The sequence below is a fragment of the Pyricularia grisea genome, assembly GCF_004355905.1.
Source record: "Pyricularia grisea strain NI907 chromosome Unknown Pyricularia_grisea_NI907_Scaffold_1, whole genome shotgun sequence".
Taxonomy (NCBI): domain Eukaryota; kingdom Fungi; phylum Ascomycota; class Sordariomycetes; order Magnaporthales; family Pyriculariaceae; genus Pyricularia; species Pyricularia grisea.
The window spans coordinates 6,880,181-7,000,024 of NW_022156716.1; the positions used below are offsets into that span (position 1 = coordinate 6,880,181).

Here is a 119,844-nt window from a genome sequence, read left to right on the forward strand (position 1 = left end):
TTACCGTTAACATTTTAATTTAATATAATAACGATGGTCCCTTTAATTAAATTTATTCGAAAATTTATATTAATTCCCGAACGTTATTTTTTTTAACAGGGCCGAAATAGTCCATTTTATATTAAACAAATTTCCTTTTATCGCCCGCGTGGTGAAAATTTGTATAAAAAAAAAAATTGACGCGTCCTAATTATAACGCCGAATTTATAGGCTTAATCGTAAATTACCTTTATTATAATAATAATTATAATCGTTTTTTTATTTTTTATTTATTTATAATAATTATTACAAATTCCAATTTTGGTTTTTTATATAACGATTATTATAATTTTAAATTTTATTATTAATTTTTTTTAATTTAATCGCTATTATTTTGGAAAAAGCCAATTTCGGTATAATTACCATCCGGTTTGGGTTATTTTAAACCGAACGTAATAAAATAATTACCGATTTTACCGAATCGAATTCCATTTTTAACGTTTACGTTTTAAATATTAATATTTTAAACGCCGGTTTTAATTTATACTATAATTATTATACCGGTATTATTATTTTTTTAATATAAAACGTTAATATTTAATTATAAATTTATAATTGGTTAATTTATTTAAATTAATCCAAATTTATTATTTAAAAGATTTTCGAAATACGGGGTATTTTTTTCGATTAAATAAAAAACCGGATATTCCGAAAGGTTAATTTCCCGAATTTCTTTTTTACGAATTTTACTAATATATATTAAATATTATTAAAATATATTACGCGTATACGTTTACCGGAAATTATCGTTTTTCCTATCGTAAAATAATTTTTAATATATAAAATAATGGCGGTTATATTTGTTTGGCCATTTAATTATTTTATTTAAATAATGGAATTTTTATAACGTTTTAACGATTTTTATTCTGATAAAACGCGCCGTATAAACGAATTTTATTCCCGTTTTATTTCCATATTCGTTTTTAATATTTTTACCCCGTTTAATAAATAAAATTTAATCGAAAAAATTTCGGTATTTATTTTATTATTTGGTCCAATTTATATCGATTATTAATACCAAAATTAAAATAATAGCCGTAATACGATTAACGATTATATTAATCGTATATATTTATTTTATTTTAATTTTACCATTATAAATTAAAAATTTATAATTAAATTAATAAAATAAATTAAAAATAATATCGAATATTATAAAATTACCGAAAATATACGGGTAATCGGGGCGTTTATAAAAAATTTTGGTATTTGGATAATTAAACGCCGGAAAACCGACGCGTTTTTTAAAAAAAATATCCAAAATAACGGCGAATATAACCTTTTGGCCGTTATTATTCCACTTTTTTCGTCGATCGAATTTAATAACGATTATAATAAAATTAATTTCGATTTATTTAAAAAACCTTATATACCCGTTTTGGTCGAAAATAAAAAAAAACGAAAAAACGTTTGGTTCGTTTACCCGAACCCCCACCCGCAAAAAAAAACGTAACCCTAAAAATTTAACCTTTAAAAAAGAATTGGCCGTTATTAAGCGTTTTTTTTTTTTTAATTTATTTTTATTTTTTTTCGTGGTTTGGTATTGGGGTTTATTGGTGGAAAAATAAAATTTATATATATATATTATTATAACAAAAATTATAAATAAGGTTTTTTTTATTTGGTTTTATTTTTGGGTTTATAATAAAAAAATTTAATAAAAGGGATAAAATTAATAAAAAAACGGTTCGTCGTTTTATTAAAGGTTTAAAAGGGATAATATATATTTTAATTATTAAAATTAAAATTATTATATAAATATATATTCCGGTATTTTGTTTTATTTTATTATTCGCGGGGAAAATAATTTTCGGGCTTTTATTTACGTTTTATTTTAAATAAAAACCTGCTTATTTTTAATTAATTTACCCTTTATATTATATTATTTATTTTTAAAATATTTATACTTTTTTTTCGTCGGATTTTACGTATATTCCGTAAATTAACTTTTTTTTAATATTTATTATTTTATTTATATTTAACCCATTTGGTTTATTATTTCCTTTTTCCAAATATTTTTTTACCTTTTTAATATTTATTTAATTTAATATATTATCGGAACGTATAATTTTTTGGTTAAACGCCGCCAATTTATCGCCTATTAATTTTTTTATACCCAAATATAATAAATTAGGGGCGTTAAAATCGAAATTGGGCGTTATTTTATTTTTTTCGTTTTCCTAATTATTTTGGAATAATAAATACGTATAATATATAATATTATTATTGGTTAATATTATATAATATTTATTATTAATGCGAATACGGAAAATATTTTCCAAAATTTTACGTAATATATTCGCAATTGGCCCTAAAATTACGCAAATTATAAAAACTTTTCGTAAATTATACGTTAAATTACAATTATTTTTAATATCCAAAATAAAACCCCTATTAATATATTTAATTACCAAATTTGCTGGTTTATATCCGTTTCCGGCCATGGTATATTTTACAAAAATTAATTTTAAAATCGCCGTTCGTAACGGTTAATTTGTAATTTTTAATCGCAATAACCAAATTAAATATAATATTTCCGGTTTATAATTTTTGGTTTTATACCCGTAAAAAAATAGGATTAATTGCGGTATTACAATTTTTAATATACCGTAATTTCCTTTTTAAAACGCGTTAAATATTATTTATAAAAGGGTAATTATTTGCAAATAACGGCGTTACGTACGGAAAATAAATTTATTTTGGGTTTTAAATTCCATAATCCTATACCCATTAAACCGTTAATATAACCGGTAAATATATTATTATAAACGCGGTTTATTATAGAAACGTATATATTAAATAATATGTCGGTAAAAACCTGCTTTAGGGCGTTTTTTAATATATAATCCCTTTTTAATAACCTATTTTGGATTAAAGCGGTAATAATAATATATAAAATATAAAAATGGAAAATATTTTATAAAAACCGTAAAACGTGGTAAAATTTTTTTTATTTTCCTAAAATTTGCTATTTTTTCCCAATCCCGTTATATTTATAAATATAATGGGTATATACGTATATTAAAAATAATTAATAAAATTAAATTTAATATGGAAAAGTTTTAATACGGGCAATATTTATTATTTCCTATTAAAAAATTGGGATAATTTAATATAAATTCCCTATATAACGCGAATATATAATATTATTTTTTAATTTTTATAAACGAAAACCAAAATAAATAAATAATCGAAATAAATGGGTTTTAAATTTAGGAAATATTTAAACAAAATTTTATAAATTTGGATAACGTTTATATAATCCCCTTCGTTTTTTATAATAACGGAAATTTAAAAAAAATAAAATATTAATATAATTCGTACAAATATAAAATATTATAGGATTATATTGGGTAAAAAAGGGTTATTGGGGAATAGAAAACCGCAAATTTGGCCCAAAATATAATATTTGGCGTTTTTATAATAAATATCCGGATATTATAAAAAATTGGACGTTTATAACCATTTTTAATGGAAAAATATAATAACGTACCATTAAAATTACGTATATTTTTTAAATTTTAACGTTAATATAAAAAAATACGAAATTAGGTTTTATATTTAATTATACCTTTTATAACCGAGGTTTTATACCTTTTCCAAAAAATTAAAATTATTATATACGAAAAACAAAATTGGGTTACGGACGATTTTTTTCAAATTGGTTTATATATATATATATATATATTATTATTATTATTTTTAATATTGGGTATATAAATAATTATTATTTATTACGTATTTGGATAACGGTAATAAATTATTACGTTTACCGTTTAATAGTTTTATATAATAAATATATTTCAAACCCGGATAACGTATTTATAATACGTTTTAAAACCCCATTATATATAAAATATATCGCGAATACGCGTAATAAATATTTGTTTTTTTGCGGAAAATATCCGTAAATTAAAATGGCTAATATTAATATAACGCGTTAATCCGTCGATATTGGGGGATTTATAATTTTAAAAAAGGCGTTCGGAACCAAATATAATAAATTCGCGGTTTATAATAATATATAAAACGGATAATAATTCCGAAAATACGAAAATAATAATATTATAAATATAAATAATATTGGAACTTTAGTTAGGATATTTTAAAAAAACGTGTCGAATATTTATTTAAACCAATCCATATTACAAATATTTTTTGCGAAATATTTTTCCGTCCCCGGAAATTGGAAATTTATTAATTTAAAACGTTTAAAAATAAAAAAATATTATATTAAACCCCAAAATTTTTAACGAAATAAAACGGTATCGATAAAATTAATTTTTTTTTTTCGTTAAAACGGTATTTTACCCCGTTATTATATAAACGTTTTCGAATAATAAAATTTTTTAATATTTTTTTAAAATAGTATATTTATTATACGGCGGAACGGAAAATATTATAAATATTTGGCGTTATTACCCAAACGTGGATAAATTGGTAAAAATTAATACGTTAATTACCGTTACGCTAAAATTTAAAAATATTTCGGATAAAAAAGATTTCGAAATCGGTTTTGGAAATAAAAATATCGCGTTCGGAATTAAATTCGTTCGAAAATTAACGTTATTTATATAAAAAATACGTAAATTTTTATTTATTTTCCAATACGGGATTAAATAATAAAAAAAACGAAAATATAAATGGTAAAATATTTAAATTTAACAATAAAAAATAATATATTATTAATTACGTAAATGGGAATATTTCCGTAAATATTAAATTCGATATTATCGCCGATATATTTTTTTTTAAAATATATGGTAAATTATTCGTATAAAATAATAAAAAGGATTTTAATTTGGGTTTAATAATAAATAATAAAAGCGTAAATTCTTTTTTTTTTTATAACGGGTAAAATTATTATTCGTAATATGGTAAAATTTTTATCGTTTGCGATAAAAATCGACAAAATGTTTTTAAATTAAAACGGGCGCGATTTTTTCGGCTAATTTAATTGGTCGAAAAACCGTATGGCTAAAAGGTATATGGAGCGTCCGGTCCACCACTGCGAAGCAGGGGTGGTTTAGTCTGAGCATTAAAACTATATTTATTAACGGATTTAAATTAATATTTCTTTTATTAATTTAAATATAAAATTCGTTATATGTTTTAATGAAAAATATATTGGCGTTAATATTAAATTTAATACCTACGAAACTAATTTTTTTACGTAATTAACATTAATATTACCCTCCTTTATTAAATTTAAACATTTCTTTTTATATTTTCCAACTTTTTATTTTCCAATTTTATATTTAAAAAGGGGACATTTCGTGTTTTCTATTAAAGTAACGTTAATTTTTAATCGAACCTAATTTCGAGCGCGGAAATACCATTTTCGTAATTAATTCCGAAATTAAATTTATTCGAAATATTATTAAATTATAACGTACTAATATTTAATATATAAACTTTCTCCAATTTATTTATATTTGGGTAACAAATTTAAATATTTACGATGTTTTCCAATCCGCCAAATAATAAATTTATATTTTTAAAGAAATATTAAGAAGCTTTAATATTTAAAGATTTATATATAATAACGGGGTAAAATACCATTTTAACGAAGAAGAATTATTAAGTTTATTAATATCATTTTATTATATTAAAAATTCCAAAGATTAATATAATATTATTTTTATTTATAACCGTTTTAAACCAATAAAGTTCCAGGTTTTTTATTAAATATTAACATATTTAAATAATACGTCTTTATTATTTATATATACGATGGTTTTGGAAATTTAGAAAACGGTTAATGGATTAATATCCGCGGTTTAAAAAAAACACCGGTAATTATTAACGAATAATTTACGTTTTAAATATTATATTATAATTCTTATATAAACTTTAGCAAAGAAAGACGGATAAATTATATTATATTTTTATAATATAATTGGTTGAAAATATAAGTTTTAACCTTTATCTCAAAAATTACAATGTATTTAATTATAAATAAGGTTTGGTAAAATTACGTTAATAAATATAATATAAAATTAGTTAATAATAAATAACGCGATAAGTTAATAAAAATGGGATTTTATAAACATTTAAAAAATTGGCAATTGGGAATTTATTTTAAATTTATCAATATATATATATATATATATATATATATATATATTTAAAAACGTGCGGCGATTAAAAAATAAATTTATATTAAAATATTGGGTTATTTAATATTTTAACCGTGGTTTAAACCGGTGGCGAAATTAAACTCGATTAAAATTACGTTAATTTAATTTCAAAAGAAATACATACCGAAAAATATTGAAAGATAATATTTATATATGTATATATATATATATATATAATTTTGTTAATATAATAAAAACTTTGAAAAATAATAAATTTATTTAGTTAAAATTATACCGTAAATACGCTATTATATTATTTTATAAATTAAAAATAATAAATTCTTTTATTTGTTAATAAATATATTTATATATAGGTGTTAATTTCGCTTTTGTAATTTTCCACGTATTAATTTTAACAGGTTTTATATAATTGTGGCAAAAAAAGGGTTAATATTAATATTATTTGCGGATCGGAAATGGCCAACCTTTACACGTAAATAAAAAAAACCTATACCGAATATTTAATTAAACGGGTGTGTTAGAATCTTTTTATAAATATTTTAAAGCCCTATTAATTTTTACCTTTATTAATATATTAGTGTTTTAAAATTATACGCTTTTATAAAATTATTAATAAATAATGTAATTTAAAATGGCGAAATAACCTTTGCACGCGACGAAAATCGATAAACTACCCTTAAATTTAAACTAAAACAATTTTTAATTAAATTTATAAATATAAATAAAACCACGAATTAAACCACGATTTAATTAATATAATTCGCGCTTAGGGATGAACTTTAAAATTACCCTGTTTTTCAATTGTAAACCGGGCGCTTTATATACATTTTAATTACATGGCTTTTCGATTAATTAAATCGGCCGAAAAAATTAACCACGTTTTAATTTAAGGATATTTTATCGATTATCGTCGCATATAATAAAAATTATATAATATACGCTTTATATATATTATATATATAACCGCCATATAATTAAAAGAACTATATATTAGCTTATTAACTTGTATTTGTTAAACAAAAATAATATAAATACGATATAAATATTATTACAAAGCCTTAAATTAAAACTTTCTTAAAATAAATTTAATTTATTTATATTCGCTGTATAATAAACAGAATGTAAATATATAATAATAATATTATTTTAACCCCTTATTTAAAAATATATATATTAAAATAAAAATATATATATTTATATTTATTTTTATAAAATAATAAATATAATTTTATTAATATTTTATATGTATAAACCAGAAAGAAATACAATTATTATATTTAAAAAATAAATTAATACGAAAAATATAAATATACTCGTAATTTGCCCCAAAAAACAAACATGCAATTTACATTTACCGCGCGACTAATTAAAGGCCGGAAATATTAAAACGTAAGTTACTATCCGTATAATTAATATTTAATAAACCTATAAATTTTATAATTATAAACCGTTTTATTAAAATATAAAAATAAAAGAATAATTATACGGAAAACTTATATAATATATTTTTAAATAAAATTAAATTTTTCCTCTAAACGTGCGATAAACGAAAAAGTTAAGTAAATTAATATTATGTAATTCTCTCGAAATTTTGTTAAATCGCGCGTGTAATTATTAAATTAACTTTTCATGATTAAATATACGGTGGAATAAATATATATTATATTAAATAAATATTTTAACACTCCAACAGAGATCTGTTGAAATATCTGCTACGTGTTCTGAGATCATGTTGCTCCACACGTGATCTACCCACTCGCATGTCTGCCCATGAATAAACAGTCTGGTCAATAAACGGAGTGACTGCGACGGTCTTCCTCATTTCCCTTCAGGAACCGGGTAGTCCATGGCAGCTTCCCAACTTGTCTACCGTTGATATGAAATCCCTTAGGCCAATTTTGAGCAAAGAAATTCCTCCCAAGTTTCACCTCGCAATCAACCTGAACATAGAACGTCCAATCGACACCATTAACCGCCCAAGTAAACGTGGTTCCCGGGGACCGGAACCCATCCTTCACTGCTTTTAATATTATATTGCCGTAGGACAGTTGAATAAGACACATGTTGACGGGCACATAAGTTTTTTTAGAGTCATTGCCAATGTAAAATTTGCGAGTTCTGGGCCGAACCACGTCAGCCGCGGTCCCGAAGCCGTAGGTTTGTGGCCCCATCTGGTAGCTCTCGCTTAGGCCATGCGTGCCGTATGGTCTCTGTCCGGAGTTTGCCCCAATACGGGGCGAACCGGCCATAGCCATGCCGACTTGTAGCGCAATTAAAAATATGAAGGAATAAACTTTTAAAAGTTGCATGTTGCGGAAGTAAATTTTGGTGAGGGAAGGCAGGTAAGTGTGTGTGCTTTGTTGAGGACCAAGGTAAAGTAAATAAAGGTAATAAAGTTTTTTTAACTAGATTGCAAATTAGGGAACAAACGAGTTGACGAAAGTTGTAATTGAAAGTAATTTTGCAAGAAACAAAAGGGACCTCAACATATTTAATCTTTTTGGGCCGAACTTTCATTGTGCATATCTGTTTCCCAAATTTAACATTTGCTATTTCAAGGCCGCCTAAATAAAGAGATTTTCAACCCCGTTACATATTAATACGGTCGCTGTCAAAGCACACGAATAATGAAATTAAACTTCTGCTTAGCAGAAATATTTTTTAAGGTGTGGCTATTTTACAAGCAAGTTTCATTGGATTGCAATTATATATATCCGGTTAACAATGTAAATAACATCGGTTTATTCACACGCAAAAACCACATCGCGTATAGTCTCAGTGCTCAGACTAGACCCCCCTGCGTTGCAGGGTGGACCGGGCGCCCCATGTACCTTTCAGCCATATGGCTTTTCGACCAATCAAATCGGCCGAAAATATCGCGCCGAACCAGAGTGATCTTTGGTTGGACCCACAGGTACAAGCAAAGCCACGAATTGAGCCACGCGGCTTAATCAGTGGAACTCCGATCCAGGGATGAGCCCTGAGAACTAGATTTTTTCTTGTTAATCTGGCCCAAAGGAGGACGAAAAATGGGGGTCTCACTCCCCCCCCCCCAACCCCCTACGCCTTAAACCCGGCGCTAATATAAGCTAGAATAAATGCTACAGGCCGGGCTCCCCTGCAACAGAAGTAGGTATCTTTTTCGAAGATCGTCAGGAACCGTTATACTGTCACAGACCTGCTGTGGTATACTCCCAATTGTGACCATTGTCACAATACAGGGGAACGGAAAGCCCGGTTGTGACTGCTGTCACGATGCGAATCAAACATGATCCCTTCATCAAACGATTAAAGACGTGAAAGGGCGTGACCCCTGCGCCCCGCGCGCGTATATCTGGTATCTGGCATAAATCTCCGCAACCTCTGGTGGGTGCCGATTTTGCGAGACCTTTTGACGCTGATCTGAGCTCGTTGTCGACAGGCTATCCCAGCTACATGGGATGATTATTCCTAGTCGAGCAAAATTTATAAAAAAATTAAATAAGACAAGTATCCGTCAATCATTAATGACAAATCTTTTCTGGCCTGGACTTGTGTATTAATACTGATTTACCACCTCAGTTTACTTATGCCCCGTGAATTGTTTTTTCACAGGTTATTGTTAGACTCAAAAAACCAACGCCAAAAGCCCAGGCTTCCAAATCCGAATCTGTATGCATATACAAAGTCTATAAACAGTTTGTTTTAGCTTATTACAAAGTATTAACCGCAGAGGATATTTTTGCTATAACTGGTAACCGGCCCTCCCCGTGGCCCCGAAGCCATGAATAAGGCAGATAAATGTCAGCAATTTCCCATCTCAATGACACTTCCAAACTTGTGAATTATATTGTGTACTGAAGCAGATTTGAAAGCAAGGAAAATGAGCTATGGGTGGCTCCCATACCAGAATAGATGCCAACAAGTTTGAGATTTTCACTTTCGGCGATGCCATGGTACTCGCTGAGTTGAATTCACAGGTTGACGCCATTAGGCCCCGCAATGGCAAAACTGGGAAATGTCGGTCCTGAGCTCTCGTTATCTGATGACATTAAGCTGTTGGCTGCACCAGTGGGTTTCCCCGCATTCGGGTCTCGGTACTCTGGAGATCCGTGGTGGAGGGAATCCCAGTTCAACAGCTCGCTAATTAATCCGAGGATCAGAAAAGCCGATGTCGCTCTTGGGGTCGAACCCACGGGAGTGATGAGATAGGCTCGATGGTGTGATTGTTTGATGCGATGATGATCTGCATGCAGTATTGGCCCCAGTCCGTTTGGCATATCTTGAAGAACAGCATGCGAAAATACAGACTCAAAACAAAGAAGAAAATAGGAAGAAAATACAAGGAGGTCAGCAAAGCGAAGAAAGAGTCAAGTAACGGGTATACAGAAACGAAGCGATGCCCGGTTTAGTCAAGGTCACGTCGGGCTCTTCGCTCGCCGAGCCTATAGTTGACAAAACAATATTCCCAGACGGCATCAAAACCTCAGGCCAACATGCACCACTGTACTCGGATATTCGTCCGTACGAGGACTTCCCAAAAGAGATCACGGGAATCACAGCATGGGATGCCAAAGACTTCGTTGACAACTCTGAGAAATGGACCTATTCCCTGAATGATGACGAAGTAGCTGAGATTGGGGCAGCGGCCGACCGTTACATTGAGTCCGGTCAGCCACTAACTGCCATCTCCAAGGTGCGCATAACTATTGCCATCCAAAGAGACAAGCACTTTGTTTTGCTGACCAGGTAAAAAAACGAGCAGGATCTTTTCGAGCTGCCAACTTTGGCATCTCGCATGAAGGTTCTCAAGAGACAGCTGCTAGATGGGCAGGGCTTCTGGTTGTTCAAAAACATACCAGTCCAGCAATGGGGGCTGCAGAAGTGCGCAACGGCGTACATGGGCCTCGGCGCTCACCTCGGCTACTTTGTCAGCCAGAACGGTCGGGGTCATGTGTTGGGGCATGTCAAGGACCTCGGTGAAGATCCAACCAAGACTGATAGGGTGCGCATCTACCGGACCAACGCCAGGTGAGGATTTCCTCCTAATTTGATAAGTGCGACAACCAGCGGTTGGTGACTTGAGTTGTGAGCTGACCGAAATAGACAATACTTTCACACTGACGCTGCCGATCTCGTGGGACTGCTCTGCATTGCCCGTTCAATGGAAGGGGGTGAAAGCGACATAGTGTCTCAGCACCGAGTTTGGAACGTCTTGCAGAGAGAATACCCCGAAGTTGCCAGGTTGTTCACTCAGCCCATATGGTACCTCGACCGCAAGGGTGAGGTTTCCGAGGGACAAGAGCCATGGATCCAAGCGAGCGTGTTTTACCTCGACGACAAAGGGCGACTGTACGGCAAGTTCGACCCTAACAACGTCACCTCACTTGCAAGGTACAATATGGGGCCCGACGCCAAGATCCCGCCACTGAGCGAGGAACAGAAGATAGCCATCGATGTGCTTGAAAAAGTATGCAAGCAGGAGAGCCTCCACATGATACTGCAGCCAGGCGACATCCAGTGGTTGAGCAACCAGCACGTGTTTCATGCAAGGACAGCATATACCAACTGGCCAGAGGGATCCGTGGACGAGCAGGGCAGGACTAGACCTGCAAGACATTTGATGAGGTTGTGGTTGTCGGTGCCGACGAGTGAAGGAGGATGGAAGCTGCCGTATCCAGATTCGCACAGGAAGAAACGAGGCGGGATCCAGGTCAATGACACGGCGCCGATTTGTCCATTGGATGCAGAATGAAGAAGATTGCGGGAAGAACCGAGGTCAGCCAGTTTTGTGAGCACAGCGTATAGCCGCGCGGGTTTGTGTTTACAGCTGCGCCTATATTTCCAGGGGGCGGTCTAGTCAATGGATCTTCCCGTCGAGAACTAGAATAGAACTAATTAGCAGGATAGAAATGTCAGGTCCCGTCCAGCCTTTCAAATTTAGACTTGATTGGCTCTCATCGTTTGGGGACAACAAATTCTTAGCGCTTTACCAATTGCACTCCACCCAGTGCCGCGCTTAAGCACGTGACCCCACAGTCGCACAATCGCGCTCGCCTGCACCTTCTGTTGTTGCTATCCAGTGAAACACGATCTACAACATTTGCGGTGTTGCTTCTGAAACGACAAAGAATTGGTTCCTTGACCAGTCAATTCTTTTGTTCCCAATTTAGCTCAGCAGTCATCGCCATGATTGGAATTTGACTCTTCTGCTTCCACGCTCCCTTTGTACCTGGGGTCAAGTGCTGGGTTCTCTTCTGTTGTCATTCTGGCATTGGCGTGCATTGGCATCCAGGAAACTCGGATTTCCGTTCATTTGTGGCGACTGGACCCTGTCTTGATTGCTCAACCTCCTGACACAAAAGAAGCCCGCTCAACTTTATGCCCCAATGTTCTGATTTCAATAGACTGTCAATTATTTCGCTTCGATACGCTAATTACCTCTTTTTTTTTCTTCTTTTTTTTTCATTTCCTTTTGGTCGAATTTGTTGTCATTATTTCCTTTCTATTGTACGCTACAGCGCTGGGACCATAGACAGTTATACATCTATTTGCACTTGACACGGTCTCTAACATCTACATCGTTGATCCTGAAACCACCCGCCAGGATCCAAAGCGACAGCCAGGGCAGTCCAAAATGGAAGCACTTCAAAGACTTCGCACCGCGCGAAGCGAAACCAACTTACGGCGCAAACCCGTATCACCAATCCCTCCGCTCCCGAGCCAGCATCCGCCGCCGCCCTACTCGTCCTCGAAACCGTACGATAACGACGCCGCCCTCGGCCTAGGCATTCAAACTCACATAGTCCCAGTGGACGAATACGACTCAGACGCCGGTCGTCGCGACGCATGGAATAAAGGCAACGCGCCTGGGACAAGCCAGAGGCCACTGATGCCCCTTCCTCTACGTATTCCTGGACGCCGGGCTCCCTCCCCCGCCCCGGAGACACCGCAAACTACGACACAAGTGCGCCATGAAGTTCATGTTGAGAATCAGACCCATGCACACATGCAGATGAGGGCAGAGACTGTTTCCCCGGAAGAGGTTCCAGGGCTCACCCCAAGCATACGGGCGAAACCAGGCGCCTTCATGAGCAGGAGCAGACCTACCTCGCCATCGCCGATCTCTCTCAGTCCCGCCACACCAGACAGTGCGTCCGGCGTCTTCCCATCTACTGAGACGGAGGAGGCAGCAACCGCGCCCGCCAAGAAGAACTTTTTCAAGAACGCAGCGGAGGAGACTGCCTTCTTTGCCAGCGGGCTCATTTCCCACCCGGCCGAGTCTACCAAGCACTATACCATATTGCGCCACTCGGCTGGCATTGTTATGTACAAGGGCCCAGAGACTTCGGTCATAATCTCGGTCTTCTCGTCGGAACCGCTCCCTGTAGACCGCACTCTGTGGCTGCAGCAGCGCGGCTTCTCGGGCGACAAGGGCATGAAGCTCAAGACCTTGGTTGGCGCGACGGGATCCTGGATCAACGTGACGCCTGTTTCGCATGTTGATGCGTCCGCGGTCCCAGAGGGAGACGAGCGGGCTTTCCAGAGAGACAGTGCCAAGTGGCTCAAGAAGGCGGCCAAGGCGGGCGGCAAGGTCAGCAAACACGTATGGCGAGAGACCCACGTCGTGAGGATCCCTGCCGCCGCCGAGGACGGGTACTTTCGCATCATCCTGTGCGCCTCGTCCAGCAGCAGCTCCAGCGATCACTACGCGCAGAGACCATCGCCGTACTTTGACGACGGCACAGTACGCCCGCCACCCAAGAAGAAGACCCTGTGCTGCAGCCCCGTCTTCCGCGTATTGAGCACCAGCAAGGATGTGAGTGTCCTGCGCGGTGCCAGCGTGGCCACCATGCCCCTCGAGATGGGCATCAAGGTCGCCAGCACGGTGGGTGTCGTGTACGCGAGCAAGTACACCAAGCCCGTCACCATGGCGGCCGGTGCAGCGCAGGGCCGGGCTGCCACCATGGTGACTAAGAAGATCAAGCATTCCGAGACGATCGCCAAGGTCGGCATGAAGGCTTACGACAAGACCGGGATGCAAGGGCGTCTCGTTGAGGCCAACAACAGGTATAATGCGGAGCACGCGGCAGGCCGGTACAACACGATTGGTCAAAGGCCCGCTGTCTTTGGCGAGAACACTGTCGGCCCCGACGAGGGACCGGAGCAGCCGTTTCCTATCAAGTTTGGCGGCAGGGTGGTAAGGGGGACTGGGAGGGGCGCCACCGAGCTGAGCATGCCGACGGCAAACCTGGACGACGTCCCCGAGGAGATGCGCCAACGCCTCCGAGGCGTCTACTTTGGCTGGGCGTGCGTGCAGCCGAACGGCAACAAGAAGGCCCAGCCGCTACACGAGGCCATCGACCCAGACTGGCACGAGGCCATCATCACGGTCGGGGTGCCGACGCACAGCGTCAACCCGGCCGTCGTAACACCACGCCCGATCGTGACGGTGCACCTCGTCAACGACTTTGGGCCGGGCGTGACCTTTTTCGATGCGAGGATGAAGCTCGTCGTCATGGGCTACCTGCGCCCGACCCTGACAAGGAACGGCGCAGCGGCTCCCCCGTCCATGGAGCAGCACCTACACTGTCTCGCCATGGACAAGATGCTGACGCTGGGCAGTCTGGCGCGAGAGGCGTGGGCTCCCGAGGTGGCCAAGGACCAGATTCGGGAACTGAAGAACGCGAGGACGTTCTCCGATCGGCTGGTCGGGGCGAGGGACAAGGCGCAAATGCAATTTGACCGCGTGCCGGTGCATCTGCTCGGTGTGCGGACAGATGCCGCTGGTATGATGGATCAGGCTCACGGAAACGGGGGCTACTGGATCTCGAGGTGATTAGTCTCCTATTAATGAGGTTGTCTGAGGAGACTTGAGGGCTAGCCTAATTTTTTTTTTCTTTTTAAGAGTTTGTGATGAAGAAACGACTGATCCGGGGTCTGGACTTTGGATGACCCGGTTGATTGCACATCCAGTTTTAGCGGTCTGCTGAAGCTGGACTTCATATTTGTAGCGTTTTGTTCGGCGTGTAGCATATTGGGCAAGGAGTTGGTGTCATTTGAATAATTCATGTTTTCCCCTTCGTTCTTCGAACCATATATAAAAACCACTTAGAAATTTCTAGCGCAACCTTAGCCTCCTGTGCTGTAACACTGCTTCCATGCCAAGTTGATGCCGCCAATTTGATGCAGCTAAGCTCTCCTAGCTGTCTGCTGATCGTTCGTACCAGTGCTAGGTTTAGAGCTAGTGCACTCACTCCACTGTACAAACCTCAGACCCGATTCAGGGGCAAGCGGAACCCCGCCATCATCCCCAAGGCGCACGGGCCATGCCCACCGTCATTGTCCCTACGGATGCACTGGCTTTGGCTGGCATGGAGGGGGCGGCTAACCGGCGCGTTTGATCATGGTAAATTCCAGGCAGGTGGATCTTGAGTCGCTAAGCTGCTGACGGGCACTGCAATTATCGAGGATACAAGAGCGCCTTCTATCCAAAAGGCAATACTATCTTTTGCATTGGTATTTCAAGCGCAGACAGAGATAGATCATCTGACAAGATGCAATCAGGAATCTCAGGCAAGCTCCCTACCCATTTCTTCCACTTGGTAGCAGACCAGCCGTCTCTTTCACCGTACCTAGCTATGGGTCGACCTCGAGCTAACGCCAAGATATCTCAACAGCCTCGCAGGAGCTCACGGCCGAGTTCAACAAGCTCCTCTCGTCCCCCACGAATTTTGCCCTCCTCGCCACCATATCCTCGGAATCCCTCAAGCCCGTCACCCTCCTGACCTCGTCGCCGTCTTCATCCTTCGATGACAATCTGAATAACCTCCTCGCGCCGCACCTCAAGCCCAATGAAGCGCTCTACATCCTCCTCCGGCGCCACGACGCCGCCCCGCACCTCGTAGCGATCACTTACATACCGGACCTGGCTCCCGTGCGGCAGAAGATGCTATTTGCGTCGACTCGCCTGACGCTGGTTCGCGAGCTCGGCTCTGAGCATTTCCGCGATACCGTTTTCGCAAACTCGGCCGAGGAGCTGACCCCGCAGGGCTTCAAGAAACAGGATGCCCACAGTGATATGGCTGCTCCGCTTACCGAGGAGGAAAGGACCCTCGGGGCGGTCAAGCGCGCCGAGCAGGAGGCTGGCGCTGGCACCGGTGTCAGGGAGATTCACCTTAGCAAGAACCTGAACATGCCAATTGATACCGAAGCCTTGCAGGCGCTCAAGGAGCTGGCGGAAGAGAACGGATCCAGGAATCTTGTGATGATGGTAGGTCCTTATGTGTTCCAGTGAACCTGCAATTGGATGGAGCAATATGTGCTGACTGGTGGCTGGCGGCTTCACGTATAGAAAATCAACCCCGAGACCGAAACAGTCGAGAACGTTGCGACCTCCGCCAACCCGAGCACAATCACCGAGCTTGTGTCCGAGATATCGGCCACGGAGCCGCGCTTCACCTTTTACCGATACACCCATCAGCACGGCGGCGAGACCCAGCGCCCGATCCTCTTCTTCTACACATGCCCGACCAGCACCACTGGCAGGGTAGCCATCAAGTTCCGCATGTTGTACCCGCTGATGAAGCGCGCCGTGCTGACGGCGGCCGAGAAGGAGACTGGCGTTGTGGCGGAGAAGAAGTTTGAGGTTGAGGAGACGAGCGAGATCACGGAGGAGTCTGTGCTATCCGAGCTTCACCCTCAGGTTGAGCAAAAGAAGGCGTTCAGCAGGCCCAAGAGGCCTGGTCGATGATTTGGCAATTCAATATGGGGTACCACACTAGGTCTCCCCTTGCACATTAACGATGTAACGAGTTGCCGCCTCTGCAGGCAGCCATGGCTGGCATGTCCAAAGTCTGCGATCAATTCAGATAGTTTTCTAGAAAATGGAGCGTTGTCGGGGTTTTAATCGACATCTCTTTAATTTCATCATTCCCGTGAAATTCTCCCATGGGAGCATGTTAGTGTACGAGGCCTGACTTGCGCACATGCAGCGCGAGGTGCCCAAAGCGAAAATATTCATGCTAAGAAAACAATCCAATCGGAATGTTCAATTACTAGACTTGGCCCTCTACCTGGGGACCCTTATTTCCCAACGCCTTCACATGAAAAAGTCTTTCAACGTCTAGGAATCCTATCATCAACATATCTGAGCAGCCGACAAAACCACTAGTCGTTGTACTCGCCGCCAGAAAGTGAGAAGGGTCCTCTCGTCTCGAGCTTCTCCTTGAGGTATTCGTATACCGTAAAGGTGACTGCCTGTCCCGGTGCGACACGCATGATGCGCGGCGTGATGCCCTTGTAGAATGCGTGCATGCCTTCTTGCCTGTTTCGTCTCGTCAGTCTCCACTTTCTTTTGTTCCTCAAACTGTGGTGGACAGCAGCAAGTGGGGTAAACTGCTAAACCAGTCAAACCGCTTGGATTTCGCCTCAAAAAGAAAAAGAAAAGAAAAAGGAAAAAAAAAAAAAAAAAGCAAACTTACCTGAACATCTCACCGGCAATCTGTGAAATCCTCTTGAACGCGCTGACTCCCTCGATGGCCGGCGCCTTTTGCAGTCTCGTCTTGATGGTGTCGATGGGCGCGTTGCTGAGCGGTCCCATGGCGCCCGACACCAAGCCGATCAGTGTGGTCTGGTAACCGGGGAGGGTGGTGCCATTGTACTGCGGCTGCCACTCGGACAGCTTCTCCTTGAAGTAGGTGTACGCGGTAAAGTTGACGGCTTGGTTGGAACCCTGGCGCAGCGCGGTCAGCGACACGCCTCGGTACAGGGCGCCGAAGCCTTCCTCCTTGACGACGGTGTACAGAGCGTGCGCGGCATTGCGGTACTTTGGTATGTCTAGCGGGTCGGCCATGCTGTGGTGCTGTGCCTGCAGCCTGATCTTGATGACCTCCATGGGGGTGACGACGGCGACGGCCTCGGTGACGCCCGCGGCCAGTCCCGCCAAAAAGGTCGCTCGGCCCGTCACGCCGCCCGTGTCCTTGTCGGCCAGCAGCTGCTTGTACGCCTCGAAGCTCGTGAACCGGATCGCCATCTTGGGCACGATTCCCGTCAGGACCGCGCCCAGGCCCTTGTACAGACCCAAGGGGGTCTCCTTCTTGATGATGGCGGCGCCCGTGGCGACGAAGCCGCGCTTGGGTGCGCCGGGCTGCCGCGCCCGTCGAGACAGCTGCATCCGCACCTTGATGGTGTCGAGCGGGTGGCACGCCAGCGCCTCCATCATGCCGGCCCCGCCGCCCGCGATGAGGTTGACGGCGGCCGATGGCGGTGGCTTGCCGTCTTTGCTGACCTTTGTCGCCATCTTTTGGTTGTTTTTTTTTTTTGGTTTTTTTGTTCGCCTTGGCGCTGCGCCCGGGTTATGTGTGTGATGTGTGTGCGTGCTGTATTAGGTTTGAGGAGAAAGCTTTGCGTTGCTGGAGGGTATAGGATGTGGAGAGGGGTCAGCGAGGTCGAGCGTCGGGACGGTTGTGACGTTTCCGAAGTCGGCGCATGCAGGACCCAGGCTATCAAGGGTGGAAGGGTTCGAGTGCGTGCAAGCGGGAGGAGCACAAAATCCAAGGCCAGGTAGGTTTTACAGGACGAGGGATGTTTGTCTTCGAGTTTCTGTTCGCCAGGGAAATTCGTGGAGCTGCAAGGAACTTTCACGTGTTCGTCCCGAGTTGCAAAAAGAGGGCTGCCGATGCTGTAAGTGGGCAGGGTATCCCCTAGCGCCTTTTCTTTTATCTGCGAAACCTGTAACAGCGGGATGCAAGTTCCAAGATGATCGGATTTTGTGTGCACTCTTTGAGGTGTCAGTTATTGTTGTCTCAAGGTGATGCTCGCCGAAGTGAAGGAGTAGGTAGATTCAGTGAATCTCCCACGAGAGGAATGGAGAAATGATAAGAAGAAACAGGGGATCAATGGGCCCGGAAAGAGTGAACTAGAAAGGCGTGATTGAAGGCGCTCAGCTTGATTAAAGCTCTGCCCTAGAGACTATCACATGCAGAAAAATGATGTAAGTCAGCTTGTGCAGGGGGAGCTACCTTTTTGGGGGCTACCAAACCAAACAAGAGCAGGAATTGCACCAAAAAGGGGCCGAACCAAGGGGAAAAGTCCAGAAGCCGGGGGGGTGAAATAAAGTATCAGCTAAAAACAGTACAGCAAGGGCAAAAAAAAACATAACCGAGAATAAAAGGAATCCCATTCAGAGAAATACAAGCTCAGGTGAGCGAAACTTGTCCCTGTCCCTCCATCCCTTAAGCCGCGCATCAAGGAGCATTTTTGTTTGGAGAAAATTGGGGGGCCGTGGGCGTCCCACATTGTCGGTCCAGAACAAACCCAAAAGTTACCTTTCGCCCGGCCGTGGCATAGTCACCATGAGATCAGCTGTCATGGACGCATGTCGTATCCCGTAATATTCAGGGGTTGGAGTTTTTTTTTTTTTTTTCTTGCCAAGCACTCAGTCATGTCTCGTGTACTCGATGGGTATTTTTAAAACAATCCCGTGTGTTTACTGTTGCACTCATGTACCCCTCTGGCGGCGACGTGCAAGCTTTTTTTGTGTACCCTTGAAATTGCGCGTCACTAATGCACAGGAATGTCTTAGTTTGAAGTATGGCCCCTCGTCGGAGCACGTGGTTGACTTGATTTGACAGCCGTGTGTCCTTTGGGAGATGTTATTTACCGGCTGATAAAGGCAAATAAAGGCAGAAATTAAATGTCCATGGCGAACTACAGTACCGTACCTGATGCTCAGAGGTATGCGTAGCTGTTCAAATGCCGTAGCAGAAGGACTACTTCACCAAGCCTACTTCGGCCAAGCGGCAGTTCACTCAAGAGTACTTGAGGTGGTTTTTGTTGTCAAACGGAAGAGATCGGCATTGATAAAAAAAACCAATAGGAAATTTTCCAATTTAATTGTCCAGGAACGTGACCCTTTCCCCCAAAAAACCGCCCAAACCTTTTTTACCTTTTGGTTTAGATATATTTTTCAAGCCCATGTGAAAGAGGATACCCCGATGGACAATTGAGAGTGACGTAAGGCCGAATAAGCGCGATGATAACCGACGCCGAAGCCGACCCTCTCTCCACTTTCTTTGTTGACTTGCCTGTCAAAGCCTGTCCCCTCCGCTTGCCCATTTTGCGGGGGAGGGGCGGTGCATCATCTCTCTAACTGTAGCTACGGGGCAGAGCTCCAAAAAGATACGTGTTGTGGGGAACAAAAGAAGAGCCAACCACTACCTCGAAACTTCTCGTTAATGAGAAGCTGAACACAAATCGGGCAACTTCGGAATAAGGAGTTTTGTTTTGGTGATTGAATGTGCCGAGGCACGGGGAATAAGACCAGAATACGTACCAAAAATACCATCTTGCCGAAGATATTCCCCATGTTTTCTGATCAAGTGCTCTCGGAAACCGAAGGAGACAAGGCTCGTAGACCGACACACCGAGATTGGGTTACTCTAAAAAATCCCAGAACCTTCCTATAGGCATGGCTATTTACCACTGATAATTACATGTTGTACCATTCGAATGTTGTTCCGTAGAAAAATATGACTCAAACATACCTCGGATGGGACCTACAGATATCAGATGTCTGTTTGGTGTGACAGAAAACACCAAAGTACCTGTACTCGAAAACCAGGACCCGACCTTGCATGATCTGCTAAGTGCATGTTTCATAGCCCAACGCCTTGTTGCCTAGTGACATGACAACGAGCATGTCGATTGTATATAATGACCCAATGCGGACCAAGGCGCACTGGTCAGTTTTGGACAGCTAATGATCTCATTCTTGTCCAGGGGCATTAGGTCTTGGTACCTGCAACTAGACCATGTCGTCACACTCCACACCAAACGGACAAAATGAGAGTAATATTCTAACATTGGTATACTTCTAGCACCCACCCAAACAAAACAACTGACAAAACGCCAACTAAACTTTGACCATGTAGCGCCCAACTCCTCCATACAAAAAAGTGCCATGACATGGCCAATAGTTCGTTCCATGTGAACAAATATGAGCAAAGAAGAAGAAAAGAAAAAGCAAAAACAAAATGCCGATGCACGAGCTCAAAAAAGAAAAAAGAAATGGGGTGTGCAAAAAGCCACGCACAACAAACTTCTCAGCTCGGCGTTCCCACGACCTCCAACACCTCCTCGCCGCACCCGAAACTGTATATCCTGACCTCGCCGTCCTCGCCACCGCTGGCCATCCGCGAGTCGCTCAGGCCCACGCACGACACGGGGCCCCTGTGACCCGTAAAAGTCCTCTCGCACCGGCCCGACGTCGGCTCCCAGACCTTGACCATACCATCGTTGGCCGCCGTGACCGCCCGCAGCGTGTCGCCCGCTAGGCCCCAGATGCCCTCAAAGTGGCCAAAGAAGGTCTTGAGGCATCGACCTGTCGCCGTGTCGATCAACCGGATCGTGCTGTCCAGTCCGCCCGAGAGCATGTACCTGCTCGGCAGCGGCCGCTGTGGATCGGCGACGAAGGAAGGGCCGTAGAGGGCCCGAAGAGCGAGGTCGTCGGTGGCCGTGCCGGAGCCGCCCGACGACGACTGCGATTGCGACAGCGGTGAGCCTGGTGCGGGCGGTTCCTGGAGGAGCTCCTCGTCAGGCTCAAAGTCTGGCGGTAGGGGCAGCACCTGCTGGACATGACCTGTGTGGCTGTTGAAGGTGCGGATGCATTGCCTAGTGTCGAGATCCCACAGCTTCACCTTGAAGTCGTCGCTGGCCGAGAAGACAGTCCTGGACTCGGTGTCCACCCGCACAGAGTTGACCCAGTCAGAGTGGCCCTTGAGGCAAAAGGTCTCCTTTGTGACAAAGTTGAAGATTTTGACCTTTTTGTCGATGGACCCGCTGGCCAGGAACTCGCCGTCCGAATGCACCGTGATAACGCCGTCCGTGTGGCAGTGCAAGCTGCTAAGGAGCTCGCCAGTGTGCCAGTTCCATATTTTGACAGTTTGGTCCAGGCTCCCGCTGATAAGTTTGCTATCATCAAACCAAAGACTCCGTATTCCCATCCTGTGCCCACGCAGTGTCCGTATGACCTCGCCCGTCTCGATATCCCATAACTTGATCGTGGCATCGTACGAACCAGTTGCTAATACGTTGTCAAGCAGCTGAAGACATGTGACGCCGTTGCTGTGACCCTTGAGGATCTTGATTGCGCACTTGCCGTGCCGCCAGTTGTATCCTATACGAAACCTGTCGCGATAGACATCTTTAAACGGCCTAAACTTTGGTTGCTCCGGCTCCTCCGAGGTGTTGCTCCCTACCCGGCTTGTACATATCCGCTTGGCACTGCCATCCTCTTCCGACTCCCGCTCTCGCTTCGGTGGTGTAGGTGACCGGAGGGACAAAGGTGCAGGAAGGCTAGGTGGCGGAGCGTTTGGGTCACGAGGTTGTTGTCGTTTGCTCTTTGCAAGCTGTTGCTGTCTCGTCCAGTCGCGTAATCGTTTTCGTTCTAATAATGGTAGACCCCAACCGCATTTGGTACATTTTCGATCGATGTGTTGTTCTATAGTCCCAAGTAAATTGTTTGTCAGTAAGCGGGGCTTATGTTATCCGCCACTCCACGCCGAGAGAAAACAACTAACCACACATCCGATGCCACACCAGATCATCATCGGCCAGTTGCCTCCACTGCCGACTGACCTGGGCGGCTTTGCATAGTGAGACGGTATCCAAATAGCAGAGAATCTTGAAGGAGATCTCAGCGGGAAGTGCTGTAACGAGATCAATCTTGAGCTGCTCGTGGACCTCCCTAGACACCGTCGAAAGCTGTGGGAAGCAGCACTGCGTAATGATGCCCTGCAGCATCAAATCCCTGTGTTTTGCGGGGGCCGCCGAGAACAGCGACCAGACGTGCGTTATGGCCTGCTGGTCGTCTGTTGGTAACCTTTCGAGGGAGCGCTGTATCGAAACCATCTTTGTCTCGTCGGCGGCCCGCCGACATTTGAGGTCCGGCCGGTGCCTGTAGCAAAACTTGCTGTTGGCTTTTGACTGTATCTGGGTCGAGCTGTCGGACTTTGCGATGGGTGCGTACAGGCCCGGGATGTGCTCTTTGAGGAACGGGCTGACCGTCTCGCCGATTATCTGGTTTGACATGTTTGAGAGGGCTGGCAACCGCGGGTGATGTTTTTCTTCGGGCCTCCTCCTGTCACAGTCGTTCTCGCGATCTATGGATGTCGGGCTGCTCGTATCGTCACGTGGTCGAGGGTTTTCGCGGCTCTTGAGGGACGAGACCTCCTCTTGATCGCCGGCTGTAGCGGCGGGGGGTGGCTTCATTTTCCGATCGTGTCTTGGACTAGGTCCGGCATATAGGGGGGGAGGGTAGAGAAAAAGGAAGCGGTAAAGACGTTGCACGGCCAAGGCGCGACAGGACAGGGGGGGTGGTGGTGTGGAAGGAACGGGCCTTGCGGGCGTTGTAAGGTTTGGGGTGCGGGTGCGTCAGACGTAGCAGAAACCACAGCAATGTCGCGACGGGGCACAGATCTCGTTGCGACTGTCAAAGGTTGAATGGTGCCAGAGTCGTGGAAAGGCTGCCATTGGGGGGGATCCCCGGACCGATGGATTGCTGCAGTCACGAAATAAGGCACGGCGGGCACCCTTGGCTTGGTCGTCGTGGCACGAGCACGCCACAGGGCAGCTGAGGTCAAGATTGGCCTCGATTGCGTGCTTGGCTGGGGCAAGAGACGAAATTTTGGATGACTCGGATGCTGGAGTGGCGTCTTTTAAGTGTGGGAAAATTGAATTAAGCAATGACAAATGTTTGCGATGACAATATTGTCCAGATAATTATTCGATTAAACCAACCATTCCTCACATTGAATTCATGGGAATCCAATTGCCACCACCAGTACTAAAATAGATGAGGATTGGCGATTTATCTTGAACCCAGGAGAGCGGTTAGATGTTTTGCAGTGGTGGAGGGCAGGGTCCTACAAATTGAATGGGTAGAGGAAAAATATATGTGGGGCTGGCAATGATCACCTGGTTCATATATCCTTCAGTTACGGAGTATTTAAGCTGGCTGCTGTCAATTGCGTCCGTCTATCGGATTTTGCGTCGGTCCGCTGTTCGGCCAGTCAGCCCTTTTTTGTTTCGGGTGACCGTCGTCGCAACCTGATTCGCCCAAATACTGTACTGAGAGGGTAGATAAGATTATTGATAATCAATGTCTTTTCCTGGATAATCCACAAAGCATCAGATGCAGTTCCAATCACTATTGATCGATCCTCGATAGCGTTTATCACAGAATGGCATTTCCTCGTGGCGACTTTTCTCAAAAAGCCATAAAGGACCGACCCGGCCTTTTATGGTCAGTGGGGTTGCTAAAAAGGATTTCCCCACGGTAAACGGACGGATATCGGTACTTGGTGGCTAGCGCAATAAGCCCCGCCGACCCGAGTGCACGTGTTTAATTTCTTTCTTCGCTACCTTAATTATGGAAGATCGACAAGACAGTGGACATTTCAGACTTGATTACGAAAAGCATGAAATGGTTTTTTTTTTTGTCATCAATTTCATCCATTTCATCAAATAGTTTTGCCTACCAGCGGCCGGTACAACATTATGACGAAAATTAGAATACACAATTATCAACCGACATCAATTTACTTGGACAACTCAATAACATAGTATTCCTCCACGACATCATTACCAATGGGCTCTTGCCCCCTCAACAGCTCCTTGTGGTTGTAACCATTCAACTGCGCGATGGCCTTGATGGCGTCGAGGTTTGCGTAGGCCGACGTGCCCAGCAGGATAACACCATTTTCTGTCAAGTAGTCCTTGGCCTCGGCAACAAATCTTCTCAGTAGCTTGTACTCGGAGTCGTGTGTCTTTTCCGACTTGAGCTGGTCCGGGATGGTCGAGTCGTATTGCCACGGGTGGTTCCAGAAGATAAAGTCAAACTTGCCCTCGACCTTCTCAAAAATGTCACTGACGGTGAAGTTACCCTTGAGACCGTTGGCCTCGAGGTTCTTGGCCGTGAACTCGACCGCGTTGGGGTTGATGTCAACGCCCGATACGGTCTTGGATCCTGCATTGGCGATGCAGAGGGACACAAGCCCAGAGCCTACACCGATCTCGAGCCAGCTGCCCTTTTTGACGATGGCAGGCAGGTGAGTGCCATACCACCACGTCTCTGGGAAATATGCTGGTGAATAGACTGTTGGGTGGATTGTGATTTTGTGGGGGCCGAACTGCGCCTTGTACGGTTCCTTATGTTTGTTGGCCTGGTCGAGGAGAACTGAAATTTGCTTCTCCCACACGTCGCGAGGTGAGGCTCCCGACCTTTGCTTGTCGGCGGGTGCGATTGTGATGGTGGTCGTTGAGGACATGATGAAATGTTGAATGAAGAAAACAAAGGGATGGTGATATGGTCTGGTTCTGGCTCTCAGGGGCTGATATGTTTTGTGTCTGAAGGCTAATCTGATCGTGATCTGATCTGATCTCGTCTTTCTCCATGTCAATGAGATGTTTGACTACTGGTTTCGGGGGATACACTCGTGGCTTTATACACGTCCACATGAGGGTTCTCCGTCCAGGAAAGCATTATCCAAATGCCGGCGAGGGGTACCTGCTGAGTTTCCAAGCATGGGGTTTCACTCAGGGTCTCACTCTACAAAGTTAAGAAGCATATATTGAGCCTATCGATTTTACCTTGGCTTCACGACTCACTTACGTACATCTAGACATCTGTCTGACATCGGTAGGGTCCAGTTTGCAACGCTCCCCGCTCGCGGACCAAGCCGGTTTCTCCATTTTGCTTAGCTGCTGATGCCAAATCGTACCACAAATCATCATGCCGACAATGCTGCGACAGATTCAAATACAGGATCTTGGCCACCTAGACCAACCAGTATCCATCCAGCTGTATACATAGTTTTGGTCGCCTTGCTTCAGCTGCGTCTCCTCCACTTACGTGGTACTATTGCCACAAATCACAGAGCAACGAACATGGGGATCGAAATAAAAAAAAGCCCATTGTGCCAGAAACACCTGCGGAGGATTTTCTTGGCGCATCCTTAACTGACTCTTGACATGGCAAAAAAAAAAAAAAAAAAAAAAAAAAAAAAAAAAAAAAAAAAAAAAACAGACCAGACCATACAGTACAGTATACTACCTACAGTATATTACAGTATATTAATGATCGACTGCCGACAGGCAGAGTTCATAAATCTCATACAAGTGGACGAGCTCGGAGAATTTATTACGGCATTTTGCGGGTCAAAATCGCCATCTCTTCTTATTGATTGACTCGAGAGGAACCTCTTATATCGAATCACCATTTAACCTTGATGGATCCTTCTCCGCCTCTTACCCCAGAGCTAGGGTTTGCCTTGACTCATGTCACCGTGTACCTGGACGGAAACAGCCGCCCAAGTTTTGGCTTTCGTCTCTTGAACGTTCGACGTTTCACGGTCTCGCCCATTGACAGATGAAAACAAGTCGGACGGGCCACATGGATCAAGACTATTGCAAGGGGAAGCTGCCAGCATATTGAAGGGGAAAAGAAAAAAAAAATGAAAGAACTGTCGAATTAGCTGCCATAGCTACACATACTCAGTAGTAACCTGCTGAGCCCGGCTTTATCCTCATCCCGGTTGCCGACCTCCCAATGTAGTCATTCACCTGCACAGCGGAGCTTACACCGAGCACCTTTTTCTTTTCTGGTGTGGGGACTCTCTGCAAAGTGGCGAGTGCAACTCTCTCCGCCTCGGCTGCCGTTGCCCTCTCCGCCTTTGCCTTGTCTCTCCTCTCCTTGTCTCTAAGTACCGATTCTGAATCTGCATCCTTGGCGTCATGCTGCTGCTCCTCATCTTGGTCTCTGCATGTCCCTGGGTGGTGGTCGGCACGCGCGGACACGAGCGCCTCGTGGCTCCGCTGGACCATGCGATTGGCCTCCTCCTCGTTGAGTTGTGCCGTATATACGGGCCTGCCGGCCTCGCCCATGTACAGGGGACCACCGGGCCGATTAAGCGGGATCTTGCGCACTGCTGCAAGCACGGCGCAGTAAAACTTATTGGACCTGGCCGAGCGCAGCTTCTCGTTGCCCCAGTTGCTCCGGTGCGTGACTGAGCACTTGAGCTCCAGCTTGTTGAGTTCATGCACGCCGACAAGCGAGCAGCCTATCTCAGGCATGTAATCCCTGCAGTTCTCTTCTGCGCGGACAAAGGCCTCCAGTTCCCTCCGCAGGAATACAATGTCAGTAAAGCTCGTCTTGAAGTCTACACATAGCTGCAGGATCTGCCTGTTGTTACCGGACCGGCTGATGTTCTCGATGCGCTTCATGACGAGCTGTTGGTTCTGTATCTGCATGTCGGCGCCGTTGTCCACGCGTCGAAAGACGGTGTAGAGCAGTGAGATGCGTTTTACGACGCATGCTGTCTTGTTTGTTGACGAGAGATTGTACACCTCGACTCGGTCGCCCTCGTCAAAGGGGTGATCAAAGAAGACATACACCACGCCGATGAGAAAATGGTGCACCACCCTGCCAGCGGCGAAACTGAGACCTACTGCAAAGACCGAAGCCTGTTGCTGGATCTCCTTGATGGAGGGAACGTAGAGAAGCACTGCCCGATTGGTTAGATACCGTTCGTGTATTGTGGATCAACACAACAAATAGAGTTTAAGCCAGAAAAAGGGTAACTTACTGATGAACAGGGTCATGACAGACGCTATGGTGCCAACAATCATCCAGTCCAAGACATTAAGCACATGATCCGCGCCACACATGGCACGGTAGACATCATGTCTGACCTTGCCCGCCTCTACGACGGCCATGGCAAACTCATCCAGACGGACATTGTCCGCCATCGGGCCCACAGTCTTGAAGGCCTTTGCCGCCTCCTCCCTGCGGTAGAAGCCCAGCACCTCTACTACGTCCTCGGACGTCAGCACATCGCTCCCCTGGACGGCCAGGCTGACCCAGATGCGCCGCGCCAGGGCCGCGGCGGTGCGGGGGTTCGCCAGGCACCGCTCGATGGTCCCGTAGGCGGAAGCGGGGCGCAGCCAGTGCGACCTGGGGTCGTCTGACAAGAAGTTGCCGAAAAACGTCGCCATGCCGTACGTGTCGATTCCCATGCGCGTGAGGTACGACCTCGCTGTCTTGCGGCCGGACGAGTATTCGCGACCCGTCGCAGACTGGATTATGGTGTCCTCGGTCGCGAATGGGTTGTTGTGGTCGTTGGGCCGCGCTGGATGTACGGCCAGGGACGCCTCGTACAGGGTGATGAGGGCGTTCATCATTTCTTTGGAGCGCAGGATCTTGGTGTCTGTTCGCTCGGCGGATGTGTCAGTATCAACAAATCTATCTGCACCTCATCTCCACCTTTGGAGCAGCTGGAATACAGGTACTTACTGTTTCCCCGATAGTGGTAGTGGATGGAGATGTACAAGATTAAAATCTTCCCCACGGCGTAGAAGCCCGCCCAGATGGTGATCTGCTCCAAAATATCGTTGACGATAAACGTCCATCCTATCTCCAAGAAATCACCACTGGCGTCCTTTTTGTTGACGTTGATGCCCAAATCTTCATTGTATGTGATGAGTCCCGCATACGCGCTAAACATCAGGGCGATGCCGAAGAACAGGCAGATTGGCCTCCTCACAACCCTGAGGAACCTCCAGTACTTTTGGTGTGCCGGATTGACATATCTGCTCCCCCGTTCCCCGATCTCGTTAGTTTCATACTACCAAATCATGCAACCCATTCATTCGACTGTCCACAACGACCTGATTCAGGACTTACCTAGCCACGAATCGAAACAAATATGGCAACCCCAGTCCAATCAAATCAAACAGCACAAAGCCGAGCCATGATATGGTCAGCCAAATAAAGGTCCAAAACACAACCTGGTCCTTCTTGAGCCTCCTGACGGCGTCGCTATCATTCAAGTCGATCTCGGCATCGCCCTGCTTCACAATGACAGGCACGATCAGCAGCACCGCGACAACGGCCACGATCAAAAAGTACCGCAGCGCATAAAACACCATCTTTCGCCTCTGGTGCAGCTTGACGGGTGGCGGCAGCTCGGGCTCGGGTTCCGTCACGGGGTTCTCTGCCGCCTCCTCCTTTTCCCTGTCGAGCGCGTGGTCCTCGTCCTCCTCCTCGGCCGCCGCGCCAAAGTTGTCGTGTCCGTGCAGGACAAAGTCGCCAAACATGGGCGTCGGCATGGCGGTCGACGAGGCAAAGGACGGCGGGTGCGTGTTTTGCTGGTGGTGCGGCGGCGTCATCAGCCGCGACTGCTGCGATCTTTGCGACGCGTACGACTGGTGGCGCAGGGCGACATTTTTAAAGTCCAGGTGTGAGGTGGCCGCGGAGCCTCGGTACTGGTTCTTTGGTTGTTGCTGTTGCTGCTGCTGCTGCTGCTGCTGCTGCTGAGGTTCCAAAATGCTCTCGTGTGCATCGTATGGGTTATTGGACTGGCCGCCCGAGGACTGTCTCTGCGAGCTCGAGCTCGACAACCTCGACGGATCCATATTGTCTTGCTCTGGTTTCTCGGAGATCTGCTCCTCTCCTTTGTTTGGGAGGTCGTCTTTCGTCATGGCGACGACAAGCAGTTTCTTTAAAGGGTCCGAATTTGGGAAATGAAACAAATTACAACGAGATAAATGAAAGTGGAGGGATCATTAGATGGGCTAAACACACATAAAGAAAAAAAAAGGAGACTAAGGGCAAAGTACTTGCTATTCGTTTGACGTCGAACTAATGTCGCAGTCCATACGATGCAGCAGACGATGAGAACAAAAAAAGGGCGCTATAGAACAAAAAAGGTAGAAACGGTTCCATCTAAAGGAGGGAGGGCGAGAAGCCGATCGCAACTGTATTTACCTTTTCCCCTAAGAAACAAGCCACCAAATCCGAGACTGAGATTCTGCCCAACCTGTCCCTCACAAGCTCAGAAACAGTAGACAGGTTTGTCGCACGAGCTTCTTTGGTGGTTCGGAATAGACGAACTTCGAAAGAATCCTCGATCCCATTTCGCCTCCTAGATGAAAAGCAGTCCAAGCGAATCCTTAGCGCGGGATTTTGGATTCCATCTGGCGATGGTGAAGCTGGTCGCGCGTGGCTAGCCACCGCGTTAGCTTCCCCTTTTCCATACATTTTGACACCAAGGAAGCTTTTTAGTTCGAAGTCGGCAAAGCCCGCTTTGAACATCGCCCTTCCGACCTTGGCAGAAAGGCCGACATGAGCCAGAAGGATGGGAAATTTGAATGTTTTTGTTTTCTTTCTTCGGTGTCTGCGAGGTTGTCCACAATGCTGGCTGCTCGTTGCTTCGATAAGGCATTCATTCGACAGCCAAAGTCATATGATGCCGCCTTACCCGGGATCCATTTGCTCGGGCTTCATGTTCTGTTTCGAACTGGATTCTATCTCTGGCCTTTTCAGCCCAGCTCAACAACAAAGACATTCAAACATACCTATTCTCCTCGGAGTAAGACATGGGCCAAGACAAGGCGTAAAAATAGGCCAAGGCTAGTGGAAAGCAGAGCTCATTGCGTTCACTAAAAAGAAACAAATAAAAGGTGGAAACGGAGGCGATACTACAAGCTGCTGAGACGCAATTTTGAAATGAGAGAAAACGTCTCCTTGAGTCCCCAAAATCTAAACAAAATATGATCTCCGAATGGCGTAAATAGCGGCGGAATTAAGATAAACCATCACGATGAGTCGGGCATTGACCTAGCTCGTACGATCTTGATCGCACAAATAAAACCTTAGACTACTTACTATGGTGGAAGAATGTGGTGGAGCATCTCTGTAGAAGCACTAGGCTTCCATCCCGAATTTAGCAGAGACTTCCATGAACAAGGATATTTGAATGTCGGCAGTCTCTCCTGGGCTAATGTACTGCAAGCATTTTGGCGAGATGCATGTCAATCTTGTCACACGCACCAACCCGGCAAGATCCCATATCTACACCATATCCGGTTCAGCTAGCGGCTGCCAAGAGGTAGCGTCTGACCTTTCGAGAGGAGAAAAAAAGAACAAAAAAAAAGAAGGGGAGTGAAATGGTGTCTAGCCTTCTCTCTGAAAAATGTTGCCTAAGCGGGCATTTGAGCATCAGCATCATCAATAACATTTTAAAACTTATGTTGTCCTGGGAATCGGCCATCGGCGACATACAGCGAGATACTTACCTAGTTATTCGCCAACTAGGTCACGCAATAAACACATATGGACATACAGATTAGCACATGAGAATTCTCGGACGACAACTCTTGTATAATTAAGAAATGAAATTTTTCATTCGTGCCAAAAAATTGACTATTAGAGCCCAAATAGTAGAACAAACCAACCGCCGCCAGAGTACTCCACCCTCATGGATGGTGGTATTTCCAGTAGCATCCTATAATCGTTCGTAAAAAAGACAACAAATAACACAAATCGTAATGTACACCAGACTCATGAGTAGCATGTCGGACAACAACTGCGCCCCTCAACGCCGAAGTCCCCCAGCCATACTACCATGGCTGTACTCCCCCTTATCTCAAATACATCTCATATCCTACTCCTTCAGGAACTGAAGAATCTTATCCCTGTCCTCCACAGGCATCGTACGCAACACGTCCCTGACACCCTTCCATGATGCACTCAGGCCATTCTGAGTTGGTACGGGTCCTGTCGGGCTCTTAGGCTCCATTGACTCCTCCAGAGCCGCCCTGCTCTTCTCGGTGGCCGGCGTGGTAGGTGCCTCGACCTCCTCCTGAGTCCAAGTGCCACCGCGGATGAGAGCGCTGATCTCAGAAGCGACAGCATCCGTCTTCAATGCTTTGAGCTTCTCCTCAACGATCTTGGAGTTCTCCTCATACCAAGTTGCGACCTTCCTGTCCTCATGGTCAAAGTCGGGGATGGCGGTCCAGGCAGCCAGGGATCGGAGGTGGTTCTTGCGAGCACTCTCCGAGATCTTGGCCGAGGTTGTCTTTGCCGGTCCTGCAGTGGCACGCGACATCTTGCGGATGAGATACTCCTCGTTAATGCGGCGGCGCACACGCCAGTAGAAGAAGCGACGTGCCTCCTTCCACTCAATGACCTCGCGGATGGTACCCTTGGCCTTCATGCGTCCAGCACGATCGTGAAGATCGGCGAACTGGATAGCAATCTGCTGGTAAATAGGGCCAAGCTGTTCTTCACGCTGCGTCATCTGCTTCTTGATCTTCTCAAGCTCCTCCTTGTCTGCTGCGCCTGTCTTGTCCTTCGCAGCTGCTTGAACAGCCAGCATGCGCTTCTTGAGGTCACCATAGACAGGATCCAAGCGAGCCATGGTCTCGAGCTGCTTCTCCTTCTTATACTTGATACCGATGATACCTTCGGGCTCAAGCACACCACCACGGGCCTCCTTGTCGGCGTACATCTCCATGACCTTGGAGTTGATCGTGGGGTCAACAACAACCCACGATCCACCACGAAGCTCACCGTGCGGCGGAATGTAGACAAAGATGGGCTGCTCGTACTTGACGAGGGCATCGACGATGAACGAACCGTACTTGAGAACCTCGTTGTACATGTCACGCTGACCACCCGAGAAACCACGCCAGTTGGCAAGGATCATGAGAGGCAGCTGCTCACCGTTGTTGAAGTCGTTGATGGCCTGAGCAGTCTTGAAGGCGGAGTTGGGGTACCACACACCACCGGCCTCGTTGGTGACTTGCTCCATCGAGTCTGCGTTGGCCGGGTCGGCAGGAGTGATGTTCTCCACAGCCCGAGTCTCGACAGCGATGACACCCATGGGGATACCACCGAGACGAGCACGACCGACGACAACGGTCCTGGCCCATCCGCCGAGGGTCTCGACAAAGGAGCCGCGGTCGAAGAGACCGGACTGGAAGCCATCGGCATCCTCCTTACCAGCGATCAACCACCTCGGGTCATAGGGCTGGCGTTGAGGAGGCATGAACTCAACCTCACGGTCCCATGTATCCAGAGGAGCCATGATGGGAACCGGCCTGTTGCGCTGGTCAGGAACGAATGACATCCACTCCATGATCTTGGCAATACCCTCCATGTCATCGTTGGCAGTCATGTGCGAGACACCGTTGCGGTACATGATCTGGGTGCCACCGAGCTGCAGGTTGGAAGTGTAAACCTCACGACCAAGCAGGTTGTTCAAGGCAGGGGCACCGGTCAGGATGATAGGTTGACCCTCAATCTGGACAGCACGCTGGCCAAGGCGGACAAGGTAGGCACCAATACCGACTGAACGGCAGGTAACCAGGGTGCAGGTAAAGATGTCGTTGTACGCCCTGCTAGTGGCACCGGCAATGAGACCAGAGCCACGCAAGCACTCAACACCAAGACCATCCTCAGCACCAACGATGGTGACAATCTTGTGACGGGTCTCGCCATCAACCGTGACCTCCTCGGTGATGACAGTCTCCTCGAACTTCTTCTTGGCTTCCTCCGAAAGGTACAGGTAGTCGAAGCCCTTGTTGGGGTTGCTTGGGTCGGTCCAGGCAACCTTGAAGTGGGGAATCAGCTCATTAGCGACACCAAGCCTAGCACCCGAGTTGGCCGACAGGTAGATGCGAGGAATGCCGAGCTTCTGGGCATATTCTGTGCACTTGTTGAAGAAGTGATCTTCCTTGGGTCCGAAAGATCCAATGCTGTAGGTAATGTCGTTTGCGACAACCACGAAGCGACGACCGCTGGGGTACTCGGGGGTATAGGCCGTAATGATCCAGCCCACCATTCCGCAGGTGTTGGTACCAGGCTCACGCTCGATTGCCTGCAGGTTGTCTTGGTCGTCGAGGACAAGCTCCAAAGTGTGGGTACATTCACCCTCCTCTGGCTTCTTGGAGGCAATAGGCGAGTGCTGCGCCTCGAGCTTCTTCCAGCTGAGCTGAATGGCTTGCCTGAACAGCTCAGGGAAGTCATACACGTACTGGGTACCAATGAGGTGCGCCTTGTACCGCTTAGGCTGCAGCCAGTTCTTGGTGGGGTACGGGGTGTTGGCAGGGAGCAGGTGAAGAGCACCCGTCTTGCTAGTACCCGAGATGTAGTGCAGGATCAAGTCGCCCTTGTCGTTCCTGCGCTCGTGGTACAGCTCGACCTTGACAACAAAGCCAGATGTGTTGTTGATGTAGCAACGGATGGGAAGCTTGGCACCGCTGCTCTGATCAGTGCAAATAATTCTGATCTCGACCTGTGACACACGAAGACGCCAGCCGCGCGAGCCAAAGCGCTCCAAGAATCCAGCCAAAGCATGCTCAACCTCGCCAGGGTGGATGTTGAATACGGGGATGAAGTTGAGGAAGAGGTGGTTAAGATCAGAGTTGTTGTTGCCGATGATTTCAAGAGCATCGAAGATGTCATTAACGACTCTGTCCGCCTCCGAGATCAGGTACTCAGCCGTGGGAATCTCGTCACGGAGACGACCGGGCCGAATCACCGCACGTGTGAAGTACCGCTTGTCAGTATCAACGCCTCGGCCAACGGCCTCGTACACGTGGATGTTCTTGTTCTCAGTGAACACCGACTTGTACTTGAACTTGGACAGGCGGTCAAGCTCAAGCTGGAAGGCAAGAGCAGGCTCACTGTGACGAATGCTCTCATCTTCTTCGTAGTTGGGACCACGGAAGGTGTAGTAAGCCGGGTACGAGGCGTCGTTCTTGCCACAGATGAACGTAATGCGGCGGACACGGCGAGCGACGAGTTCCTCCTTGAAGCTGGCAAGCAGAGGCTTAATGCGGGAAAGGATATCGTCATCATCCCGGCTCTCGGCATCGCGAATGGCAACATTGACAACGGCTGTGAGCTCATCGTCGTCACGAGCTGCGGCTGCCGGTCGACGCTTGTTGTCGAGCTGAGAGGCGATAGCGGCGGCGGGACCACTGCTGCCCAGCCTCTTGAGCTTACCCTTCATGGGCAGGCTCTCCAAGGCCTTCTGCAGGTCGTCGTCAACATCATCAAAGAACTTGCAAGCAACCATGACACCCTTGCGGATGGGCTGCTCAGCCGTCTTCTTGGCAAGGTATGACATGTCGCTGATGGAAGTGACGCGGTTGAACGTGAACTCGTTCGGGGTAGCCGGAGAAGATGGAGCAGCGGACTGCAGGGGACCGCCAATTCCGAACTCGACGTCACCACTCAGCTTCATCACGAAGTCCCAGCTGACGAAGACAGGGTCGTCCTCCTCATCATACTGGTAGTCGATCTTGCCCAAGTCATACGCACGGTATGCGCGGCGAATGTAGACCTCGAGCGCAGCCAGCGAGACCCACTTGTCGCTGTGTGCCCAGAAGAGACTCAGAACGTCAAATACAGTGTACTTGGAGTCGACAACCTCCTTGATCACATCCATGTTGGGGAAACGGTGGTCATACGCGGCCTCGCCGTAGCGTGACTCAACAACCGACGAGCGCAGGATGTGCTCCATCTGCGCCTTACGCTCGTCGAGCGAGGGAAGAGAGCATTGAATCAGGACCTCGCGAGCTTTGATGGAAACCTTGGCGGTTAGCCTGGACTCGAGCTCTGTCAGCTTCTTGAGCACGTCACGGAAGTACTTGGTGACGTTGCCAACGTCCGGCTTGTTGGGGCGGTATTCCTCGATAATGGCAAGCACGAGAAGACTCTTGGTAGGGACACGGCTGTGTGACAGGACTGTCTGAACAACCTTCTGGATGTCGTCCTTGTTCTCGTCACGGAGTTTCAGAATAACGTCGTCGTCCTGCAAACGGCGACCGGAGAACAACTTCTCAGTCTCGATGAACTGGGCGATCAGGTTCGCCATGGTCTTCAGCTCATGCGCCTTCTGTCCTTCCTCGTAAAGATCAAGCACATCGACGAGAGGAGACAGAGTAGTCTTGAGCAGACCAGCATCTTGGCGTGCAACATGCTCGTCAATGAACTTGAAGAATGTCTTCTTCAAGGCCTTGGCGGGGAACTCGGATTGGCGCGCCCGAGCCCGGTCAATAACATGGCTCAATTGAGCCTCCAACTTCTGCGGCATACGGGTGTGGAGGGCAGAGAATTGCGAGTTCCACTCGCTGTATGGGAGGTCACCGTCACGCATGACCTCGATGAGCTGCAAGAGGCTGTCCCGCATCACAGTGGTGTTGTCGTAACCAAGCATGATGTTCTCGAGGATGCTGTGCAGCTGCTTGAAGCGCTGAGCGGGCTTGTTACCCGTGATGACAGGGTTACCGTACTCGGGAAGCTTGTTCAGGAATGGCTGAGCCTGCTTGACACGGCTGGGGTCGTCAAGTGAGAGTATACCCAGAATGTCACCAGCCTCAAGAGTTGAGCCAGGCTGCTTGATCAACTGGACTGTACCATCCTCCTGCGCCACCAAAGGCATGTACATCTTCATGACCTCAACCTCGGCGAAGGTCTGGCCGGCCTTGATATGGTCGCCGCTTTCAACGGTGTACTTGACCAGCTTACCGGGGCTGGGAGTGCGCAGCTGCGTGGGGTCGTTCTCTTGCTCGAGAAGGCAAGTCCTGTTGTCGATGGAAATACGAGTCGCACCAACCTCCTCCTTCCAGTAGACATTGTGACTCTTGCCATCAAGCAAAATCAGTAGACCACCGTCACTGAGAGGGCGAACACCGACAGAGCAGTTTGAGCCGTTGATGAAGAGATGGTAGCTGTCCTTGCTTGAGCGTGTGACAGTGAAACGGTACCGTTCGCCCTCATAGATGAACTCGATAGGGAATGTGGTCTTGAGGATGTCCTTGGATGGGACCTGTCCCTTCTCCAGACCAGTCTTGTACTCATTGAGGCACTGCTCACTAGCCAGGTGAGCCTTGGTGACAGCACCAGACACAACGGCAAGCATCTTGTCCGGCCTCTCCGCAGTGAGCTTCTTGGAGATAAGCTCGTCCAGCCAGCCAGTGGTAATGGTGTTCTCCTCAAAAGCCTCTGTTTCCAGGAGCTTGATGAGGTACTCAACAGTCGTGCGGAAGTCACCACGAATGCTAAGTTCCTTCAAAGCAATGACCATGTGCTTCCTCGACGCAGATCTGTTCTCGCCATAGGCGAAAATGTGACCGAATTGACTGTCGGAGAAACTGTGGATTCCACCCTGTGTACCGACGGAGAAGTAACCCCACACGTTTGAACTACTGCGGAAGTTCAGCTCGTGCATGACACCGTTCGACGGCTTGAAACCTTCTCCGGGATCTTCAGAGGTGATACGGCAGGCAGTCAGGTGGCCCTTGGGCGATGGCCTCCTTTGCGTCTTCTCGCTGTCTGGGTTCTTAAAGTCGAAGTCGATCTCGGTGGAGAGCTTGGGGTCAACACCGTAGAGCAGCCTGATGTCGGATATCCTGTGGAGAGGGATACCCATGGCAATCTGAAGCTGCGAGGCGGGCAGGTTGACACCACTGACGCCCTCAGTGGTGGGATGCTCGACCTGGAGACGAGGGTTAAGCTCCAGGAAGTAAAACTTGTCATCAGCGTGCGAGTACAGGTACTCAACGGTACCAGCCGAGACGTAGCCGACAAGGCGACCGAGACGGACAGCCGCCTCCTCCATGGCCTTGAAGGTGTCTGGCTTGGCGATGGTCACGGGGGCCTCCTCGATGATCTTTTGATGCCTTCGCTGGACGGAACAATCACGACCAAAGAGAGAGATGTTGTTGCCGTACTGGTCAGCAAGAAGCTGCACTTCCAAATGCCTGGCGTTGCCTGCAAGCTTCATGATGAAGATAGGTGATCCCGGAATTTCACTGGCAGCGGCTTTGTAGAGCTCCTCAAAGCCCTCCTCGGAGACGGCCTTACGGATACCCTTGCCACCACCACCCTCAGAAGCCTTGATCATGACCGGGAAGCCGATTTGCTTGGCCTTTTCAAGACCCTCCTGCCATGAAGTGACGCAACCCTTAGCATAAGTGTCGTCGTCGACAGTGACGATTCCCTTCTTGTCGATCTTGACCGCATCAACGCCAGTTCCTGACCAGGGGATACAGGGGACCTTGGCGTGTTGAGCAACAATTGTAGAGGAAATCTTGTCACCGAGCGAGCGCATGGCGGAGCCAGGCGGGCCGATGAAAATGATCTTCTTGGGCGAGGCAGCGAGAGACTCGGGCAGCTTTGGGTTCTCGGATGCGTGTCCCCAACCAGCCCAAACGGCGTGCACGTTCATGCGCTCGGCAACATCGACGATCAACTCGACGTTCGCATAGTTGTTGTTGTTTGTGCCACCAGGGACCTCGACGTAGTGATCTGCCATGCGAATGTAGTCTGCGTTCGCTTGCAAGTCCTCCGGTGTGGCCATCACCGTGAACTGAATGGCCCTCTCGTCTCCGAACGTCTCGTATGCCCATTTTCGCACCGACCGAATCTCCTTGACGGCAGCGATACCGTTGTTGGCAATCAAAACCTGTGAGGGTAAAGATCGAGGGTTAGCTTACTGTCATCCAAGCAAAAGAATCGCGCTTGCAAACGACTTACGTTGGTGATAACTGTGTGGCCATCGTGTGCGGCAACCCACTCCTTGACCTTGGACGGAGGGGCATTCTCTAGCCTGTTGCCGCCAATGAAGTGGTCGGCAATCTTGTGCCTTTGAGCGTAAGTGGCCTTGCCGTTGGCCACAGGCACAGTGACGCCATTGGCGCCGTTGCGCTGGCGGGAGCTGTTAGCAGCCGCAGCGGTTCCATTTGTCTCAGCCATGCTAAACTTCGGTTGGCTGTAGCCTCTGCTGGGGGTATTAGAAAAAGAAATCTGTAGCAGAGCTGGCGACCTCCGCAGTCATGAAATGCCGACGAGTCGTGCAGTCGTCCGAGCAGCTAAGCTCCAGACAGGAAGTTGATTGGCCAGATTTGGCTTCAGCCGGCAGTTTCTAGTCCGGCTTGAAAACTATGGTTGGGGGGAAGATCCTCGGTGGGAGCTATTGGCCGGTTTATGCGAGTGTCTACTCCTCTAATCGAATTTGATGTGGGATGTTGGGTATCAAGTCTATTGGGTCGGAGAGCGGAGCTATGAAGAGAACACGAAGGTTGTCTCTGGTTTCCGAAGAAAAACTGTAGAGTCGGAGGTTTCCGAAGAAAAGCTGTAGAGTCGGAGGTTGACGTAGGTTTTGAATGGGATCCACCCGATGTGTTGGGTAATATGTGGTGAGGGGCCGGAGGATGCAAGTCGACAGCTGAAGACGGCGAAAAGATTCCGGTCTACTTCTTTCGTCCAGGAGGGGGTCTGGGTAAAAGAAGTGTAAAAGGAAATCTATAGAGAGGGGATGGCAGTGACCGGCTTGTGAAGAATAGCAGGAGTAATCTATAGAAAATGCAAAAGGTCTTCGGGGCGGAGCGATCTGAATGGGAAAGACCCCAGTTAAGAATTAAACCCTTTCAGCGCAATGGCTGTCCAAGAGAAAAAAGTATTCACCACTTTTTCGGCAGATCCCTGTCGCTGTTTCCCCAAAAACCGCTGGTCCGACTGGTGCGAGGCTCAGAACGGGGCCACTAGCAGGCCGGCAAATTGGGCGCTCGGGCCACCGAACTCAGCAAAAATTCGATCACCCTCCGAGCCCCTGCAATGGGATTGTGTCAATTTTCGGTGTTGGGGAAGGGACCTGCAGGGATGTGTTCTAGGGTACTTCCACGGCCGGGAGTTACTGTTTGAGGTCTTGACGCACACGTCACCAGGGCCAGGGCGACTATTCAATACTACGAAGTACTACAAAGAACGGACATTCACATTCTGTGTGGGGAAGCTACCCGTGCTATCGAACAGCACACACGACCTCTAGGGCATCCCGTTTATTCGGTATCGGCGGACAGCTGCACTCGATGGATGGGCCAGGGACATGGGCAAGTCTGGAACGAAAAAGGTAGGGGACGAAAAATAAAAAAAAATACAAAGGAAGAAAAGAAGAAGAGAAGGCGCATATGCGCTAGGACAGCCACAGGCGCCGGTTCTCTTGTGTAAGTGGTGAGAATTACTTCGCAGGTACTTGTCACTGCGAGGCCGGTGAAATTGGATTCCGCCTCGACAGCGCTAACAACTCGAGACAGGGACTAAACCCAAATCTGTCATGTTACTCTGGAAATCGCTATGTTTACATGCTTAAGCAAGGGACGAGCTCGATCCGAGTTTGGTGGTCATCGGTGATGCTTTCTCGATCATACAGGTCAAACACTCGATCAAAACAGAGTATTACCCCCATCCATATATGCCTATTTGAGACTAGGCTCTGCAAACTTACTTGCATGGATTCAAACTTATTTCTACGGATAGACCGTGAGATGGCCGGGAGGAGTGCCAAAAGGACCAGCCAAGGTCAGCCGTTGCTTCCCCTGTGCCGAACAGACAATACGTGTACTGCAAGATAAGCTGACCTCAGGATTCTTGTATACACCGCAGCTGAACTCTGATGCATGATGACCCATTGAATATTCGAATAAAAAAACAAAGTAAATATCCAAAGAAAAATCTTTGACAAGCCCCAAACATCGGGCGGCGCCATGTTGCCAACTGTAACCACACAAACCTCTGCACGGCAATATAGTCCACTATTTCCAGATCTGCAAAAGAACAAGTTGCTTGCATATACATCCGAATTGAGGGGATAAGGTGCTCTGCTCCCAAGCGTTCGTCTGTTGGCTGACCACCACCACACCCAACGCAGAGTAACACAAGGAAAACCGGAGAACTCTATCATCTATACACTGCAACTAGAACCTAGCATAAGTTCGGATCATGTAATGATTTGCATTCGATGGTAATGTCTGAAAAAAATCGCAATTTCTCAATTCAAGTTCAAATTAACCATTGGCAAAAATAACCAGGCACAATTGCCATTTTGACTCGAATCTTCATCTTGTCAAACTTAATTCAGGACCCAAAGATGGCCCAGATCTCCACCCACACTAACGTGGATTTCAATTCTCCAACATACTGATTTGTTGAGCAGTCAATGCCGCAAACTTTCTCACACCCGGCGGGTCCCCCCGTCCCGGCAAGGCTTTCAAAGGGAGAGGTGGAGGGGCTTTTGCTTTGCCCCACCATCTGTCCCTGGCCTGGCCATAGATGTTTCTAGCAACCCACCACAGCGCCTTTTTTTTCTTCGACACTTTGGCCGCAGATCCCCAACACATTGTCCGCCTCCCGCCCAGCCAGGAACCATGGCATCTTTGATTTTCCCATCGAGGTTTTTTTTTATTTTTTTTTCCTGTGTACCTTTCTCCCCCTCCCTTCCCTTCCCCTCGTTCAAGGGACCAAGCGCCTCTATCACATCTTAAGATCGGACGGCACGCTCGTCCGTTAGCCCGGACTACCGAAGATAAAAATAACGAACAATAGATAGGATGCTTGGGATGCTACCCGTAAACAATAAAAATCAAAAACATCCGGCCTAGGCTGGCTGCATCGATGATAAATGAATACGAGAGTCCCATGTAAAAAAGCACAGGCACGTCATCGGATCTTTAGTTTTCGTCCTTTCCGTGATCGGATAAGGAAAACGAGTCGTCCAGTGCAAAGAAAGAAATAGAACAAAAAATTTAGAAAAAAAAATTAAGAATATGGTTTTGCGTTCATCAGCAAACACGGAGGGTGCACGGAGAAAGCCAAGACTTGCGGCCCAAAACCAACTGCAGCATCCGTCCCCGGTTGACTAGAGGATGGAACGAACCAGTCGGCTTGGAACCCAACGTGCACACTTAGGCGCCTAGCTAAAGTTTAGAATTTCTTCTATCGAATTTCCTGCACTTATTTATTTATTTATTTTGTGTTTTCATGGTAGGTATCTGCCCAATACCGTCCCGACAAATTCCCCGGCTGTTTTATCGTCGCTCTGAAGACGCTGGCTTGCAAACTCAGCCGGGCGATTTTTGATTTTGATTTTTTTGTTTATCTCTTCTTCAACATGGGTCCTCACAAGTGTTCTTCTGCTAGACTAGGTCTAGTCGTTGTTGAGGCGGTTACTTTGCCTACTCCTTAGTTCCCTTCTTTTTCAATGCCATGTCTCACATCTAGCATAAAGATGTGTTTTACTGCACTCGAGTTGTCAGGTCTCACCGACCGACTCAGGCAAGAAAAATCCTCCGTTGCGCGATGGTCAGGTCGAGGCTGCACGCCGTACTGATAGATGCCAACTCAGCCCTGTGGCCTAGCGGTGGCTTGAATGCAGCGGATTTGGATGCGTGTTGGTGAGACACAATTTAATCAACCTCAGAAATCGACACAAGGCGTGATAGCAAGGCAAGGTTCGTTGCAGACCTCTATTGCGGATCAAAATTTTGCACTTCAGCAGAGTTCAATATCAAAAGACAGAAGAATATGTAGTAAGTATAGGTATATCATGAAGAAGTTGCAACGGCAACCGTGTCTCCTAGGCCGACAAAAGAAATAATCAACCGCCCTTGACCAGCTTTGCGCAAACCCCCGAATTTCTGTAGTAACCCTGATGCACCCTAGAAAGGAGATTGTACGCCCAGCAATCAAACAACGAACCCTGAAAGAGGGAAGAAAGGTGCTATCAAGCAATAATAAAATGAAGAAGATCGTCAGACCTTTGAAAAAGAACGAAAGGAGACAAAGGAAATCTTGGGTATTATATCAGTCATTTCATCCGCCGGCAGTAACCTGCCGATGTCTAGTCTAGTATGTCTCATCGACGTCCCCCAGCGCGGAACTTCTCCCGTCGCCACCACTACTTCTCAACCCGACACCGCTACTCCTTCTCCCTGCAAGAACAGGTCCACCGCTTTGCCTCCTTGCACTGCTGGGCATGGGGATCGCGCTTGTGGATGCACTGCCGTCAATGTCGAACTTGCTGTACGTCCCGCGCCGGCTCGGCGTCCTTAGTTCTGGATCAAACGCATCCTCCGATTCGGATCCTCCACAAATAGAGCTGGAATGCACGCTTCCGCCCAGTGAGCTCCTGGGACGAACTCCCAGCGGCGTTCTTGTCCCACTCATAGATGTCCTGCTAACTGGCCGCGGTGGCGGCATGCTCTCCCTGGAGTGGTCTGTCCTGCTCGCTGGTCTCGGCACATAACTAGATACTGAGGCGCGCGAGCTGGGTCGTGACGATTCTGAGTCGAGCGGGTTTCTGTTGGGGAGGGGGCCAAACGACAATCGCGACACGCCAGACGTACTAAGTCTTGGCACATGACTTCGGCTTGTGCTGGCCGAAAAATTGCTATTTCCAGTAAGGCTTTGCCTGTGATTTGTCGGAGTGGCCTCTTCCGCCGCCGAAGATGTCGTCGAACTGCCACCGATTGTTCGTTTTCTAGACCGAATCGTGACTGTCGAAGGCACAACGATGGATGATCGAGGTGAGGCACGTGGGGGAGTATGAATAGGCGCTGGTAATTTGGAACGAGCGCTCTGCACGCGTGCCTCGAGCTTTTGCATCTTCTCCGTAAGCGATCGGATATGTGACAGAGATGTCGAGGGCGGGATTCTGTGCGACGCAGCGCGGGCGACCGATGTCCTCGTAGGCCTTGGAGCAGGTGTACGGACGCTGGAGGTTGTGGCGACGCGGCTGCCAGGGGCGCGGGAGGTAGCGGCCAGAGACTGCCTAGGCTTGGGTGTAACACTGTTGTCGCCTGAAGGCAATCTCGACTTCCTCTGCGTCGATGGACCTGGCGTCTTGAGGGGGTTCTGTTTCGGTTTAGGAAGTGGTGCAGAGGCATCAGACATGGGCGGCGATGGGGGATCTTGGATCTCGGATAGAGTATCGGCGGTTGCGACAGATTTGGAGTCGGGCGGGGTAGTGATGAGCGGCGAGCTGGCCGTTGAGCTGGGGGAGTGATCGTATGAGGGTGAGTCGGGAACCGACATTTCTGTGGAAAGTGCCGAAAGATGTCGCATGTCTTGGTCCTTGAGCTTTCCCTGTAGGATATCCACCTCGATCTTGAGGTCGGATAGCTCATCCTTCAGCCGTTGACACTCAATGCGTAGCGTCTCTCTTTCCTGTTCACCAATTTTGATTTCCTCCTCCAACAGTACGCCCCTCTCGATGGCAACATTGTATTTTGATTCGAGATCGTCCAACGACGAGGTAGTGTTGCGCGCTTGACGGGCATAGTCGTCGTTGGCTACTTCGATGTCCCGCAGCTTCAGCTGGAGAGACCTGTTCGCATCCCGTAAAGATGTAACCTCCTTCTCTAGTGTGTTTTGCGCGGCGTTGGCCTCCGATTTTGCTTCTCTGTACTTGGTCTGCAGTAAATAGTGTCAGCCCAATAGGTTCAACGATGCAATTCGACACCGCCCATTTGCAGGTGCAACAGAGTCACGAACGGCCATGGAAATGCGCCGCAACCACCGAGCAGACTGACCTTCCACTCTTCGACCTGGTAGCCTAGCATCTCAACCTTCTCCTTGTGTTCCCGCTCCCGCTTGTCGGCAGCACTCAGCTCGTTTTCGAGTTCGCTCTCTAGTAACTTGCTCGACTCCTGGAACTCTTGCATCTCCAGCTCCAACTGCTCATACTGCGACTTGTACCATGCCAACGCATCCTCGGCAGTGGCATCGGCCGAAGGCGGCGAGGACGGTGGTTCCGCCATTTTGATGGTTAAAAGTAGTCGTCGGTGATCGGATCAGCTTGGCAGCGACGAGAGGGTTGTTGCATGTGATTGGAACTTGTGGTTGTGGCTTGACCTGTTTGGAAAATGAGGGGCCAACTGGTCGCCGGGTTCCCAACGTCGAATGCGATGGCGGTCGACTGTAATCGAAAACTCAGAAAAAAATGTTGGAAACAAAGAATCGAAAAGAGTCGTTTCAATTGTCGTAACAGTCGTGATGGTCGTAATAAGCGGTGACTTGCGACGGTTCCTCGGGTTCTTTGGGTTCTTTTGTGGCGTCCCGCCAGCCTGCGACTTGGTCGTTCCGTTTGGAAATTGGGGGTTGGATTTGGCACCTCGACAAAAAGGAGTTCGTTCGCCTCGAATTTCCCAGCCTCCTTTGGTTGCGCGGATGGTCGTATTGCGTGCAACTTTCGCTCGGCCGCGAGTTGCAAATCTTACCTTTTCTTACCTTTCAAAGCCAGAGCCCGGTGTATTGGGCTGTCGGATCTGGCGTTTGTCGTCCAGGTCGCTTGCTGGCCACGGGAGATGTCGACAAGACAAACTGACTGTGAATGCGGTCGCCGCTTCCTCGATTTCTGTTGTTGACAATCTAGCACTGGTTTGCGCATGTCTCTCCTCAGAAAGTGGGGGCGCTAGTCCCTTTTGGGTCTAGCGTTGCTACTATGGGCAACCGTGCGCTCCACAACCATTTGACTGCACCCTTGGCCAGGAGCCATTCGCTGCGATTGCTTCTCGGCTTCTACCCGCTGCAGGAACACGCAAAATGGACCAGCGAAGCAAAAGCAGTAACTCAAATCGCGTCAATCTCGCGGGAGGGAAGCCACGCAAACGCCAAAACATCATCTTACCAGCCCGCTTTCAATTTGAATAGCCGCGTCAGGGTCTTTGCTCATGGGAATTTGGCTTGGCTCAAGCTCCCCGACCATGTGTTTGAAGTGACATGTGCCCAACCATTGCCCAACCCAACCAGACAACAGCCAGTTATATGCCGGCTTTTGGGAGGCGCATAAGTATAGCACAAACTAAAAGGAGATCCACACATGCAACTTTGGTCAATTAGAGTCACAAGACAATGCATAACTTGTTGAGGCCCTATCATATCCCACAGACACCTGATTTTCTTTGTTTGAAATTTTCATAAACAGAGCTGCGATGAACATGCTTGCCATGTTTCCGGAGATTTTCGTGACAATCTTAGTGTGAAGGCTATGTTGTTTCATTAACCTAGGTATCCAAGTGCCGAGCCCAACCTATCCGCCTCCCATGAATCCACACTTCCAGTCATGATTATTATCGTACCTTATGCTGAGACGTATATGAATGATAATTAACAAATGCTTGCGAGAGTCCCGCCAGTTCTGTGGTATCCTGTCATACGTTAAGAAACCGCAAGCCCATGCAAACTTCCCAAGAAATTAAATACCTGGCCAAGGCAGCACCCCAAGGCTATGTTCAGTGGACCCAGCTATGCCAACTGCCAGCGTCCTATGTGGTCCTCGAAGACACCACGGCGCGACCTGGAAGGGCAAGATCTGTGGCCTCTCGATGCTCCATGATCTTCGAAACTGTTGGGATCCATACATTACGCATGGCTTCCAATGTCTCCTCGGGGTTCGGATCCGCCTGAGCGGCCGCCTCCATTTTCTCCACCAGCGCAGCAATCGCCGTCAACATTCCGTACCCAGTCTTGGCCGAGCATTCGTCGTAAACAAGCCCATTTTGCTTTGCAAACTTTTTTGCTGCATCTCGTGGTCCTTCGTCCATATCTAGGAATATATCTTCGGCTTCTTGAGTCTCGGGGTCCGTATTTGTCGGTTGCTGGTACAAGGAATTTTGGTCACTCGAAGACCCTCCAAGTGAGTACGACGGTCGAAGATCCGCCTTCATCCCGAGAAGCATTGCGGGGAAAGGAAGAGGCGATTTCCCAGGAGACTTCAACTTGAAAGATTGAGTAAGCCGCCTGTACAGGTCTTTGGCCTCCTCGACAGAGGATGCGTCATCGACTGCAAACGCAAGAACCAAGGCCATTCGCTTTGATTCGACTGCGAAACCGCTCTTGAGCAAATGAGGCAGTGGCAGCTTGGCCAAACCGACAGAATAAACATTCCCGTCGCAAAGATATTGTGGGGGGCCAATAGCAAATTCAGCCTGTAGCAAGCCATGATCCATATGGCCGTATCGAGACTATTTCAAGGAGTAAGCAAATGGCCCATCTCAACGTACAAAGACTAACAATGCTGCCTGTGATTCTGAGGCTACCTACCTTATTCACAAACGACCGTACGCCGACCCCTGGGGCAGCCAGGATGGGGATAAACACGTTGGTGAGAATTTCTTCGCTGACTTGCCCATACCCGTCAATGCGACGCTTCTCCTGGATCGGAGGAGGCACCCGGGGCGGAAGCTGACCACTCTTGAATATTGACTCATGAATGGCGCGTTTGTCGCGTTGCGCGTCTGGTAATATCCCATTGTTCTTTTTAGCGTCATCGTCGTTCGCACTGGTGCGGAAAAGCCGCCTTAACATGGGAAGCATCTTGTCGACAACTCGGTTCCATCGTCCAGTAAGAAAAATGATGAGTAGGTGTCTAGGTCCGAAGAATAAAATATCAAGGCTGAGACTGTCTTAAAATTTCGCAGAAAGAAATATGGCAGAATGCGTGGCTGCAGAAACACAGGGAAACCAGCCACTCTTCCCCGTGAGTTGTGCCACGATCAATGGTAAAGTTAAACTCGATGCAAGATGCAAGCGTAAAAGGCTACGAAGAAAATGGGGTGGCCTTACCATGTGCGCCGACGGGGTTTTCGGCGGGGATCTCCCGCAAAACACAGTGATTTGGGATGTGCCTGTACGAAGTGCTTGCTGCAGCAGCGAAAGTATGGCGCTAACTCTAATGCGTTGACGTAACGTCACGTGCTTATGTGCTGCGATCCTCGGCGGTGCGGTCCGAGGTGAGATTGGGACGACAGCGCGCCCCCCTCCTCAAATGCGTTACCCAACCCATCATAGGGCTCGCGGCACTGCGTCGCTGGACATGAATCGAACTTATTTGGCACCGTAACATGTAACCTCCTAATAATCGCGTTTGTTTACACTATTTCTCATATCAATCTGTCAAGACTCGGCGAAAGTAACAATGTTCAAAATAAAACAAAAATTCCAGATTGTCACTACAATTCTTTACCCCATAACTCCATCGCTCGTCACCCCAACAAAAAAAAAAAAAAAAAAAAAAAAAAAAAAAAAAAGACGTCATCAGTGCCTATAACCCAAACCCTTTTCCAAACCCTTTTGTGCGTATTCAAGTTGCCCTTGCACATGGTCTCCCAAAACCACGTCTATCTTGCCGTATTTAACTGATACAAGAGGTCAAGTTTCTTTTAACCATAGATGATTTACATTAGGGTCCCCGAGGACCCCGTCCCCTGCCCTTGAGCAAGCTTTGAGGATTTCGACGGATCTGCCAATCCAACTGATGACTTCGTTCCTGTTTGTCCGTTAAGTTGAAGGTTGCCATATTCGGAATTTTTGGTCCCTGGATTACCACCAGCCGGCAGCACCTTTGATGGGTTCGACATGGCCGGATCATCATATCCTGCGTCGAGGTCGTCGTAGTCGTACCCATCATCACCGTACACGTCGCCCATTCCCGAAGTTGACCCGGGGTTCATGCCCATCCCATTAGGATTCTGCGCTGTCGGCATGCCATTAGAATTCTGCGCCGTCGGCATGCCATTAGACTTCGAGCCCGTGGCCAAAGCATTAGGCTTTGTAGCTGTCGCTAAAGCATTAGACTTCCCAGCTGTCCCCAAAGCATTAGACTTCCCAGCTGTCCCCAAAGCATTAGACTTCCCAGCTGTCCCCAAAGCTTTGGATTTCGGCGCTGTTGCCAAACCATTGGTATCAAGGTCTGCCGTCAAACCATTCAGCTTCGGAGCTGTCGCTATAGAATTAGTGTTCCCGGTTGTCCCTAAAGCATTGGGGTTCGAGGCTGTGGACAAGCCCTGGGTAGACTTGAGCTGGTTCTTGGGCTGCATGGCGGCCTGAGAATGAAGTTTTTGTATTAGCACTAATGCATTTCATGATGGACTTAATACCCATCACTCATCTATTGTTTTTGCTTTTGTCTCCTGGAGGATAGAACTCTTCACTCACATTAGAAATCGTAGCCCCCGACGTCCCGTCTGCGACTGCAGGAGCCACAGTCCCAACGCCCGCATTTGTGGACAATACGGGAACAGGAACTCCAATGGCTTGGTGCAAAAGGGCAAGACAGGCGAGGCTGACAGAGAAATGCATGTTGAAGGGGTTTTTTATTGTTCAAGAGGAAGTGGTAAAAGTTCAATGGGAATGATTTGTGCTATTGGAAATGTTTGCTGTTTAGTTAATTGCTCTTGATGTTGAGCTTATGAAAAGAAACAATTGTTCACCAACGCGAAATTGACATTCTTCTTATATGCCACCCAGCACAATGTACGAACATTTGAATATTCAGAACATGATTCATGTATGTCTATTTTCAATCACCTACCTGGATGTTTACTGCGATTCTATCACGGCAGCAGAGGGGCACGACTTTGGAGATTACTACAACGCTAATGCGGCGCAGAAGGGTTGGTGTTCTGCACAGCCATGCTCCTCAGAAGTAAGAGTCCAACTTGCGTGCGGCAGGGATGGGAAGACTTTAGACTTTAGGTGCTGAATTACAGGGGCCCTGCGCCAATGGACGAAAGGCCTTGGCGCAGGATAGCAGGGTGAAATCAGGTACGAAAATCTGGCTAGGGTCTGGGTCGTACGACAGACGGGCTGTACCGAGTGGGAGGAGTCAGCATGGGGTTCAAGACCCAATTCCTTAACGAGAAACGAGGTACAGGCTTAAGGTAAGCAATGGGTCGATCCTCGCTTCTTTCCCAACCGCTTACGACGATTACAGTGGAAACATTCTGAACATGCCGAAATTGGCTGCCTATTACCTACAGTAGGTACCCAACTACCTACCTATCTTAGGTAGGTAAACAAATAGCAGCGAAAAAAAACACACCACGCTTCTGTACCAGAACACCTTAACAAAGACACGCGAAAAATAGTGAATAATCTCCAAACTGCAATATATATAGGGTACACTATCAAGCAGCCACTTCTATTACCTAGCAGCCACTTTGTGACCCGCTCAGTAAATTTATAGATCTGGACGTTTCAATACCTAATTCCCCTCCAAATTCGTCCCGCCCTATAATTATCTGAGGATTATACGTTGTGAACCCCCCCCCCTCTTTTCAAATTGAAGCTATTTACAACCACAAACCCAATAACGGCCGCCGCACTATGGTTGACGACGTTATTAAAATGTTCGGTGCCCCTACGTGGTATTATTTAGCGAAAACACGGTTTTTACGATTTGTGTGCACTTTTTATACCTACCAAACGGGCCGGCCGGGCTAGGGCCAAGTTGTTGGTTGGGAATATCACGTAACTTGAAGCATCCACCTCGCCTGTCTCTATTAATCGATTTTCACGGCTATTGAATACCATGTGCGGACACTCACTGTTTGGGGTACAAATGGCTGCTAGGTAATAGAAGTGGCTGCTTGATAAGTGTACCCTATATATATTTTACCCTTCCCCTGCCTTGATTTCAGTCCCCTTGTTAGCTATTGCGGCACCAGTATTGGCCATTTCGTCCTTTGCTCCGTTCTTTGCGCTGTCAAGCCCATTGAGAGTAGCATCTTTTACTTCGATTACCTTGTCAGACGCCGCTGTACTTGCATCTTTAAATATATTGACAGTGGCATCTTTCGCTTTGGTCACCTGTCCAGCTGCTCCGTGGTAATTCCTTCTAAAAGCCCTTGTCGAATATCTGTCGGTAAATCTCCTGGCGGTGGGCTACTAAGATCCCCCTTCGAACATGGCATCATCTTCGCCGGGATCTGCCGCGGCTGAGACTCGGTCCTGGAAAGCTGTCTCGCAGCCTGGAGACTCAACCTGGGTTGCCAATGTAATGTGCACTGAGAAATGTGCTTAGACTCTGAACATGGGCTCAAACCTTGAGCTGGCGTATATTGTAGAATTTTGACTGCAAAAATCGAGCATCAACAAATGACAACAGGGGGATCCAGGCAAGCAATGCTCAAGTTGGGATTGAGCGCATCGCCCGCCTCGATTCCACCTTTCCCATGGAACATAGATGCAGGAAGCCAGCGAGTATGGTAGCCTGCATTAAATTTGAGGAGAGCCGTTGACGGCTGAGGTGGCGGTCTTTCTTTCATGTTAGCATAAACTTATGGTATAAGGTTCTATGGCTCTACCAGCTTTGCGAGCGGCCATGTGATACTTCAGGAGATCTCCAGGTTAGTGGGTAAAAGTCTCGACAGATACACGATTCTTTTTTGACTCTGCTTACTCCGGAATCATGAGAAAACAAACGTTCACTTGCAGCCGCGGTTTCTTGTATCAGCCAGATGCAAACATGGTTTAATCCTATGCCTGATCGACCGTATACTGTGAGAAAGCCTCCACGTGCTGTCATGTCAATTTTTGGGACTGCAGCCAGTCTGACGGGAATTTTATGACTGTTCTGGCAAACCAGCTAGCATCTCACGGGCCACTTAACTTACAAATAAACAAGTTCAACGATTCCGTCCCAACATATAAAACTAGACTAGAACCGTAGGTCGAACAAGCGTTTCCCCAACACAAGAATATGACATCTTAAAAACAACCACCATGGGACTTCAAGGACTTTTCAATGACGCAGTCGGCTGGCAAGTTCAGCCAGGGCAAATTTGTTCAAGCACAAGACTGGAGTCACAAAGCTAGCTCATCGGCCACTTTGGAAGGTCGCGGCGTTAGAACCAAGAAGAGCGTATTCTTTAGGGCAATGGCCTTGTCAAAACATTTGTCTAGATCTAGTCTCTAGCTCATATAAACGACCAGGTGCGATAGTTGCTACGAATCACTTCACTTGACCAAGGTGTTTGAAGAAGCTCAAACTATCATTTTGGTCCGCGATGTGGAGACCATGGGTGAAAGTGAACGGTATCGTCATTTTCGGTTTCCGTGTCGAGGTGGAATACATAGCCAGTAAAACAATGCTGGCCTGGTAATCTTGGTAAGGTACAATATCGGCCAGTATATCATTCGCCACATCCGCGAATAGAAGAGTCGCGGTTGTGGTACCGTGGCACTATGATTTCGAGAGCTGAGGAAAGCTGAGCAAACAACTCGGGTGATGCTCCGGGGACACTCAAAAATGGCTGCGTCTACAATGGTCACTTGACAATATCTCCCTGTCTGGCGGGCTCCCGTCAGTCCGGAGATGCCAGGACACTCGAGTGTAAAGATGGATTGTTTATTGTGTGCCGGGCCGAGACCCTCTGTTCCTTGGATCGCGTCGTATGCGCAGCGCAGCTCAGCCCCGACCTATCCGTCTCAGCTCCCTTGGATCAACAACACGAAAAGTCACATTTTCTAGGAGCCAAAAGGGCACAACTGAAAGAACCAAAAAAACGCGAACCGTGGGTTTTTAATGGGTCGAAAGCTCGGATTTCCCGAGATCTGCACCGTTAAGGAATGACGCCTAAAGACCGGGGGCCTAGACCGCCTAAAGTTGAACATTCCACTCCATGGACGCCACAGCAATATACGGCTAAACGAACCAACCGGCCCGCTCCTGTTTACGAGTGGGCCTTGTATAGTCGGTGTCTTGGCGCCTCTGCCGCACGAGCTTTTTGTAACTCCTTTTTTTTTTGGGAGGAAAAAGTAGCAACAGCGTTGTGCGACATCGGCGTCAGCTGGAATGATGGTGGAACGTAACGCGCCTCTCTGCGATATGTAAAAGGCGCGTATACTGGTCATCCCTTTGAGGGGTTCCAGAGAGGCGCGACGTGACGAGGTGTTCAAAAACCAAACCCCAGGACCTTTCAGACCAGGTATACACGTCCTAGTTTGTCCCTCTACAACCATCATAGTCCTTGTTCCTATATACTCTTGGTTGCCAACTCAAAGAAAAACTCAAGAAAAAAGAACAAAGCCACCAGCCAGTAAAACCCAACCCCAAAGACAAGATGAAGCTCCTCCTGACAGCACTCCTCCTCGTCGTCCCCGCACTCGCCAAACTCCCACAACCAACCAACATCGGGACCGCCCCAGACCGCCCCTGCGGCTTCAAGATGGCGCGCTGCCCGAGGGGCAGCACATGCTCAGCCTCGGACCCGGCCTGCCCGGCCACGCGGGGCGACAACTGCCTCGGCCGGTGCGTGGTGGCAACGACGATGCGGCGCCCGCGACCATCCAACCCGACGCGGCCGTCCATCTCCAAACCCACCGCAAGCTGCGACGACGACGACGACGACGACGACGGGCCGAAACCGTCAATAATCAACACCAGGACGCCGCGGCCGACGCGCAGCAGCACGCAACAGCAGCCCCAGTCGCCGACCCCGACTCCGACCCGCACCCGTAGCTACGACGACTGCGGCGGTTTCCGGCCGACGCCCAAGAGCTGCGCGGGCGGGCAGGTGTGCATCGACGATCCGTACGTCGGTGGTTGTGGTATGGCGTGCGACATGCCGGGGATTTGCGTGGAGCCCGTCTTTTGCGGTGGGTTTGCCGGCATCCAGTGCGCCGACGGCAAGATGTGCGTCGACGACAATAGGGACGATTGCGACCCGGAGAATGGTGGCAGTGACTGTGGCGGTATTTGTGTTTGAGAAAAGGGGGATGTAAAAAAAAGAAAAAAAAAGGATGCGGTTTGTTGAGGAGGATATTGTATTTGGAGCAACCGGGACGGCAAGGGGTGCTTTGTAAAACGGGTATGCAAGTTTGCACATAACAGACTACTAACAGGATTAGTGGATGTCATTCGTTTGGTCCAAAAAAGATAAAACTTCCAAAAAAATGAAAGTACCACTATATTATCTGGGCCATATATCATCATGCACCATGCAAAATATGGGAATCATATGTCATAAGCAAAACCGCCACCCAATCACCCCTAGACTTTGCCGGTTTATCCCTCTAGCATCTTTAGGCTACCGGCTCGACATGGGAAACCCAAAAAAAATCACTCCCTCCTGTCGGTAACCAAGTCCATCTCATGCGGCTTGACCATCTTGGTCTTGTTCTTGATCTTCCAAAAGATTATGTTGATGATGTAGATGGGTACACCAATGTAGCTGGTGATGAACTTGTCGACCTGGAACGTCGGGATGAAGGCCGCAAAGCCGTTGAAGATGATGATGAGCACCGTGATGAAGAGCGCAATGTACGCACCCCACGGCAGCAGCGGGTTGCGGTAGGGCAGGACGCTGCGCGGGATGCCCTGGGCCTTCATGCCCCTGACCATGGAGATGTAGCTGACGAGGACGGCGATCCAGTTGAGCGCGCCAAAGACGGTCACCATGGACACAAAGTAACCAAACACCTTGGCCGCATCCGTCGTCACGTTCATGTACCCGAGCACGATGAAGAGCGACGACAGAGCAACGGCCGGGATGGGAACTCCGCGGGCGTTGGTCTTTCCAAAGACGCGGAAGGCCTGTCCGTCCTTGGCCAGGGCCCAGATGGATCGCGCGGCGAGGTAGATGTCCGAATTGGCGGCGGAGAGGGTGAAGACGAGAAGGAGGCCGTTGACGGCTTGGTCGAGCTTGTCAATGCCTGAGAGCTTGGCGGCGACGACGAATGGTGAGGCGGCTGTGAGGAGAATTGAGAATCCGTGTTAGCCTTTCAGGAACAGGATAGGCATGTGGTCGAGACTAAATGCATGTCTAGCTTCGGGCAAGTTTGCTCCAACTTACCTCCGCTAACACCCTTCTTGGTGGCATCAAGAAGCAAGTCGTTGTTGCTCGGCACGGCCATGCCAAGCACAATGACACCTCCGAGGTAGAAGAAGATGATACGCATCAGGGTCTGGCGGACAGCCCTGGGCACGTTCTTCCTGGGGTTGGGCGTCTCTCCAAACGCAACACCGACCAGCTCGGTGCCGAGGTAGGCGAACGTGGCCTGAACCATGGAAGCCCAGAGACCGAGGAAACGCCCTGTATCACCCGGGATGCCGTTGTATTGCACGAACGGACCAGGGTCCTGCCAGTAGTAGAAGCCAGACCTCAAACCTTTGGGGTTGCCGCCGAGGGCAATGATGAAGCACATGAGAATGAGCATGACGATGACGAGTGCTTTGATCAGGGACATCCAGAACTCTGCCTCGCCAAAGAACTTGACATGGATGAGCTATTGGAACCAAATCAGGCAATTAGTTGATAAGATCTTTTGTGAACCATGCGCAGACCGTTTGGACAGACAGACAGAAGCCTTTGCTTACGTTCAATGCAATGATCAGCACGCCAAAAACAGTAATCCAAACTCCAACGTTGATGTTAGGAGCCCAATACCTGAGGAGGATACCCGTGGCTGTGAGGTTGTTCGGCAGGACGATGACGTATTTCAGAAAGTAGTTCCATCCAGTGGCATATCCCATGGCCGGGTCGACGAAGCGGGTTGCATAGCCCGAGAAGGACTTCTTGTGGGGCAGCCATGTGCCCATCTCGCCGAGCGCGACCATGACCACGTACACAACCCAACCCATCAACATGTATGCGATCAGGAGGGATCCAGGGCCGCCGTTCTTGAGAGCAGATGCAGAGCCGAGAATGAGACCTTTGAGAAAGTTAGTACAGAGGGAAGTTATGATGAATTGGATAAAATGATACGACATACCTGTTCCGATGGCACCGGCAATAGCCATCTATGTATGTGAAGCTGTGTTAGTGGTGACCTTGGGAAAGCTTGGGGGATCTTGCCAATGCCCGGCAGTGGTGCATTCGTTGAGAATGGTGCCCTTGAGGCAGAAGCAGCCCCGACTTTTCAAGAAAAACTAACCATATCTGGAAACAATATCGTTAGCATAATTGAGCGTGAACATAAACCCAGCTAGGTTCTAGAGCAAAATTGCAGACGTAATACACATGTCGTCTGATGCGACAGGGCCAGGCCTAAACGTACTCAGCTGCCGCGGCTTCATTCCACGATGAAGATCATCTTGGGCGCTGTCGACCACAGGAGTCTCGCCATCGCTGCCAGCAGCACCCGCCTCAGTGGGTGAGTGCGGGTACTTCTCATCGGCGTCTACGGAGCCAAAGGGGTTCTTCATGGTGTCTGTCGTGGGTGTCGGGCCCTTGCAGTGAATGGATGGCGATGTCGTCCCTTTGTCGCAAGGTCTCCAATGGCGCTGCGCAAGCCAAACGCTTCCAAATAGAGAGGGCCACGAGAGGGTGGAAGAAAAGAAAGGGAGCACAGCATGATGAAGCGGAGAAGCCGGCAGGTAGGCTGCCCGGGGCTCTCTTTTGTATGAAAAGCAATTAGCTTGGGTACGCTGGGAGGCAAAGTGAGCGGCCGGAACCAGTACCAGTCGGGAAGGTCGTGTGAGTAACGTCGTCCAGGGTTTGTTGGTAGCACCGGAGAGACAGTCGAAAGGAATATTTCCCAGGATGGTCACCGAGAGCAAGGGTTCATGGCGCACCTCTTGAAGGCGGGGGATGTGGTTCAATGCGATGATTGGACAGAGCATTCCAATAGATAGGGACGGGTGAGCACAGGATTAGGGGACATTGATACCCGGAAGGGCTGAATGATGCCCACCATGTCGCATTTGGACAGCACACCTAGATATGAGCCGGCATGAGCTTATGTTTTGGGGCTGTTGGGAAGTTTGAATGCTTCTGCACCCTGCCATGTTTCCATTCTCTGAAATAGTGCTTGGCAACTCAAGGTGTTCGGAGATTCATGGTCGGTATTGGCTATAGATAAGAACACAATGTGGGTGACCAAGAACAAACATAATAAAAGCAGATACCTCGGGAAAGTAGATAGATACCTGGCAGGTAAGCTGTAAAACAAAGTAAACGGTTGTCACTTGCCTGTGTTTTTTTGTCACATCAATCAGAGCTTATCCTACGCGAAGTTGGGGGATCCTTCTGCCTGGAAAATAGGACATGGAACCCATGGCCACGAGCCACGCGATTGACAGCCTTTGTTGGACATGATGAGGAGCGATACTTGGGCTTTGGGGAATGGTGGAACACTGGGGTAGTGGGTCGGACGTATTTTCTCGGCTGCAATAAAGATTAATAAGGAAACATGCTACCGTACGTATTGATGTCAGCTCCCCCGGAAACCAATGGCTGGCTGGACAGTTCATCGTTTATGGAGATATCTTGTCGAGTGGGCTCCAATCAATTTCAGCACGCGAGCCCCCAGATACGCTGAACAAAAGTTGCCTTGCAGGTTTCCAAGTCCCATTTGATGTTGGTGGTATCATGCAAGCCACCCGCCCAATCTAAAATCGCCTGTAACGATTGGAAAGTCAAAAAGGAAAAAAAGGACTGCGCTGCTGTCCTTTGTGCTGCGTGCTTTGTCGACCTGGTTGAACAATCCGAAGCCCAAGGCCAAGATACACATGTCGTTGGAAAATGCTTGACAACTGCCCAACTTTGCCGAGGATGGGGGAGGAGCACATCTCTCACAATCGCATCTCTTAGCCTGCTCTTGTCTCTCTCTTGGCTTTTCCACCGCCAGATTGCTTGTCTTGCCCAAGAACCAAATAGGGCGACCGAGAGTCACTTGGCGGGGGCTTGGTACATGCAGGACCCGCCTTGGTTTCCCCACTAGCCAATTTGTCAGGCCAAGATGGTCTAGAACATGGACCATTGGATCGAACCACGACCCCAAACTTCAACTCGGTCAAGATATTTTTTTCTTCTCTCCTCTCGAGGGCAATTAACCCTCCTCAGTTCGGCAACGTATCAGCTTACTTTTTATACGAGTAAACCTCAAAGAGGTCCGCGGCTGACCAACCTTTATGTCGGGCTCGCCAAGAGTTCTGGACTGGAAGGCAGCCTACAGTATGTAATTGGGGCTGTGCGTTTCTCCATTACCTTATCGTCGCATCCAGTCGCCCCGTCACTCGTCTTGCCCTGTTTTATTGGAAAGTGAGATGCATGAAATAGAAGAACAACCTAAGATATATTAAATGCTATGCCATTTGAACCGGTTTCTGGTGGTTTTGCTGCACCGACATACAAAAAGAAACTCGGCCCCCGAGTTGCTCAAATGTCGCCATTTGCCATTTGCTGAGGCAATGAGCGATGACGTACCTCCCTATCTTTCAAGCTTCCAACCCGAACAGCCAAGCTCCACTCACTCAACACCACGCATGTGACTATTTCTTATATGATCATTCTCCATGCAAAAATCCGGGGCAATACTCTTACAGCCCCGATCGCCTTCTCGGGATGGCCTATGCTTGACTATGATTAAGTCCCAATGGCTTTAAAAAAAAAAAAAAAAAAAAAAAAAAAAAAAAAAAAAGAAAAACCTCAAACTCATCGTGAGACATGCTTTTTAGTCATTGGAAACCGAAACTATTTCGTTCAAGGTCTCGTTCAGTAAATTTGTAGAGTATTGGTACAAACAGCACAAATCCGCCTTATATTAGGACTCACTTCATGCCACTTTGTCCACGAACGGTCTCGGCAAAATATCTTCACTTTTTGTTCCTAAAGCAGATAACAAAGGTTTCTATTCTTCTCACGAAGACTAAACACAATCCTTTGAACCAACGGGTAGGTTCTCGGGTGAGCTGGTTCTCACATTTTCGTCCCTGTTGGCCACTACCACGGCTACAACCGCACCGCGCCGTAACCGTGTTACTTCTTAGCTAGTTTCCTCGCGAGACCCGATACCGTCATAAACAAAAACAAAAGCCCCCGGGTTAAAATGGCAGAAATGCAGATATGTAATTACAGACTTGACCACTGCGGGAAAGGTTGTGCACTGGATGAAACTCGGAGGAGGGTTTTATATCTGACACATTCTTACAGAATTCGGTAAGAACAAATTAATCAAGTTTGAGGATGGGATCATCACCAACAATCAGTTATTCGATGAGACCAAAGAAGGAAATCACGAAAATCATGAGTTGAAAGAGAAGACCATCTCTATGAATGACATCAGTCGGCCCAATAAGAGAAGCTACGAAAATGCCAATGGATAATGGGTCAACAGATCACCAGCAACGACATTGTTGCATTCAAAATCTGGAAACTAGACTCTCCAAGGACACCATATCTTGTTACTGAAGGATACACCATTCATGTAAATTTTTGAGCCCCTAAAGTTCTTCTCCTATTTGCAGGCACAAGCGATATCAAGTTAGAATCGGCTGAATATGGCCTCAAGTCCGACAAAACTAATTGAGGAATTGACTACAGCAAAATAAAACTTCTCACAAATTCTTAGCCCGCATGGTTGCTATCAACACAAGGATGACTATTTGCACCGAGCTTGCACACTTCATCTAGGCATTCGATCCTCGCATCGATCGTTGTGAGCTATGTCCGGATTCTGTAGAGCATAGACCGTGTGTCCAGTTCTTTGGCGTTATATGCAGTTGCCTAAGACTCCTATGATAACATGTATTAATCAATATTGCAGTGAGTAAGCTCAGTTATTCGACAAAAGATGACGTAGCTCTATTGCAATGCACATCTTGACGCATACTGACTTGAATACAAAATGGCAGTGAAACCCCAAGATATCAGGACACACAACTATGGAACAAGTCTATCTTGAGAAGTTTGAGCAGTGATTATCGACAGTTTCGGATGCGATATCAACACAATTCTAATGGTCAATGGCGCAGTCACAACTTCATTGAATTATGATGATTTCGATCCTAACAATGATATGACAGGCCATTGAAAAGAACATAGACAAAGAGAGCCTTGCACTTGCAATAATGAAAGTCCATGGATGATAGACCAACAAGACCTTTGTCTCCCAGACAAGCCAGAAGTAGCTCGACACTTCAAAAAAGCCCAGTGTTTTCTCCGATTGCTCTCCATACACGTCATTCTTCGGAACCATCCCAAAGACTGCATTTTTTTGCTCAACAAGGACACGGAGAAGAAAAAAAACCAACCATAGAAATACAAAATGGCCTTAAACGACGACAAGAAGCCTGCCGTGACTGGGCAATCAGAGCCCCTTGACTATTACCCACCAGAAGAGATGGACGAAGACGAAGAGCTCTTTTGCCAGTACATGGACTGCATCCCCGACAACAGCCTGGGCATCTGGTACCCACGAACCAGCGACGCCTTTCTCCAGTGGGTGAACGATCACCGGCGCGGAGGGTGGCACAGGCCAGCCACGCGCGCCGAGGCCCAGGGGTTCGCCGCCGCCGAGCAGGATCGGCACCGGCACAACATCCCCGCCGACACGCGGAGCTTCAAGGTGAGACTGGAGCTCAGCAAGAGGGCTGGGCAGCAATGTTGTCAACAGCAGTGTTGCCTGCACAAGCCGGGCCAGCCGAGTAAGCTTAGGCAAGAGATAGTGCCTGACGAGGCTGAGGTTGAGAGCGGCGGCCAGAGTGATGATGGAGGTGCGTTGGCCTCGGTGGCTGCTGAGGCGGCGTTGGAGAATGCGTCCGGTGGACTGAAAAAAGAGTGATTCTCTCCCCAGCAATGTTGCATTGCGAGAACTAACTGCCGGCCCCCCATAGCTGTACTAACTGTAGGGCAGCCTCATGAATGGATAGTGAGCAAAAGGACTGCAACTCTTGCTCTGGGAGGCTGCTGGTTGTGTGGACGCCTTAGTTGTTGTCTCCATGAATGGAAAGGAATATAAAACATTGGGAAATAGAAGAGGAAATATGGCACAAATTAGCTGCGCATACGAGGACGAATGGGCTACTTCGTGATCCATTAAAGTTGAATGTGAGATTAGGGTAGGCTTGCATTATTCGGACCTAGAAGCCCCAGGAACCACTAACATGGATGGCTCGCGAGATTAAAGTGAGGTTCTCTTTGCAACACCGATGGAAATCGACAGTGTTCAACTTGAACCAAAGCACTCCGGAACAAGCAGAGCAATTGATGCATGCCAAAGAGACAGAGTTGACACAAGTAAAAAGACCCATTGACCCCAGCCGTAGAAAGAACCAACGCCCTGCTCAAGCATCATAATAATACACTGAAACCAAGCCGAATGCTACGCTGCACCACCAGTGACCAAAATGGCACTCTCCACATCGCTCCTACCAGGCCCCTTAGTGTCGACCTTGTACTTTGGATAGCAGTAGCTGCTCCCTTCACCCTGTGTGCCGCCAAACATCCACGTGACTCCCTGACACGAGCCCTGCCCGCTGCTCGGGTACAGGTTCAGTTGTGCGCAGAGGGCGAGACAGTCCTCGATGGTTGTGGTCGGCAGGCGGCCGAGGTCGTTATCCTTGAAGTCGACGCCGCAAGTCCTGGTAAAGGTCATGTTGGTGCCCGGGACCGTGTAGCGCTTGTCGCCATCGCGAGGGCAGTCGGCGCGCGTGGCTCCATACTGGGAGCGTGATGCCGGCGGTGTGGTGGTGTCGAAGCAGACGTTGGGGTTGCTGCCATCGGAGGGTTTGCTGGGGGCATTTGTGGTGGTGGTGGTGTTTGTTCTATGGAGAAATAGCACTTGTCAGATAATGCGTCTACATTGTGGCTGTGGATGAATCGTGAAACCCAAGATTGAGTGGTAAACTTACGGTGCGACACACACGCCTGCTTCTTGTACTGACGGGTTTACGTTTCCTCCCTTCGTCGCCATGGCGTGATATACCCCCAAGGCGACTAGACCAAGAACGAGGAGAATATTACTCAATGAGAGATACAAGGTCGTGGGCCGCAAGCCCCATATCCTCTTCTCCTTCACCGGGACGAGACCGGCGTTGCTGTTCCAAGCCGTCTGGCCATTGGACCCAGGCCACGTACTAGCGGCGACCGTGTGCGGCGAGACCACGGTGATCTTCTCCTCCGACATGGAATTGACCTGGCTGCTGCTGACATTATCGCAGCGCACACACGAAGGATGCAGCCCATAGCTGTCGTGGACCACCTCGATCCCACCCGAGTGTTGTTGGATGTTCGACATGACTGGGGTGGCTGCCGAGGCAGCGGCTCCTGCGTCGGGGCCGGACTGCGACGTCGGAGCAGATTCGGGCCCGAGGTATGGACTTGTCAATAGCGATTGCTTGGACTGGCCGGCGGGAATAAAAGTCTTGTCTGCCGACGTGCCCTCACGCGGCCGTGTCTCGTCCATTATCAGCGACGAAGAGGGACGCCAGGTTTGCAAACACCTCTCGGGGGGTTTATCAACTACCACTGTAGGATTAACTGTTTGGTGGGGAGTGGGTTAATGTTTAAGAGAACTGGAGAGGGAACAGAGACGGAGAGGTCAGCACAGGGAGATGAGCACCCGCGGCAGGCAGGCTAATCTCTGGCCAGACTGGTGCATATCCACACCCCCCGGGAAGCTGTGCCGCAGACATGCATGTCAGATCAAGAAATGGTTGGCAGAGCAAGCGACAGGTAAGGCTAGCTGCCGAAGGATTTAATTTGCATGTACTCAGTATGAGATTGTCTCAATGCTGGATATAACATGATGCGAATCATATTAGAGCTCGTTGAAAAGCAGGTATTTGAACAATGCGAATGAATATATTGGAGGACGATAGACAAGAGGAATTGTGTTAATAGCCTGGACAGCGAATTGAAAATACCTTACCTTGCCTTGGGGGAAACAGTTGCGAATTGGAAAAAAAAAAGTGACAACCCCACCTCCCAATTGATGCTAGGCAGCAGTTTACAGATAACCCACCCTGTCTGCCGAGAGAACCGATATGCAGGGGTTAAGGCTGCAAGCTGGATAACTCGGATCAGTTTTCAGCTCCAGCGGCTAATCGCACAGAAGCTTCTCAAAGCCTACCTACCTTAGGTACCTTAAATACTTTGTATGTTACTAACCTGATGGTAGGTAAGTAAGATAGGTATGCACGGCACATAAGGTAGGCAGACTGAAAAGTATCCTCTTTCCAACTTCAACCCATCACCACCGAAGCAACATGTGCACCCTCTAGCTGGCATTGTTTCGCTTGCGCCTCCTCTGTATCTCCCAAATGGCAAGCGCCGACAAGACGGCAGCCACAGCCCAGCGCTCCCCTAGCAGCCCAGACTGTCCTGTGCCGATAAAGGCGAATTTGCCCTGCTTGGTCCAGCTCAGGCGAGCGTCAGTCCAGGCCGCGACCACCTCGAGCCCATCGCTGGCGGCGAACTGACCAGGGTCGTAGCGCGCCCCGGCTGGCATTCCGGGGGGAGGGCCCCGCTCCAGACGCACAAGTTTGTAGCCGTCAAAGTCGCCATCCAGCGCCTCGATCGCGGCCCCATACGAGTGCCGCCACTCAAACATCTCGGAGCGCATCTGCCCGCCCAGCCCGACCTCGATGCTGAACATGTACGATCTGTGAAACGAACCAGTGCTCTGGAGCTTGATCTCGGGCGACCCCGACATTCCCGGCAGGGGAGGGACCATCATGTCGACCGAGCTCCTGAAGGTGTGAAACTCGAGGCTCGCCAGCATGGGACACGAGGCGTCGGGGCCGTTGTGCAGGACCAAGGGAGGACTGCTAGACATGCCCGTGTGGAGCTCGACGGCGTAGAGCGGCTCGTTCTGGTGCGGGCCGATCATGTAGCTGCGACTCAGTGACATTCCGTTGGAGTAGAGGGCGAACACGGGAGGGAATTGACGCGCGACGTTGCCCATGACCCCCGACGGCTGCGGCGGGCCGGCATAACGGCTGGCGTCGCCAAAGAGAGATGGTGGGGACGAGCCCGAGGCCGACTGGTCATCATAAGGAGGTGCAAGGTTGGTAGGTGATGGAGGTGCGGGCGACTTGGTAGATTTTTTGCCCTCGGTTGAGTCAATGGGACGCTGATCAGCCAGTGGGTTCAGGTTGGCTGTTTGGTGGGGACTTCTGGCGCCATCAGCTCGGGCCGTATAGGGTGGAGGTGGATCTTTGCGATCGCTGCGGTGAAGCAGGCCCATGGCGATTGAATTTAATTTGTTTGGCTGGGAGATCCTTGAGATATAGTTTAATATCAATATTAAGATGCTGGATTTGTGATCTAAAGCTTGGGTAAGTAGGAGGCAGGTAGGTATGCTAGGATATCGGTGTGAGATGGAAGTCGGTTCAATCCTAGGAACGACACCCAAGAAAATAGAAATGGGGACATGGCATGTCTTTACCCCGGGATGTTGGACAATCCACGCTGCTTAAGTCTTTCCACTTCGTTTCTGTCGGTTTTTCCATTCTTTGCCGATCAAAGAAGGCGCAGTAAGTGCTCGTGTTGTTTTTGACGTCATCACACACTACGCTTTCTACGAATGATCACCAACCAAACAGCTGAAGGTCCTTACTGCGCCGTTGGTCAGCATACAAACGCGCCGCAAGGCATACACTTGGAATAAATATCTCCGACAACAATTGTCCATTTAATGGTCGATATTCAGTTAAGTTCGTCACGTGCAGATGGATGATAAAGTCACATGATATTCACATCTCCAGATACTTTAAGTTTCTTCTCTTTACACATCACGCGATCATGCTTACCAAGCTTCACAACCTGTGATACCTCACAGGCAATATTCGACTGGGAATCCAAACGGGTCAATTGGCGAAATAATAAACGAACGACTGCAATGCGGCCACGCCAGTCACTATCTGATTTAGACCAAATCCGCCATCCATCAATACCCATTGTTAACAATCTATGCATTAAATTCCCATGTTTATTCCCCAGGGTTGTCCTGCAATAGTTTCCTCGAAAGAGTATCAGGAAACAAGCAAATAGGAAAAGACACCGAGACTGACAGTATGGTCGGCTAAAACCTAAAGATGCACTGCTTGCTTCCAACCTTGTCTTTGTCCCCAGAGGAAGGCATGATAATTCTCTGACGATAATCCTGACTGATGTTGGTAAACAGAGATTGCTAGTGTTGAGATTAAGTTTAGTTTGGCTCGGTTGCAGTCACATGATGAACATGTTTGGTACTCAAAATGATTGCTTAGGATTTATATGCCAAGCTGTGAAGACTCAACGTACGGCTTCGCTCATGGTATTCATCCTTAATTCTAGGCAGCTGAGAATTATGACAAGCTACGGTATAGTTTCCGGCAGGAGCAATCCAACTAAAGTCACTGTTGCTTGCCTTGTGGGTTGACCATGACAGTATTCCTCTGGGCCATCTTGCGTCTCTGGGCGAACATATGACTGAAGAGAACGTATGACGCTGATATACAATTTGGTTAGTGCTTGATAACCAAGAAATTCTGCATGAAAGGTAAGGTGCATGGCATACCGGGGATATAGAATGTGATACCAGCCCAGAGCAAGTACTGGTACATAGGATTCCTGGCCTTTGACGGCTCGATGATCTTGTAGCACAACCAGGCTTCCGACAGTATTCCGGGAGGATACAGAACCATGAACATGTTATACCTATACTCCAATCATCTCGTATCAGTCATGAGCAAGCGGGTCAATCATTGCCAGCAGTGACCCTCTATGAGGAGCACAACAAGGTTCGGACACACTAACCTTAACCAAACCAACCACCCAGGGACCTGACCAAAAACCCCATCCAGGGCAAAGTACGCAAAACGCACGACATCAGCAACCGCCCAAGCGATGACCATGGATGTGTACGCCCAGTTGGCAGCCGCGACGTCCGGGTAGTTGCGGCAGATGGCCCAGACGAGGGTATTACGTCCAGCGACCTGCACCGCCGTCGTCAGGGGCGAGGCTCGCACGAGGCCGACGAGGGCGTGCACGACCTCGAGTGCCGCCAGCGTTTCGGTCCATCGCACGGCCAAATGCAGGCGGTCCCAGACGGCAGCGTTGCCTGCAGAAAAGTAGGTTGTGATCGCCGTGACGAGGATGTAGGACCAGAGAAGCAAGGAAGTCGAGTTGTAAAGCAACAAGTATGGATTTTGCGGTCTTTGAGGCCTGGGCCCAGAGGCTTGTTTGCTTTTTGCCATGTTTCCAAAAGTAAATATTGATCGATATTTGCTAGAGCTAAGGAAGTTCACAAGAAGCAATTAAAGGCTTGCAGACGTGTCAAATCTCACTACCTCGGGCGAAAAATTTTGACATTACAGTAGAGCCGATTTGGCGTCGCAAAATAGTGGAGTTTCGGCGTACGCTACACTAAATTGACCAAAAGATACAGGGGCATTGTGAACCTTCCTCCTTGCGCAGAAACCGAACATCTCACAAGGCAATAACCACAGACACGATGATTGAGGTAAAGTTTGCACACACAAGGATATCTCAAAGAGGCGTAAAGAGAGTATGTATTATTATCGTCCTACAAGACTTTGACATAGCCGAATACCCGGCCTTGGAAACTGCGAGTTTTCTCCTTGTCTGTCTGCGCATGTCTGCGTATGGCATTCCAAAATTGGCATGATGCGCTCCTATGGGCCTTTTCGGCGGTCTAGCGGGCCGATTGTACGGGTTCCGCCAGGGGTAAGCTGCAGGATCAAGAAGCATTCAATTGCCGCCTGCCTGATGCATCCGCAAAATGACGGGCTACCACGTAATCTGCAATGGAAATCGCACAGTACGCTCTATCGGTTTTTGGCTTTACTAGGCCTAGTAAATTATGTACATTTTTCTTAAGAATTTGGTTGAAACCACCCAAGCCCCCGCATGCTGCCAATCTTTTGATCACAAGGGTACCCCTCATGTATTATTATCCAACAGAGGCTTGGGAGGCTATCAATTGAGGTGGTCATGGAAAATATGCGGGCGAAAGAAAACGTTACATGGATTGCCCTGTGCTGGAATTTTGTTTCTTGTGTTCATCACTGCTATCAGAGGCCGCCGAGACCAGCAAAAACTACCTAATCAATGGTCCATGAATCGAAAAGCAGTTGGACTCCGAGATGAGGGGAAGCTGCGAGTGATATGTTCGGGATTGGGCCCGAAGTGCATCGTGGTACACGTCAAAATCTTGTAACTTTTGTGCGGGGGGACGAATTCCACCAGTTCGTCTGAAGGTTGACCAAGGTTACTTTTAATTGAGATAGGCTGCACTCGGCAGGACGACAATCCAACAATAAGCTGTTTAATGTCAACGACATTCATTGCCTATGTACAATGTCAATCAGGCATATTTTCACAGCATTACTAGTGGCCGTCGGCACCTCGTCCCTCGAGTTGTTGCCTTCGTTGCCCCAAAGCGACAGTGATTTCACAACTACAGCGACCTGGGAATTGGAGAAAACTGCAAAGACAATTTTTGTCGATTCATCATTTGCGAACGTATCCGACACCGACGGTCTCACGCTCATCCCACCAACGGCATACGACTTTGCCTCAACCTTCCGCGATGACATTAGCATCCTGCTGTCACAGAACTGGACCCTTGAACGCATAAATGGCCTTCCGAATCTCAGCAATGCAAGTGGCATCTTTCTTGGCAAGTACAATGGCACCACAAAATATGAGAACGGCTCTCCTACTACGGAGGGCTACGAATTGCGAGTGACATCGCCTTCGTCAGTCTTCATCGGTGGGAGTGGAGCAAGGGGAATGTTCTGGGGGACCCGCACCCTCCTGCAGCTCATAATGACAACCTCTCCCACTGGCGGTAGTGGTAGCTTATCTGTTGGCTTCCGCACTACTGATGCACCTGCATATGCCACCCGTGGTTTCCTGCTCGACGCTGGACGAAAATGGTACTCCCCATCCTTCCTGAAGGAGCTCTGCAGCTATGCGAGCTTCTTCAAGATGAGTGAGTTTCACTATCACCTTTCGGACAATTACCCACTAAACCGGGGGAAGAACGAGACTTGGCAGAATGTGTATAGCCACTTCTCCCTGCTGCCGGAGAAGGATACCGAGTTGAAGGCTATCTTGCACGGGAGAGAAAACGAGACCTTGAGCCGGGATGATTTTATGGATCTGCAGCAGCATTGTGCCAGCAGAGGTGTCACCGTTATCCCTGAGATCGAAGCTCCTGGTCACTGTCTGTACCTCACCAAGTGGAAGCCTGAGTTGGCCCTGCCTAAAAAGGACCTGCTTAACCTCACACACCCAGAAACGATACCAACCGTCAAGCGCATCTGGGCAGAGTTTCTCCCCTGGTTCCGGACCAAGGAGGTGCACATCGGTGCTGACGAATACGACAGCGAGCTGGCAGATGACTATATCAATTTCGTCAATGAAATGTCGCGCTGGGTGAACAAGACCTCCAATAAGCGGGTCAGGATCTGGGGAACAGACGAGCCTTCTAACAGGCTGACCATTGACCGCGACATCGTGATCCAGCACTGGCAATATGGCCAATCAGACCCTATCCAGGTTCTCCAAGATGGCCATGATCTTATCAACTCGGAAGATTGGTGGGCATACACTTCTATCAAGAGCGACCACGCACCGATTCTTCCAGCCCGTTACCCGCAGTTCTTCAACGAATCACGCATTCTCAATTTTGCCGACCAGCAAGGCTGGCAGTGGCAGCCGAGCGACTTTAACCCTTTCAACAAGACCATGCAGGTCGACCCCGGCGCCAAGGGGCTCCGTGGTGCGATATTGGCGGCGTGGAACGACAATGGCCCAGACGCTTCAACTCAACTCGAGGCATACTATTCAATGCGCCGAGGCATCGCGCTCACCGGTGCGAGGGCCTGGAGTGGTAAGAGGGGGGTAGAGCTCAACCCCGATCTGGTATCAACGAGCGTGGATTTCTTTTCACCGCTCGTCCCAGCGCAGAACCTGGACAGGACCGTGCGGGGAACAAACTTGACCTCTGTGCCGACGGGCAGCAGCAGCGCCAACCGCAACCCGATAATCAGCTGGAAGGCCGGCGAAGAATGGGCCGTCGAAGGGAGCAAGGGGATGAACTACACCATGAAGCTGACCGCCGATGGTCCTTTTTCACTCAGCGGGCCTGACAACAGCCTCAGTCTGATTCAGTCTGATAATGGGCATTCTTTGGTATTTGTAGCTGACGGTTACGAGTATCCTCTGCGGTCTGTGTCCGAAAAGGACGGGATGGAGTTGGATCCAGGCCACCCAGGCCGGATCTGGGTGAATGCCTCTTCAAACCATCAAGTTATTGAGAACATCTCGACACCGGTTAACATCACGATTACAACGGATGTCTTGCATGGCAGCCTGGTCTGGATCAGCGGGCAATTCGTGGGGAGGTTTGAGGTATTTGTGTACGGTGGGCGTAATACCCAGTTTAGTTGGAATCAAATGGCGTTTGTTGCGCCTTTGAGAAAGATGGACGGCGGGTTGACGAGCCTGGTGTTGGACGATGGGGTCAGCATGCCTGGAGGGGGCGCAGACAACGGGACAGCGCAGCCGCCGAGTCAAAGTGTTGGTTCTACACTTGGTGGTTTGGGGTCATGGACAGTAATTATAGGAGCTCTGTTGTTACAGATCGCTACCTGGGTCTCTTTTTAGGTGTTTTTTGTGGGCCAAGAGACTGGCACTGGAAATCCAACAGCTCGAAAGCGTCAAAGCTTAGGTTTTTCATTAATTTAATACACCTCATTCAATGTGGAAACCTAGCAGAAACTCAGGTGGTATATTTACCCAAAATTAAACCTTGGGAAAATGAACGCTTGTCGCTGGCTGTTGGAAAGATTACGCGCGCAAAGTAAGTATTGCGGAAGTACCGGTAAGTGTTACCCGAAGCGAATGGCTTTCGAAGTTGACGTCATTGTGAACGGTTGGTTGGCAAGTGCGATTACATCAGGCCTTTCGTCCATGCCAAGGTTCTCCGAAGCAGCCGAGAGACAACAACGTGAACCAGCCAGCAGTCATTTAATCACATTCGTACCTTTGTGACAATCATTCTATAAAGTGTTATTCTTCATTTGCATGACCTTAATTTTTGTAGAAATATACCCACCCACGTTTGGAGTTTGCTTTCGTTCGTCACAGTTCACAATGGCAACAGAAAAGTCAAGTCAATTACCAACCTTTACACCCGCCGATTATGTCAAATTCTTCAGTGCAGGCGCGCTGGCGGCAACGCTCACACATGGTGTAGGTTGCGCTTTTGGAAACTAGACTCGAGAATAGTTATACAGACACAGGACCAAAGACTGACAGGCTGACATCAAAACAAACACAGGCGGCGACACCAATCGACGTCGTCAAGACGCGGATACAGGTCGACGACGCAATGAAGGGCCTCAACATGGTCAAGGCGGCACGAACCATTGCAGCCAAAGAAGGCGCCTCGGCCCTGTTGACGGGCTTCGGCCCCACAGCGGTCGGTTATCTGGTCCAGGGTGGCAGCAAGTTTGCGGGTTACGAGTTCTTCAAGAAGAGGTTCGTCGAGATGGTCGGCGGGCCCGAGAGGGCAGTGCAGCACAGGACGGGCATCTACCTGGGCGCCAGCGCTACGGCGGAATTTTTCGCCGACATCCTGCTGTGCCCGCTCGAGGCGACGCGGATCAGGCTGGTGTCGCAGCGAGGGTACGCGACGGGGTTGGCGACGGGATTTGCGCGCATGGCGAGGGAGGAAGGCATGCGTGGTTTTTATTCCGGCTTTGTACCGCTGCTCTTCAAGCAGGTACCGTACGCGGTCGGGCAGTTTGCGGTGCACGAGGCAGCGGTTGAGGGCATCTACCGCACGATAGGACCAGAGAAGAAGGCGACGTTGACGCACGCACAGGCAACGGGCGTGGAGTTGGCATCAGGCATCGTGGCGGGTGTTGCAGCGGCTGTGCTATCTCACCCGGCGGACACGCTACTCTCGGCCATCAACAAGGGCGCGGGCGACAAGGGTCAGGGGGCGACGGCGCGCATGTTCCAACTTGCAGGGGAGTTTGGACCAAAGAGGCTGCTGCTGACGGGGCTGGGGCCCAGGGTTTTCATGACGTGCGGCCTTGTCGCGGGGCAATTTGTCATCTACGCGCAGTGCAAGGCATTGGTGGGTGCCGCGCCGGGTGTTGAGATTCACAAAGAGGACTGATTCGCCCAAAATGTCATCTGATGGGCGGTTTGATCAGAACGACGGGGGACGGGGCGGGAAAGGTTTAACTGCTAATTGCTACGCTGGACTGTGTGTGCGTTTGTTCTTGTCAGGGGTGTTGGGGGCCGAGGCTTGGCTGTGGGTTGATTGGGGGTGATATTGAGAAACCCATCTGACCTTCCCCTTGAGGCATAGGGTACCTTTTGCACGAATAAACTTGAGGAAAACCTACCCAACTTTTGCTTGCGCGCAGCATCCCCAGTGGGGGGGACTCCGATTTCCAAGCGGTTGGACCCAGCTTTTCTTAATCTCTTTTTGTCCCTCTTCCCTTGTTTTTCAACTGAGGTAGCAAACATGTCTTTTTTTTCCGTTATGCGACTGGCCCAATTCTACAATTCTCCCGGTCGCCCTTGTGCTACCGTGTCGATTTCAGAATGTAACTGTGGCCGCTACCACGTTGCACGGGCGGCTATTCGGGACAGCTAAAAATGGAGGGCGAGATTGGTTTCTGCAGGTTCCTATTTACGGTCAATTGTCCTTAAGGGGTGGCGCCTTTTTATTTCGTTCTGCTTTTTGTTTTTCCCTTTTTCCTGAACGCCGTCTTGGCTGGCAACCCACAATCAGCATCTTACCTACCGTAGTTAGATATGGGATCGTACCTGCATCCATCCATCTAGGTATGCTACCTTGATGAATCTGTTTGGTTTTGCTACCTAGGTACCGTAGGTATCAAGTACAATGATAGAAATAATAAACTCAATTCCAAAGACAGTGAAATCTTGGGACCACAGTAGATCGCAACAGCCTCATTTAGCTACCTTTTTTCAGGTACCTTTTTTCAGGTAGTCCAGGTAGGGCATAGTTCTAGACCACGCATAGTTTGTCGCCATTCAACCCCTTCGCCAAAACGTCAAACCAATCCGAGGAAACTTCCCAGTCTGGAACCAGGTTCTTGGTATCCATCGTCATCTATCCCACGAATTGTATCCACGGACGATAGCACTGCACGGCCCTTGGCGCCCGTCGCAACCCAACAGCCAGCGGTGTGCGTGCTTTCAAAAAGCGGGGGCGTGTGTGGGGTAATGAAACGGCCAGGGCCAACCGACGGAGAGGCCACAACAAACCGTGCATGGCGCCTCCCGTCCGGCAAATTGAAGGCGGGAACTCGGGGGGCCCTTCTCTCTATCTATTTTTTTATTTTTATTATTTTTTCTCTTATTTTCTTTTCTTTTTTTTTTTTGTTTTTTTCCCTCTTGCTCCTTTTAAAAGTCCCCTTTCCCTCCTGGTCGTCTGTCGCACACAGTCCAGGAGGGGTTTTTTGGCCCTCTGGCGTGGGACTCGATTTTTCGAGTTCCTATTTTGCTCCCCCCCGATTTTGCGCGCCTAACTCCTGGAAAAATCCCTACCCTTCAACACCCGCCCGCCCCCCTCGCACTGACCACGCCTTATTTAATGTTTGTCAATTCAAGCGCGCCGCCACGCATTGGCGGCCAGCTGGTGGCCCCCGTGGTGGCTGGCGCGGCGCAAGCTCCGAGCGTATCATGGCCACCGCTAGCACCAGCGCCGGCGCCAAAGCCACCACCACAACCGCCAACGACGACAACGACAAGCACGACCACGACGTCCGTCGCGTCGCGCGCGCGGGTTTCGACGCCAACGCCCGCACCGGGAGACCGGTTTGCGCCGCCGGGTAATGGCAACGGCCCCCACCAGAGGAATCATCACCACACCCACAACCACAACCATCATCATCACACCCACCACCATCAGTCAAAACTAGGCGTCTCGGGTCATGGCGGCGCCGGTGCGGGACCTCGGACGAGCAGCGACAGCCAGATGCTCCGGACGGCCACGGCGGCGCTAGGGATGCTAAATTCCGAAGTGCGACCCAGCCCGGAAATGTTGTCGTTCCACGAAGATCTCTTGGACGCCGCCACTCGTGCGTGGAATGCTGGCTATCACTCCAGCATCCCCACATTTGCTGTCGCTGTGCGGCCTTTGATACTGGATGTTGCCGATTTGCATCGCGACAAACATGGTTTGCACTTGTAAGTTTTGTTTTGTGGAATTGAGTTTATTTTCCCCTCATTTTTTTCTTCCTTTTTTTTTTTTCCCTGTCATCCCATGTCTTCCAAGGATGTGACCAGATGGAATCCAAACGCGATTATTGGCTTTCATCCAAAAATTGTGGACAAGCCGCTGCAAGTCAAGATTGAATGCTGACCGACATGCCCATGCGCGGCACATAGGGACGGTGCATATGTCGAAAAAGTGACATGTGCAATCCAGCTCAAGTTTCTAGCTGCTGATGCCGATAGTCCTAAACTTCCTCCCCTCAACCTCAGGAGTGACGCTTTGGGCCATCCTGACTCCCAGGCCCGTGTCTTAACACCTGGTTTGAACCCTCCCATCCTTGCACCCTTGAGATCGACGCATGTCGAGCCTGGTCGTGAAAGTCGCCCGCCTTCTCAGCCCCAACTACCGCAGCACCAACCACAACACCCAGCGCAACCACCACCGCAACCGCAGAAACCCCAGTTTCAAGCACAATCACCATCACAAACACAAGACCCCGCCTCCAACTCTGCACCTCCAAAGCGTCGACGCCCACTCCCAACCGCTTCCTCTCTTAGCATCCACGCCGCCTCGTCGGCAGCCGCCAACACGGCAGATGATCAATCCCAGTCTGCAGCACGGAAACGCCGTCGCCGTCGCAATGATACCGTCGACCCGAACGGCTATCGAAATGCCGGCGGGTACGGCGAGCTTACGTCCTCGGGCTACGGCTATGGTTACACCGGTGAGGTTAAATGCACCGAGGCCGATTGCGACTGGACCGCCGTAACCACTTCGATGCGTATGGGGCTGCGCCTTAATGACCACCTCTTGCGCTCACACGGCATCGAGAACACCCCGATCCGTTTGCGACCGAGCTACATCCGCCGCATGCCCAAGTCCCACGCCGCGATGCGCGTCGCCATCGAGCGCCCGCTGTACCGCACTGCGCGGGACAACCTGGTGCGCGTTGCCGACCAGCTCGCCAAGGAACGGCCCCAGTGGACCTGCCCCGAATCTGTGGAGCTGCTGCGCGACGAGTGGGCCATAGAGGTGCACCGCGGCACGTCCGAGGACGTGAACCGCATGATCGGACGAGACCTGCGCGAGGAGCTGGTTCGGCTCCGCGTTGGTGAGCACCTCAGAGCTGCCGTCAAGGCCGTCGAGGCGGAAAACGCAAGAGTCGGCATCTCCAAGCCCGGCGTCTATGAGGCCTGGTACGCGGAGCACTTTAGGCCTTGGCAAGCGGCCAATGAGGAGGACGTCGAGGCCGCGAAGAAGGCAGAGGAAGAGGAGCGCAAGGGCCGGGCCGCAGAGGAGGAGGAACGCAAGGGAGGCCGCGGCGCCGAGGTCGAGTGCAAGGAGGAGGATGAAGAGGACGACGAGGATGAAGAAGATGCGAACGAACCCGAGATCAAGCGACAACCTGATGATGATAATGAGGGATGACGTGTGCGCAGCGATGAGTATCGAAACCCATTGTTTTGGCGTTACCTGGAGCCAGCCTGTTTTGCATATATATCTATCTGCTGATGCATTTTGTTGATTTTATCTTCTTTTCGTCTCCTTTGTTGCATTCTCCTTGATTGACGATATATACGAGCGTACATAGGCGGATTCTGCCATGATAATCCAATTCATTAATTCACTCACTTGTGCAGCGTTTGGCTGGATTGAGGTGTTGGACTAAGGTCCGTGACGATATGCTCCATGCCTCAGTCATGACAATTGTTATGCCTCATCTGATCGTCAATAACGAGGTTACTGCTTTGGTTAGCTACCGAATGAACTTGAAGCAGATAGATCTCGTTCAAGAAACAGGGATCTGGCCGGTTTCAGGCAGTGCACAAAGGCTTATAGTTTTCTTGTGACCATACTTTTTTTGGTCACTCAGCCGACATGTTAAGGACCTAGAGTTATCGAGGTCTAATCTTTGTCATAGCACCAGTTTGCTCGCCTCTCCATCACGCCTAGGCCAAAAGTAAGGCCTCCGCATTAAAGCCGCAATACGCCCAATGGCGCACAAAGTATTTGTCTTTCCTGCTTGTCCCTAGACATCTGGCCAACCACCTAGAATCAAAGGCCAATTGCGAAAAGATTTACTCGAGTTTTCCACCATTGATCATCATCCCTCCCATGCACTATCACGCCCGGTTGGGTCCCCGCGTAGCAGCCACATCAACGCCCTTGCCTGGGGTCAACGCACTGGGCAGGTTTTCGTGGTGCGCGGCCGCCTTCTCCGGACTGCCCAACAAAGTGATGAAGCCGTATCCGATGGCGAGCACAATTCCGCCGATTCCAATCATGTACGCCGGTCTGGCGAGACATCGCACCTATGTCAGCATAAGATCATCCAGCGATTTTTTTTTTTAACTTCATCTCCGGCCTGGAGAGTCTATTTTCTGCCATGCAAGCACTAACCTGCTAGTCGGAGGCTCCTTGGGTGTAGAAGGTGGCGCGCCCTTGACCGTGGCTTTGGCCGTGTTACCCTCCAGACCGTCGTTGGCGGCTTTGGAATAATTGCTGGTGCTGTTGCGGCTCTCGAGGGCCTCGTCCTTACTGTAGGCGTAGCCGCGACACTGTTGAACCCGTGCCCAGGAAATAGGTGCGCGTGGATTGGCGCCGAGCGAGCGCAGGGCGGTGGCAGTCGAGCGGGTTCTGAAGGCAGACATTGTGGCTGAGTGACTGTTTGACTGAGTTGGGAATGATGGGATTGGCGAGTTTGCACAAAGATGTTTGGGCAAGTTAACTTTTGGTATGAATTGCTGAGGAAGTTGGTGTTATGTTTGGAAGTAAACTTTCATCGACAAGATTGATCGTTTTTTGGCTTCGCGGTCATTATTCAAGTAGGTAGGTGATTTCGTTTTGATGTCTTTCAAATCGATCGGCCACAAGAGGTGGTGACATCAAATCCGAGCATCATGACATGGTGATGTCATGGACTGTCAACGAGCCGCCTATGGCACGTCCTGTACATGGCGCGAACGGGGAAGGCGCTGTGACACTCTTCTCAATTGAGACATGGATGGTGAGCACGTCCATGACGCGGGAAAGTCGTCAGTCTTGATGCACGCAATTCAAGCCAAACTTTGAGGTACTTGCTGTACCTGAAGGGTCCCTCCCAATTTCGTTCAGGGTCTCAGCACTAACTATGCCGTGCACCAATACAAAACTGCGGAGAGCGCTACAAGGCCGGGCCATCAGAGCCGCTGCACGCTAATCCCCGCATTTTAGCCCCTTCCCGAGGGGCTGTTGCTCCTTCGCCGAGACGGTCGCAGCGCCCTGCCGATCCGTCCTGTCAAAAGATAACCACATCCTTGCCCCTTTAGAGCGCAGCGCGTTGGATTAACGTGGGAGGTTTTTTTTTCTATCTACAAGTTTGATGAGGCTCTCGGCGACATTTTACCAATATTCGGTGTCCACGAGGCATACATGCGAATGGCGGCGAACAACCTTGGCGAGGACGCAGCATACATATGTAGGGGTTTTTACATCGTTCGGTCTCTAGCAATACGGGCAGCTTCCACTTGGATTCACTACTGGCCAAACAAGTTGATGCCCAAAGATCTCAAATCTGGCGATCCTTGCACTTCGGAGACTTTTTCGTGTTGCCCCTGCCCATTACAGCAACGATAGGGAGGCAAAGTTGCTCCGCGACCGACGGGATTGCACTCTTCTGGCATTACGAGTGCATTTGAAGAGAACGAAATTGGCAAGATTGTGAGAAATTCGGAAACATTTTAGGAGATAATGATTCCACACATCCACCAAAATGGATATCGCCCCGTTTTTCTGGTCTTACATGCCCAGTTTTTGTACATTTGTTTCCCGCCCTCAGGTGGCTTGGTTGCTTGGGTAAGTTAGGGTGCGCATTTGTACTGGTGAGAGCTGCATGCAAGGGCCCATTATGCCGAGTTCCCGGCAACCAAATTGAGGTATGTCAGGTTTTTTTTCTACTGCCAAGATGGAAAAGCTGGTGCCTGGAGCTTCGTCAAGGGCTGGCGAACAACTAGTCGAGAACTACTATGCGAGGATGCTTTAGGGAAGTAGAAAATCAAAGCGTCTACTACTTACACACATACCTACTTACCCATTTGTTTGAGCGAGTATATAAATGTCGATGGTTTCTCAACAATCAGCATGTAAACTGTGCAAATCGTCCAGCCAGCAACTGACACAATCAACCAACACAACAAGCACCCTATTTGAACATAGTTTCTCCATCCCAGGCAAAAAGCCTTAGTAAAAAATGAAGTCCAACGTCATTATCATGGCTCTGCCCGCCACGGTTGTCGCTGTCAACCTTGAGCCTCGCCAGACCGTTCACACTGCCCTTCCGGCCTGGCCCCCCACCGGCACTCAGGCCTTTGAGACTGCATGCTCCAGCGCGCTCAACATCATCGAGACGTCCCAGCCCCAGCTCCCGAGCGAGCTCAAGTCCATCATCAGCGCCGCCTCTGCCGGCACCCACCTCTGCAGCGCCTACACGCAGACACCCATCATCCCCGAGTCGCTGTCTTCGACTTACATTGCGGTCCTCGACCAGCAGAGGTCGTGGTCCACGGCGGCCGACAACAAGAAGCTGATTTCCTCGGCCAGCGAGGTCTGCTCCGAGGCAAGCGCTAGCTCGCTCGCCTCGTTCCAGGCCATCGACCGCTCTTGCGTCGCGGCGAGCGCCACTGCGGTGACCTCGGCTGCCAGCACCGGAGGAGTGCCCATCGTGGCTGCCAGGAGCATGGGGACCACCACCACCACCGGTGCGGTGCCGATTGCTACGGCCGGAGCTGGGCGTCGTGAGGTTGGAAGCATCCTTATCGTTGGTGCCGTCCTTTTCGCTGGAATGTTTATGTGAATTAGGGAGCCTGTGTGAGAAAATAGCTCCACATAATGTTGAAGTTGGGATTTGAATGGGTTGATAGACTTAGTATCAATGAAGGATACCTATTGCCACATATGACGATAAAAAGCATCACTGTCAGGTCATGAATGATCCCGTTTTCCAACCGTTTGCCAAGGACATCAAGTGAATGCCGTGACAATATTTATGTCGGTGGCTCCGAAGGCAAACTCCTCAAGATTTTCCTCAAGGTCTCCCAGTGCTGGGCTGGAGAATGTAGCCTTGCCAGCGATGAACAATAGGTAAACCAACAAGGAAGTAGAAATGTCTCACCAAATTCCTTTGGATATCGTAAAAAGGTTAGATTAAAGTCCTTTTATCCAAAGTGACTTTGGCCAAGAATACAGGCAAAGAGCCTAGTTCTTTTTATTTTAGCGACAAAATAATGCGTTCCACTCCTCTACGCGTTGTGCATTTTGCTCCTGGCATCAAATCTTTCAGCAATGCCGCCATATCGCAACGATTCAGAGAAAACGATACCTACTTTGCTATCTAATTGGCGATAGATACAAAAAGTTACCCGAGTCGCGTCTTTCAAATTTGCTTATCCGCGTAATTAGTACTATTTGACTACCTGGGATATACTCGCCTTGCCGACACACTTACAAATACAATAACGAGAAAAGCAAACGTTGACGGGGAAAGGCAAAACCAACACAATCATGCGTGACAAACAACGGTATAACTAGCTAGTCCAACCGGAATGTTAAAAGGAAAAAAAGTATCTTCAAGGAGGCAAAAGACTCAGGCACAATGCATCAGCCGTGAATCGAACACGGGGCCCATCGAATGTCGTTCGGAGAATGGCAACGATGGATTTTACCACTAAACCACTGATGCTGTACGAATCCTTGATATCCTGATACGCGGCGTTGGTATACTATAGCGACACGTCAATGGCTCCCATTGCAGATTGATGCATCATATGGCTTTCACCGCGATGAGTTGTTGAGAGTTCAGTGTAAAGGCCTTTTCTACGTACATCAGTTTGGCCTCGAAGTATGCTTTTGGATGTCTGACTGGGTTTGAACGGCAGGTGAGCGCCGTAATTATCCTGGGTTCTCTCATCGCCAGTCCTGAAATCCTACATTAATCTTGACGATGGCTTTTTGAAATTCTCCTGAGCTACATTTGCTTGTAATTAGAATCCTTTTCCTCACGGTAGGTAGCCGCAATGCTTTTCGTATTTTCCTGTAGAAGATTGCTTAGTCTAAAGGGAGCTGGTTACTCGTGAAAAGCTGTTCAGTGCTCCTCGCATTTAGTTCATATATTGAGACCATCGACAAGCTCCGATATGATATATGACGTATGTAGAGCACGGCGCAATCACTTGAGAAACGGACAGATATCTCTAGGCAATCCTCGTGATTAATTATATGGAAAAGGAATAATATCGTTCACTTTCCCAAAGTATTAGTTGAGCCAAGTGAAGAGCTAAATGAGTTCAACTGGTGATGCTCCTATGCATTCATAACTGTCTAAATAAAAATGCTTCATCATTGCCGACCTGAACGCCGACCTGCTGCTAGCGTTCAGCCCTTTTGAACAACCCAATGACTGCCAACTGCCTGAGGACACGAGGAAGCTAATAGTACTTGTTCTTGACACTCCGCAAACTTATGGGATTGGGATCAGGTTCTGCAGTTCTTGCAAACCGTATTCCCATGCGTCCAGGATCCGGATCGACATGTCGCTGACGGGCGCATAAAATGGTTCGTGTTGGTAAAGGCTAGGGTGCCCATAGCCCCAATTGACGGGCGTGTGAACCAACGAAGCAATTGTATTGATTGCTCCCTATTCTCTTGATTGAAGTGGTAAAAGGTTACAAAGTAGGGTTGTACAACGAAGATAGGCCCATTTATAGGGACCTACCCCCCTGTCTATTATCGATAAATAATGCATACGCAAATGCATATAATTATGAACAGACAGTTCGAATCTTTTTCGTTTTTTTTCCCTCCCACAAAAGGGCTATATACACAGTATCTAGGCGATAGAAAGCGCATATAGATAGCTAACGTTGCCTATTGAACATGTTTAATACAGGACTTTTGTTTACGTCCCTCCACACATATTTCCTTCATTCAGAAGCGGAACCAGAACTAGAACCAGAACCAGAACCAGAACCAGGATCAGATTCAGAATCAGAATCACAATCAAGCTCCCAACCGTCAGGCAGGTTCGTAATCATGAGGTTGCAGGATGTGTTGGCCCGAATGACAACCCACACTCCATCAATTGCTTTCTGTATGCCACCACCGGGGGGTACTGTTCCACTTTCAAAACGGCGTACTTGGCCTTGTGGAACCGGCGGGCCAATGACTTTCCAATAACAGGTTTCTGTAGCCAAAGCACCGCTTGAGAAAACGCCCAAGAAGGCCGGGAGGAGAATAGCGGCGCGCATTTTGTTTTTAGGCTGTCATAGTTCTTAATTATATGTATACAAAATAATTTACTTTGTAAAACGTACCAGAAGATAAACGCTTTGTTGGCTAAAAAGTGAATAGCTGTGTGAGTGAAAACTCGAGGGAACAGAATGAAAGTAGTGCGTTTGGTAAGCATTGAAGAAACGTACAAGTAAGCCCGGCGCCAAACAAAGGGACCTCACGGCCCAAATTTATGGGAAAGATGCGGTTTTTATTTCTTTTTTTTTATTATTTTCTTTTTTATTCCTTTACAGATACAATATAGACTGGGATAGATTTGGGTGGCCAAGGTGGGGTTTTGCTAGGATTGAGTCCTGGAACGTGTTTCTGCACTATTGTTACTGGGTGGGTTGAAAGGTGGATATTCGTGACAGTTGGATACTTAGTCAGAGGTGACAGCTCGTTAATCCAGTCCCAAGTATTTAATCTTGAAATAAATGGTTTGCGTTCGCCGCTCAATAAACCAAAGTAATTAAGCTATATTAAGTTGGGAAAAGAGCCTACTTAAATAATGCCTGTAATTCTTTATCGGATCTGTTAAACAGTGTGCTTTTCAAACTACAAGAATCTCTGTACTGGGTACCACCCTTCACGTAATCGTGTGGGAACGGCTGGTATTAGTAGATAGGAGCAAGTTGATAAATAGGTGGGTAGCTTGGTAAGAGCCTACCTAAGACAGATAGGTAGGTACATTAGGCAGGTATTAAAGTAGGTGGTTGGTACCTAAGGTATTCATTCACCTTCTGTATTGGAATGTCGCCCTGTGAAAAGAATTTACCATGTTCAACTGTTAAATTTAATTGTCGAATGGTTATATTTGAATATTGATTTGTAATAAGCAGTAGTAGTCAACTTGCAGTTCCATATATTTAATGTTTTATTAAAGCTTGCATTAGCTGTGAGTATATAATGCAAAAGTAAAGTTCCTTGAAAGCTATATTTAATTTAATGCCAATGCTGGATAGGGTTCGCCGTACAAACTGCATACTTAAAATAGACCGTTTACTCAGAATGGAAAACTGCCTTACAAATTAAACTTTAGAATATATGGAATATCCGAATATTGTTGTCCTATTTTAGAAATCGAGTTCCACTTCGTGAAATACATATAATATATAGTATTAATACGTGCATTATTTGACTAAAGGGTAGAGCCTTACTATGGTGGTAAGGGTAAAAATCCCTCCCCTGGCACTGTCGTCCAGTGATGTGGGCCCTGTGGGCGTTGCCGATTTTGGTAATAATTTTGAAGAAAAAAATAATTTAGGTACTTGATTCCTCCCGCAAACAGTAAAGCTGGTAAAGGCACGCATACACGTACGGTGGCAGGGGAGGGCTTTTTTCGCACGACACCATAGTAGTAATTATGACGTAAAATGGGTTATATAATTAAGCATAGGTATATTGTAGAGTTAAGGATTTCGATTCCCCGAGTACTCCTAAGGGTTGCACAGAGTTTGAAGAATGTAAATAAATATAATTCATGCTATTTAATCTACACAAGAAACCATTTTTAGCGTTGCATAAAAACACAGAGTAAAGATTATAAAATTGAGCTTTTTCCACTTTCAAAACAAACCTGGAACATGAATCTCAAAGTTATTAAAGTTGACTTGAGTAAAGAGATTGGATACTTTTCCCCTGTTTAGCGTTCTTCAAAGTGTTTTATGCGTGCATTTTAGAACTGGATACTTTTGGCGAGTTTGAAACGCAGGTGCTGCTGCTATAGCGCGTGAAAAAGTCAGTTGTTTAAAAAAGCAGAGAAGGCTAAGTACCGGTAAATACAGTTTCAAAAACCTCCATAACAATTTGTTGGGAAGTTGAGAATTTGGCCTCCCCCTAAATCCGGCTGCCTAACCCATCCAAACTCGGCGCCACCAAGACCAGGTTCTCGGTCTAATCCCTAATCGCACATGTATATTGTTTTTATCATGAGTGGGAGCGTGGCTAGGCCACAGCAAAGGAGATTCCATGATATGTAGGCCCAGTTCGTATAGCTCTTTTCCGGTCAGGTATCCAAGATTGACTGTCTAGTGTTTACTGAGTACGGATGCAGTTGGTGAAAGATGCGTCTAACTCAGGTGAGCGAGCTGGAGTACGAGTATTCTAAACGTGTTACCCCGTTGGCTCGCCCATTCAAATGCCGCGTGCTGAGAGAAGCTTGCTTCTACGATTTGCACGTGGAAGAGAGCCAGAAGCGAACTGCAAACTATTATAATAGACTGTTACAGTTGTCTCACATTTTAACAATTATCACAGAAAATAGAGGAAAAACGCTGTAGCCACACCTCGGGAGGCGGATTCCGCCACAAAATCATTGAGCCCGAAGAGCACGGGCTTAAATCCTTCGAGTTCAATGCCTTAGAGTAGGAGTCAGATCATCCTTGATCATGGTGGTGATGCATGGAGCGACATTTATCGCTGCGTGGGTCGTCCTTTTCTTCTGATGTGCAGGGCCTATGGTCCTTTTGCTCCCTAGTACAGTGGCCAAATACCCTCTGTAGCAAAAGACATGCAACGGCATTGATATATGCGATATGGCATTATCTAATCAAGAATGGCTAGCATATTTGTAACTGGTCAAGTTACAAGTTTCAAGACCCCAAAATGCAACTGACGATCGAACTCCAATGTATTGCTGAGTTTGACAGTACGATGATTGTCGTGGCTAAAGTATTTCTATTCCTGCTTCGTCACGACCCAAGACTAAGGAACACAGCATTGTTGCCTTGTGATGACAGTTATTGTATCGAACAAAATCACAAAACTCAGGTTCAAATTCAAGAGTACTTAGGTGAAAAGGTCTTTTTGCACGGTAAATGGAGGGCAGGCGTGCAGCCCTTGCGAACTCTGTGTATGAGGACTAAGGATTTTATGGTCCTACCTCCCAGCAGTGAAAAGAAAGGTGATGTACCAAGGTTTCCGAATGCGGATATTCCGTCAAAACCCAGTAATCTGGGCCTTCAGATTTCCCCGTATAGGATCCAGCGCAAGCGACTTTGATATTCTGAAACAAGTCATGCCGATGCAGTGTTATTGTGGGTGGTAAGCCCCAAGGATAACCGGGCGATTGCGACATCAAAAGGAGGACGGTTGAGAGTGTTGCACTGCAGCCAAGCGATAGAGCTGGGTGTCTTGGCATCTGACTCGCATAGTCGCAATGCCCATTTTTGGACAGGAATTTATAATGCCACCACTGCTTTTGCCTGCACCTCATGACCCAGTTGAAGGGGCAGGCTGGTGCCAATTGATCAAAGTGGTATGGAGAAACAAGAGCAAACTACCTCACTAGATAGCACACCCCCACGGTCCCACCCCCTTTGTTCCAGACCCATGCATTCGTACCTCCATGCCGGTAAAGTGCACCTCGTTAGTTGCATCTGTGTTTTCACTTGCAGTAGGATTGAGCAATGTGACGCAAGTTTGAGGGGTGTAGGAGATATCCAAATGGGTGGATGATACTACCATAAGCTGCCTATGTGTTAAATCCATCTCATTGCGATATATAGGGGTGAGGCTGACCGCGCGGTTTCTGTCACTTGTGGTAAAACTGAGAACCTCGTCAGACATTTCCACAAAGCAACTCCACGATCTCAAATATCAACTTTTCATTCTTACAAAAACATGGAATTACAACAACACATATGTATTTTCGGTGCAGGGCCCGCAGGGTTTGCCCTTGCCGCAGACCTCATCAGCCAAGGAAAGCAGGTCCTGATATACTCGCATCCAACTCACATGCGCCAGGCCAGCGCAGTTGTTAGAAATGGTGGACTTGAAATCAGCGGAGCCATAGAAGGCTTTGTACGGATCCCAATAACTACAAATATGGCTGAAGCACTCGAGTTCTCCTCAGTTGCATTCCTTACCGTGCCGTCCACCGGCCAAGAGACAATCCTACAAGAAATGGAAGGATACGACTTACGCCACCACACTCTCATCGCCGTCCCCGGAAACCTCCTGTCTTTTATCAAAAACGTCAGCGTGGAATTTGGCAACATACTAGAAACCAACCTATCGCCCTACTCATGCCGGATGAACGGTGGTCGCCTCCACGTGCTGGGGCGCAAAAAGCGCGTCATGATAGCGGCGCTGCACAACAATCACAACCAAGACGCCGCAGCAACGACGCAGTTCCGCAACGCAGTGCAGGACCTGTTCCCGGCGGGCGTGGCGCTGCAGTGGTGCCACAACGTAGTGGAGGCGTGCCTGGCCAACATCAACGGCGTCTTCCACCCCATCATGATGCTGATGAACGCCGGCCGCATCGAGAGCACCGGCGGCGATTTCCTGCTGTATCGCGACGGTCTGACGCCCGCCGTGGCGCGCGCCATGCTGGCCATCGACGGCGTGCGCGTCGCCATCGGAACCGCCCTGGGTCTGCTCGTCCCGTCCACGCTGGACGTGTCCAACGCGTGCTATGAGCAGGACTTTGCCACCCTCGTCACCCTGGCGGAGCAGTCGCCGCCGCACAACCGCCTGCGCGCCCCGGCAGAGTTTGCCGCCCATCGCAACATCTCAGAGGACGTGCCGGATCTGCTGGTGCCGTGGTGCGCGCTGGCGGAGGCTTTGGGCATCGATGCCTCGCCAATCGCCGCGGTTATTCTGCTGGCTGAGATGTCGACGGGGGTGGACTTTATGGAGACGGGGAGGAATTTGAGAAAGTTGAAGCTGGATACTTTGTCGCGAGGTGAGCTTGTTGCAAAGTTTAGTCCGCCTGTTGCGCGGTACGAGAGCAGGCTGTGATGCTTTCCGGAAAATATTCAAGTCCAGTCCTCACGTAGACAGATGATACTCTCGGGAATCAGTCTTTTTGTAGCGCTGGTACATTTTGGCTTTGTACATAAGATTTTCTATGGCTTTATGAAATGATCGTTGCTGTACATAAACAACTCAGAGTTTAGTCCTTAAACACCTATCTTGTTACTCTTCATGTCCCGAACTCGTGCCCCATACGAACGCAGGATCCAAGGCAAAGGCGCAAAGAAGAGCGATAAGAACCCAAGCAGACTATTCCCCCAACCCCAACCCAGCGCCTCGTACAAATTCAGCCCACCAATAGGTATCAAAGCACCCGCGAGACCTCGCAACACCGCATTGGCACCTACAACACTGGCGGCGTGGCCCTCGAACGCATCGATCAGGTAGGTCTGCATGGCGACAAAGATGAGTATGGACCCGAATCCAGTGATGGCGGTGCCTATCTGAGGAACGATCCAATGGACACGCATCTCGACGGTCCACCCGTACACGAACAGGCCTAGTGGAAATGCCAAAGCCCCAGGTATTGTGATGATTCGAGTCAGTCTAGCTTCCGCCGGAACGGGCTCGCCCGCCACATCACGAGTTTTGACGCTCCTGTCGCTGAAGTGGGCGATGTACGGGAGCCCCGCCAAGGTTCCGATGCCGCCGGCCAGGAACACCAGACCTGTGCCTGTGCTGGAAAAGCCGTATACCTCGCTGAATACAAAGGAGTAGGTGGAGAAGAGGAGATAGAGAGTCCCGTAGAGGATGGCCACGTAGGTGCATACGATTGTGACGATGGGGCGGAGGAGTAGCATTTTTGTTGGCCGCACGATGCTTTTGGCGAACAGGTCCATTGGGGTCAGATCAGACGCCAATCTGGACCTGTAGTTGGAATTTCCAGTCTCCCTTCTCAGCTTTGCAGCTTTTCTCTCTAAAATAACTGGAGCATACGTCTCCTTTAAGACGAACAAGGCAATGATTAAAACCACGCCGACCTGCTCAGGGGTATTAGCACTCTGCATTCAGAGGATTTGCTGATTTTCCGACGCGCCTTTCCTAGCCCCCTGTTCCTCCAGCTCAAATGAAAAAAAAAAAAACTCACCACAATGGCCATGATCCAAAACATCCACCGCCATCCCAAGACATCAGACACATACCCGCCAATAATGGGCCCGATCATGGGGCCGAGGATGGTGCCGACGGACCAGATGGATACGGCGCGGCCCCTCTGGTCACGCGGCATGAGGTCTGCAATGGTCCCCGAACCGATCGTGATGAAGGCTACGCCAGCGAAGCCCGACAGGAACCGAAATGCCAGCAGCATGGCCTCTCCGCGCGCGAGGCCACATGCGGCGGTGAAGAGCAGGAAGAGTGCATTGGTGACGTGGTAGACGACGACGCGGCCGTGCATCTCGCTCAGCGGCGGGAGGATCAGGGACCCGCACGCGAAGCCCAGCACGAAGATTGACACGGCAAAGGTCGCAAAGATCGTGGAGTCGGTGTGGTAGTCTTGCATGACGGCCGGGATGCCTGGCGCCAGCATTGATGATACGAGAGGACTGTCGAGTATAGTCAGACGCTCTGGTCCCTAAAGTAATTTGGAGTATGTCTTGAGTGGTACAATGCTTACACAAGAAAGGCGACCACAGAGATGGTCAGTATGTTGACCCATTTCTTCCTGCTGGGCCAGTTTAGGGGGTTCGCGGGATCATCTTGCTCTGCATCTTCCCACCAAACATCAATAGTACCTGCGCTCCAGGTGTCGTCGGTCCCTAAGGAGGAGGCCGTGGGAGAAGGTGTGCCCTTTGGTTCCATGAGATCGGCTGCAAAATCCAATCAGGTTTCGAAAAAAAAAACAGCTTGTACTAGGAAGGCGTTGCGTGGAGATAGAGGCAGTTTGTGTAGTATCACGGAGGTAGCCACAAAAGGAAAGGCAGCATCAATACCTTACTGGCCAACCCCTTTCAGTACATGACAGAGATGTAGTGCTAGTTTTTGAGGACACGTGACTCCTTTAATCACCTTCCAAATACGTGATCGTCAAATGTTAGCATTAACATTTGTAGAGACTGGGTTATCTGCGGTGACTTCGGACTTTTTTTGGTTCCGTGATGGCCGGGGTGGGTACAATTGCGGTTTCCCCATGCAAGAGGTGTTGCATCGAACGTGGCTAAAAAGCGGATAATTGCAGTGATATGCCCTGTAACAACAACTAATTTGCTCAAAGAAGCTCACGCTAAGCCTCATGTTTCGAAGCTGCATCCCTAACCTATAGCCCCGCCGAAGAACTCTCCGCCGAACTCCTCCGTGGGGATCTCAATACGACGTGCAGGGTCTACTACGGTACTAGGTCGGTATCACGGGGTCCAGAACTTCCCTGACGAGGCATCTAAGAGATATATTGCGAGAGCTTTGTTACATGGGCAAGGTAGCTAATTACACATGCGAATTGAAGCACTACGTTTGTAGTGACCATTATGGTTTGAAAGCCACAGTAACTAACAAATCAAGCTGCATCGTAAGTCCTTCCTCTGTGGTGAGTTTATCCCATTCTGCCAGCATTTCCTTGCGCGCCTGCGGCCGCATGTCCACAGGGATACCCCCGTACGTTTTGCCCGAGGAGCTGCTCTCCAACCACGAAATCATCTCGTCGCCGTTTTTCGTCGATTTGAATATTGGATTGATGGTAAAGGTGCGTTTACCAAACGCGGCCGCGTCGAGAAGCGACTCCATCTCGGCCTTTTTCAAAAACCTCGGCGCCCCGACGCTGTGGTCGTAGGCGCTGTATGGCTCGCGGCTCAGCACCGTCTTGGCGATCGCCTCGTGCGCCGCGACAAAGTCGCCCGACTGTCCCGAGACGCCAAGGCGGCCACCAGGCTTGAGGACGCGCGAAAACTCCCGCAGCGCCAGCGGCTGGTCCCGCACCCAGTGCAGCGTCGAGTTGCAGTAGACGGCGTCGAAGCTTGCCGTGGCGAAACGGGAGAGGTCTTCGGCCGTGCCCACGTAAAACGAGAGCCTTGCACCACTGGAAGCGACCCCGCCGTCTTCGCCAGGAGTCGTGATTTTGGCCCGCGCCAAGTCGATGCGCTCTTCGCTGGGGTCGACACCGACCACCTCGCCGCTTGCGCCAACCACGTCGGCTAGATAGGATGTGATGTTGCCGGGTCCGCATCCGACATCTAGGACGCGCATGCCAGGTTCAAGCCCCAGCTGCTTCAGGAGGAAGAGGCCGGCGTCATACTGTGTGTTGTTGACGGCGGTGTAGGTTTGAGCAAGTTCTTTTGTGTCGGCGGCGGCCATTTTGGGTCTTGATGCGGCAGGTCAAAAAAAGGATGGATCGGAAGTGTTTGTGAAAACGACGCGCAATTATTTGTCGGGCGTGAGAAAAATTAGCTTTAAATGGGGATAAAATCCCACTTCCCTAATAAAGGTCGGAATGGAAGGTACGTACGTGGAAGGACGCGACAACCCCCGTTAACTGCATACAGAACACCAAGCTACCTAGGTAGTCACGAATCTAGGTGCTGTATGTAGCAGTAGGAACCGAGCCAAACCACACTAGTGGAAACACCTTAAATATGGCCCCTAGTCTAGATAGTATAATGCGAGAGTTTGAGCATATATCAGGAAGGACGCCTAATGCAATGCAACCCCGACTCGTTGTTTCCTGCCTAAAGTTGGCAGCTCCCCCTCCCCCTCTTGCAAACAGGTACCCTCATTTACCCCAAAATAGCAGCAGGTATACCCGGGGACTGTACCCATGTATGTGTATGGGACTTCATTTTGACAATCGCTTTGTTCCAGTTGATCTGCCTTGTAAGAACAAGACAAACAAAAAGGATTTGTTTCCAACAAAGCGCATCATTTGACCCCACATTCTTTTAGCGATCAACCCAAGTCTGTGGTCCAATGTTTCTGCGATCAGCGCATCTTCAAACGGTTGATAGTTTTGTTTTTGGTGTAGTGGATTTGACTCACGGCGTAGTTACAGAATTTAGATCTAGCCATTGGTGGCCAAGGTTGCGGAACGAGCCCGCAGCGATTCCCCTGCAATTGACTACCACCAGAATCAAGTGCGCGTATATCTTGTCAAGTTTCCTACGTGGTGTGGTATACATTTAATTAGATGCGCAGAAAAGTCAACGATTGCCGCCACATTTCAACATCACAGCTGTCCCCAGCAAATCCAATCTTATTTTGGAATTTAAGCTGAACAATCAAATTTTAATCGGAAGCCTTTGTTTTATCTAGTAATCTTTTTGAGAATATCTTGCGGCGTATGGCATCAGGGCGAAAATGTCTGCATTCGTTTTCATCAATTCCCTAGGGAAGAATGCCCCTACTATCATAGCAATAGCTGCGCTGGTAGGGTCTCCCACAGTACTAACTACTTACATTATCCTAGTGCCAGTGCTGACCTCTCTCAGGCAACAATTGCCACCATCGCCCAATATATCTGGAAAAGGCGTTCCCACCCTCTCCGCTCAATACCAGGACCTTGGATTAATAGCTTCTCCGAGATCCCTGCGGCATTGGCTCTGGTCAGGGGAGATCAGCACGTTTACTACAAGTCTTTGCATGAGAAATATGGTCGCGTGGTTCGCGTATCTCCTAATGAGCTCAGCTTCCTTAGCACAGAAGCGCGGCAGGAGATCTATGGTTTGCGCGTAGGTTGCATCGAATGAGCTTTTCTTTCTTGATACGTTTTGCTAATCTATACGGCGCAAACAGAAAGGTGGTCTGAACATGGAAAAAAGCCCCATCTTCCTAGGCGCAGTGGGTGCGGTGGGCGGAGAGACGGGCGTGAGCCTTGCCCTGAACGCAGATCACACCCGACAGCGCCGGGCGCTGGGCTATCTCTTTACAAACAGTGCGCTGCTCAGGTTCGAGGCGTTGATGAAGCTACAGGTGCAAAAGTTCATCGCGGTCATGGAGGAAAACGCTCTGAGAAGAGAGCCTGTGAATGTTGCCAACTGGTGTAAGTGAATTATTTGCTTTCATCATCCACAGCCGCAAACAAAAGGCGCACAGAGGACATTACTGACAGTCTCGGTGACAGTTACCTATCTCGCATTTGACATCATGGGTGATCTTTGCTTCGCGGAGCCGTTTGGGTGTCTGGATCAGGCCGCCAACACAGAGTGGTCAACCTCGGTCATCAAGGTCTTTGTGTCGGCCACCTGGACACAAGGAATCCGTAGGTTATCCGGAACAGGCACTTGGCTGGAGTCTCTAATGACGCGACTGCTCGTGCCAGCCAAGGCAGCCGAGTGGAGAAAAACGCATCTCAACAACTCGCGCGAGAGGACGCTGCGTCGCCTTGCATCCTCGGAGCAGGACCATGCGGATTTCATTTACCACATCCTCAACAGCGAGGGCAAGAGTTCCCTGAGTCCTAACGAGGTCATACTCAACGTGGCCCTCATGATCAGCGCCGGTACAGACACGACGGCGACGGCTCTGACCGGCTGGACCTATTTCGTCTGCACACATCCAGAGGCATATAGGAGGCTGATCGAGGAGGTGAGGGGTGGTCTGCCCACAGAAGACCACATCAAATGGGAAAACGTCCGAAAGCTGAGCTATCTCGAAGCAACAATACACGAAGCCCTCAGACTCTACCCGCCTTCACCCGCAAGCCAGCAGCGTATCGTCCCCAGGGGTGGCGCGACCATCGACGGGTATTTTGTACCAGAAGGAACGACGATCGCCGTCCCGCCGTGGGTGTCGACGCACTCGGCGATGCACTTCCACGACCCCGAGTCTTTTAGGCCGGAGAGGTGGCTGGGGGAGGATGAGAGGTATGCCAAGGACGACTTCAACGCCTCGCTGCCTTTTGGGACAGGGCCTCGCGTCTGCATTGGCAGGAACCTCGCATACATGGAGATGCAGCTCATCACTGCCACCTTGCTCTGGAATTATGATATCGAGTTGGACAGAGAAAATTACCCGGACGTAAACTCGGTCTGGGGCTTGGATGGCAACATGAAGCGCATGAAGATCTTTCACTCCATGACCAAGCCGGATCTCTGGGTGAAGTTGAACAAGGTCCGGCAATAGCGTTTTGCGGCCGAGGTAGACCCCGAGCTTGAATGTGGTGGCTTGTATAGCATGGTTTTGTATGTGCACCTTGATACCTTTTCGCATGTCATCTTAGATAGTCATCATAGGAAGAAGTTCGTGTTACATTTGAAATATACAGTTACTATTATGATAGAATTGCTACTAAATCTACGATATCTTGACTGACCCGCCTTGGAGCCACGTCACTCTCAATCTGGTCATTTGTAAAAGTCATGTTCGTTCAGGGCACTACCTTGCTACCAAGTATAAAGTTCCTCCACCATCTTGACCTTGTATCCCTGTCCCAAGTACCGAGAAACTTGGCTGGTAGTCTCATCCAGCATACCACCCGGCCCGCAGCACATGACAGTGGTGGAAACACCTTCTTCCAGGCTGTCCTGCAGCACCGCACCAATATCCATTCTCCCAGAGGTGGCAGAAACATCCGTTTTACCAGAGACGGTCTTTGCCGAACCTTCCGGCTGTTCTGCGCCCTCGACGGGGCCAGTGCACCAAAGTCTATACTCGACACCCTCAACATCAGTCAAGTAGTTGTCCTTGACATACTGAATCAGCCCAGCCTCCCTAGCCGACCAAGCAAAGATGAACCGAGTCGTCTTCTTCATCAGCCTCTTGTCGCCCTGGGCTGGCTGACCATCGCCACGACTTTCGACATATGACTGCAGAAACCCAAGCGCGCTGGTGACACCGATGCCTCCCAAGATACACAGGACAGTCTCGGCAGCCACGAAAGGATTGAGATTAGCTCGGTGGCCACCGTAGGGGCCCTCGTTGTAAACAGAAACCCCCATACGCGATCCAGGCGCGGTCGCCAGGAGTTTCTTCTGCAGCGCGGCGGTGGCGCCAGAGTGCGTGCGGACGAGGACGCGGATCGACGGGACGGACGGGCTCTGGTCGCTGTATGTCGTAGCCTTCATTCCGGATTTGGCTTCCTCGGCTGGGCTCGAGTCAAAGGGGACGGCATCGCTGGAGGAGTTTGGCGGGGACGCTTGCTTCGGAGCGGTCCAGCCGGCAATGGTAAAAGGATGGTTCTCCCAGGGCTTGCCCAGTTGAGGAATGTAGAGGAAGGTGTGCTGCCCCGGGCCGAAGCCGGACATGGTTCGCGGGAAGAAGGTGACTTGCATGAGGTCTGTACCCGGGACGGCTTCGACGATCGCCTCGGACTGGCCGAGACGGTTGAAAAAGAGGACTCTGACGATGCGGGCCAGTCGGTCGGCAGACCAAAAGGCAAATGCGATGTAAAGCCAGACTTGGTAGCCGTAGTCGAGGCCAAAGTGCGGCACGATGTGGTACCAGCAGCCGACAAGGCTTATCACGACTAGGGAGATGTGGAGAAAGAGGAAGGTTTCGTAAAATCTCGCCCGGAGGGGTAAGATGGCTAGGCCGACTGCCAGGCACATGGCCACTGTGGCGACGATACCCCATTGCTGTAGCTCTTGTCAGCCTTCCCTGCGCAAGTAAAAAAAAAAAAAAAAAAGAAAAAGAAAAAGGCTTTCGATCAACAACTTACAAAGAAAGGCTCAGTCGTCTTTTCGGCATATGCAGCTGCGCCGCTGTAACCTGGTTGAAAGTACGCTATCGTATATACGATGGAGTGCACGACGGCCTGAAGGGCAGCAATCCGCGCCGTCCAACGGTGAAGCACCAAAAAGGTGGCGTGGCTCCATCCGGTCAAGGCGATGAAGATGTTGTTTCTTCCGGCGAACAATATGGCGATGGCCATGTTGACAAAGCTGAGAATACCCGATCGGTTGCCTACATATTCACACAACTCAAAGCCGCGGGACATGAAATAGATGTTGGGCTGGAAGCTGCCAAACGAGACGGAACAAAGAACGACGTTGAGTATAACATAGAGCGCGATGAAGATGCCGAGAATCCGTCTCGGGGAATATCCCAACTGGCCAGGTAGAGGCTCAAGGCGGCGCGAGCCTAGAAATGGACGAATGACGAGATGCTGTTGGATCCACGGCGAGATGGGATTGTTCTCCAATGGTTTAGCGAGGCCAGGAATGGAGCTACCCAGCTGCACCCAAAGTCCATAGACGGTTAACATGCCGATCATCGTGAGAATGATGACTAGTCTGTGCGTCCAAAGGGTTAGATCTGGGCATGAGCAGGCAAAAAAGATAGGGAAAATAGGGGCACAAACGAATAAGTGGAATGCAGTCCCTCTTCCCTGGCAAACTCCTGGTACGTTCCGTAAGTGGACGTATACAGCGCTGCATTCACCAGACTTGTGACGTTGAGCCATGTAGCATTAGATGCAACCTCTACAACCGGGGCTGAACTCGGAAGGCTATCCTCGAAGGAGGGCTGGGAGGAGCCAGCAACGGCCCGCGTAGCAAAACATTGTTCCTGCTTGTCTGCGGGAAAGCCGACTGCATCGCATCCCTGCTGGATACAATAAGCCATCGTCTGAAGCCATGGTTGATTTGAGGCACGGCAAGCATCGCTTGTGACTGCCATGGACATGCTCATGTCCATCCCGCTCATGTCCATACCAGCCATCGAGCTGCTGTTGTCAAAAGTGGTGCAGCTGAGGTAGAGTGTGGAAAGTGAATCGTAACATGATTGGCAGCAGAGATCGGGGAATATGTCGATCCCATAGCCGACGATACCAGTTGCTGCATGAGTAAAAATTGTTGACGGTATGGAAATCAAGGAAATGACAAGAAATGCCCGTAAGGGCGTGATAGTGTGTACCATGATGTTTTGCGCGGCAAAACTAGTTAGTAGTAGGACTCGAATTGCTGACCACCAAAGGCCCTCGAGTCGAAAGAAGCTTTCTATAGTGGCACTTGCCCAGACTTTATGAAGGATATCAAAGGTGGGCTTGTGCATATAACCGGGGACGCGTAATGGAGCTAACCGGTAGATCACCAAATGGTAATAATCGGATTATTATAGGCAGAATGGATATTCCCTCACCGTACGGCTCCAGTAATTCGGACCCCACTAGCAACGGTTCATCGGTTATATATGAGAATCTTTGAGGAAGTTTGCGCAAGTTTTTTAGAGGGACAGATGGACGGATTTGGAGCTTATTGCAACCTACGAGTCAATCAGCTTGCTCCGGTTGGCCCCACGGGGTGACCTTGCACGAGCTCTAACCACTTTTGAAACGTTAGAGCGGAACGCAATCGTTCGCTTTAAATAGTAAGCATATATTGCCCGGCTCATATCACCTCACCAAGGCGCCCCTTGACACTCAAAAGTGGACACAGATTGGCCGCATCACTTTGACCATTGCAGCTTTTGGTACGAGAAGAATCGCGCATGATTTAGGAGGTAAATGACTTGAAGTTCTCAGATCAAATAACGAAAAAGGTCACAGGTCAAAAAAAGAAACTCGGGCGGTCCCTGTTTCTCAAAAATCCGTAATAAAATCCAACGAAGTCCGGTTATCTTTTGTGCCTCTGCAATCCCGATACAGCTCTCTTGAGCAAAACATGCTCACGGAACGCATATGTCGACAGCCTCCTGATAACAGCTCACCATCACCATGACATTAAGGGAAGTGGGATTAGCGTGGTGCGAATGCCGCCCACTACTGAACCGCCCACAGCCCTAAGCCGACCCAGCTTCGTAAAGAGCGTACCCGCGGCAAATTCGGAAACGGCGGCAGCGAAAATGGAACCCTCGAGGTTGACGATGACCAGGGTGCTATTTGCGTAGACCTGGTACAACGACGCCCGAAATGAAGACGAGGCTGGATTGACCGCCAATCAGTATGCCCCATGGGACAGCCAAGGCATCTAAGGGCATGAGGTTCATGCGATTCAGAAAGAACACCTGCTTTACTTTTGGTGTGTCACACGTGCGCATGTTTTGAGTTTTCTTTTCCTTAGAAAAACAAGGCTTTTTTACCTGCAGGCACTGCAGGCAGGATGAAGGAGCTCACTATTTTTGGTGGACGGCGCCTCTCAGGGGCATAAGTGTTTGTTTGTTTGGACAAGGGTCTGCAGCTAGTATACGCTGTGCACCGGCCAGAGCAGCACTAGCGTCGGCAATGGTTACAAAGATGCCAATGATGGGCAGGCTGTCGTCGACCTGGTACATGAAAAGGTGAGATAGATGACGAAGTATATCAGTCTCAAGTGGATGGCTAGAATGAGTAGCTGTTTTGATTGCAATGTCTGGTCAGCCACAAGCAATTTCCAAGTTTTGGGTCTATTTAGAGATTGACAGTTCTCCCGTTGGTCACTTATTATCGGCTCTAAGACAAATATCCGTGGATAAAGACAGAAGCAGCCGGCCTTGCCTGGCTAGTTCCATCGTCACTCAGCCCGATCTTCACGGCCCTGCGACGCAGGATGGCCGGCCCAGACGTCTCGAACACAACCAGAACGCGGCCGTCTCAACGCAGCGACACGCATCAAGGTGATCCATCACGTCCACTTCCAACCAACACAGAGAGCACCTTTATTGTTTACCTTTAAAAATAAATTTATTCGGGTATTAAACCGTCGCACGGCCGTTAGCCTACCCCTTTTTATAAACGGAGGAAATATTCAAGATTTATATAAAGAAATATTGAAGAAAATATTAAAATATTACCACGAATTTATAATCATTTTATAGTTGGAAAAGGTTTTTTTAAAACCAGAAAAAATTGATAAAAATTTGCAATTAATTAAAAACGGCGTCTTTATATTTAAACAATAAATTGAATGAATAATAAAAACGGTAAGCAAAATTATTTAAACTTAATATTCTTAAAAACGGGCGTTTTATTTTATAATTTTAATAATAAAAACTTTTAATCGTTTTTGAAAAATAAATGAGCGATGAGTGAATTTTAAAACCGTTATTGTTTATTCGCGGGCAGACATGCGTGTGGGCAGATCACGTATGGTAACACGTAATCTTAAAACACGTAACAGAGATTTTAACGGATCTCTGCAGGATTGTAAATAGTTACAAAACGATAAATAGCATGCATAAAAATACCGTTTTTATTTATTATATTGTTTTTACCGATCGCAACGATTATTCTATTTTTATTAATATTAATTAATATTACTAATATAAACAATACAAATAAGCTAAATAAAGGTATTTAAATTGTTAATTCCCTTAATTAACGCTATATTTGGGATTAATAACAAAGGATATTATAATAGTTACAAATACCGTATACCAACGCGTTTAGGATTTGTAAATTATTATTACGTAAATTCCTAAAAATACCGGTTAAATCGTTATAATTTAAACCTTTTAAAACCTTTACCACCCGGGTTATACCGCTAGCCAAACCCTTATTCCGAACCGTTATTTTAAACGAAAAACGGCGTTATATCGGATATTAACACGATAAGCCCAGGTGTACCGCCTGTACCACCTACAATACCGAAAATATTCGAAAACCCTAACGAAAACGAACTTTTAAATCGTATATTTAAAAAATTGGGGATCCGTTCCAATAATTAAAAAAAAATCGATATAAAGGCGTTAAAAACCGGGTTGGGAGATTTATCCGAATATCCAAACCAAATAATAATTACGTAAAAAAACGTATGGATTATTAAAATGGTTTACGATTTCGAAAAACTTACAATACCTAAAAAAAATAACCGGTTATTGGAATATTATATCGAAAAATTTAAAAGCTGGAAAAAAAAGGATTTTAATAAATATAATAAAAAGTTTATACAAATTTTAAAAAATTATTTATAAAATTATAAAATTATAATACCAGGTCGAAAATACGGAAAAATAGGCCGAAAATTAATAAATATTATAAAATTTGCAAAAAAAAACCGTAAACGGCAACCACGCAAAACCGTAATTTTAACGAATTTTTAATTAAAAAAGCAGAAAATCGTACTCCATTATTTACCAATTTACAGCCCGTATACCCTACGTTCAGGGTAAATTTTTAAGGGTCCGATCCAAAATTACGGTTATTACCTAATATATAGTACGATTATACCCATTATTTATTTACCGTTTCCGGGAAATAACCGTTTGGTAATATAAAACCGTTTAGCGAAAAATATAAAAAAAAACCTTAAAATAAACGGGCAAATATTTAAAAAAACAATTAATTACGTACGAAACCTTTTAAACGTATAATCGTTTTATTACGGTATAAAATATTATTATATATAAACGTTTATTATTTATTTAAATACCCAATTAAACGTTTCCGTTTACCACGTTAAAAATTTTTTTACAAATTTGGAAAAAGGATAATAATTATTTAAAAAATTTATACAATTTTTTGGATAAAAAGGTATTTAATTTTATAAATATTTACCAAATAATATAAATCGAAATTTCCCAAATATACGCCGTATTCCCGTAAATTTTAAAAGGAAAAATTAACGATTATTTCCGGATATATATAAATAAAAATAAAATTTTTAGGAATATATATTTGCGTTTAAAAAAAAGGTTCAATACCGATTTTATCCGTTAATAATACCATTTAAATTGGAATTTAATTACGTTTTATTCCGTAAAAAATAAACCCGAAAATATAAATAAAACCCCAAAATAAATTTTGGAACTTTTTTTCGATAAATTATAACGGTATTAAAAAACCATAGGATTAAATTATTAATTTAAATACCAATTTATTAATAATATAATACGGGCTATATAAAAAGTGTTAAAATTAAAATTAATATTTGTAAATACGAAAAAAAAATCGTACGAAAAATTTTACAATTAATTACGCCGGTTTATAATTATCGAAAATAAACCACAAATTAACGGCCAATATTTAATTAATCGCAAATACCAAATAACAGTTCGAAACGAACGGCCATTATACCGCAAATAATTGGGTTTAAAAATTCGAACGAAATTAGGGATTAAACCCCAAAAGAAAAAATGCAAAAAAAGGGAAGGTGTTATATTTGTAAAAAGGAAAATTGCAAATTATAAAAATATACCAAAAAAAATAACGCGTTAAAAAAAAACGTCGAAAACGCGAATAAAAAAATTATAATTAAAATATACGAAATTATAAAACGTTTTTACAAACCGCGGAAAAACCTGACGAAAATTTGGGTAATAATAATTTAAAAATATTAAAAGGTTATTTAATAGAATTTGTAAACGAAAAACCCATTATAATTAACCATTATATAATAATATAAAATATAAAATTTTTGACAAAGGAATTTTTCAAATATAGGTTTAACGTTACATAAAAATAGGAAATAACGCAATTAATTAATCGTTTAAATTATATATTTATACAAATTAATATAAAATGGAAAGGTTTTTTGCTAAATACCGGCGCGGTTAAATATTTAACGGTAAAATTTAAACAATTCGTAATATTGTAACGATATAAAATAAATTTGTATATAAATTAATAACGTATTAAAAAAATACGTATACGTTTTGGCCAAAATAGCGTAATAATATCGATGGAAATTACCGATATACCTACCTTTATAAAAATAATTACATTCTATATTATAAAGATAAATATACCGTTCCTAATATTGTTAAAAAATATAAATAAATTACAAACCTATTATAATAACGTCCGAAACGAAATCGTTTACGGTAACGGCAAACGAATACCTATAAAACGGAAAAAAAACACCCCTAATTTTATTTAAATAATACCGCGTAAAAGATTATATTTTTTACCGATTTTAAAATTACGGGAACCTTTTTAACGGAAAAAAAACTGCGGTAAATTTATAAACGTTTTAAATACCCTTTTATTAATAAATTTTGGCGCCTATTATAACGTACAGGCGAAAACGCGGATTTTAAAACAATTTAAATAATTAATAAAATATGCCATTTTTGCCAAAAAAAGGAAAATTACCGTAACATTTTAAATTTGCCTTAAAAAAAATATTAACTTTAATTATAAAATTATCGTTAATATTATATATTTGGATAAACGGCCAATATTTTATATAATCGATACGAGTACTATATTTTAATTAGCCCAATTCCTGGTTAATATATTAGCCAAAAAAACGTAAAAAATATTAAAATAGTATTAAATTAATATTTATTTAGGTTCGTTAAACGTATTAACGTTCGACCTAAGGCCCAATTTCCGTACAATTAAATTTTACGCAAAAATACGCCTTTTAAGGATTATATATTATTAAATCCTTATAAAGGCGTATTGGGCCGTAGGTAAAATCGAACGTTTTTATATATTTTTAAGGAAGGCGTATAAAATTATCCGGGTAAAATACGGTAACGATTATTTATAAGGAATTGCCTTTTAAATAGCGGTAAAAACGGTTAACGATACCGCCGGACCGAACGGACTAATACCCACGTTACTGGTTTTTAAAGCCATACCAAAAATAATTATGGATTTACCCCCAACGTTTACCCAGGTAAAACGCGCGGAAATAATAAATAAAATTATAATTAAATTCCGAAAAATTATTGCAAAAAAGAAATTAAACGACGCGTTAACTGTTAAAAACGGGCCTAATATAGGGGATAAATTACCGCGTACGTTGGCGTTAGGTAACGAAATATTAATATACCGCGAAAAGGGCAATTAAAATGGCTTTTATAAGGTTGTTTTTATTACCGAAAATATAATACGGATGGCGTTACCCAACGGCGATTCTAATTTTAAAAATACGTACGTTAAATTTTACTATAAATATTAAAAATAACCGAATAATATATAGGGTAATTAGGCCGAATTTACGTATTTAAAAAAAGTTTAATTACGGCGGAAAAAACGTTTAAAAACGGTATTAAAACCCCCGAAAAAACTTTTTAAACCAACGCCAAATCCCCCTGTAAAAGTATTTATTACCTTATAATAAATTACTTTTAAAAATAATTTTATAATTTATATGGCGATTAATCCAAAGGATTAACGGTATAATACCAGGTAAAAACGGCCCAAAATATATTACGACGAGGCGTTTATATTAATTAAAAAAGCCTAATTTAAAAAATTGGTTATTAAATATAGGGCCGAAAAGAAGATAATAACGCCAGGGGTTTTATTCGAATAATTAAATACAACGGAAATAAATATTTTATTGGGCGCGGGAATATTCGAACCAATATACGGAAATAATATATATAACCGGATTTTTAATGCTAAAATGGTACGGAAAATTAAAAAAATAATAAATCGCCCGTACGAAAAATTACGTTTTATTATTTAAAAATATAATAATAACGAAAAAAAAAACCTATTAACCCAAACGCCAATAATTATACGGTATAACCAATAATTAATCCTAACGATCGTATTTATTATAATGGTGTAATTTGGTTACGTTTTTATAATTAGGAATATTAACCAGGCGTATACCCAATCCAAAAACCAATTTATTAGGAACGTATTAATAAAAATCCCGAAGGAATTATTATATAAATACCCGCCGGGGATTTATTTTAAAATTAATAAACCGTTATACGGGTTAATAAAATTAGGATTATATTGGTTTAATACCTATTAACGTTATTATAAGGAATAATTAAATTATATAACGTTTAAATACGATATTTATTTTTTAATTACGAAAAACGGTCCGTTTGGGCTAATAGGCTTATAAATAAACGATACGTTAAATTTAAGGAATTCCAAATTCGTTACGTACGAAAAAATAAAACTCCGAAAAACAGGGCTGCTAACGAAACCGTAAAAAATATTACAGGCGGGAAACGTTAAAAATTTTAACGGTTGTAAAATAATATTGCGAAACGGCGATATATTAATATAATAAAAAAGATAAATAAATCGCTTGAAATTGGTGAACGTATAGGCGCTAAATCGCAAATAATAATACGTGGCCTAACGGGCCAAAAACGTATATATTTCCATTATTTACCAACCCGAAATTATATTCGATTTTTTAATGGCCGCGCAAACGATTAACCCGTTAAATATAAAAATCGAAACGTTTAACAAACGATTATAATAACAAATTAAAAACCAGCAAAAAAGGTTAAAATATATCCCGTTATTTATAAAAATAGCGAAATTATACGTATTCGTAAACGGATCGTTCGCCAATTTAAAGGATTTAAATTTACAAATAAATTACGTAATTTTGTATAATAACGAAATTAATTATAAAAACGAAAATAATTTTAAAATATAGGGTAATATTGTATATTGGTTTTCCACCAAATGTAAATGCGTAACGCGTAACGTTTTAATTAGCGAAATTTACGGTATAATAAACGGTTTAAATATAAATTTTGTACTAACGCGTACGTTCCGAACAATTTATAAACGTAACGGCTTACCGCTTTTAAATTTCGTAATTTGTACAAATTCCAAATTATTATATAATTGTTTAATATAATTTGGAACCATTATAAAAAAAAATTAATAATCGATATTATAACGATTAAATAATTATACGAAAAACGTAAAATTTAAAAAATCCGATAAATTAATGGATTAAATAATCCTGCAAACGCTATAACGAAAAAATATCCGAATAACGCGTTGGAAAATCTAATATTAACGAATAAATTATAAATACGTGTAAAAAGTTAAATATAACGTAATTAACAAAAGAATACGAAAAAGGGTTATAATATAGGGTATAATATAAATAGGGTATAACGTACAAATTAATATTTACCTTTTAAAAAAAATACGAAAAATAATAATTTTTTAACCCCCGAAAGGGACCCGCAGAAAATAACTAATAAATTAAAATAAAATTTTTATAAACCGTAAAACGGCCCGTTTAACCTTTTTTTTTTTTTCGGCCAATATAGCCGCCACGGTTACGCCACCACCTTTTTTTTCCTTTTTCCAAATTTCCAATATCCTTTTAACGGCGGGGCGTTATTTGGTAATCGTTTAAAATATACGTTAATATTAAATAAAAAAAAAAACGGTAAATATTATAATTTATAATTTTATCGTTTTTAACGATAATTGCCAAAAAACGGACGGTAAAAGGACGGGCGAAAACGGGGATTTTTTCGCAAAAATGCCCGAAAACGTATTTATAATACCGTCCAAAAGACGGGTTCGTTTCGCGGTAAACCGCGAAATCGCCGGATTTTTATTTACCCGCGAAAATAAAACGTAGGCAGCCTAAATAAGATTTTGGCCGGTAGGCGTAAAATTATTGGCGGCGCGAACCGCCAAACCAAAAAATAATGGTTTAATTATTTTTTAATTTATATTAACGACGATATATTTACCAAATAATCGTTAAAAACAAATAGCTTATTTATAATAAATTTAATAAAACGTAAATTGGAAAATTAGGACGAAAAAATTACGAATTAAAAAAAAACGGCCTATTTATAAACGGATTAAAAAAAATCGGTAATTATTATAATATAAAATTCCTATTAAATTTTCGTATTATAATTGGTTATTTACAATAAATTAAACGTTTACGTAAATAAAAGGTTATTTTATTATTGTTAAAAAATAATAAAATCCCCCCTATTTATTAGGGAACGGTTAAAATAAAATATTCGTTTGTAATGTTAAAAGATTTTACAATTTCCTAAACGCGTTATTTTTTTTTTGTTTATTTATTAATAATTATTTACGGGTTTAAAGGGTACGTATATTTGCAATTAATGTAAAAAATAACCTGTATTTATTCGCGGGCAAATATACGTATGGGCAGATTACGTGTGGTGTCACGTGATTTTAAAATACCTAGCAGAAATTTTAACGGATTTCTGTAGGATTGTAGATAATTACAAAACGATAGATAGCATGCATGAAAATACCGTTTTTATTTGTTATATTGTTTTTACCGATCGCAGCGATTATTCTATTCCTATCAACAGTTATTGTAAAATTTTACAAAAATTAACCAACCGTTTTTGTTATTTTTAAACCAATAACAATTATAAAAAATAAATTTTAAATTATTAAACGCGTGAAAAATGACATTACCGGCAATAAAGTCAAAATGTATACGTTTTATTTGTTAATCGAATAATAAGTTGCGGAAATGGTCCCGCGGGCCAATTATACTTGATTTCTTCATTTAATTTATACTTTAAAACGTAAAGGATATTTAAAAGTTTTTTCGTAAATTGCTAAACGTTTAAATACAGTATAATACCTACGTTATTTTACAATAACGTTCTGTTAATCGATCAGCATAACGAAAGGCCTATTAACAGCGGGATAAATTTGGAGGGGAAATAAGTGTAAAAGCGTCCGGGTCGATAAACTTATTATGTGGGTACCAAGTGGCTGCTGGGTAATAAAAAAGGTTGTTTAATAAGTGGTCCCTTATTGCCAGGTCGAGCCCCCAAAATTGGAAACAGGATGTAAGATAACGAAATAACAGTCTGTTAAATGTAATTATTTATTTCTTATAATACCCAGGCGGGGCCGTATGTGAAAATAAACGTAGGGGCACGTTTGGATATTGTTAGTCTTTTAAAAGACCAGAGTATTGTTAATTTAATTAATATAGCCAAACACTATTAACATATTAAAATTTCTCGGCCTATTCCCCATATAAGTAAGCCACATAAAAGAGCGTTAAGCAAATTGCTTGTAGGAAACGGATGATGTAATTCGCTCCAACATATCCCAAAGCATTGGTTGATAAAGATGCCCGATTTGTCGAGCTGCAACTCCTATGGGACATTTTAATCCTTTTGTCGACGCGCTTTTCCAGTCTGCGCCCCTCTCGGGCTGGGCAAAGAGCCGAGTTGAGCCGCTTTCTGCCCTTAACTGTCGTCTTTTCCGAACAATTTCTCTATGCGCAAGCCAACCTGCTTTAGCAACTGCTATTTGCTTGCCCACCCGATAATAAAGCCTGAGTATTGCCACTATGTCTTATTAAACAGCAATTAACGCAAATTCCTCACGTTTATTCGAACCATGGCCTTTTACGATTAACCCGAAACTCTTTTCCCCAATCGCCCCCCCCCCCCCCTCGGTGTTGAAAAAAAAGCCACCGTTATAAAAGAATATTCGAAAATTTCGTCGAAATTTAAAATATAATAATAAACCTAAAAAGCATTTTTTTAACAACATATAGCCAATAATTCGGCGCGATTAATCAAAAGATGGCCTAAAATATTATATAATTAATAACCGATATTTTGGCAAATAATATTAACCCGAATAAACCCAATATTATATTTCCAATTAAATACTGGATAAAAGTTGAAAATTCGATTAAAAAACAAATTATAAGGCGCAAAATAAATTTAAAAACAAAATAGCAAAATATTTTTAAAAAGAAACTCGCAATTTAACCGGGTAAAAAATTATCATCGAATTTCTTTTTTTGACAAACCAGTCGGCGATTCTCTTGCTAAATGATTTAATTACACGGAGGATACTATACATTTTTTGCCTGATTAATTAAACACGGAATGTTTTCCAAACCAAGGCCCTTAATTAAAATTTTAAGAATGCGAGGCTTGGAATTATTAAATTCGCTTAAAGCCGTCGGTAAATTGCCAAGCACGTTTTCGTAACGTCCCTTACGAAATATAGCTGGTAACATGGGCCTAAGTTATATATAACGTGTTGGACCGTACTTTAAATATAAGGCTCCTGGTTTAATCACCTTGTAAGAGAGGCGGTTGATGGACCTTTACTTAAAGCCTGACAATGCTGGTTTTGATGCTTAAACTAGGCCCCCCTGCGTTACAGGGTGGTTTAATTTAAACACTGAGATTAAATAAAGCCACGAATTAAACCATGGCGAGTCGGCGACGCGGTTGAATTGGTAAAACTCTTGGCTTAGTGGATAAGCCTTGAAACTAAATATAAAAAAGAGAAGAAAATATTTAAAAACTTGCTTGCACAATTTTAAAGTTATATACAATTCACCAATCCTATATAAATAATAACAGTTTATTAATTAATTAATATTGCAAAAGGCCTACTAATAGGGTGGGCTAAAATTAAAGGCCGATTCAACAGTTTTACAGCCATTTTACGTGGCCTTATATATATATACCGGTACTTCGTCGCATTATAATGTGGATTAACATGCAGTTATTTAATGTTTTCCCGCTGTAAAATAATTACAACTCTATTTATAATTCTTTTTAAACATTTTTCCAGGTCTTACTTATATAATTAAATTAATTTAAATAAAATCCTAGATAGTAATTTTTAGCAATTTGTTAAATTTTGCTGCGGTAAAAGCAAAAACATACCTATGTATAACTTGCACAGCCTTAACACCAAAGCTATTTATATATTTTCGAGGCCCTATAGCCACACACTGTAAATTATAAAGTCTGGGGTTCCCACTTCGCAAATATTATAACTTCTGCCTTTCCTCACCCCTTTTTCCATTTGGACATTTCTTTTCCTACCACTGCTTTATTCTTTCCCTCCATTTATAGCTAACCTTATAACCCTTCGGCCGCACAGTTTTTACTATTTTATTTATCCCCTTTTACTCAAGCTATTTCGAAATGAGGGGTTTTACACTCGTCCTCCAAGTCGCAGCTATTTTGGCAATTAATACTCCAATTTTATGCGCAACGGATTCCCGTTCCAATAGCCTCACGGACTTCGGTTCTAACAGCTACACGGGACCGGAGTTTATCCCTAATGGCAGTGTAAACAAGTTTGGTAAACCTTTAAACGCGCAAGGACAAACATATGAAGAAGTTAAATACATCGATGCAAACATGCCATATTGGAAAGCACGGGCTGAGAAGGAGGCTCTTATAGCGGCCCAGGATGCAAAACGCGGGCCAGTTTCAAGGTTTTGCCACCGAAAGATGAGGAAGTATTACGGCAAATTTCACGAATTCGTTGTTGGATGTTAAGAAAATCACCATCGACAACCTACAGGTTGTTGCGCTGCACTGTTAACGACGAGAGGCTTTATGGATAATTATTTAAAATATTGGAAGGCCTAATTTTAACAAGGCCTAGATTATCCAGCAAACTTTAGGCTAGCAAACAGTTACTTTACCCCACTTGTCAACGTATATAGCGCCCGCTTACATTGGGCCCCTAGGAATTTACCTAAAGGTCTTTCGATACAATTTTATATTTTAACCACGAAAATAATTGTTATAGGCAATTTACTCTGATTTTTTTCGGCGATAATAATTTTGGTTTTATGTTTAATCTTTTCTCACTTTTTCGATTTAAATTTCGCGGAAAGGGGACGGGTTATTACCTGTACTTTTATTTTCTGTTTTTTACAATAAAACTTCCTAGTCTCAGGGCTCATCCCTGAACGCGAGCTCCACTAATTAAGCCGTGGCTTAATTCGTGGCTTTGCTTGTACCTGTGGATCCAACCAAAAATTGCTTTGGTTCAGGTCTAAGGACAATTTGTTAATTTTCGCCGCGTGTGGAGGTGATATCGCCAATTCGGCGACCGACACTCCGTTATAATTAATTAAATACAAATCGTAAAAATATTCAGTTTAAACGTTAAATATAATAATCAACAAAATAATTAGCCTTAATTTATTTTATATTTTTAATGGTTATATTGGTCGAATTGGGATATGGGTGCCTTTAATTTTCAAATGGAGGTTGGTTTTTTAATAAATTTTGGAATTTTGGGATTTATTTTAATTATATTTTTATTTTTCAATATAATTTAAAGGGTTTTGCACGTGGGTGGTAATATATACGTATATATTATATATATAAATTTTAATTAATATAATATATAATATAAGGTATTAAATATTCGAATAGGTAAAATAATAAATATTTTTATTAAATTTGCAAACGAAACGGGTGTACATTTTTACCACTTTTAATAATAATAAAACCAAAATTTTAAAAATTAAATAATCGGTATAAATAAACGTCCACGTAAGATTAAATTTTAATAATATATTATATTAATAACCGTATATAATAAATTGTAAAATATGGTTAAAATTATATTTTATTTTATATTTATTATAAATAAATCAAAAGAATAAAAGTGATTTTATTATTATAAATTTTTAATAAAGGCTTAATATATATAATTTGTTTTATAAAACCTTATATTAATAAATATATCAAATATTAAATATATATATAAAATGTTAAATTTAATATATATATAAATAAGCAATTAAAGAATAATAATCTGTTAAAATCTTCTTATATAAATATTAATAAGATCATACAAATTATTTTATAAATATATATTATTTATATATATAATTTTAAATAAGGCGTTAAAAATAATAATAACATTTTATTTATATAACGGGTACTAATATATTTAATAGCCTGTTAAAAAGCCCCAATTAAAGACCTTATAACGATATATTTATAATGTTTTTACCATTTTTATTTAATTGAATATTCGTCAATTAAAAAACACACAATATTTTAATTATATCGCCGTTACATATATAATGCGTACACAATGTTTATACTGTACGATTACCTATATATGCGGCGATAATCGACAAAATGTTCTCAAATTAAAACGGGCGCGATTTTTTCGGCCGATTTAATTGGTCGAAAAGCCATGTGGCTAAAAGGTACATGGAGCGCCCAGTCCACCCTGCAATTGCAGGGGGGTTTAATTTGAGCATTAAAATTAAATATACCTACGTTTATCGTATAATAACGTTTTATTAATCGATTAACATAATGAAAACCCTATTAACATTTACATTAATTAGTTATTATGGAAATAGTTAAAGTGTGAGAATCTTATATTATTATACCCGTGATTAACGTGATAAAGTCCTCATTTTATCAACACATGGACGAAACTAATATAATGGAGAATAAAGGTTTTAATAGCCTTGGGTTAGGATTTTATAAATCCGACCGTTAAACTAGAAAACGCCTGGAACGCGATATTATGAAAATAAACGTTTTTTTAACTATTAAATTTGTTTATTTATAAAGGTTATATTAGAAAAGCCTTGCGCGCACGCATGGGAGGAAGGGGATTCGGGCCGGAAGGTTTTTACCGGGGTAATTGGATAATTAAAGGCGGACCACGGATCACACGCAAATTCTTACTTATTGGTAAAACGGCTACGTATTATCGCCAAACTTAAATAAAGAATACACCGAATATACCTTAACTACAGAAATATAATATTAATACCCTTATACCTTTAATGACCTTTTCAACGGGTTGACTAACGCGCAAAACCTTTTCCACACAAAAAACATTGATGCTGGCGCCATCAAGTGTGTGTACCATTATAATGCCTGTTTTGGTCGCTTTTTCCGCTGTACTCCTTTGGGCATATTTGGCATTGGAATTTGGTTTTATTGCTGAGTGTGGAGGGTTCGGTTGTTTGCCACTTCTAATCGCCTACGGCTCCGGAACAGTTCCTGACGAAGCTGCTCTCAAGGCTGTTGCGAATTAATCTGGCGTCACATCCCTCATTTCTACTTTCTCCTCGCACGCTTGTTTTTTCTCTGCTTTTCCGCAGGGATACCAGGGTCATTTATTTTGTGTTTAATTATCTCCCACTCGTAATTAATTCTTCTCTCCTTGCCATACGATAGCTTTGCTAAGCCACCTTCTTCGGACTTCGTGAGAAGAACGATATGTTGACCGGAAAGGCCATTATGCTTAATGCCTGGCCATCTGTCGGAAACATATCTTTGGCACATTCTCTTACAAGCTGTCATTTTAGCTCTCCAGAATTGCTACCTTTTCAGCTCTCATTTTCAAAATGGACTCTTAAGAGCGTTTGATGCCTAGTGAGGCCCGTTCATCACAGGCTCATCAAGGGATAGACGGTGGACTTAAATGCTGTGAAATCCAAAAGTTACAGTTCAAACTGTGGACCTTCTATGTTGATTGCTAAGTAGCAGCTTGTCAGTTAGGTTAGGCTACCGACGTAGGTACTTTACAGGAATAAGAGGTTGGCGGTGGTACACTACTTCCCTCTTTCTTCTATACTGGAAATGCATATTACGGAGTTTTGCTTAGGTGGGCGACCACTGGGGAATCCCCGGTATTGTGTGCTTTTGAGAATTTTCTTTTTTTTTACTTTGCTCTGTTTTTTGACTGTGAATGGGAAGTTTTTTTAATCGCTGTCGCAACAGCGGTGATAGTCGCACTCGGTGGAAGGAGTTTTCAAATCCGGGGTACCAGATTAGGCGATTGCATCATCTTCTGCGGTTGATTAAATCAACCGGTCCATCACTTAATGGGGTTTAATAACTGGGTGGAATTTGTAATCACCATTCTAGACTAGGTAGTAAACTTATTATTGCTAAACAATAATGCACTAAGCCCTTTTGCTCTGTAATGAATGTTTCCCTTGTGTATTAACGAAGCTGCTCAGTCAATCACTCGACATTAATTCCAATCAGCAGTTTCCTTAATTACATATCGTCACGTCACCTGTAGCGGGGTGGTTCGGCTATCCCTTGCTTCCTGTCCGCATCTTCGACATTATTAGGACGTTCCGCTGCCTTAAAATCTCTCTCTGCGCGTCGATTACAGCGCGGGAGCCATTGCATTTTCGTTGTTGATGTAAGTGGTGGTGCAAGGGGTAAAAAGTCGGTAAAGACAGGGACCGGATTTCTGGCGCGCCGTTTAATTTCCTGTTTGATGCATCTGCTGTAATTGAATTCACTCGATTCTACCAACGTTTTCAGTCGGGTTGATTACCCCCCTAATTCCTCAATCCTCCTCCCCTCCCGGCCAATTACATCCGCCGCATCAATGAGCCCGAATCGGTTTGGTTGTCCCATACCGGTTAGGGACCTTTTGAAAAGAAGGTTCAAAGCGTCTTTCCTATTCGGCAAAAAACTAAAAGCCGGATATAGCACAATAAAAACTCTTGAAACCGTCATAAATAACATTTGCCCGACTTGGATATATGAGGGACTTCGGCGGAAACCGAACCCGCCGTGTGGAGCTTGGGATTTAATATTACCAGGTCTCATGTAACGTACCATTAAACTACAACAAGTCGCCGACGTTGATAGTTCTTTCAGCTTGCTTAGAGCTCGGCTAAATGCGGCCTGGTGGGCTGGGAGTGCAAAACTTGCCCAGTTAGGCCATCCCGGTGGACCTGCATCTGACACTGGAGACGCTTTTCTGCACCTGAGCTGGCTTAGAGCTTGGCTGAAAGCGCCCTGGTGGGCTGGGAGAGCAAAACTTGGCCGGTTAGTCTGCATCGATGGACCGGTCAGCTTATACTGGAGACGCTCATCTGCACCACGGCAATGCCGATGCTATAAGCATGCCTAGACGAGACCGACAGTCGCCGACGTGAGCCTAGGGAGCGTGAGTGGCCTTGCTTTACGTGCAATGCTTTTGTGAGAAAAGTCTAATTCCAGTGTAAATGTATAAAGCCCACGGCTTCTCCTTGGTCATGTCGATATTGTGACCAAGCCAGCAGCACTCGAAGCATCGACCGGTCTCAGCATTAAATCCAACAAGTCACTTCAATAATAACGCCACTGGACCCTTAATCCACCAGGTTCATACTTGTCGCCCACCTTCAACATGAAGACCTTCTACATCGCAGCCCTGGCTACCGGAATCCTGTCCGGCGCCAATGCTCTGTCCTGCAATCTCGGCATGGTGTACTGCGGACACACCTTGGTTAATATGGGTATGCCTGCTATGTTTTCTCTCTCTTTCGGTCCACTTTGCCCGTTATCCTCTGTCTCTTTCTCCGGCTTGCATCCATAAGCTAAAACGTCATTTAATTATACAGGCTGGACAGCGAAGCAAGTGATGGACCAAACCCAAAACTGGGTGGCCAAAAACGAGGTGGAAGCTCTTCAGTCCATTTACAAGTGCGAGGACCATTGGTGGTGGACCAAAGCCGACCTGATCCATGTTGCCCTTTGCGTCAATGGGTGCAGGGACAATGGGTCAGGCAGCTCCGATTCGTGCTACTAAGAATCGAAGGGGGGGAGAGGGAGTGTGGACAATAGATAAACTGGATAATATGAAGTTAAATGGAGTTCATTCAACGTCTAAAATCGAACGCGATCTCGCCCGCCTCTCCCTATGGTATTCAACGGGCTAGCTATTGACTGATACTTTAAATACAGTGTTTAAACTAACGTATCTCGTGTAAGGATCAAGGCCCCAGACCTACCCTCAGAATCACCACTCCACTCCACCAGCCATGCCAACGGTGACAACATGCTATCTTGACTACTGCGGAAACCTGACCAGAAGCCAAACACCGAGTGCGCCCTCGCTGAAATACTAGATTCGATGTCTCTGTATTACTGAAAATCATCGAATGCCTCACGAGCTAGACCCTTTCACATCCTGACTCTGTATATCCTTTCCCTTTTCCACCTTATCGTCACCGTCATGACGGCGGCTGCAGGCAATGCACGAATGGCTCGAGCTGACCATCTCACAGGCGGGTGGTAATAACGCCTTGTGCAACACATTAATATCAGCCATCAAGACGATTGATCTTTTAGCAAGTTTGTGGTTTGCGGGAGCATCGTGCTGTCCTCTCCCGATGCTCTCCACCCGGCCGTTCACCTCATGCCCCTACCACGATGGTTTCCCTCCAGCTACCCGAGTCTGGCTCTTTGTAGTAAGTTGTGAGGGTTTGCAACGGTATCTTGAAGCCAGGATGCTCTCCAACCAGCGGTTAAAAATCTGCATGTTTAGTCCCGCCGCCCAAGATTACATGCCCGCAGCAGTAGAGTATAGGAATGGCGAGACCTCCCAATCGTCGTCGAAAAGAGAGGATTGTTCTCTTGCGCTGGCGGTTTAGTTATGAGCCAGTCTCCTTGTGCCCCCCTCTCCTGTACAGAGCTACTCCACACTCCTATCTGGTATGGTACTTGGCTTTGATTTCTACTTGTGCTCGTCATGTCAACCGTTTGCCGCCTTGCAGGCACTCATTTTGATGTTTGTGAGCAATTTTTCAATATTGCCCCTTTTGTTATTTTCAATTCTGGACAGCGCAGGTTTGACTAACCTGCTCGGGTCACAGTGGGCTACTGTCTGGGCCGCCGAGAGGATTTTTGTTTGTGTTATCTAATTAGCGTCACCTATTTTGAAACTTGTGGTTGGCATGATCGATTGCTTCTTTGATCCAATAATCAGTGCGTTGTTTGACTCAAAAGGGAATGATAACCGAAGACCGTTTTGCTATGACCATCGTTCTTGAGCCAAAACGAGCTTCGAAAAGTGAGAAAAGGGAAGACCTCAAAGGGATTTTTGGGTTAAACCTTTATTTATGGGGCAGGCCAAATGAATTGACCTTTTCTGGCCGTCAAGTTATTGCCTTATAACTAATTTGTGGTATAGCTTCTACAAGTGACTTTACTGCAGAACCTCTGTCCCTTTGCCATAACGTTTTCTGACGTTGGAAAAAGAGAAGCATAGTTAGAGAACCTTTGTAATGAATTTCGTATATACTGGTCATAATTCGCCTGGGCAGACCACTACACAATAGAGGGTGCGTTAAAATCAGTCAAGTACCGATTGAGGCTAGGTCAATGGGATTCCAGTAAGACTTTTACGGTATAGATTACCGGATTATACATAAATAGATCAAGATAATATATTGTCCATTAGCCTCATAGTTCCGGGGAGCTCCATGGGATTGCCACCCTTTTGAACTCGCTCCTTACAAGCCACGAAGTATCAGACACCACATTATGAACTACCCAATAAATAAATGACAATGCTGGAAGCTGGTAAAAGGAAGATATCGACGATGCATATAAAACTTCAAACCTTTATTCCCTCACCACCGTCAAGCTCACTTTACCGACGCACTTTTGTTCTTGTAACAACCACTCAAACAGCCGTGCTCTTCACTCCGCAAAACAACAAGTAAAATTCACTCATAATTAAAAGAATTATCCATGCGGATGGTGACCGTTGCTCTAGCGGTCTTGTGTTAAAATGCCTTGACTTTGGCTGGCGTTGTAATCTTTCGTCATCTACTGCATGTGCCATTTCCTGATCAAGCCCCCAAGCCCTCTGCACCACCTTCCGGCCCCCAAAAATAGGACTGTATGGTTCCGCCCGCTCAAGAAGCCTGAAGCTGTAGAGATCGAGCGGTGGATGTTCGACCTTATCCGCCCAAGTCTCCACAGGTACGACGGCATCTTCAACAGACTTCTCATCTTTGCCGCCAGCCCCCGAGACCACAGCTGACCTTCTACACAATCCAAATGCCCTCAAGCCCGTCAGGCCCAAGCTGAAACTCATCCAGGTCAACAATATCGCGGGCAGAGGTCCGTTGATCCAGGAAAGGGAGGAGAATAAGCACGCACGCAGGGGTTTAGCTCCCGCCTTCAGCTCCGGCAAGATAAAGTTTTGGTTCCTAGACCAAAGTAAGAAGGCCTTCGAGGCCATATAGGCACTTCCAGACAGCAGGACAAACCACACCCGTGCTTGGGAGTACTGGTCATGAAAATATCCGTGACCTCCAGCTGCTCATGCTCATATCGGCCACTTTGTCTGCAGGCCTGACTCCGACTTGATCCAGATTAACGGACTGAGACATAAGTGGCCACTTGAAAAGCCCACAAGTCGTCAAAGTCAACCTTGCCAGCGCCTATGTCGATATTTTCAGAAGAAAACATGGAAAGGCTAGCGTCTCCTCAAGGCTGCCTCACGGATTGGCAGAAGCAACGTCCTTGCCTCCCCTGTAAGCCTTGAGGCCTTTTAATAATATCAGGGCGCTCGTCCAGCAGATCTCTGAAGAGATTGTCAATGAGCATGAGATCGCGGCAGGTACTGACTGCAACCACAAGCTGTACCATGACAATGAAAAAGAAGGTTGGCCGCGACCACCCTTAGGTCTAGTCCAGGCCGATGCCCCCGTGCGCCTCACGTCAAGATAAGTTTTTGTCTAATAACCTGCCTTGTCGGACGCCACCACTTCTCACCTCTCGGGCCAGAAGCGGGGTTGGACGAAGTTCAGCAGCTTGGAGACGGCTCTGCCGTGACGATTTCCAAAATTGACAGGTGTCTGGAGATCGAACGCCACAAGGATGCCGGGTGGTAATTGTAGTATATAATGAGCGAAGAATTGTAGCAAAAAGCTCCAAGCAGCGGGTTCCAATCATCCATATCGGGAATCCCGCATATCCAACCGCGTAATCGACAACCTAACCCTAAAAGGTACCACCGCCCATACCTGCAGCGTAATCTTTCCTACAATATCTGTCGACGACCTTTGCGCTCAATGGAACAAGGCTCAATTTCATAAGCGCTGCGCCGTGGTTTTCGCCTGGCAAATAAATAAGCTCAAGGGGCTTAAACCCGTTCCAACGTTTTTCGGATACCGCAATCGCGTCAAGCTCCTCTGTCGTACAGTCGGCCCTATCGAACTCGATATAACTCGCAACCGCACGAGGGTTGGTGATGCAGTCCACTCCGCCCAAAATGACAGTAGTACGGCGTTCGGCAACATGTGCAGGCGCCGTCTCTTGCGATGGATGCAATAGCAACTCGCGCCAAAGAATATGCTCTCGCCACGAAAGCCGTCTATGCAACGAATGGGAGACGTTGGGATCTCGTGCGATCATTCGCATTTCGTGTTGAGCTCCCTCCAAACGGGCAGGTGGACGGCGGGTAAAGTTGTATGTAACATCGGGCAAATGCAACAGAAACGCGACTGGGTCAATGAGCACACACGCACTGATTTTAGGTGCCACGCGAGGTGAAAGAAGGAGCGGCGTGGTCAAAAAGGTACCGTAGCTTTGCGAAACGAGGACCACATCGTTCCAGCCCTGTTGGTCCAAAATAGCGGCGATGGATGCTTCCATTTCAGAAGCGCTGCAGAGAGGCGGCGAAATACGGCATGAAATTGGCAAAAGCTCTACAGCAATCACCCCGACGTCTTTCGGTATGGTGTTCAAATACAACAGGTTTTGGGCCACGCCGACGCCAACACCGTGAATGAATAGGACTGGCCGTTTCGTTGTAGATTTGTGCGGTCGGACAAAATAGCTCATGTGGTCGCGGGCTGCGGATTCGTGGCGAGCTAATAATCCCAAAGGTCGGAAAGGGAAAATGCGGAAAAAGTTGGACCTTTTTGTGCGGTAAAATGTATATCCAAGGAAATACATTCCTATCACACCAAAGGTGTCGACGATAAAGATGAAAAAATAGTAAAAAAGTGTCCGGTGGTGCATCAAGACCTCGTCGTAACTGATCCTAATTGCATCACATTCACCCCGGCCTTTTTTTATCTCCCAACCAAGTTGATCTTCGGCTAGTCGAATATATTGTTCCAACTCGTCGTTGTCGTCGCCGGGATGACCTTGACGATCGAACAAACCCCAAAGAAGCCAGTCTTTGACGTTATCACGACGGATGTCATCTAAATGTGCGTTTGCGACCCATTTCCTAACAAAGGTCTCCATATCCGGTACTAGGGATAGGCATTTCGAAAAAAAGGCAAACCGTTCCTCTCGCGTCAATGGCGGCGGTTGCAGCAAGGATCCGTCCTCGGTTGTACAGCGTTGTAATCTGTTCCGGTATGGTAAAAACCAAACCAAATACCAAATAAGCTCCATGGCGGTGAGGATTTCTATAACAATAGAAAATGGATGTTTGATGCCGTCCAGCCCGGTGAAAGCCCCGGCCGCAACAACATAGCCCGCACACATGGCTCCCCAATAACGAGATGGAAAGGCCAGGCTTTTGGCAAACAGTACTTGATCGCGGCCAACGCCGGCCATCAAGGAAAGGTCTCTGGCCATAGTTGCCGATTCGATATGGTTCTTTCTTGGGAGATTGGAAAACAATTACTGTATATGATTGAACCGATAATGTGCTGGCTTTGTAAGTATTTAGGAAAATCACTGGAAACTTTATCTCTTTTCCTCCACCAAGTTGATACCCTCTTTATATTCACCAACTACAGCTCAATTCACTGTCGATTCTGTTTTCTTCTCCGCACCAGTCAGATACATGTCTTCCCAGTGCGCCGAAGCCACAAAGAAAAACCTCTCGGCACATGTATCATCACATGTTGGCGTCGGATAAACGATACATCGGATGGTTTTCGCGAAGGGTGAAAATAAACAAACCGATTCGTCGCTATAAATATCTTTTTTAACGTTTATGCTATTAATAATCCAAAACTGGTTTACTATATAGGAAACGGACTGGGTATGAATCTTTTGGAATGACAGACTACCGGACCTGGGTTGGGATTCCCAGTCACAACGGTGCACGTGTGATCCGGGTGCCTTAGTTAGAATTCGCCCGGATCAGCCTGAACAGAAGTGGGGCAGACGATGGACAGAGCAGATGCCCGGGTTTCAATGTCCCAGATTCGTCGCTCCTTACAGAAGAAACAAAATGGAGGACAGCGATATTCTATATTAATATTCGTCTCTGTATTCTATAAGACCTCAAACATCTGAACCTGAGATTGACTTTCATGCTTTATTTACATTTTACTACTTGTGATAGGTAGTCAATCCCGACTCAATGGTGCTGGTCTTTCGGTGTCTCTATCTTTCTTTTTTTTGTTCAATTCAAATTTCCGCACCACAACCTCTATTTTTCCGCACCTCTGCTCTTGTGGCGAGGCACCATTACGCACTAGGTTGCGTGGTCCCAACATAAATCTCACCAAACCCTCAAACCGTTTTGCACGCATTTGCCGCAACAAACAGGCATCACCCCTGGACAGCAATATTTTTGTGCATTGCCATCGCCACTCTCATCAGAAGACGGAAGTAGGTCGGTCCTAATACGTCTCTGAACGCCTGTCGCTGTCTTTTTCTGCTGCCAAGGAGATTAAATGATTTAGGTTTGTTGGTCCGACGGTGTGGGTTGTAGTGAGTGTGTTTTGCTGAGTCCAGAAGCAACGAGAAGTTTTGTGAGGGCTGAAATTGCAATGTCAACTAGCGATTCCTGGAACTGCCCTGCTGGCCTATCATTCTCGCATATACGTTCTTGCGGCAAATCCCTCGGTTGGTCTGAGGGATTCGTTAGACCACTTCTTTTTGGTAATCTCACCACTACCGACTGCTAATGAGCATCGGCAAGCTCGAGTTGTCGCTGTTCGGCCCCACTGCCAAGCCCTTCCAGGCGTGTTAGCGGATCTGGTATGTTTGCACAAAGGTCTTTGAGGATTCGTGTGGTGCTCAGGACCGTGAAGAGACTCATATAGTTACATTTAGATTAACGCAACAGTCATCTCGTCGGATGGCAACCTGGTGCCTTTGGCGTTAGACGGTATAACGTCGTGGCTTTGGAACATGGCAACGGGCATGCTTCGCCAATCATTCGAGGGTCAGACTTCTTATAGAACGAAAAAGCCGCAACTCTCTCATATCATATATAGTGTGCAGCTTCGTGGATCTGAATCATAAGTTCTTTCATTGCAAAGTAAACAAGGAAATAACAAAGGCTAGAACTTCCAAAAAGTAGGAGCACCGCACAAGCGGCAAGAATACTTACCATTTACATCTATCCATCTTTTATCTGTATCCATACCATGCATACATGTAACTCATTGTTTGTGCCCTTTTTTCTTGTTTTCGTGTTTTACCCATATTAACATCACTGCCACGGAGTTTCCCCCCGAGCAAAGGTCGAAAACAAATACCTCTACCTACTCTCAGGTTTTAGATGGATAAAATCTTTGTAAATAATAGTCGGATCATACGCTGACTTGATGAGTACAGTTTCATCCCAGGCTCCGGAATGTGCAGCAGCCACGCGATTGAGGTCTGAGATGGCATTGCTGCCCCGCATCCACTTCTCCGGGTCTTGCATATGCCGGATCTACCACAGCCAGTCAAGGGCACCGCGGTGGAAATAGAAGACGAGACCGCCGGGAGAGACGTAAAAGTTCTACGGTGGGTGTGCATAGTAAGCAGGGGAATCCAAGAGCGAGAAATATTCCAGGTAGTGTATGCACTCACGCCAGAAGGATCGCTGCCAATGAAGAAGTGACCGGCAATATGAAGCTACGTCTATCAAACCATCGAGGTTAGCCTGTGGCATAGTCCAATAGCATTAGCAATGATAGTGATCAATTCCACACCCTATGGATGAGAATCGTTCTGTAGGAAAGGCTGGCTTAGATACCGGTAGTAAAAGTTGTTGACGTGCGGGTACTCAGCGATGAATGAGTTCGAATAGTTGGCCCTGGCGCCCAGGGCCGGATTGTGGCTCACATCGCGCCAAAGACAGCGTGGGTTCGACCCCAGTCCGTCGGCGTAGGGGTTGCGTGGGATCCCGTTGATGACGGTCGCTATTGAGCCGAGGCTGACCACCCTACTATAAATGAACGCGGCTTAGGATCAATTTATTTTGTTGTTTGCAAAGGCTATCACAATATAGAACTTACTCTTCAAAGGGCCCATTCTTGACACAGTTTCGCCTCCTCCTGGCTGGATGAGGTTGTAGGGCACATGGAAGCCCTTCAAAACACTGTAGTTATTGGGATCGCCTTGTTGGCCTATGCTGGATTTTATGCCGTTGAATTTTGGTGAGTTTATCTGGTGTTCAGCGTAGCGGTTGTAGTTTATATACTGGGTCGTCGGCTATTAGACTTGTTCATTTTTGCAGATAAGCGTCCGCGGGTGAACAGAAAGGCTGGTTTCCTTATATCCGCGCTCTTCGGGCAATATGGTCTCACACGCTCAGATAAAATAGCTGTAAGGGGCAAACAAATTTGTCTTCGTCAAGCCGCGAAGTCTGTATGATACACATCCGTCCAAAGTATAGTTCTCATTCAGTTCACATACCCGCCCATGGACTGGACCAGCCTGGGTCATATGAAAGGCAACAAAGTCTTCAAAATGAGTGAGCAGACCGGGAAACTAATGCTTCAGCGCTTGTGATGGTCATTTTATCAGGCAGAGCACAGCGGCAATGTATTCCACGCGCCCTGGAACCGACAGGTCGCTCCTGGGAAAGGAGAAAAAAGCAGTTTTTGTCAGTTCTGGGCTTTCCGATAGACTTCATTTTCATAGAACCAAGGAGGACGTCGTTTCTTACCATTCTTCTCCATACAACAGCTCCCTTTAGGGTGAAGCCATTCGAATTCCTCTTACCAGCTACCCACTCACCTACTTTGGGCATTGTTTCTTCCTCAAGCTGATCCACGACCACGAAGGGGTAGTTCCTATTGCGGAAACAACACTTGTAGTAGGCTGCGCGCCTCTCGAGGGGCGTTGCACTAGACTCTCCCAGGCGGGCGATGTAACAGCGGCTGCAGAGATAAAAACAAACATCTTGGTCGTCAGAGTTCGAAAATGTGATTTGAGACTTTGCTGGCAAACTCAAGCCCAAAACACTCCTCATTCATATTTAGTAAAACACAGTAAAGCCCCTTAGCGAACACGAGGAACTAGTACGCGTTTAACAAGGGTCAAATAATATGACTATTACGAAGTGGTCTAGCCTCGGTATGTCCGTACAAGTAAACCCGTCAAATGCAGCTATATGAGTCAGCGACCTTATTTGGTGCTCCTACTCGGCCCACATGGACTTGCACTGGGCAGATGATGCACTGAATAAATGACTCGACTGGAGCCTCCTTACTTTGCTTCTTGAACTCACAAACCTCTCCTGCCAATTTTGCGAGACACAAGTTGCAGTCATCGGCTTCTATTCAATGAACGCATTGTTCCCAACATGATGTTCCCTTCTAGAGTTGTCTTGAACCCGAAGTCTGGCTCACCATAAGGCGGGTCGGGAAAGTCAGAAAAAACTCCTTCTACATGCTGTAGGTGTCTGGAGCTTTCAACATTAACTCCTCGAGAAGACCGTTGCCGGGAAACCCTAGGTACCTACCCTGTCACTGAGCAGAAATACCCCGGACAAACGAACCTGGCCAAGGACTCGTGCGAAACAAATTCCACGGCGCAGTTTACAGGCCGCAACCCGGGGTTTTGCCAAAGACGGGCGGTTAGCAAAGCAGTCCGCATTATAAATCCAGCGATAGTGCTGGCTCCCGTTACAACGGCATAATTCGCAGCCAGCAGCACCAATCGTATGGGGGCCAGGATGGCTGGTCGTCAACAAAAGCTCGTAAGTGGAAAGGACGGCGCACTAGGTCAGAATTTGGAAGGATATGCTGCTGGACAGGCTCCATTCCGGGAGATGGAACCTCTGCGCAGACGGGAATTTTGTCAGGAGTGCAAAAAAGTCTGCCAAGGTGGCTGTACGCCGTGCAGTGCGGATTTCGGCAAATCTTTGCTGGGATTAGTTTATAGCAGTTGCGACAATTGGAATTTGTCACTTTTCCTTTGGTCCCGACGGGAACACGCTGGTCGATGCGGCGGGACTCTAGGTGCAGCTGTAATGCAAACTGGTGAATGCTGTCGTGAAATGAGAATAAAGTTGGCGACCAACCTTCCCGCTTCGAGTGTATC

General features: G+C 46.6%; 32 protein-coding genes across 32 annotated transcripts; 15 read left to right on the plus strand and 17 right to left on the minus strand.

Annotated features, from left to right (window-relative positions):
* Positions 1-10,116: 10,116 nt before the first annotated feature.
* On the plus strand, positions 10,117-12,021 carry PgNI_02103 (uncharacterized protein). The gene is made up of 3 exons (XM_031122170.1): positions 10,117-10,815; positions 10,885-11,150; positions 11,226-12,021. The coding sequence occupies exons 1-3, from the start codon at positions 10,519-10,521 to the stop codon at positions 11,872-11,874; spliced, it is 1,212 nt and encodes a 403-aa protein (XP_030988296.1). The 5' UTR covers positions 10,117-10,518; the 3' UTR covers positions 11,875-12,021.
* Positions 12,022-12,756: 735 nt separating this feature from the next.
* On the plus strand, positions 12,757-16,872 carry PgNI_02104 (uncharacterized protein; the record flags this gene model as incomplete). The annotated part of the gene is made up of 3 exons (XM_031122171.1): positions 12,757-14,908; positions 15,800-16,392; positions 16,474-16,872. The coding sequence occupies 3 exons, from the start codon at positions 12,757-12,759 to the stop codon at positions 16,870-16,872; spliced, it is 3,144 nt and encodes a 1,047-aa protein (XP_030988289.1).
* Positions 16,873-17,288: 416 nt separating this feature from the next.
* On the minus strand, positions 17,289-18,420 carry PgNI_02105 (uncharacterized protein; the record flags this gene model as incomplete). The annotated part of the gene is made up of 2 exons (XM_031122172.1): positions 17,289-17,445; positions 17,603-18,420. 2 exons carry the CDS (start codon positions 18,418-18,420, stop codon positions 17,289-17,291), a joined length of 975 nt encoding a protein of 324 aa, XP_030988290.1.
* Positions 18,421-20,635: 2,215 nt separating this feature from the next.
* On the minus strand, positions 20,636-24,098 carry PgNI_02106 (uncharacterized protein). Its single transcript, XM_031122173.1, has 2 exons — positions 22,700-24,098; positions 20,636-22,620 (listed from the first exon to the last, which is right to left on the minus strand). Exons 1-2 carry the CDS (start codon positions 23,388-23,390, stop codon positions 21,224-21,226), a joined length of 2,088 nt encoding a protein of 695 aa, XP_030988291.1. The 5' UTR covers positions 23,391-24,098; the 3' UTR covers positions 20,636-21,223.
* Positions 24,099-24,718: 620 nt separating this feature from the next.
* PgNI_02107 (uncharacterized protein) lies at positions 24,719-25,447 on the minus strand (the record flags this gene model as incomplete). Its single annotated transcript, XM_031122174.1, has 1 exon — positions 24,719-25,447. One exon carries the CDS (start codon positions 25,445-25,447, stop codon positions 24,719-24,721), a length of 729 nt encoding a protein of 242 aa, XP_030988292.1.
* Positions 25,448-26,672: 1,225 nt separating this feature from the next.
* On the minus strand, positions 26,673-29,657 carry PgNI_02108 (uncharacterized protein; the record flags this gene model as incomplete). The annotated part of the gene is made up of 4 exons (XM_031122175.1): positions 26,673-27,682; positions 27,764-28,384; positions 28,471-28,766; positions 28,861-29,657. 4 exons carry the CDS (start codon positions 29,655-29,657, stop codon positions 26,673-26,675), a joined length of 2,724 nt encoding a protein of 907 aa, XP_030988287.1.
* Positions 29,658-31,363: 1,706 nt separating this feature from the next.
* On the minus strand, positions 31,364-39,213 carry PgNI_02109 (uncharacterized protein). Its single transcript, XM_031122176.1, has 2 exons — positions 38,506-39,213; positions 31,364-38,434 (listed from the first exon to the last, which is right to left on the minus strand). Exons 1-2 carry the CDS (start codon positions 38,722-38,724, stop codon positions 31,622-31,624), a joined length of 7,032 nt encoding a protein of 2,343 aa, XP_030988288.1. The 5' UTR covers positions 38,725-39,213; the 3' UTR covers positions 31,364-31,621.
* Positions 39,214-39,406: 193 nt separating this feature from the next.
* PgNI_02110 (uncharacterized protein) lies at positions 39,407-39,799 on the plus strand (the record flags this gene model as incomplete). Its single annotated transcript, XM_031122177.1, has 1 exon — positions 39,407-39,799. One exon carries the CDS (start codon positions 39,407-39,409, stop codon positions 39,797-39,799), a length of 393 nt encoding a protein of 130 aa, XP_030986981.1.
* A 2,535-nt stretch (positions 39,800-42,334) lies between these two features.
* Positions 42,335-45,103, minus strand: PgNI_02111 (uncharacterized protein). Its single transcript, XM_031122178.1, has 2 exons — positions 44,337-45,103; positions 42,335-44,217 (listed from the first exon to the last, which is right to left on the minus strand). Exons 1-2 carry the CDS (start codon positions 44,562-44,564, stop codon positions 42,652-42,654), a joined length of 1,794 nt encoding a protein of 597 aa, XP_030986980.1. The 5' UTR covers positions 44,565-45,103; the 3' UTR covers positions 42,335-42,651.
* Positions 45,104-45,676: 573 nt separating this feature from the next.
* Positions 45,677-47,404, minus strand: PgNI_02112 (uncharacterized protein). Its single transcript, XM_031122179.1, has 2 exons — positions 46,849-47,404; positions 45,677-46,769 (listed from the first exon to the last, which is right to left on the minus strand). The coding sequence occupies exons 1-2, from the start codon at positions 47,119-47,121 to the stop codon at positions 46,071-46,073; spliced, it is 972 nt and encodes a 323-aa protein (XP_030986979.1). The 5' UTR covers positions 47,122-47,404; the 3' UTR covers positions 45,677-46,070.
* A 577-nt stretch (positions 47,405-47,981) lies between these two features.
* Positions 47,982-49,021, minus strand: PgNI_02113 (uncharacterized protein; the record flags this gene model as incomplete). The annotated part of the gene is made up of 2 exons (XM_031122180.1): positions 48,742-49,021; positions 47,982-48,629 (listed from the first exon to the last, which is right to left on the minus strand). Exons 1-2 carry the CDS (start codon positions 48,883-48,885, stop codon positions 47,982-47,984), a joined length of 792 nt encoding a protein of 263 aa, XP_030986978.1. The 5' UTR covers positions 48,886-49,021.
* A 3,628-nt stretch (positions 49,022-52,649) lies between these two features.
* Positions 52,650-53,294, plus strand: PgNI_02114 (uncharacterized protein; the record flags this gene model as incomplete). Its single annotated transcript, XM_031122181.1, has 1 exon — positions 52,650-53,294. The coding sequence occupies one exon, from the start codon at positions 52,650-52,652 to the stop codon at positions 53,292-53,294; it is 645 nt and encodes a 214-aa protein (XP_030986985.1).
* Positions 53,295-53,394: 100 nt separating this feature from the next.
* Positions 53,395-55,732, minus strand: PgNI_02115 (uncharacterized protein; the record flags this gene model as incomplete). The annotated part of the gene is made up of 5 exons (XM_031122182.1): positions 53,395-54,276; positions 54,381-54,813; positions 54,905-55,239; positions 55,300-55,327; positions 55,565-55,732. 5 exons carry the CDS (start codon positions 55,730-55,732, stop codon positions 53,648-53,650), a joined length of 1,593 nt encoding a protein of 530 aa, XP_030986984.1. The 3' UTR covers positions 53,395-53,647.
* Positions 55,733-59,574: 3,842 nt separating this feature from the next.
* On the plus strand, positions 59,575-60,090 carry PgNI_02116 (uncharacterized protein; the record flags this gene model as incomplete). Its single annotated transcript, XM_031122183.1, has 1 exon — positions 59,575-60,090. One exon carries the CDS (start codon positions 59,575-59,577, stop codon positions 60,088-60,090), a length of 516 nt encoding a protein of 171 aa, XP_030986983.1.
* Positions 60,091-60,355: 265 nt separating this feature from the next.
* PgNI_02117 (uncharacterized protein) lies at positions 60,356-61,798 on the minus strand. Its single transcript, XM_031122184.1, has 2 exons — positions 61,160-61,798; positions 60,356-61,072 (listed from the first exon to the last, which is right to left on the minus strand). The coding sequence occupies exons 1-2, from the start codon at positions 61,711-61,713 to the stop codon at positions 60,631-60,633; spliced, it is 996 nt and encodes a 331-aa protein (XP_030986982.1). The 5' UTR covers positions 61,714-61,798; the 3' UTR covers positions 60,356-60,630.
* Positions 61,799-62,526: 728 nt separating this feature from the next.
* Positions 62,527-63,495, minus strand: PgNI_02118 (uncharacterized protein; the record flags this gene model as incomplete). The annotated part of the gene is made up of 1 exon (XM_031122185.1): positions 62,527-63,495. One exon carries the CDS (start codon positions 63,493-63,495, stop codon positions 62,527-62,529), a length of 969 nt encoding a protein of 322 aa, XP_030986987.1.
* A 1,006-nt stretch (positions 63,496-64,501) lies between these two features.
* Positions 64,502-65,632, minus strand: PgNI_02119 (uncharacterized protein). Its single transcript, XM_031122186.1, has 3 exons — positions 65,049-65,632; positions 64,810-64,949; positions 64,502-64,740 (listed from the first exon to the last, which is right to left on the minus strand). Exons 1-3 carry the CDS (start codon positions 65,486-65,488, stop codon positions 64,646-64,648), a joined length of 675 nt encoding a protein of 224 aa, XP_030986986.1. The 5' UTR covers positions 65,489-65,632; the 3' UTR covers positions 64,502-64,645.
* A 979-nt stretch (positions 65,633-66,611) lies between these two features.
* Positions 66,612-68,927, plus strand: PgNI_02120 (uncharacterized protein; the record flags this gene model as incomplete). The annotated part of the gene is made up of 1 exon (XM_031122187.1): positions 66,612-68,927. One exon carries the CDS (start codon positions 66,612-66,614, stop codon positions 68,925-68,927), a length of 2,316 nt encoding a protein of 771 aa, XP_030986941.1.
* Positions 68,928-69,257: 330 nt separating this feature from the next.
* On the plus strand, positions 69,258-70,459 carry PgNI_02121 (uncharacterized protein). Its single transcript, XM_031122188.1, has 2 exons — positions 69,258-69,515; positions 69,604-70,459. Exons 1-2 carry the CDS (start codon positions 69,348-69,350, stop codon positions 70,447-70,449), a joined length of 1,014 nt encoding a protein of 337 aa, XP_030988212.1. The 5' UTR covers positions 69,258-69,347; the 3' UTR covers positions 70,450-70,459.
* A 1,379-nt stretch (positions 70,460-71,838) lies between these two features.
* Positions 71,839-74,151, plus strand: PgNI_02122 (uncharacterized protein). Its single transcript, XM_031122189.1, has 2 exons — positions 71,839-72,497; positions 72,699-74,151. Exons 1-2 carry the CDS (start codon positions 71,902-71,904, stop codon positions 73,951-73,953), a joined length of 1,851 nt encoding a protein of 616 aa, XP_030988210.1. The 5' UTR covers positions 71,839-71,901; the 3' UTR covers positions 73,954-74,151.
* A 238-nt stretch (positions 74,152-74,389) lies between these two features.
* Positions 74,390-75,454, minus strand: PgNI_02123 (uncharacterized protein). Its single transcript, XM_031122190.1, has 2 exons — positions 74,926-75,454; positions 74,390-74,820 (listed from the first exon to the last, which is right to left on the minus strand). Exons 1-2 carry the CDS (start codon positions 75,174-75,176, stop codon positions 74,649-74,651), a joined length of 423 nt encoding a protein of 140 aa, XP_030988211.1. The 5' UTR covers positions 75,177-75,454; the 3' UTR covers positions 74,390-74,648.
* Positions 75,455-76,753: 1,299 nt separating this feature from the next.
* Positions 76,754-77,356, plus strand: PgNI_02124 (uncharacterized protein; the record flags this gene model as incomplete). Its single annotated transcript, XM_031122191.1, has 1 exon — positions 76,754-77,356. The coding sequence occupies one exon, from the start codon at positions 76,754-76,756 to the stop codon at positions 77,354-77,356; it is 603 nt and encodes a 200-aa protein (XP_030988215.1).
* Positions 77,357-83,388: 6,032 nt separating this feature from the next.
* Positions 83,389-87,873, minus strand: PgNI_02125 (uncharacterized protein; the record flags this gene model as incomplete). Its single annotated transcript, XM_031122192.1, has 5 exons — positions 83,389-85,568; positions 85,676-86,132; positions 86,204-86,396; positions 86,843-86,919; positions 87,077-87,873. 5 exons carry the CDS (start codon positions 87,871-87,873, stop codon positions 84,735-84,737), a joined length of 2,358 nt encoding a protein of 785 aa, XP_030988216.1. The 3' UTR covers positions 83,389-84,734.
* Positions 83,452-84,573, plus strand: PgNI_02126 (uncharacterized protein; the record flags this gene model as incomplete). The annotated part of the gene is made up of 1 exon (XM_031122193.1): positions 83,452-84,573. One exon carries the CDS (start codon positions 83,452-83,454, stop codon positions 84,571-84,573), a length of 1,122 nt encoding a protein of 373 aa, XP_030988213.1.
* Positions 85,680-86,041, plus strand: PgNI_02127 (uncharacterized protein; the record flags this gene model as incomplete). Its single annotated transcript, XM_031122194.1, has 2 exons — positions 85,680-85,819; positions 85,864-86,041. 2 exons carry the CDS (start codon positions 85,680-85,682, stop codon positions 86,039-86,041), a joined length of 318 nt encoding a protein of 105 aa, XP_030988214.1.
* Positions 87,874-88,576: 703 nt separating the features above from the next.
* PgNI_02128 (uncharacterized protein) lies at positions 88,577-90,784 on the plus strand. The gene is made up of 4 exons (XM_031122195.1): positions 88,577-88,938; positions 89,001-89,240; positions 89,305-89,551; positions 89,633-90,784. The coding sequence occupies exons 1-4, from the start codon at positions 88,870-88,872 to the stop codon at positions 90,631-90,633; spliced, it is 1,557 nt and encodes a 518-aa protein (XP_030988208.1). The 5' UTR covers positions 88,577-88,869; the 3' UTR covers positions 90,634-90,784.
* PgNI_02129 (uncharacterized protein) lies at positions 90,771-93,487 on the minus strand. Its single transcript, XM_031122196.1, has 3 exons — positions 92,810-93,487; positions 92,168-92,741; positions 90,771-92,084 (listed from the first exon to the last, which is right to left on the minus strand). The coding sequence occupies exons 1-3, from the start codon at positions 93,364-93,366 to the stop codon at positions 90,894-90,896; spliced, it is 2,322 nt and encodes a 773-aa protein (XP_030988209.1). The 5' UTR covers positions 93,367-93,487; the 3' UTR covers positions 90,771-90,893.
* A 16,329-nt stretch (positions 93,488-109,816) lies between these two features.
* Positions 109,817-110,554, plus strand: PgNI_02130 (uncharacterized protein). Its single transcript, XM_031122197.1, has 2 exons — positions 109,817-110,111; positions 110,217-110,554. The coding sequence occupies exons 1-2, from the start codon at positions 110,003-110,005 to the stop codon at positions 110,402-110,404; spliced, it is 297 nt and encodes a 98-aa protein (XP_030987217.1). The 5' UTR covers positions 109,817-110,002; the 3' UTR covers positions 110,405-110,554.
* A 1,881-nt stretch (positions 110,555-112,435) lies between these two features.
* Positions 112,436-112,850, plus strand: PgNI_02131 (uncharacterized protein; the record flags this gene model as incomplete). Its single annotated transcript, XM_031122198.1, has 2 exons — positions 112,436-112,584; positions 112,682-112,850. The coding sequence occupies 2 exons, from the start codon at positions 112,436-112,438 to the stop codon at positions 112,848-112,850; spliced, it is 318 nt and encodes a 105-aa protein (XP_030987216.1).
* Positions 112,851-113,050: 200 nt separating this feature from the next.
* PgNI_02132 (uncharacterized protein) lies at positions 113,051-113,501 on the plus strand (the record flags this gene model as incomplete). Its single annotated transcript, XM_031122199.1, has 2 exons — positions 113,051-113,141; positions 113,305-113,501. 2 exons carry the CDS (start codon positions 113,051-113,053, stop codon positions 113,499-113,501), a joined length of 288 nt encoding a protein of 95 aa, XP_030987219.1.
* A 109-nt stretch (positions 113,502-113,610) lies between these two features.
* PgNI_02133 (uncharacterized protein) lies at positions 113,611-115,203 on the minus strand (the record flags this gene model as incomplete). Its single annotated transcript, XM_031122200.1, has 1 exon — positions 113,611-115,203. The coding sequence occupies one exon, from the start codon at positions 115,201-115,203 to the stop codon at positions 113,611-113,613; it is 1,593 nt and encodes a 530-aa protein (XP_030987218.1).
* A 2,041-nt stretch (positions 115,204-117,244) lies between these two features.
* Positions 117,245-118,678, minus strand: PgNI_02134 (uncharacterized protein; the record flags this gene model as incomplete). Its single annotated transcript, XM_031122201.1, has 8 exons — positions 117,245-117,313; positions 117,385-117,429; positions 117,507-117,525; positions 117,551-117,716; positions 117,813-118,008; positions 118,106-118,162; positions 118,213-118,287; positions 118,466-118,678. Coding segments are annotated over 8 exons (840 nt in total), but the record flags the coding sequence as incomplete, so codon positions are not given.
* Positions 118,679-119,844: the final 1,166 nt, after the last annotated feature.

What these genes read in the sequence shown, in the direction of transcription:
- PgNI_02121 (XM_031122188.1), top strand. Translation starts at nt 69,348, where the DNA reads ATGACCTTAATTTTTGTAGAAATATACCCACCCACGTTTGGAGTTTGC. An exon ending in CGGCAACGCTCACACATGGT is followed by an intron (nt 69,516 to 69,603) that starts GTAGGTTGCGCT and finishes AAACAAACACAG; the next exon opens with GCGGCGACACCAATCGACGT.
- PgNI_02103 (XM_031122170.1), top strand. Translation starts at nt 10,519, where the DNA reads ATGCCCGGTTTAGTCAAGGTCACGTCGGGCTCTTCGCTCGCCGAGCCT. An exon ending in CACTAACTGCCATCTCCAAG is followed by an intron (nt 10,816 to 10,884) that starts GTGCGCATAACT and finishes AAAAACGAGCAG; the next exon opens with GATCTTTTCGAGCTGCCAAC. An exon ending in ATCTACCGGACCAACGCCAG is followed by an intron (nt 11,151 to 11,225) that starts GTGAGGATTTCC and finishes TGACCGAAATAG; the next exon opens with ACAATACTTTCACACTGACG.
- PgNI_02109 (XM_031122176.1), bottom strand. Translation starts at nt 38,724, where the DNA reads ATGGCTGAGACAAATGGAACCGCTGCGGCTGCTAACAGCTCCCGCCAG. An exon ending in GCCACACAGTTATCACCAAC is followed by an intron (nt 38,435 to 38,505) that starts GTAAGTCGTTTG and finishes TTACCCTCACAG; the next exon opens with GTTTTGATTGCCAACAACGG.
- PgNI_02111 (XM_031122178.1), bottom strand. Translation starts at nt 44,564, where the DNA reads ATGGCGGAACCACCGTCCTCGCCGCCTTCGGCCGATGCCACTGCCGAG. An exon ending in ACCAGGTCGAAGAGTGGAAG is followed by an intron (nt 44,218 to 44,336) that starts GTCAGTCTGCTC and finishes TATTTACTGCAG; the next exon opens with ACCAAGTACAGAGAAGCAAA.
- PgNI_02106 (XM_031122173.1), bottom strand. Translation starts at nt 23,390, where the DNA reads ATGAAGCCACCCCCCGCCGCTACAGCCGGCGATCAAGAGGAGGTCTCG. An exon ending in GGTGTGGCATCGGATGTGTG is followed by an intron (nt 22,621 to 22,699) that starts GTTAGTTGTTTT and finishes TTGGGACTATAG; the next exon opens with AACAACACATCGATCGAAAA.
- PgNI_02129 (XM_031122196.1), bottom strand. Translation starts at nt 93,366, where the DNA reads ATGGTACACACTATCACGCCCTTACGGGCATTTCTTGTCATTTCCTTG. An exon ending in GGACTGCATTCCACTTATTC is followed by an intron (nt 92,742 to 92,809) that starts GTTTGTGCCCCT and finishes TTGGACGCACAG; the next exon opens with ACTAGTCATCATTCTCACGA. An exon ending in AGACGACTGAGCCTTTCTTT is followed by an intron (nt 92,085 to 92,167) that starts GTAAGTTGTTGA and finishes CAAGAGCTACAG; the next exon opens with CAATGGGGTATCGTCGCCAC.
- PgNI_02128 (XM_031122195.1), top strand. Translation starts at nt 88,870, where the DNA reads ATGTCTGCATTCGTTTTCATCAATTCCCTAGGGAAGAATGCCCCTACT. An exon ending in TCATAGCAATAGCTGCGCTG is followed by an intron (nt 88,939 to 89,000) that starts GTAGGGTCTCCC and finishes GACCTCTCTCAG; the next exon opens with GCAACAATTGCCACCATCGC. An exon ending in AGGAGATCTATGGTTTGCGC is followed by an intron (nt 89,241 to 89,304) that starts GTAGGTTGCATC and finishes CGGCGCAAACAG; the next exon opens with AAAGGTGGTCTGAACATGGA.
- PgNI_02123 (XM_031122190.1), bottom strand. Translation starts at nt 75,176, where the DNA reads ATGTCTGCCTTCAGAACCCGCTCGACTGCCACCGCCCTGCGCTCGCTC. An exon ending in AAGGAGCCTCCGACTAGCAG is followed by an intron (nt 74,821 to 74,925) that starts GTTAGTGCTTGC and finishes ATGTCTCGCCAG; the next exon opens with ACCGGCGTACATGATTGGAA.
- PgNI_02122 (XM_031122189.1), top strand. Translation starts at nt 71,902, where the DNA reads ATGTTTGTCAATTCAAGCGCGCCGCCACGCATTGGCGGCCAGCTGGTG. An exon ending in GACAAACATGGTTTGCACTT is followed by an intron (nt 72,498 to 72,698) that starts GTAAGTTTTGTT and finishes CGCGGCACATAG; the next exon opens with GGACGGTGCATATGTCGAAA.
- PgNI_02117 (XM_031122184.1), bottom strand. Translation starts at nt 61,713, where the DNA reads ATGGACGAGACACGGCCGCGTGAGGGCACGTCGGCAGACAAGACTTTT. An exon ending in GCAGGCGTGTGTGTCGCACC is followed by an intron (nt 61,073 to 61,159) that starts GTAAGTTTACCA and finishes ATTTCTCCATAG; the next exon opens with AACAAACACCACCACCACCA.
- PgNI_02119 (XM_031122186.1), bottom strand. Translation starts at nt 65,488, where the DNA reads ATGGCAAAAAGCAAACAAGCCTCTGGGCCCAGGCCTCAAAGACCGCAA. An exon ending in GGGTGGTTGGTTTGGTTAAG is followed by an intron (nt 64,950 to 65,048) that starts GTTAGTGTGTCC and finishes ATTGGAGTATAG; the next exon opens with GTATAACATGTTCATGGTTC. An exon ending in TATCACATTCTATATCCCCG is followed by an intron (nt 64,741 to 64,809) that starts GTATGCCATGCA and finishes ATTGTATATCAG; the next exon opens with CGTCATACGTTCTCTTCAGT.
- PgNI_02130 (XM_031122197.1), top strand. Translation starts at nt 110,003, where the DNA reads ATGAAGACCTTCTACATCGCAGCCCTGGCTACCGGAATCCTGTCCGGC. An exon ending in ACACACCTTGGTTAATATGG is followed by an intron (nt 110,112 to 110,216) that starts GTATGCCTGCTA and finishes TTAATTATACAG; the next exon opens with GCTGGACAGCGAAGCAAGTG.
- PgNI_02112 (XM_031122179.1), bottom strand. Translation starts at nt 47,121, where the DNA reads ATGCTTCCCATGTTAAGGCGGCTTTTCCGCACCAGTGCGAACGACGAT. An exon ending in TACGGTCGTTTGTGAATAAG is followed by an intron (nt 46,770 to 46,848) that starts GTAGGTAGCCTC and finishes TCCTTGAAATAG; the next exon opens with TCTCGATACGGCCATATGGA.